The sequence below is a fragment of the Ambystoma mexicanum genome, chromosome 4q (assembly GCF_040938575.1).
Source record: "Ambystoma mexicanum isolate Mex_15411 chromosome 4q, UKY_AmexF1_1, whole genome shotgun sequence".
Classification (NCBI taxonomy): domain Eukaryota; kingdom Metazoa; phylum Chordata; class Amphibia; order Caudata; family Ambystomatidae; genus Ambystoma; species Ambystoma mexicanum.
The window spans coordinates 1,106,755,317-1,106,899,495 of record NC_090928.1 but is presented as its reverse complement, the minus strand read 5'-3'; the positions used below and the strand labels follow the sequence as shown (position 1 = coordinate 1,106,899,495).

Sequence of the window (144,179 nt, the reverse complement as noted above, 5' to 3'; positions counted from 1 at the left end):
CTTCACTGCCACCCACCTTCTCGGTCATCCGACCCATGAAGCGCGTGTCAGTTGAGGCTTTCGCTGCTACCTTCTCGCGCCCTCCTCCCCCCTCGGCTGACTCCCACCCTGACACAGCCCTCTCCATGCTCTATTCCTCTATATCTGATACTCTCGATATCCTTGCCCCCGTCATGAGAATCCGCCTGAAGCCCAAAGCCAAATGTAACTCCTGGTATGACTCGGATCTCGTCACCCTAAAACGCAAGTGCAGGGTGGCAGAGAGGAAATGGCGTGCTTCATGTTCATCCTCTGACAAACTGGCCTGTCGCCTGCTCCAAAGGCAATACCAGCTCTCCGTTCTCACCAAGAAGAGAGCCCTTATCCAAGCCCGCATCTCTGAGGCATCTAACAACTCGGCCGAACTCTTTAAAATCTGCAAGGAGCTGGCCAACCCTGCTGCAGTCTCTACCTCTCCTGTCCCCTCCCAGGCCCTCTGCACTGCACTGGCCTCGCACTTCATCTCAAAAACTCAGGACATCCTGTCCTCGCTCTCCTCCTCTCTCCCCCCTCCCTCTCTTCCCGGCTCTTCCTCTTGCTCTCTTGCAGCCGCCCCTCTGCCCTCCTTCTCTGCTTTTCCACCTTTTTCTGCTGATGAGGTTTCCAGACAAGTCCGATCTATGAAAGCCTCGTCTAAACAGGTTCACCCCTGTTCCTCCAAAACCATCAAGGACCACATCGACTCCCTGGCTCCTGCCCTGGCTGACTTTTGCAACCACTCATTCGCCTCTGGAGTCTTCCCATCCCCCCTCAAGCACTCCCTTGTGCACCCCCTCCTCAAGAAACCCTCTTCCGACCCCTCCTGCCCGGCCAATTATCGCCCAATCTCCATTACTCCCTTCTTGGGTAAGCTCCTGGAGAAACTAGCCATCTCCCAGCTTAACCTCCATGCTGAATCTGTTGGTAATCTTCATGACCATCAATCCGGCTTCAGAGCGGCCAGAAGCACGGAAACTGCTCTCCTGAACCTCGATTCCAATACTCCCTGTGTTCTCATTCTGCTCGATCTCTCCTCTGCCTTTGACACTGTCAACTGTCAACCATGCCATCCTGCTCAACTGTCTCCGTGATAACCTGGGTATCACTGGTCAGGCTCTGGCATGGCTGACTTCTTTCCTTTCCGGTCGACCCTCCCAGGTCCAAATGGGCTCCTTCCTCTCTGACATCTTTTTCTCCACCTGTGGTGTCCCCCAGGGTTCCAACCTCTCTCCCTGGCTTTTCAACCAGTATCTGGCACTCCTTGCCCACCGCATCGCCGCTCTCTGCCCCTACTTCCAGTGCTATGCAGACGATACCCAGCTCATTTTCAGGCTACCCTCGGCCTCCTCCTCTCCTTCCCTCATCTCCGACTGTCTGTCTGCTATCCAGGAATGGTGTGCCGCCAATGACCTCTGCCTCAACGCCAGTAAGACTGAGATTCTACTCATCAGCACACCCACTCCCTCCTTCCCTGCAGCTCTCTGGCCGGCCTCCCTTGGCCCCCTTCCTGCCCCTACCTGCAAGGCTGAAAACCTCGGGGTCATCTTCGACTCCACACTCTCCTTCTCTCCTCATATATCTGACGTCTCTAAGAAGTCACACTACCAGCTGCACCTCCTCAGAGGTATTCTTCCCTTCCTCTCCTTCCCCCAGAAGCTCACTGTCTCCCGAGCCCTGGTTCTCTCAAGGCTGGACTACTGTAACAGCCTCTATCTTAATCTGCCTGCCTCCACTCTCCGCCCTCTGCAACTTATCCAGAACAGAACTGCGAGACTTGTCCTTGGCCTCAAGCCCAGGGACCGTATCTCTCCAGGACTGAAATCTCTTCACTGGCTCCTAGTGGCTGCGAGGATTAAGTTCAAAACCCTCTGCATTGTCCACATGGCCTTCTGGGGCCTGGGACCTAAATACCTTCAACTCTCTCTTCCTAAATATCTTCCTTCACGAGCCCTTCGTTCATCCGTCTCCAACTCCCTCATGGTCAGCCGCTTCTCGAAGCAACGAGCTGGGGGTAGATCTCTCTCCGCAGCAGGGGCCTCCCTCTGGAACAGCCTTCCTGCCTCCCTGAAACTTGAGGAGAACCATCTCCGGTTCCGGAAGCACCTCAAAACCTTCCTCTTCGCTTCTGCCTTCTCTCTCCCTCTCCCCTGCTAAACCTGCTTAACTCCCCACTGAATTCAGCACTAAACCTGCATCTGGGCCACTCTCAGCAACCTCGGTCCAGGGCCCAGCCACTCTCCACTTGCACTGCCTCCCTGGCTCCCCCTGCACTGTGGGCTGTCACTGTATCCCTACAGCCCCCTTCCCAGCACTTGCTCTGCACTTACCTCGCACTTGCCACCAGCTGGCCCTTTTTATTTACTATTTATTATTTATTATTTTTTACGCTACTTACCTTGTACTGCACTTTCCCCCCCACCTCCTCCCCCTGCACTTCCTCCTTTTCCCCTTACCTCCGCACTTGCGCGATCTGAATGACACCTGGCCTAGTAGGATCGTTTGTCTGTCTTCCCCTTGTTTCCCTCCCTCCCTGCCTCGTCGCGCCTTGAAACACTTGTGTATAGGCGCATTACAAATACCATATCATATCATATCTTCAGTGGCCGAATCATGGGAGTTTTGAGATGAATAGGATAGACGATTTGGAAAAGGTGTTAATTAAAAAGAAAACGCACCCTGCAGCATTTGATATCCTTAGGGACTGGAGGAGGGAAGCTATGCTTCGTTGGAGAAGCAGAGAGAAACATGCACGCAGGCATAAATCGAAAGCAGAGAGAGCGGAAGAGAAGGAGGAGGAAGAGTGGACTGCTAGTTTGAGAAAGTCAAATAGACGCGACCAGTTGAGTATAGAAAAAATATATCCACAAAGAGAATTGCATGGATCAGATGAATTGATAGAAACAATATTGACTGACACAAAGCAAGACAAAAGGCAAGAAATTCAAAAGACCGCATCAGTAGCTGTCACTCCGGCCCCTCCCAACGGTTCAGATCCTAGCACAGCCACAGACTGCACACTCAGCACCTCCTGTTAGCCAATCCGCACCGCAACAGATACTGCCCGTTCCCATTGTCCCATCTGCACCTCCCTCCCTAGAGATTGTTTCTGTCCCAGCTGCCACTCCTGTAATTGAACTTGAACTTGTTGAAACAAGAGAAGGGACCGGACAAGGTGAATGCACGAGAGTGACTCGTAGCGCGATTAGCAAGGAGAGAAAACGAGAGTTGCAAGAACAGGCAGAGATGTATATAGACGGAAACGATGGAACGTCAGCCTTGGCCTTGATGTATGATTTCAGAAGGAGCAACAAAAGACAGGTAGTGTTGGAATGCATGGGTGATTTAGTGTCCAGATGGAAACAGTTAATTGGGAAATTACCGCCCCAACGATTGTTAGACTTGAATGCATTAACACGTTGTAGAGATAGAGATGAAGAAATAAAAGAACATATAGACAGACTTTTTGAACTTAAGAATGTTCTTGATAATGAATATGCTGAAATGTTTGCTACGCCTGGGTATAGGAGCAGAGATATTAGAAGAGACAGGAAGGAAGCAGTAGAGCCATATATACAGCAGCGATATTTACCACTGTCAAGGCAGACAGGCGATAAACTAAAAGTATGTATACGAGAAGCGCTAAGATGGATGACAGATCCTAGTTTTCCCACAAGGGAGATAAATGAGATATGTAATGAATACCCCTTGTCGATGAGAATAGAAGCATTACGAACAATGGTTGAGGTGCTACTCTAGCAAGTAGCGGGACACAATAGAGGGAGAGGCAATGCACAAGGCAGAGGTAATTTGAGTATGCATGGAGGGCCTCTGGGAATAAATAAATGTGCCTATTGCTGAGAGGAAGGTCACTGGCGAGCGCAATGTCCGCATTTACAAAATAGAAATGGGAATGCCCAGAGAAGACAGCATAGAGGACATCCAGGAGCGAATGGGCATAATAGAAATAATATGCAGCAGCACCAAAATAGTCAAGGGAATGGTGCCCAAAATCAGAACCAAGCCCAGAATCAAACCTCTACTCAGAATCAGAGCCAGCAGAACATGCAAAATGGAAATAGAGGAAGGAGCGGAAACATTTTTGATACTCATTCAAATGCGTACTATAATAACAGCAACGACTACACATCAGATGATGTGTTGTTTCCCCAATAGGACACCCCAAGACAGGGGTTGGAACCAGTGTCTATTCCTGTGAATCAGAAAGGACCCTACGTAGAAATGAAAGTCGGGAATAGTGAGCACAGCTTCCTTGTGGATACGGGGGTGCAGAAGTGTTCAATAGATCATCACTTGGTTCCAGAAATACCACTGTCAGGGTATGAAAATATTTCAGTAGGGTTCGCAGATACCCCAGAAATAAATCCAGTGTCCCAACCAGTACCAGTAACATTAGGCCCATTCACTGAATACTGTCCATTTCTCTTAACAGTAAACTGTGGGCAAAATTTGTTCGGTTTAAACCTGTTGAAAAAACTGAGTGCAGTTATTCACTGTAAACCAGATGGAGTATTTTTGACTATTTCACCACAGAATGAACCAGTATCAGAATTTTTGTCCAAACCTTTGCCAGGAGAATTGAGTGAAGTGCCAACTCGTATATGGGCGGTAAATGAGAATGATGTGGGATGCTTGAAGATAGAGCCAGTGAAAATTACACTAAAAGAGGGAGTAACGTTGCAACGTATTCTGCAGTACAAAATCTCAGCAGAAGAAGAGAAAGGATTGAAGAGTATTGTGTCTGATTTGGTGAAATTGGGAGTGATTGAAGAGATTACAGGCAGCACGTGTAACAGTCCCATTCTTCCAGTGTATAAGAAAGGGGGTAATGAGGTACCATATCGTTTCATAATTGATCTGCGTGCACTAAACAAGGTAGTAGATCCTCAATTTCCATTGGTCCCAGATGTTACCACAATTTTGACAATGATTCCAGCTTCAGCAGAATACTTTAGTGTTATTGATTTGAAGAATGCTTTCTTCCGTATTCCAGAACACCAAGAAAGTAGATATCTGTTTGCCTTTACATTAGGAGGGCGATCGTTCACCTTCGCGCGCATTCCCCAAGGCTACACAGAGAGTCCAAGTATCTACAGCAGAGCATTGAAAGAACAATTAGATATGCTAGAGTTACCAACAGGTGGTGTATTGTTGCAATATATAGATGATTTGTTGATTGCTGCAGATACAGAGGACATTTGTAAAAAGAGCACAATTTTAATATTAACACACTTAGCAGTGCATGGCCACAAAGCGAGCTTAAAGAAATGTCAGTATTGTCGAAAGGAAGTGGATTATTTGGGTTATTTACTTTCAAGAGAAAGGAGAAGACTAACGCCAGAGCGGATAGAAAGCATTTCTGGTATGCCTATTCCAAAAACACAGAAAGGAGTCAGAGCCATAATAGGCATGGCTTCTTATTGTCGTGAATTTTGCCCTAATTGTGAAGCCGATGGTGGAGTTGACAAAGAAGGATGTTGTGATGCCTTTGCAGTGCCTTTGCAGTGGAATGAAGAATGTCAGAAAGCATTTGACTTGCTCAAAAATGCATTATGTTCTGCTCCAGTTTTGGGCACACCAAATTATGAAAACATTTTCAGATTGTTTGTGCATGAGAATGACGGCTGCGCGTTGGCAGTTTTAACACAGGAACAAGGGGGAAGAAATAGGCCGTGCGGCTATTTTTCTTCTGCGTTGGAACCTGTAGTGCGCACATTACCACGATGTTTGTGAGCTGTTGCAGCGGCTGCTGCGTCAGTGAAACAAACGGAAGAGAAGGTATTGGGGCACACCTTAATTTTGATGGTGCCACATGCCATAGACGTTCTATTAAATAGAACACAGGCGCAACAGCTCACCTCTGCTAGATTGACTAGATATGAAATTGTCCTGTTCGCGCCACACATCCAAATTATGAGGTGTAGCGCTTTGAATCCTGCAGAATTAATGCCACTGCCCACGGAAGAATTTGACGACAACGAATCACCTCCCCATGATTGTTTAATGGTTACTGAGGAAGAAACGAAGGGAAGAATTGATTTAACAGACACCCCACAAAAAGAGCCAGATGGAGAGTTATTTTGTAACGGCTCCTGTTTTAAACTACCAGATGGCACGTCAACTGCTGCCTATGCTATCACCACGTTAAAACGTATTGTGGAGAGTAAAATAATTCCTTACAACTCTGCACAAGCAGCAGAGATAATAGCATTAACCAGAGCTTGTGAGATTTCTGAGAATCTGAGTGTAAACATATATACTGACAGTCAACTACGTCTTTGGCATGGTTCACAACTTTGGCCGACTTTGGGCTGAGAGAGGTTTCCTAACATCACACGGGGCCAGGATCCAACATGGCCCTTTGATTGTATGATTGCTGTCTGCACTTACGTGTCCAAAGCACCTCGCAATAGTGAAATGCGAGGCGCATAAAAAAGTAACATGTAAAGTGGGAGAGGGAAACGCATTTGCAGACAGGATTGCGAAGCAAACGGCCACTGATTTGAGTACCAAAATGTTAACAGTACAGTCTGAAGAAGTGCCCTGCATGATAGAGAATGGAATTGCCACTGTCAAAGAGATGCAGGCAGAAGCCACTGCTGAAGAAATCCAAGGGTGGGCTGAGGACTCTGCAGAATTAGATTTAGAAGGTTGTTGGGTGGACAAGGGAACTAGAAACTGGATGCTGCCCAATTCCTATGTAACTGCAATGGTCACAATGGCCCACAGTCCTACTCATATTTGTGCCACAAAAATAATCCAGCACCTAGCCACGGTATGGGAGAATGCACACAAAGAAAAATGCAGAGAGGTTGGTGCAAAATTGTATCACGTGTTTACAACACTATGTGGGGAAGGGAACGGTGACTACAACAGGCAGTTTTGGCCCTCCCCCTATGCCTTTTGAGGTAATCCATTTTGATTTCATAGAGATGGAGAGATGCCAAAACTTGAAGTATGTCCTAGTGGTCATATGTGCATTTAGCAAATGGGTGGAAGCATATCCATTGAAAGACTGCACCTGCCATGAGCATGGCTAAAGTAATGTTGAAAGAGTATTTCTCCTGCTTTGGCTTGCCCCGTGTCATATGGTCAGATAATGGTCCACATTTTGTGGGCGCAGTGATATTAAATATTTACGCAGGTCTCCAGATCGATAAGCGATTCCATTGTTCGAGACATCCGATGTCGGCCGGTCTTATTGAACGCCACAACGGTATCTTAAAATCTAAGATTAGCAAGATATACGCAGGAAGCAAGTTAAGCTGGGTAGATGCATTACCACTAGCATTACTGTGCATGCGCACATCTGTGCAGGCGAGAACTGGGCTCTCCCCGTATAAAATTGTTAGGGGAGACCGGCGAATGTTTGGTGTGCACCTCAGCGAGGGAGATTGAATACCCTGTGCTCAGCATTTATTGTAATCTCTTGATTCAAAAATTGCGTTTGATTCATCAGCAGGTGCAGGAGGCATTACCGATCAGATACACTGGCCCGGGGCATGGACTGGAGCCAGGAAACTGGGTGCTGATAAACATTTTTTAGCGAAAGACATTGTTAGCACCCAGGTGGTGTGGCCCCTATTTGATACTCCTGACAACGCAGACGGCCATTCGTGTGTATGGACGGAAGGCGTGGATACACGCAACCCATGCCAAGAAGGTGCCGTCACCATCTGAAAAAATGTTTGATCGAGGCGACCAGAAAGAAACAGCGGCTCCAGAAACAAAAGACACAATTGCCAGTTCTTTGCCACAAAATGTGCCTGATCCTGAAAGGAAGCCTGAAAAGATTGCTGTAAAAGAGGAAGGGCAAAGAGTGCCCCAACGTTGTCCATCAGAATCTGCATCACTGCTGGCCGACACGAAACGTGTACCCCTTTGGCGCCCACCAGCATCTGCCATTGTGCCTCTGCCTGAAACGAAATCTGCATTACCACTTTGGCGCCCGCCATCATCTGCCATTGTGCCACAGGCGGACTCCGAGCTTGAGTCTGGAAGTGCACCAGCACTGTTCATTGATCACACGGTACCGGGGGCAAGGCGGTACAATATACGACGTCGAAAGAAGGAGTGATCAAATCTTCATTTTGTTGATCTTTTTGTTGCCTCTGTTTCCTATTCTCGGATGAAGTAGGAACAGGAGGCCTAGAGGAAGGCAGCGTGAGGGTTGTGCAAATCGGACAGCCCAACAGCGAGACTCCTCGTGCGAACATAAAATCCATGTGTCCTGAACCCGAGCGAACAAGCGGGGCACACATGGTACAACGGCAATTGATAACTGCTCTGGAGTTCTTTGAGCAGTATGCTAACGCATAGAGATCTTGCCCAACGTATAAGCAATCCACGCTGCTGAGAACTGGCAGAATAGACAGTTGACATTTATCGAACTCATTGACATTCGGACGAGTGCCACGAGGAGAGAGATTCACGACGAACATCGTTGAAGAAGAACCGTGAGAGAAGATGCCAGAACCAGCCTTTGCCCCCTCCTGCACCACTGCCGATAATGTTGATAATGAATTAAACATAGAAACTGAAATATTGCACAAAAAGAGTTACAGAAAAAATTGTATGCTGATTTTAACAATAATTATGTGCGTAATGAGCATAATAGCTCCAGTGACGACAGCATTGGTATTGTGGTATTTAGAAGCGATGCACCCCTTGGAAATCCTCCTGCCTGCAAGAAACATCTCCACCACTGAAAGCCCTGTTCATTTAATTACTTACACTCTGTCCCCAATGGAAGAAAGACATAGAGAAGGCTATGGAAATAACACATTACTGCAAATAATGAAATTGACACATTCAATTTTGAAAAAGAATAACTGTTGGGTGTGTGCACATTTTCCACAGCATGGTGGCAAAGGAATAGGTTGGTACGTACAGCCACTGATTTTGAGCTCTGCATGTAGTGCATCCCTGAGTACATTATATTATGGAAAATGGAATAAAAGCGAAACAGGTCAATTAGATAACACAACATGAATGAATTTGAGGAAATTATTATGAGACCCATAGGTTGCTCTATATTTCATAGAGCACGAATGATAACCCCAAAAGCTACGCCCAAACCAATGCCACAAGATAGATTGTCCGTACCAGAAAAGTCATCTGTGATTGTATTTCGCATGAGATCAGAAGGAAATAAAGATGCAGTGCCTCCCTCTTATACGGTAAACTACAGCCCACGTTCTGTTCCTTTTTGCTTAAAGAAGAAAGGCTCCTATTTAGTAGGGACATTCACTAGATGTATGAATACAGCAATTCTTAATAGGGAAGTAGAACCAGTGTATGTAGGTGACCCTGTGTATTTTATATGTGGAGATAAAGCGTATCCCTGGTTACCTAGAAACTGGGGCGGTACATGCTATTTAGGACTTCTGTTTCCAGGAGTGTTTTTCTTAGAAACAGTAGACATGGCCAAACTATCTAGATCTAGGCCACGAAGAAGTATTTAAGGAGGATTGATGGCAGTAGACGTAGCAAAATCATTTATACCATTTTTGGCAGAAAGCAATAAACTCCCACAATATATGACGACTATCCAGAATCTTAGAAAAAATAAATGGAACGACCGATATATTATACAATATGACATAGGAAAAAGGGATTAGATTAATGACACTTCAGAACAGAATGGCTCTTGATGTAATCCTGGTTGATCGTGGTGGTGTTTGCAAAATCGTGGGATCAGCGTGCTGTGTATTTGTAAACGACTCCTCTCCTACAATTTTTGAAGCGATAAGAAAGCTACATGTCTTAAGCTCTGAACTACCCAAGAAGGGGGTTGGGATATAGGTTCTTGGTTTTGGGACTTATTATATTCAAGGGGGTGGAAACTTTGCGATCCTAGTAGCAGTACTAGGAATATTCATGACATGTTGTTGCATACACTGCCTACCTGTGATATGCACTGAAATTAGTGAAGGGTGTGTACAGATGATAGAAAAAAAGAGCACTATTAAATCAAGTACCTATGGTGATGAGGAAACAAAAACAGTGAAAGAATTCATGTCAATCAATATAGATGACAACAGAGAGAAAATTAATAATGTACAAGAATCAGATTCAGAATCAGATACTTGGTCAGAAGAAGATGCAATGTACGGATGAGACATTTGGCATACGGCCAAAAGGAGGGTGTGTCAATCCAGAAAAACAGACACCCTTCGATCATAAAGCTATGTATTATGTTGGCCGAAGACCAACCGTCTCATGCACTCAGTATTAGAGATATGTAACCATAAGCTTGACTAAAGTGCAGCCATTTTAGGGTGACTGAAATCGCCATTTTGTTTTCTCTAATGTTTGCCATTTGCTTTCTGTTCTAATGCTTCGCTGAAATAATATTCTGCTTTACTAGTGCACAATGCAAGGCCAAGGGAGACATGTTGAAACATAATAACCCATATAGAAATGCCCGGTCTCCTCCCGTGCGCTATCCTTGAAAGAGAGCAGCGAGGCATCCTAATCAGCCCGCAGGTGCCAGCAAGTCTCGAGAAAACAGTAGAAATATTAGAAACGACCATTAAATGACTTGAATTATGCTCTTCTTTGGGGCCCCCCTTTCCCGAGCCCTGTAGAGTCCTGGAGAGCAAGTTGACCCCCAGGATCCAAATAGAAACTATGAGATAGGAAGGCCTGGAATGTGGCTCTTCCCCCCCACACGCAGCTTGCTAGCGAGAACAGAAGCATTACGTTCTTTTCAACAAAGACTCATGTCTGCAGTCTCACAAAATTGCAAACTGTTGCTAAATAAATGTTTAAGGTGTCATACTCGTCACCATTGTCAATCATCGTGCTCGATTCAAAGGAAAAGTACAAGGGACGGTATTTGATGTGACACTACTGATTGCAAGATGCTTGTTTTGTATATATGTAACTGATGTACGTTTTTCACTCTCTTGCGTCCCCCGAGGTCTGGTAACACACGTCGCGGGGCGTGAGACCCAGTTGGCCAACTAAGACTATTTGCTTTGCAATAAACCCTAGATTTTGGGACTACAACCTTGTGTCTGGCGTATCCGTTTGTGTGTGGTGATTGTGCCTTGTTTCCACAACCGAGGGTCCCTCAGGTGCCCCTTCAGAGGGTGCTAGATGTTGTGACTTCAGCACGAAACCAGCGGGTGTGTGCTGAGTCATATGTGAAGTGATCGCATGTCCTCAGTAATAAAAAGGGGTGAGCGGCTTCCAGCTCGCCAGTTGCCTTCCAACTCCCTGGCTGGAGATTGTTTGTGTGCTGTGACACTATGCCCGCAATGGCCCTAGAAAGGCCGTCCTGCTTGCCAGGGCACCTCATCTTGGTGGGGCGCTGGACTGGCTGGCCCACGATGACAATTTGTGGGCCTTAGGTGCCTGAAGCAATACGTAATGCCTTGCTCCCCGCAGGATAAGTTGTGCTTTCAAGGCACCTATGCCAAGAATTCCAAACTGCCAGAGAGCGAAGGTCCAATTAGAATATTGGAATGTTGGTGAGCCATAGAAAACAATGGGTCAGCAGGGGGACTTAACCACTGTTACAAAGCTTGATGTTTCTTTCCCAATATTTGCATAAATGCTCTGTGTCCGTCTTAGCTAACATTCCACCAGGACAACGCTCACTACAAGGTTTCAAGCACCTTCGCATTCGAGAAGTGCAGTTGAGGAAGTGGAGTTGCTGTCTGGTTGTCCTGGTCTCCACGCTCCCATCAACAAAATTACTGGACTTTGTGTTACTTCTGTTCACTCTCTATGGGTTGGCTGGGTATGCTGTGACTCTTTTAAAAGACTCCAACACTGTGTTGATTATTAAGTAACTAAGTGAGAAACTCACATATTTTTCCTTTTACTTTCTTTGTGTTGGACTTCAACAGAGCACGCCCCGCCCTGACTCCCAGAACTCCTCATTACTTCGAGTGCATATGCATTCGAGAAGTGCAGTTGAGGAAGTGGCGTTGCTGTCTAGCTGGCGTTGGGCGTTGTAATCTATCGTGAGCCATTCCTGTGTTTACTAAAACAGTTGAACTATTGTGACGTCCAAAATGGCTACAGGTATATACCCATTAAAAACAGGCATGCCCTGTGACCCTGACATAGCCGATCCCAACCATTCATCTAGCATCCTTGCTAAAAGAATGCAACTTCTGGTAAATGTCAGGACGGGGGCTTTCAGAAAAAAAAAATACAGTGTTCGTTATCCTTGGCATCAGATATTCATCAATTTTCTGTCAATGATCCGAAATCAATGGACCCGAAATCAACGGATCCAGTGGAAGATTTCCCCATTCAAGTATCAGCAGAGGTACCAGGCATACAGATTTCGGTTGGTAATGCGTGTGTGCCGGCAAATCGAATGGAACAAACCACAAATGTGGTGTCTGTTCCTGAGAAAATAGGAGTGGATGTTACAAGCACCCCACTCGAGTCTTCACCGGAAATGGCAGATAGAATGCCCCAGGTTACAGCTGCTACTACATCTACAGGATCTGTAAAGCAGGCTAGTAGTGAAATGGACGCTAATAATGTTCCTGCCTTATTGCGGGCTTTGGAAACATCAGATTCCACACTACTCACTGCGTATAACAGCGGTGAACTGATGTCCATGCAGACAACTACCATGCTTTATAGCTCGCATTCATTACAAGAGGATTCATTACTCGACTTATCCCCCCAACTTTGCACGGTTCAAGCTCAACAGAAATTACGAGCTGCGCATGAGGCGTTGCTAGTTGTAAGGGGGGGTCGATGCAGACATGATAAATTTTATGAATACAACTAATAACACCTGCATTGATACTGGAGATGTGATTTATATTTGCTCAAACACAGGTGATTTAAACCAATCGAATCACAGGAGTATTTCTCCAGGAACTCAAAAAACGACACCTCCTAGGCAATTAACAATAGGAAATGAGACACAAATTCAATGCCATGAGTTGTCTAAATCACTGATTATGTTCTATAAGTCACCAGAGCATTCACTGAGCAATTCTGTTTCTTTTATAGCACCAACACCACGGGGTACCCAATTTGGTGAACTGGCCCAAGAGCATACTTTTTTCATAAACAGACAACGCTTTGGCCGTCCCTCTTTCCCTGAAGCACCAGTGTTAAATAATACTCCAAGCACTATGAACACTGCCCTAATCTCTATAGCAAGATTATACGAAGTACTTGAATGTAAAATGAATGTCCAAACAGAAATGTTAATGCAATTAGTAAGAGAGCTCTTAATCCACTCACATATCTAAACTGACCTTAAACTTACCCCTCCTAGTGGTCGCCAAGATTCCAATAGGGACTTCCTTACTTCCCTTGTCAGACCCTATCAAAGATCAAGCTAATTGCCCCAGAAACTTATCTAACACCACTTTTAAAAACGGAGTTATTGAGAATAAAAAAACATCAGACAGCCTTGAATGCCAGAGATATATCATGTGGTAACGTGCCTGTCAATACTATAAAAAAGGCTACAGCACTTTCACCTCCCTTTAGTACGGAAGAAATTAGGGCAACCTTACCCTTACACTTGCCGAAGGAGGTGGCAGGCACCCATAATGAACTCTCACACGTGGGGTAAAATTGTGATGGCCCAAAGCTGACTAATCCATTCATCTTTTTAGGGAAACCAACAACGTGCCATCACTCACAAAGGCATAAGCAGGTGACGACAATTAAGCAGAGGATCTCTAAAATTCCACAAAGAAATCGGTCCCTAAAAAACAATTTTTTCTAAAACCTGCTTAACCATGTTGAAAAAGAAAGATCTGAATCAAGTCCAGCCTAATCGGGCTACTAATGAACAGGCCCAAGGGGTGGTTCCCCCTCAGGTGCATGAACCCTTGAATAATTTGGTAGCCATGATCACTAACCCGAACACTCATGGCTGTGACAGAAAAAGACAGTCAGTCACAACAACTAGCTGTTGACCAACGAGAAATAGGTAAGCAAACCGGTCCTACCATTCAAGAACTTCAAAATGAAATTAGGGGATCTATAGCCCAATACATCTCAGATGCGAAAACATCTATTGCTATAGAAGAAAAAGAGACCCAGTCGCAACATACAGTTGTTGAGCAACGAGAGACAGGCAAGCAAATGTGTCCCACCATACATGAACTTCCAAACGGGATTAGAGAGTCTATGGCCCAATACATCATACAATCCAAAGATACATTGGGAAACACTGTCATCGCAGAAACCTCCTATGTCGATACCGAACTTGACCCCTTACTGAAGCGACCCCTGGGTGACAATGGCCCCTCTCCACCATTGGTGAATTTGCATGTCACAAATGTGACTAGCATCAAAGATTTAATAGGTCAAGATAGGCAATTTCATGACCGTGGTGAATATAGACACTGTCATCGTCTAATAATGACCTGTTGAGATCACCCATTTCAAAAATAAAATCTCAATTGCATGAGCATTTTGAACATATGTGCTGAGATCTCAACCTTACAAGATTTAACAAGCTCAGATATTGATCTAGTGGAATTCACTGACCATAGTGACCTGTCAACGGTAAGGTTATTTATGAGATCTGGGATTAAGCTTAATAGTCTTTGGCAGGCAAGATCAGAATTTTTTTATCTAGGTTTCCTTATCACACAGGACATAGTAACAGGGACAACCTCTGTGCCATCACAAATGCATCGCAGAGTATACCATAACATGGGGGACATAAATCAGAACAGCCAATTGAATAAAGGTTTGCATGGGAACTGGCAATCGCATACAAACAACTCAACAATGCAAGACAAATGAAAATGTAAACTTACTTTCCTGGAACACGCGGGGTCACAGACATTCTATAAACACGCAATGCGATGAACTGAATGCATTTGATATAATCGTGCTCCAGGAAATGTGGCTCACTAGTGAACCTGTATGGGATTTATACTATATCTCAATAATTCCAGCTATTAACAATTTATTTGGCCGTCCAATGGCAGGCCTTCTTATAGCTGCCAAAAAATCCATGAATTTCAAGATAAGACCGTGCATTTCTCCATCATATATTCAAGTGGTAAAAATATATACTTACGATTGCTATAATCAATGTTTACTGGGGCAAACAGCAATTAGCCTCGGAGAAGTTCTTTACATATATGAATGAGGTTTTTAATTCCTTAGAATTGGATAAAACTATCAGTCACACCTTAGTCATGGGTGATTTTAGCCTTGATTTATTATTACGTAAGACCAAGGATTACTCATATGATGAATTACCCTGGATAGATATGATGAGGGAGAGAAACTATGCCATGTTGAATGGGTCTATCAAGGGGGGGGATATCCCGGCTAAGGCATCTTGGCATAGTGAAGCATCTTCAGCCTGTCTTGATGACATTTACTCTGACAGGACATTCCTGAATATGATCACTTCATTGGTGGTGAAAAGCAACAATCTAAGTGATCATGACCAACTATGTTTGTCATGGAAATGGACAGGTATTCCGGACACCAAATCTTGCGTAAACAGCAGGAACTAGCGCACATTGTTGATAATCAGGCAGGAAACCACATAAGATTGACGAATCATAAGTTGTCGCTGGTTGAATGTGTCCTGGAATATGATCTAGGTGTCATAAATCACCAATGTATCAATTGAAAAGGATACGGTAACCAAAAAAGGATACAATTGGTAGGGCTCTTCCGGATCCTTTTCACACGACTTGATTGTAGGTAGGTCAAATTAGACCTTCCAAATGATACAACTCTCTGACTGATAAAACAGGCAGAGAGATGGATCACTGGAAAGGGCGTGGGTATTGTATCGTGAGATATGCCTAGGATAGATAAAGTATCATAAGAAACTGTCCCAAACTCAAATCACTATGATAGCACAGTATTAGCATTAATTCGAAACACTAACCTTAAGGCCAAACTGAAGAATTCAACGAAAGTCTCATGAAGAAAACCAGGAGTGGAAACAACGATAAAGGAGGGGAAGATTAGTCAGGGAGACTTATCCCGAACGGCACGAGGCTCACGCTAGATACCGGGTTGGTGCACCACAGGATAGCGTTCAAAGTACTGTGCACAATCACCTTCCAATAGTTCATGAAATACTTTCTTTCCCACGAAGAACAAAATTAGATTTTCACCTGTTAACTGTCACAGGCACCAATGGTTCAAAGAAGTTTAGAAAACCACGTGCAGGATTGCACGCAACAGCGTACACGCAGCCAGGCCAGCCGTGCTTGGAGACAGCGTTTCCGCGTGAAGATTTAGCAAGCAAACAGGATACACGCAGCTCAGGACCGCCGCGCTTGCAGACAGCGTCCGCGTGGAGATTTGGCACGCGAACAGGATACGCGCAGCTCAGGACAGCCGCGCTTGCAGACAGCGTCCACGTGGAGATTTGGCACGCGAACAGGATAAGCGCAGCTCAGGACAGCCGCGCTTGCAGACAGCGTCCGCGTGGAGATTTGGCACGTGAACAGGATACACGCAGCTCAGGAATTAGCGTGTTGAGGAAAACACGCTCAAAAAAGGCCAAAGAAGTTGCTGAAGAGAATGCGAGAATGCAGGTTAGGAGTTCAGCTACAAAACGCCAAAATTGACTTAATCAGAAGCAGCGATCGGCGTTTCCACGCTGCTTATGTACGCACTGCCGTGATACACGTGACGGAACTAAGTCACGTGAATTTTAACGACGTGAAAAATGCAGACGTCGTTTTCCGGGCAATGCATCAAACAACCTCCATTTCGAGTAGAATGGTCTAGTGGTTCTATGGGCGTAACTCATTTTGTATGAAGAGGTCGTTCCTGGTCCAGAGATATGTCCAGCAGGCATGACAGTGGCACCCCCCAAAGGAGCAGCCTCTCCCCTTTTCGAGTGGAATCGCCTTAATAAAGCAGGAGCATGAATGTTAGACAGAGGTTCCCAGGACCTATCCTCGGGACCATAACCTTTCCAATCCACCAGATAATATGGTTTCCCAGACCGTAGCCTCATATCCAGTATGTCTTTTACTTCATATTCGTCTGACCCTTTCACAGAAATAGCAACAGGCCGTATAGGCAATCTAGTAGCATCCGAGCACGGTTTGATGAGGGACACGTGGAATACAGGATGCACTCGCCACCGTTGTGACAATGCCAGACGGACAGCAGCCGGATTTATAACGTGGAGCACTTCATATGGCCCAATGTATTTAGGCAACAATTTCTTTTTACCAGGTATCCTCAAGTTTTTTGTGGACAGCCATACCTTCATACCTGCTTTGTAGACAGGTGCAGGGATTCTATGAGCATCGGCATAGGTCTTATCTCGTTTCTTAGCTTGCTCCAATTGCTGCTTAACTTTCGTCTGTAGACTCTTTAGATCTCTAATATTACGTCCTGCTGCAGGAGTATCCAAAGACAAACTGGAATCCAAAGGAATGGATCGTGGGTGTTGCCCATACAAAGCATAGAAAGGCGAAGTACCTATGGCACTATGGTAGGAATTATTATAGGCGAACTCTGCTGCCGGCAGAACATTGAGCCAATCTGACTGAAACTGCAGGCACAAACATCGCAGATATTGTTCCATAGTGCTATTGACTCTCTCAGTCTGTCCATCCGTTTGAGGGTGATAAGCACTAGACAACCTGTCATCAATTATATGCCGAATTTAGTGCTCTCCAAAAACGTGACGCAAATTGTGAGCCCCGGTCAGTGATTATCACTGAAGGTAAGCCAAAAAAATGGAATATATGCCGGATGAATAGATCAGCCAGACCAGCAGCTGTTGGTAAACCAATACAGGGGATAAAAAGCGCCAATTTTGTAAAGTAGTCCACCACCACCCATATGGTATCGTAGCCTTTATTTCTTGGAAGTTCTACCACAAAATCCATTGATGATATGTCCCATGGTTTTTTAGGAACAGGTAGGGACTGGAGTAAACCCACTGGTTTGCCAGGAGTGTTCTTACATTGACTGCATACAGAACATGTTGAAACATAATTTATAACATCTTGTGTTATAGACGGCCACCAACACCATCTTTTCAGCAACTCTAGGGTCTTCTTCTGTCCAGGATGGGCGGCAATCAAGGAATCATGACCCCAACTGAGGGCCTTGTTCCGAGTGGTACCAGTTGGTAGATAGAGTACTCCTTGTTTGAAAGGCAAACCATTGTATATATCAATATTCAATTCCTGAATCAATTGTGGATTTAGTTTCACCCACTCCTGTAACTCGTTTTTTAGGGAAGGTTGTGCAGAACTACATATCACGTGATCTGCCAACAACTTATTTTGCACCGATGGTTCTTCCTTCACCTCTTCACCGATGCGAGACAAAGCATCCGACTTGACATGTTGTCTGGCAGGGCGATAAGTAATTCGAAAATCGTATTGAGCAAAAAAAACATGCCATCTGGCCTGTCTAGCTGTAAGACATTTCATAGTTTTGAATGCCTGAAGATTTCTATGATCCGAATACACCAGCACCTGATGTTTGGCCCCAAGAAGATGATGACGCCATTCTTGGAAAGCATCCTTGATTGCAAGTAATTCACGCTCAGTAACAGTATAGTTTTGTTCATATGAGGTAAGCTTACGTGAGGAAAAAGCAACTGGATGCTCCTCCTTGGTTTCTGCACAAACTTGCGAAAGTACAGCTCCTGTAGCGACACTGGAAGCGTCTACTTCAACGATAAACTGACAATCCGGATCAGGATGTTGAAGTACGGGTGCAGATGTAAATGCTTCCTTTAACCTCTCAAAAGAAGCTTGGCCATTCTGGTTCCAACAGAATGGAACTTTAGAACTAGTTAAAGCTGTCAATGGGGCCACTGTTTTGGAGAAAGAACAAATAAATCTGCGATAAAAATTCCCAAAACCTAGTAAATGACTGTAATGACTTGACATTGTGTGGAACAGGCCATTTCAATATGGCCTTCACTTTGGAACGAATCATTCGAACACCTTGATTGGTAATGTCGTAACCCAGAAATTCCACTTCTTGTGTATGAAAGACATTTCTCGGCTTTAAGAAAAAGTTTGTTCTTTCTCAGTCTTTGTAAGACAGCTAACATGTGTTTAACATGTTCTGGAAAAGACGATGAATATATCAAAATGTCATCCAAGTAAATCACCACGAATTGGTCCATCATATCTCTGAAGATATCGTTCATGAAGAACTGAAATGTGGCGGGAGCGTTACAAAGACCAAAAGGCATCACTAAATATTCATAAAGGCCGTACCGCGTCTTAAAAGCGGTCTTCCATTCATCTCCTTCGCGAATGCGAACCATATTGTAAGCACCGCGCAAGTCCAATTTAGAGAAGTACTTGGAAGTTCCTAATTGATCTAACAGAACATTAATCAGTGGTAAAGGGTACCGATTCTTTATGGTGATGTCATTAATAGCCCTGTAATCAATGCAAGGCCTTAGATCTCCTTCCTTCTTTGGAACAAAGAATAAAGGAGAGGCAGCCGGTGATTGAGATGGCCGTATAAATCCCATATCAAGAGCTTTATCAATGTATTCTTTCAAGACAACATCTTTGGGAGTCAAAGAATAAACTCAACCAGTAGGAATTTTAGCTCCAGGATTAGTTCAATTGGACAATCATACTGCCTATGTGGAGGAAGCTGTTCTGCCTGACCTTTGTCAAACACATCAGCAAAATCTGCATATTCACTTGGTATATGTGATATTGATGTAATTATTAGTGGCTCCAAAATCAACCATAGTCTTAGAAACCAATTCTTGATCATCGAAACGTAAAGTCATCTCAACAGCTATAGGTGCATGCGCTGGAAATGTAATGGAGTCCGATGTAACACTCGACACAGGGACTCCTGCTACTGTCGAGTTTTGGCGTTTCCCGAAGGCTTACTTGGTTTTTTAGGACATGCCGCCAGTAAATGCTCAGATGAACCGCAATACATACATAAATTATTTTTTCTTTGGTTCTCTCTTCCTGCTCTAGACAACCGGCCTCTCACCGCACCATTTTGCATTGGTTCAGGATCATTCGAAGAAGCTGCCGGTGTATCAGAACGAACCGGTGCATGAAGGAAAGGTTTTCTCTCTCCTTTGCGGGCATTTCTTCGGGCATCAATTTGTAAAATTAAATCAAGAAATTCTGAAAAACCTGTAGGAACCACTGGGACCGTGGACAAGGCATCTTTGAGTTCTTCTGAAAGACCCTTGTAGAAAACAGCCGTCTTCTTGTCTTCCGGCCATTGGGTTTCGGCTGTTAATTGGTTGAATCGTGCGATGTAAGCCAACAGAGGTTGAGTGCCTTGTTGTAGATTCAGAAACTCCAGATCTGTGGCTTGAGTAGCGTAGTGCATATCAAAGACTTTGTTCATAGCAGCCAGAAGATCATCGCAATCGTACAACAAGGGACTATTTGATTCCAATAAAGGATTTGCCCAAGCAGCAGCTGTACCCCCAAATGGGAAAGCACGAATGCTGCTTTAGTAGTTAGATCGGGAAACGAATTAGGCCGGCAAAGGAAATGAAGTCGGCACTGATTAACAAAAGTTCTATAGGTTTTAGGATCACCTGTGAACCTTTCCGTGGGAGCCAAGGGAAACTGTGTGGGCATAACCACTTTAAGAGTTTCCTGTGATAATGATGGTGTCGTAGTCCCAGATCCAGATGCAGTGGCTACTGGAACCTGCGCTCCCTGAGGAGTGGCATGCATGCACGGCATCTTGCATAACATCCATTCGATGCCGTAGCATGTCCTGTGCCGTAATCATTTCATTTCTCAAGTCAGTGATTAACTGAGTCAAAACAGTTAAAGGATCTGTACCCTCCATGGCTTCTGATTCTGTCATAAATCACCAATGTATCCATTGAAAAGGATACGGTAACCAATAAAGGATACAATTGGTAGGGCTCTTCCGGATCCTTTTCACATGACTTGATTGAAGGTAGGTCAAATTAGACCTTCCAAATGATACAACTCTCTGACTGATAAAACAGGCAGAGAGATGGATCACTGGAAAGGGCGTGGGTATTGTATCGTAAGATATGCCTAGGATAGATAAAGTATCATAAGAAACTGTCCCAAACTCAAATCACTATGATAGCACAGTATTAGCATTAATTCGAAACACTAACCTTAAGGCCAAACTGAAGAATTCAACGAAAGTCTCATGAAGAAAACCAGGAGTGGAAACAACGATAAAGGAGGGGAAGATTAGTAAGGGAGACTTATCCCGAACGGCACGAGGATCACGCTAGATACCGGGTTGGTGCACCACAGGATAGCGTCTAAAGTACTGTGCACAATCACCTTCCAATAGTTCATGAACTACTTTCTTTCCCACGAAGAACAAAATTAGATTTTCACCTGTTAACTGTCACAGGCACCAATGGTTCAAAGAAGTTCAGAAAACCACGTGCAGGATTGCACGCGACAGCGTACACGCAGCCAGGCCAGCCGCGCTTGGAGACAGCGTTTCCGCGTGAAGATTTAGCAAGCAAACAGGATACACGCAGCCCAGGGCAGCCGCGCTTGAAAACAGCTTCCGCGTGGAGATTTGGCACGCGAACAGGATACGCGCAGCTCAGGACAGCCGCGCTTGCAGACAGCGTCCGCGTGGAGATTTGACACGCAAACAGGATACACGCAGCTCAGGACAGCCACGCTTGCAGACAGCGTCCGCGTGGAGATTTGGAACGCGAACAGGATACACGCAGCTCAGGACAGCCGCGCTTGCAGACAGCGTCCGCGTGGAGATTTGGCACGCAAACAGGATACACGCAGCTCAGGAATTAGCGTGTGGAGGAAAACGCGCTCAAAAAAGGCCAAAGAAGTTGCTGAAGAGAATGCGAGAACGCAGGTCAGGAGTTCAGCTACAAAACGCCAAAATTGACTTAATCAGAAGCAGCGATCGGCGTTTCCACGCTGCTTATGTACGCACTGCCGTGAAACACGTGACGGAACTAAGTCACGTGAATTTTGACGACGTGAAAAATGCAGACGTCGTTTTCCAGGCAATGCATCGAACAACCTCCATTTCGAGTAGAATGGTCTAGTGGTTTTATGGGCGTAACTCATTTTGTGTGAAGAGGTCGTTCCTGGTCCAGAGATATGTCCAGCCGGCATGACACTAGGGGGTTACAACCCAAAAGAGGGAGGTTGTTATGTGAAATCTATGCAGTTGTTTATTGAAAATGGGTCCTCTAACCACCAGCATAAAAGCAGGCACACCCATGCATTTGAGCTCAATCAATTGACGAAAGATATACGACACGTATCCAAAGATCTGACACAAAAGAACATCGATCTGATAAAATATCTGAAGTCGACATTTAAAAACTGGCAACGAGCCCAGAAATCCCTACAATATCAGCTCGATGGTGAGAGGATGATGAACCAAATTATATTGATATCATCAAGTGGCATTTGGTCCCTACTCAATGAGATTAACATTTCGATCCAAATGGCCTTACAAGTTAATCCAACAACAGAAGAGAAGTGGACTGGATATTATGCTGGTGTTTATCAGACTCCTTTTCCCCAAATTAAATTTTACTGGTCAGTGCTAAATATGAATCATGTCTTTACATTTGACAAAAATGACGTAGTACATTGCATAGCAAAGCTCAGTCGATCTAGAGCACCTGGCCCGGATCGACTTCATTATCTTATGCTGAAACAGAACCCATCAGCATGGGCCTCCATCCTTTACAAAATCTTTAAACACGTATTCAAAACTGGCAAAATGCCTGGGTCTTCGAAGAAATCCATAATAGACCCGATTTACAAAAAAAGGGGACAGGACCGATCCAAGATCAGATCAGCCAATTGCATTATTAGATTGTCCGGGTATGATTTTTGCACGATTATTGCTAGCAGCATTAAACACCTGGCTAACGGAAAGAAATATAAGGGATGAGTTTCAAACTGGATTTAGTCCGGTGCTAGGCACTACAATCAATTTGATTACCCTTAACGTAGTTATTGAGTTGAGAAAACAACAGAAACTGCCGATTTTTGCAGCGTTTATCGATTTTCGTACTGCGTTTGATGCTGTACCACGTGAATTACTGTACAAGAAACCTTTGGATGAGGGCTGCCCTTGGTCAGTCTTGAAGTGGCTCATACAGTTTCACACAGATACAAGCATTCAAATTCGCTTAAGGAGAGATGGTATCCTGTCCAAAGACACAAAAACAGAGCAAGGTTTGAAACAAGGGTGCCTGTTAGCCTCTGCCATGTCAGACATAGGATGCAACTTTAAGGGGCTAATTACGGATGCAACGAGACTCATGGGTGTCCCAATTAATTGGTTGCCATATGCCAATGACATGGTCCTCTTATCGAAAACACTGCAAGGTCTTAAAACAATGCTATGTGCAAAGAAATTGCATATCCATCAACGTGACTAAGACACAGATCATGCAATTCGGCAATCCAAAACAGAGATGTTGCACATACTCATGGATATTGCAAAATAGCAACCTAAGTGTGGTTACAAGCTATCTTTATTTGGGGGTAATAATAAGTAACCAACCTTTAGATACACCTTATGAAGAAAGTAAACAAACCAAACAACTTACAGCTATATCCCAGGCCAGGATCATCAGAGCTAAATTTTTCAAATTCTCCATACCTCCTTAATAGTTTATTATAAGCAAATGAGGTTGCCAATTCTTTTGTATGGCACAGAAACCAGAAGATGGCATTCATACTCGTATTGCTCCAAGATTGAGGGAGCATACTGGAAGAAAATTCTGCAATTACCCATGTCGGAGCCCCTTCCGTTAATTCAGTATGAATTTGGCCTAATTTCACTAAATGGTATGCACAAGTGGAAATGGTGTGCATTGTACCGAAAATTGATGATGGATGATCATAAAAATTGTCTAATTCGCTTAATGGCAACATATATGTCTCAGGAATCAAATGACAAATTTATTAAAGCATGGAGGCTGAGAGCGCAGAAATTGCTTCAAGATACAGATATATCACTCAAGCTGTTACTTGACAATACAAATAAGGCAAAGCAGAAGTTGTGGGAGTATGGCTGGAGCTTGACACGTGTCCATTGCTTGCGGTATAAGAAACTCAGAGAAAATCCATTTGAACTAAAAAAATATGGACAGCCTGCTCGTTACCTATTAAAATCACCTAGCCCGCAGCATCGTTCAGCATTTTTGCGTTTCAGACTTCTTCTCTGCTTAACAGCAGATGTATTATGTAAACGCAACCTATAGCCTCAAGACAAACCATACTGTCGCTTCTGTCACACAGAGAGAGAAACCTTAAGACATCTGCTAGTTGATTGTGTTAAGTTGTTGCCATTGAGATGTAAATATTTTAAACCACATTTCGAGGGATGTTCAAAAGTTACGCTGATCAACTGTGGCTCACTTTGTTTCATAAGAACAAGAAATCTGTGCTTTATGCAACAGTCAATTGTTTGAATGTACTGAAATTACAGGTTTATCAGCAAGCTGACCTGGTAAATACCACAGTTAATTTATTATTTTCTCTGCACAGCTTTCGCTTTCCAGAAGCTGCAATTTGTTTATGTTATATGATTATGAAAGCTGCAATTTTATAATAGGATCCTTTCAAATGTTCCTTAAACGTGTACATTTATGGTTTGTTCACAAATGTAGGATTTATATTTTTATTGTATTGCTGTAAATAAAAATCTGTTTTTTTATATTATGTAAAATGTTGAAAAGCCAAAACAATAAAATAAAAATAAAAAAAGCACCTTCTCCAATTGTTTTAGTTCAAATGTATTTTTAAACTGTTGTGATTGTATCATTGTAAAAGCATTACAGCTCAGGTGCAGAGGACGGCAATTGGAGCCATCACCCCTTAACCTTGTTATACGGTCCTAGGCTTCACCTCAGCCCATAACTCGGGTGTTGGCTGTTACAGCCCTCTCCACCAGGGCTATAATGCCTCATAACATTCGAAGCCGGCATGGCCGTTGTGAACAATGGATCTGTAGAGGGCCTTAACCACTGTTAGTACCATTAACAGAATGTTATAATCGACCCATCAGAAAGGAGGATTTCTGGGCCTCTTGTAAAGAAGTCATGGTGGCAACAGTAAAGACAGACATGTCATCACAATTCAAGGTTTTTAAAAAAAACTTTATACTGGGTGAGATAAACATCTAACAAAACTAAATCTAAGATGGGAGCAAGCTACGACAATTAAAATAAAAATAAGACAGTCCTAGTGGCATCTTGTCAAATAAGAAGGGCCTATACTAAAAAACCTACTGCCAATCCTTACCACTAAGTTGCAAAAAGTGTGGGATAATGTTCACCAGAAAAGAAAGAAGTGTTCACAAAATGATAAGTCAGGATGGTTTGGCTGGGTCCTCCTTCCCCACGTTTTTAGCATGGGACAAGGCGGGGATTTTGAGCACAGCACACTCCAGGACCTCTCCAGCACGAGGCTGAAAATTCCAGTTCAACGATATCTGAGCCTTCAGGGGCCAAGTCTCTTCTCTGCGGAGTCTCTTACCTTAGAAGGCCTGATGGATCAAAACAAACACAAAAGTTCCTTCAGTAATCTTGTACCTTGGGTGACCCTTGGATATCCCTCCACCGGGCTCCACTGTGGCCGCCTTGCACATGCAGCTTGCAATATCTAAGCAGACCCTCCAGCTAATAGCGATTTTGTGATCCCGCAAAATGCAGCAAAAAAGGCTGTTTTGTGCAAAAAGCAGTGAAAACAGCTGTTGTAGGCAACCCTAGGCACACGGGAGGTGGGGGTGCCACTGCTTGACAGTCTTTCTTGACCCCATCATGCATTTTTTTTAAGGTATGAACCGCTGCTATGTCGCTTGCATTTCTGTTCCTCAAACAGGATAGAAATGAGTTTTTTGGGGTCGCATTTTACAATAGCAGCCCCCTTAAGGGTCTGTCACTGTAAAATGCGCTGGGAGCTTGCAGAACACTGTTGGGGGATGCTTCTATTCAAGGTACGGCCAAAAAAAAAAAAAAAAAAAATCGAATGGTACAATTTGACCTCTTTCACAATTACCATTCGATCGGTTTTTATAAATACCCAACATGTGGCGCAGGGGTTGCAGGGGTGTCACCCGCTCACCATGTTCAGTATTTTTGGGCCTGAGGGTTGGAGGGGTGTCCCAAAATTGGAGGTGGGGGTCCGAAAACAAAAACAAAAAATAAAAAGGGACCCTGCTGCATCAGATCCAATCTGCGTTAGAGGGACGGATCTGACACTGCAGGTTAGCAGGGGAAGCAGCAGCGACCAAGCAGTTAAGTAGGGGAGGGGGTGGGGTGGTGGTGAAAGGTACATTTTGGGTTATTTGGCTGAAGTGCAAATCCATTCACGTCCAAATGGACTACGGTAAATTCCGCCACAAATAATTACACTTCGATCAAACAACCCAGAACCCTATTCAAGGCAGCTGGCCAGTGCACAATTTGCACTACAGCTCAGCCCCGTGGAAATGCGCAGGTCACCTTTGAGAATAAGGTGACCTACTCATTTCCAAAAAATGGGTCATCTAAAAATAGCATATCCTCGGCTCTATTTTTAAATGCCCCATTTTTTGAGGATCATGGTCAGAATCTACATTTTTTTTAATGTTCATACTATTAGACGGAAAGAGAGAGGGAGAGAGAGAAGGGGAATGGAGAACATTTACTTAATACTATTAAAGGCATGAACATTAAACCAAAAATGTAGCCAAAACAAAAACTGTTCTGCCAAGCCAGACACATCTGGGACTCTTCCTATTAAATTAATACAAAAGATACATAATAATGATACCCTGACTCTCTTGTAGCCTTGTGCACTGCCTCTTCCCTACAATGTGGCAATGTTACACCCTCCAGTTAATACAAAATGTCCCGCAAAAATGCAGCAATAAAGGATTGTGCTGCAATATTTGCCATTTCGTGCCGCAAAATCCTGGAAGGGCTGCCTAAGATCCTCTTTAATCAACATCCCTTCATGGACAACCCTCAACCTGGGTTCACTCTGGTCTACACAATGTTCATGGGTGTATGAACTTAACTCTGATAAACCCCATATTTCAATTAATTTCATCCCTAGTGGGATTTGAAACTTTGCTGCTGCTCTGTGTTGCTTTGTTTCAAAGACCAACGCATTTCAGGTGAGCTATCCTCCAAGACCTTGTTACTTTTCTCTAGTGCTGCCTATGTGAATTCATGATCTAGTGATTGTTTTACCAGCCACTAGATGGCACTGTTGAATCTCTTGTTGGGAATGGATTTGGCCAGTCCCATCGATTCTATGCAGTATGGAAGCAATTGATGTCTTGGACTACATCTCCCATGCCATTAACTATGCTGGCTAAAGGTGATGGGAGTTGAAGTAAAGCAGAGTCGCTTAAAATTAAGCAGAATGAACAGCAACTCAAACAAATAAGAAAGCAATGCGCCTATGTCACACTGCCAGCAAGCGCCGTGCCATCCAGAGGCCTCTGGACACGAACGAGTCTGTTAAATTCGAGGCTGTGTGGCATGGCCTAATCTCCACACGCGTGCAATTATTTAATGTCAAGTTTGGACATGTTTCCGTGTGGCGCTGTCTAAGTGGGGAAGGCTGCTCAAATGCCAAGGTCCCCTTCCAGCAACATTCTTTCCGGGGCATCGCCTGCACGCAGTGAGCAAAGAGTGGGAGCTCCAGTGCGTCAGCTATTCATTATGGTAAGCAGGCCACTTACTGAACACATTGATGCAGACGCATTGAACCTTCTGATAGGTGGCAATTTAAACATCAGATGGGCCGCTGGATGGGTAGATGAACCGACACCGTAGAAACAAGAGCCACAGATGGAGTTAGGTGCACACTAGAGGCCATGCATAGGATTGAAAGCTCACGCATACAATAACACAGATACAGAGACAACAATAGTTACACACATCCACCAACCATGTGGAAGATGGTTGTTTAAAAGTATAGGTGCAAGTAATTATTTAAGATATAATAGTCCAATAACGACCAAATATTTCCAATTGAAACAGCACCCCGAATTCCCAAAATCATAGATAAAAAAAACAAGGTACCTTCATTATATGTTTTCTACTGGACCTAGAAAAGAGTTATGAATAAAATGAAAACAATTGTGCAGTCTCTTCTCTTAACAGGCACTGGCAAAGCCAACAGGGCGCACTTTCTTAAAGTTGCAGGTCACTGCAGATCAAGGTGATGTTGCTCCAGTCATAGTTGGAACAATATTGAAGTCCAGCCTGAGTCACTCACCTGAAAGGCCCTCGCCTCACTAGCATGTCTTGCGCCCCGGTTACTACGTTCAGAGGATGCAGTTTGTCTTTTTTATGCATGGCAGTGCCGGCACTTGCCAACACCAGCCCAGTCTGCCTCGCTTGGCCAGCAGCAATTGTCACGGAATGGAGGGAACCTTGTGTGGACTGTGTCCATATTGCTATGCACTGCAGCCTGTCCAACAGAGGCTGCTGGCAGCTTGTTTTTGTCTATGAGGGAAACCGCGTTGAAGGAGGCCTACGAGTCGTGAAATCCAAAACAAGAAAGGAAACTGGCCTTACCCAGGATGAGCAGGAGCTCTGCCCGTGACAAGGTGGTGTCTACAAATTCCCAATCAACTAGTACTGCAGCTACAGCCTGGGAAGTAATTGTTGGGACTGATAAGAAGTCCATCAACGTGTGTGAGCTTTGTGCTTCAGGCGCGAGATGAATTTTTGGGAGCTGTACTTTGGAGATTTTGGTGTTAGGTTGGGTGTATAAATTTTGCCCTTGAATATAGACATTTTGCGTTATGGTGGAGGTAGGATATTTGGGTCTGGGCTTTGTAAGCTGTTGGTGTTAGAACACGGACTAGGTAAAACTCTGTGCGAGCCAAATTTGTTTGAAATTCTTTTCTTTTTTTAATGTATTTTGTAAACAAATTATTTAGGTAAAACAAAGCAGAATCATGTCACCGATCTACCTTAGATTGAAATTGGCCCCAACAGAATTGAAACTTTATTACACAACCTGACTTCACTTTGCTGCATTGCTTGAGAAATTAGATTTTGAGTTTCCATTAGAATAGCCGGGGGGGGGGGGGGGGGCAAGCAAACGTTGTTTTAGTTTTAGAATGTTAGTTCCGCAGGTAAAGCACTTTACAACTTGAACCATTGCACATCATCATATAGGCTTTCAGAAAACGACGCGCCGGCTGCGTCATAAATCCTTGAAAGGGGCTTTGAGTGTAGCACTTGTGTAATGCCCCCATCATTGAGCAGCACACATTTTTTATCAACCTCGAAGATGAATTCCGTCTAAGGTATTTTTTAATTTTACACTCTTGGGCCAACTCTGCTTTCAGAACGTGGGTCACCAATTTAATTGACAGTGCATTGATGAGCACAATTTTCTTAATTTAATCCCACAACACATCGTCTGAAAAAATGGTAAATTCTCCAAGCCTGCCACCTTTTATACATAACAATATCACTGGATTTTGTGGTTAACCTCCCAAACCTGGGCTTATGTTATTTGTTAGGCAAGATTGTATGCAGTACCCTTTGGGTGCACTACAACAACCCTGACCTCCTGGCAATAGAAACCAAACCTTTGGTATACGTCTGCACTATACAGGTTGGTAGCGTGTGGAGCAGCCAGGCATATCTCAAGAGAAATAAGAATAAGTATTCACACAGTTATTAAGTAGGTAAGAACTTTCAAAACAACCCCCAATGCAAAGTTAGTTAACCTTTTCCTGGAAGGAAGGCAAAACACATAAGCAGAAGAGAGAAGAGTCATTCAGGGAGCCTAGGCCAGCCAATGTTAAGTTTCAGCAAAAGTCAAGGTGAACTGAAGCACTTCTTGCTGGTAAATAGAAAGTATTTTCCAATGTCTAAAAAGTCTTTGTAGAATAGAAGAAAATAAAAGTGGGGCACAAGCTGATTAGGCTTGTTAAGTAAAGAAGCTGCAAGCAACTCTACAACTAAACAAGTCTCCAACAAGGACAAGTGGCTACACAGCAAGAGGTAAGTTCTGTTAGACTTTAGGTTGAAGAAAAAGTGCAGCAGATGACGTCTGTTCCTGTGCAGCTCTGCAGATCCCTCTGTTCCTGGGCCTCAGTCATGGGGACAAGAGGGAGGACTTCGGGGGACTCCTGCACTGCAATGGGACAGTCACAGCTCACAACTGGCAAACAAGTGGCCGTTTGGTGTTTCAGTGCCTCGTGTCTACCGCAAATAGCCACACTGCAGTTTCTGGCTGTCGAGCTGGGCTTTCCTTGCATCTGGGGTCCCGCGCTCTGTTGAGAGGGCTCCGGCTGGGTCGGCTCAGCTTCCTGGGAGTCCGGAGGATCTTCCTAGAGCTCTTGGCCCGCTTAAAAGCAACCCACACAAACTGGTGTTCCTCTCTGGCTATCTGGATCCAGCAACGACTGCAGTGGAAACTCAACCAGCTTTGCGAGGATGTCCAGCTGGCTTACTTTGGAGTTGATTGGTCCCACCAACTCAAAAGGGAGAAGTCGTCCTTACAGTGGCTTCTCTGTCGATACATATTTGGAGTTTCAGCACAGCAGCAGGGCTTCACTGGGCAAACCAATGGTTCATAAGTTGCAGCAGGCGTCTTCAAGTTCTTCTTCGGATTCTTTCGTCCAGTGGTCGACTCCGCCTTCCAAGCCAAAAGCCTTGCCTTTTATGCAGCATGCTTCCATTCATTCCCGCCTTGCTATCAGTCACCCAGCAGGGTGGCTGTACTTGCCGGACAGCCAGCTGGCCAATCACCTAAGAGTGCATTCCTGTCTCTTAGGAGACTAAGCACAGGGAGTTTCAGGCACCTCCCTTGCTTCCTGCCCCCGCCAGACACCCTGGAGCCAGAGGTGGGCTTCGCGCGTGAATCCCACCAAAGGCAAAATGGACAAAGGGATCAAACCTGGTTTGGTGTGCAGAGTAAATCTCAAGAAGGACCTTTCCACAAAGAAATGGTGAGAAAAGACGACCAGGGCCATTTTGAAAAATGGCTACCCATTGGTGATTTACCATGGCTGCGAACGCAGCCTGCGCTAAAATCCCATAATGATAGTAAACAGTAAGCCACTGCCACCTGCCATTCAGTGAGGAAAGGGTAACATATTACATGAGAAGCTAGACAAAGGGGATACTAAGTAACCCCTCCAGCACCCTATGGTAAGATAGTGTGTGCTGGGTCTAGAAAGTTACAAATGTAAGTAAAGTCAGTTTCACTTCACTGCTCTGGGAAACCGTAGTTTATCCCAGAGAAGGTATTTAAACCTTTGGGGAAATCTGAAAGACTTCCCTGTGTCACTGCATTGAAGGTGCTGTGTGACAATGTAAACGATTATGCCTATGGAATGTGTCAGACTCCACAACCAAAAGAAAGAGTACAAAACCACATTAACACGAGAGTGGGAAAAGGGTCTCACACTCTCCAGGTTAAAAAATCAAGCCCTCAAAAGCCAGCAACGGTGATCGGGGTATCTAAGGTAGAGGGAATTCGCACATTTCGGAAAATTCTCCCCAACATTATTCTTGCATCCGGGCATGAGCAATCGCACCTTACATGCACACAATAAAAGAATAAAAAGTATATTTGTGTGTTTACACTGGAAAAAACAGTTCTGTGATTTTTTGAAGGGAGCATGTGAGAAAACACAAACACACAGATTGACGATTTTTGTAAAACACTTTCAAACACCGCCGGAAGTAAAAAAAAAGAAAAACCCCTAAAACAGGAAACCCTATTCATTTCACTTAGCTTTCTCTTTGCAATGGGTTACAGACTTTTCGAATGTACAAGGGATTTTACGCGGACCTTGTAGGACCACTCAGACAGCTGTGGAGTATTTTTATCCACACCAATGCGCCACACCGCAACCCTTTGCCAATGGGGAAAGAAAACTGCTGAAAATGGAGGTAACCCCTGTTCGTGCCAAATCTGCAAGACTGTGCAGGGATCATAAACCACCAAAAGAGCAGCACACCCTGCCACACACACAGGCAAAGTTGGTGTAAAAACAGGAATCACCGCTGTCATCTGTCACCGTAAACAATGCCACAGAAGGGCCTAATCCTAATCCGAAAATGCCCTTAAAAATTCAGTCATTTTCCCAGAGAATTATGGAAAGGAAAGTGCCGATATCGTGGATTCTACAGGCAGTCAGAGGAATCCAGGCCTCTCTGCCTTGCAGCTGCTTAAGGAAATTAGCTGTCAAACCCATTTAAAAGGTGTTTCTTTTTCTGGAAGAATTTGCAAAATCAACTATTTAAAGCATGTTTGTGAAGGGCTAATTATTTTTAAATGTTTAAATCCTTTATAAACTGTGCTTATATTTTATATGTGAAATGAAGACTTTAATGTCAAGGAGCGCAGACTGGGGCCAATCCACTATTTTGGATCTGACAGCCTGGCCTGGCCGCTTGACACTTCCTTGAGAACAGGAAGGCTAATGGCTGCCAATGGTTGCCGCATAATGCCACCAAGCAACACAACGGGGTCGCATTAGACATTTGTCTTCTGGCTGAACAAAGGACAGGCTGAGCATTGACCTCAGCAAGGAGGGCCAGGATGTGGAGGAGGTTTCTAAGTGAACTTCAAAGGACTAGACAGCTGCTGCCTTAAAGCGGGAGGTTACCAAGGAGGACTTTGATGTGAAATCCTTAGTTTTGATTAAAGTTTAAAACTCTGAGCAACCTAAAGAGGGATACATTTGAAACTTGGTAGACATTAAACTAATTTCAGCCTTGCGATTTGAAGACATTGAGGAAACTTGTACCATTTAAGGACCCAAAGTTATGAAAAACTTCTGATTGTGGAAAAACTATTAATGTTGCAAACTTACGATTGTATGTACATGATCCACTGATAAGCGCCCAGAGACGTACCAAATTAGAAATTATTAATCCAAAGTGTTATGGGTAAAATTGATAAAAATCCATAGAATGACCAAGACAGCTCTCACAAAGATGAGGAGAAGTGAATGTAAATGTAGACAATCGAATATAAAATGTGTCCAATTTTATTAAGGTATACAATGTTAGAAATGTACATTTGTGCAAAAGTATGTTTTGGTAAAATTCCATGTGGGAGTTCCTAAATCCTGTCATAAAATGACGGCTCTGTTCAGACTGCCAACCAGGACAAAGCACATGCCTGTAGCCACTCACAGACATAGGGGTGTGTTTTTGAAGTTCTGCCCATGCCATAAACTTTGTAATGGATAAATATAGGAGTTTCACTACACTTCGACACACTGATTCCAGAACACACGCTTCCAGAACACACTGCTTCCAGAACCCATCCAGATTTCAGCAAAGCACCTTATTCCAGAACTCTTCATCTTGTAGCCGACTCCTGAATTGTTTGAAGATCCAGATTTCCTTGCAGAATCCAGGCTTTAGCATTGCAGAAGCTTGCTAGCTTGACCCAATTGCAAACCTCCGGAACATAAAAGAATAATTCTGATTGAGCTTGGCTTGCTACCATTAAGGCTTGCCCGCTGAAACTTGCATCCTGCCATCTACCGTGTCCAGTAACCAGAAGGGGCCCATCCTAATCCAACCTGAGGCACAGTCCGAAATTGACCAAAACCACACCGCTGATCTGAATCCCTCCAGAGGTGCCCTGCTGCCGGTAGACCTGATCCACCCCATGACCAGAACCAGATGGTCCAATTTAATCATAAAGGACTGTAAGTATAATAGGATTTACAGTGACCCATAATATATTTGCATTGTATTAGCCCCATCTCAACCCCTCCCATCTTTAATTCAGAACCATAGTTTTGTTAAAATCCTTCTTGCGCCGATTTTCTCTTATCTGTGTTACAACACCATAACTCCCTAGTGATTTTGAAGTAACTAAAGTAAATCTATGAAGAAATTGAGGACCCATCACGTGAATGGTTGTGCTGGCCATGTAGCCGTGAAGGTTCATGTGTGGTCTCCTCTTTTTCATAGTCATTAATATAGTATAAGAAAACCCATCTGTCATTTTTAAATCCAATTTGTTTGCATTTTCGCACCTATTTTGCAAAAACGCCTCTCACTTAAACCTCCATAACTTCTTCAGTTTTAAAGATAGAAACGAAATAAACTCACATCCGTAAGACCCTCAGCTACATCCACAACTAACATTGCGGAACAGTGTATTTGACCCATTTTTCTCCAATATCGCATAGTAAAGGTTTGCAGTGAATTTGCAATTTAGCCAACGTTACATGTGTCTTTTGCCCATTTCAAAGTGCTTCTTCCATCCCATCCTGATCTAAAGTGTATATTGTTTATATAATAGCTCATGTGTCTTAGGACTTGTTTAGAGTTGCTTTCCTTCGAATTTTTCTCTATTTAAGCATTTTTGACCATTTTGCAGTATTTTACAAAGAAATTTTCATGTGTCAGTTTAAAAGTGTCATTTGCCAAAATGGTTGTTCGCTCTTGTTTGGGCAGGGAAGATTGCCGATAAACTCTAGGACTTGTCTTTTATTCCTGAATACCTGCTGGTTACTCACATTGGTGTAGGAATGCTCATGTGTATTTAAACAACCTAAACACTATCTGTGCACCAAGCAAAACTGTTATTTTTCCTGTGTTTCTATTTTGCATCAGTATAAGAAAATTCTATTGCTTTGCTTATTTTTGAATTGTATTGTCACCCCTTGGGTGACTGCTGCCCCATATATATAAATATTAAACTTGTGTGATTTGAATATTAAATACATCTTTACCTTTACAAACTAGCCTGATTCCTGGTTGAGTGTGACATGGGGGTGTATTTTGAGACTGGTGTGATATGAGTGGTATATCATTCAGAATATTGAACTTAGACAAAAATAAATAAGGGTTTCATTGCGCGCTACATGCTAGGCGAGACCTGGGTGAGTGCCTGATTGAAATACCTTACACAGCTCATGCCACCCTTTCCTAGGGCCTTCTGGTACTTGCAGTTTCAACACAAAAGGGGCCAGCAAGAGTCTTTCGAATGAGTGCCTGACCACTCTGCACCTGGCCCTGCTCGGGCTTTCCCAAAAGTTCAATCACACACACACAAGTTCACGCGTTCCTCTAATGTTGCCACTTGCAACCTTGGGCTCAATACAATTCTGTTCTCCATCGGCTTCCTTCGACTCACCGATTGTGTCTAGTCCCTGCCTTTACTTAAAAACATTTATATAGTGCGCCCATGGACCCTAAGGCGTGAGGGCGCAACAAAACAGAAAGACACATCAAGCAAAACATTGTAGAGAAAGATCAGGAAAGACTAACATTCTTGATAAAAGGTTAAAAACAGAGTTAAAAAGATGAATCTTCAGCCTCTTCTTAAAGATCTGAAGTGACTCAATACTTCTCATCTCCAGGGGAAGAGAGTTCCAGACAATATGTCTGGATGGAAAAGAAGTCTGAGTTGGCCATCTTTGCGGTTCGGCATTTCGGAACAATAGATGTTGGTTATTTGATCTTAGGGCTCTACTATTAGATCTCATAGGGAGGAGCCGTTTTGTTTACAGTTTTGAATTATGGTTAGAGTCCTGAACAAAATTCTAGACTCCACGGGGAGCCAGTGCAGAGTGAGTCTCGTAGAAGCGATGTGATATTTACGTTTGAGTTTTATAACAACCCTGACCGCCCCTTGGCTCCACTAAACCTACTCTGCACACCAAACCGTCCTATTGGGCTATTCCTAGAGCGACAGCGACCTCCCAGCATGCTATGCCTCTGTGCACACCGTTGCCCGCACAGTCAGTTGAATGTGATGTCTCTCAATGCGGCCATGTTTCTTAGGCTGCGCTATGCAGCGGGGAAGCCAAGGCCATCCCATATTGGCCGGGCGGGGGGGAGGCATGAAAGGAATTCAGGCCACCCCATGTGCTAAAAGCCTTAGGGCCCGGGGGCGAGGATGGAATTCCTGGCCATTAGGTGCCAAAAGTATACCTTATCGCCATTGCTTGCTTTGGGACATTAGGAATACCAACCTCAACACCCCCCCCCACCAGACACGAAGGTTTGATTACAAGCATTCACGATTCTATGCCAACATTCTGCCTCCATACCAGGTTTCCCTTACCCAACATTCCACCTGGACACTACTCACTGAAAGGTTCCTAAACCCGCTTCAACCATTTCCTTTGGTTTTTAAGATGCTTTTAATCTGTTTTTGTGATGAAGCCACCTTATGATGGCATTAGAGCCCCAGGGGAAGAGGACTGTAACAGGTGCTATCTCTTACCCTTGTTATGCATCCTCAGATTTGTCTCAGGCCCATAACTTGAGTGTGGGCTTTTAACACCTTTCAGAGTGCTCTCCGGAGGACTGGAATGCCTCAGTATAAAACTATATTCAATGGCTCGCCTTTGCCTTTTTCATGGTTTCCTTGTCTCTACGCAATCAGCAATCCAGGAATGGAGCCCAACAGCCTGTAAAGGTTTCATGCCTTTGTGATGTGTATGCACTGGGTACTAGGCAAGGCATCCTGGGCTAGCTGTCCCAGGAAGCCCAAGGTGAGCCTCTCTTTTTTGCCCTGCACCAACTCTAGTAGCGCAAGAGCCCTCATCATTGGGCTCTATTTTGTGCCCAATGACCTTCATCCTCAGCGGCCTCACCTTCGGCTCAGGACTAAACTTGAGTGGCAGCCATCTACCCCACAACAGAGCCCTATGGTGTGGGCGCTAGTGCTCCATTGGGTTTAATCAGTGGAGCCATTTCATATATGTTTGATAGCCTTCTATAAACGTCTGGCTATTTTATCATGCATACTTGGGCCCACTTTTCCTCCGTAGTGGTCATTTTTTGCATTCCACCAACCTGCTGTGATTTAATGAGCCCGCAGGTTTAGTTTAGTGACAGATTCTCTATGAAGGATGAGTTGTCCTAATGCCGCAGGGAATCCGTTCAGTATTGCCAGCAGAGATTCAAGGGTGGGTGTGATTTAGATGGAAGAATGGTGGCGAGTCAATTGAGAATGCCTACAAAATCGGACATCAGAGGCTTCCCAAGGGCGATCGTGTATCCAATCCAAGGCTTCCAATCAGGTAGATAAATGTAAAGACTAGGCAATGGCTACATTATCTGTCCCAAAGAGAGGCAGCAGGGTACCAATCCTTGTACAGTAATCCCCAGCAAAGATCAGACCTACACTATGACCTTTTAAATGTGTAGCACCAGAAACCACCAGGATTAGAGTAAAGCTTCAGGAGTAGGACAACTCTTGCAGCGATTGAATTACGGGCATAATTGACCTAGATATTGTATACCGCCATGATCAAATTTGAGTGGCATATGAAAAGATTAGCTATGCAAGAGGGATGAAACGCCACAAAGGAAAGCCAATATGATCAGTCTATAGTGGTAGGTAGAGGAGGCTGAGAAAGTACATTGAACTAGAAACAATTCAGAAAGGGGAAAAGGCATTAGTATCCAGAATTTACAGTAGATGCTGGACCTCTCAATGGCTCGGCTGGCGCCCATCTGGCTGTGGCCATTTTAGAATAATGTCAACAAGCAGTCTGGTTGTATCATCAGGGCACACATTTTGGTTAAAAAAACGCAGGTCATGATGCCTTAGATATAGTAGGTCACATCTCTTATCGATTGTTTAACCACAGATCAGGCATTAGGAGCACACCTTGATGCTCTGGGGAGTGACATGGGACCCACGAGTGCATAGCCTCTTTAATGGCCAACTTTTAATTGGGGACTGCTAAGTAAAACAAGCTCTGCAAGATTGCATTTTCCGCTGGTGGACTGTAAATATTGTATTTTCATAGGCTCGCTAAGGTCAGTGGTCTAAGCTCTAATGTATCTGGTGAAAAGGACAGCTGAGGAGGTGCAGAGGCACTTCAGCATCCATTGCCAACCCTGGGAGAGTTGCTGCCTCCTGATGGCTGTCACCAATGTCATATAGGAAGTAACTCTGCACCAGTCCGCCAGACAGTAGGCTGCCCATTGCAAGGTGCCTTTTCTGTTTCCCACCTCCAGGTAGCATGGAAGGGTGCTCCTCACACTATTCTGTCCCCTCACCAGAAACCTGAGAACAGAAGTCTCCAACTAAGTGTGAAAGCCTCCCAAGTGAGTAATGGCCGTAGGCAGATTAGAGAACGAGAAGATTCGGCCTACAATGTTCAGCGGTCTGACAAGGCCTTTCAAAACCGGCCCTACAATCTCAGGAGGTACTTCTAACACAGGTGAGGCTTCACAAACAATTTCCCTCAAGCGAGCGTCCTAGGAACATCAATTCACTGTATAGTGACATCACCGATACAAACAAAAGCTATATTTTGGGTTTGAGTGATAACAAAAATGTCACTTCAGCAAACCCAAGGTTGAATTATTGTTCATCTATATATTATCTAGAGTTCTGTTGAGATGTGTCAGGGGTGCAGACATTATAGGCAAGAGTACACAGAGCAGAATCACATTTCAAAAGGCACTGCCTTCCTGTGCCAGGGCAGCCCCATAGGATCAGTTATCACAGTGGTAGCTCTGCCTGCCAGGTACCGTGAAATGAGGCAGCATACAGCTTCTTGCGCTGCCTCAAATGCCCAAATAATGCTGACAAAGGTAGGTGCCTTTGCATAATCCAGATCCAGTCAACCTATGCAACCCAGTGCCGTGCATGCCCACGGGTACATCTTATGGCAAGTGAAGAATCAAATGCCCATGTAGTGCCTTCTTAGGTCAGGTAATGCCCGTTCCCGGAGGTGTACTGTTCATTTGCGAGATACAGCATCAGTGGCCCGGTGCTGCCATTATGCGCCAAGTGTATCCAATGATCATCAATGTATGCCAGGCAATGCCTCGTTTACCATGTATAGTCATCAATGCACATATGAATTGTACAGTCTCGGTTGCAACCCTTGTATTCCAAGTGAAATTGCAAATGCCCTTATACCCACCTGACTTCACAATAACCAGATGCCACTTGGAGCCACCATGTGTAAAATAATCCTCTACTCCACATGCCAGGTAGTGTCCCCACATGGGGAGCATTTCATAAATTGGCTTAGCAATGAGGCAGTAACACATATGAAGTGTTTAACATGTCACATGGGATGAACCCTCGCTATTATTGGAGGAGACTTGCTAGAATATTCAGTTTTGGAGGGTGTAGCCAAGAGCCCGTAAAATGGCCACCTAATCCAGGCAATTCTACAATTATTTTTTTATAGCTCAGCCTCATCAAATGTATCCTAGCATCTTAATGAATACCCGAGGACTCAATGATTGAATGAGAACTCCCTGCGCTCAAGACTACTGTAAAATGCCAAAGCGGAACTATCTACTTGTGGGTTGTCAGCATATTGGTGCATTGCTACTGTGTTTAATAGCAAGATCTCCTTGCATTACAATGTATAGATTAAACAAAGGGGCTAGAATAGACCCATGGGGACAACAAATGGAATACCAATATGATCAGAGCGATTATCTCCTATGAAAACCAGTTGTCTCACACAGAAAAGAGCAAAACCACTCCAGGACCTAGCCTCCAATCCCCATACATGCTCTTCGTGGTCGATATTAAAATCGAACACGGCCAAAAGGTCGAGTACGATCAACAGACCCGAACCGCCATCCAACGATTTTATAAATATCATCTAATATGAGAAGGGTGGCACTCAGGACCTAGACCCCGACCAAAACCCACAATGGAAAGGTGTGAAGAGTATTTGATCAGTAATCCAGGTGTGCAGCCAATCCAAAACTACTCTTAATAAACTTGCTGAGGAAAGGAAGCAAATGTACTGCTTTGCTGCTCTGTAATTAGCTTTCTCCGACAGACATGACCAACTTTCAAATAATCTAGAAAACAACCAAAGGCTAGTGACCCCAAATGTACGTTATGAGTTTTGCGCCCGCATAAATCACTTGGCGTGTGCTTTCACGCCTATCAGTAAGATACAGATTACACATGGTTGTGGTACGTGAGCCCATCCATGTAGCACAGAATTCAAGGTTTGATGTTGCAATGCTTTTTCCCCACACTCATTACTTTCTTTTGGCATCTAGAGAGTTTTGACTAATGTGATTTCAGGGCTCTCAGAGTCTTGGGTATGTGCAATTGCACCACATTTAGGTTAAAGCTTTGAGAGAGGACCGCTGCAAAAAAAGATTTCAGTGCTTTCTGTGCCTTCAATAATGTCATTATTCACTTGGGGCTGGGGTTCAATTGCTGTTTGAAATGTGTTCTTTCTGCCTTTTTATCAGCTCAAGCTCCACCAGGTAACCAATGTCTCAGGTACTGGGTCCAGGCATCCACATCTCCCCATCTGTTCCTGCATCCCAGGCTGCATGGCCCAGCAGGTCTCCCAGAGCTTAAGTCACAGTTCTCAGGTGAATGGGGGAAATCGGCAAAAGCCCCAGCATACAGGGTACAGCCAGGCAGTATCTCAGGCGGCAACAGAACCAAGAATGGTGTCAGGAGAGCTGAGGGACGTAATATATGCTGCTTAAGAGTCACGTGCCAAACACTGAAAACATACTGCAAAACTATATAAAGTAGTATGGCTATAAAGGAAACTAATGAAACGCCACAAGGGAAGGTGAACGATAATTAAAGAAATCGATAATTCAAAAATAAAAAGCAGGTAGACACCAGATTACAAATTGCCTCAGACGGAGCATACAAAAGGACATAGTGGAGTCAATGGCTGCACAGCACTAACAGACATTAAACTTGGACTCCGATTTGAAAGTAAATAATTTTGCTTCTCGGCTTCTGTGTTGCAAATTGGAAGTCTTCTACCACCCCTTCCCAGTGGTCATTGTGGAAATGCTACCTGCACTTTGTGCTGATCTGGCTAGCCCAACATCTACAAAAAGAAGAAACAAGCTGGACAAGTAGTCTCCTGGCACACTCACCTCGAACACACAGGTTTAGACCAGTGATACAATCTAGTACAAACAGCACCAGAAACGAATTCCGAGAGTCAAAAAGAGCCAAACTGAGATCAGTCCGGTGCCCACACACCCTCTTGTAGGCACCTAACTGATCTCCGTTGGGAACGGTGAGAGGGCGTGGCAGGTGCCAGCCTGAATGGAGAGCAGTAGGGGGCCTTGCAAATGCAGAATAGGTACACAGCAAGGTGACTGCTTTCCTCTGGAGTCTCCACATATGGAATTGGTTTTAGCAGTAATTACACCAGCAGCCCAGTGCAGAATTGCATCATCAATCAAGAACAGTGGGCTGGTGAGATAGCTCAGGGGGGGGGGGGGAATTGCTCAGGGGCAACATGCTCCCCTTGGAAGCAAGACGACAGAGCAACAGATTTGACCCCTGGATCCCCGCTTAGAAACCTATGGGCATTAAGCGCGTTATAAATAACTTATATCATTCAATAGGCGAGGCATACCAAGCCACACAGGTCCCCATTTCCCTCCCCATAAGAGCCACTGGAGCTCCTGCCACGTCCATCGTCTGGCTCAAGCACCTTCAGGGTGCAGTCAGGCTGCACCCACTTGCCATCTCTCCTCTTCAATGAGATTAGAATGATGGGACCACAAGCATTCAGCTACACTCTGAAACAGGGGGCGGGCACACATCCACATAACGCCCTTGGACCTCCCTCGACTCCACTCCAGACATGGGAATGGGCCCGGTTGAAAAGTTAAATCTTACAACTTTCAGATGCTACAAAGCTCTTTAGCAAAATGTACGTTAAACCGTAACAGAGTAAGAAGTGCATTGATGCCAAGATAAAGACCTGAAATGTGCTTTCATAGACCATTCAGTCCAGTACATATGTATTCCATGCAGTGAATGCAAGATCGACATGTCGATCTAAAAGGGTACTGGCCAAGCCTACTGTGAACCGAGGACAGATGCTCACGCCAAAGATGCACACATCTGCACGGATTTGAACTTATCTCAAGAAATACGAGAACATCAAGGGATTCCAGCTTAAAAACATTAAAGCAATCAAGTAGAGAAATAAACCAAGGTGCACAGTTACACAACCTGCAGTTTTGGAATGTGGTTAAGTGAAATCTTAGACCATCTTAGTTCTGAATTTATAAAAGCAAAACCTTGGCAGCAAAAGGCAAGGCTAAAAAAATTCATGTCCAAGCAAAGTAGTGGTGAGGTTCAGTAGCAGGGCACAAGGCTTTCTACGATTCCGACTCTGCATGGCACCCGATGCCTTTGGGGAAAAGCAGTTGTGGCAACAATACCTGCTTGTCAAGTAACAATTTATTGTCTCGGTTCCTTTGCATTATCCAATGCTTCGGTTAACGAGCGGGTTTTCCGCCAATGGAGACGAGAAAGCGACATTGTAGAAACCGGCTTCTTCGTTAACGTTGTATGTAAAAAGAAGTAGCAGTAGAATGGCCTCAGTGGACAGAAATAAAGGGGATAGTGCAGGATTATGAAGGGAACCCGACGGGGCGACGTGTGGTGATAAATAAGTGGGATGATGGGCCAGCATTTACGTTTTCATTTTGATCTTAGTTTTGGCAGAAGTGCAGTTTAAAACTGGAAATCCCACGGACAAACACTGTTCATGAGAGGACCACCCATCATATTGAGCCATCCGAGACCTTTAACCAAAGGTCATTGGTGCCTTACTGCATCACCACACCACCTCGTTTTAGATCAAGAGTGTCACTAGGGACCGTACTGACCGTATCATTTTTAACTCCTACACTCTGAATAGTAAAGAAAAGAACCATGGAACCATCTACTTTATTTCAGATAGCATTTTATTTACAACTTCAATTTGAACTTTTAGGACTTGTAAAGGAATATCACTTATGATAAAATAAAAATACACATTTTTAACTAAACAATGACAAGTGAGATGAGAGTTGAAAGATTTTTGTAAAACTGTGCTGCTTCCGATTGTGAAAACTCCAGTAGAGCCAGGCAATGGTTGTCTTCTTGTATTAAGGGAAACACTATTTAATATTAGTTTTGCTATTCTTGCTAATTCAATAACAAACTGAAAAACGTCGTTGGGCCTGTGTGCTGGCTTCAGAATTAGGACCGAGATGCCAAACATTGGTTCACAACTTCTAGCAAATGCGCATTCTCCAAGGCCGCTGCAACTCGCTCCTTGTCCGCAAGCTGTTTATTCACTGTAGGGTGGAAAAAAAAACACGAGACGTCATTGAAATTAAAAAAAACTCGTTCAAAACGGTAATCCTCAGTAGCGAGATATACTTTGCAGGTTTAAATTTCACTGTCCATGTCTGTAGAAAACGATACATCTCCAGCAAACTAGAAGTCACAACTAACAATGGTGCAATTAACAGAAATTGAACAGAAGAAAGGAATATCAATGCGAGAATATTTTCTTTTGATTTATTTTTCTTGCAGTAATTTTTATGTCCACGGATCATTTTACACACACACACAAAACACACACACACACACACACACACTTAGTAGTGCTGTTCCATTTGCAGCAAGTCTCACTGTGCACATGAAGCCTGACCCCAATCGCAGAACACTTCCATGCACGTTTTTCAGTCTTCGACTCCCAGTATATTTATTAGACGCGTGCTATGCTGGCTGCCATTTTCAAACATCAATCTTATTTTAATGTGTTTTTATTAAGAGTCTTGAAGTGCCAACTCTTCCTTCTTGCACAGAAGAACTATGTGCAACCTCCTGATCACAGACTCGGACTGCGCTTGGCCTCTTGTGCGGCAGAAGAATGAAATAGGCAATTGCACTTCTGTAACACCTTTTATAAGGCGCCTATACACGCTATTGTACACTGCAAAAAAGACACCCACTGCTAAGAAAATTATAGTCCCTACAGTGTTCCACCATCACAACATTCTCATGCCAGACACGGGCCAGGGTCCAAGTATCCACCATTTTTATTTTTTTATTTTAAGGTGACCAGGACACACCAGGTTTTAAGTCACCGACCTGAGGGCTCACTTTAAAAATAAAAATACACCGAGTTGTAGCCTTAACATGACTAATGTAAACCATGCCAATAACTTTTAAAAGGAAAGCCTGGAACAGGAATATGGTCCCAGCAGCAGTGTGAGTGTGTGTGTTCTAGACACCCACTCCTTCCTGATCTCTAGTAGTTCAACACAATCAACTGCTCCACGAACATAAATTCTGGTGAAAATCAAACTTCCACTGGAAACATTTTTAAAATCTCTAAAAGATTTTCTAATAGAAGGCATTTTTACAGTTTCACTGCAAATTGTAGTCTAGTTTTGTCAAAAGGTCCTATAGTTGCAGGACAATAAAATAGCTTATTCAATATAGGGCAAGTGACCCCCACAGTCATTTCGGGGTTCTTCGTCCTTGCTCTCCCTTCTTCATAACCGCTTGGTTGGGTCAGCCTGCACCACAAGTTAAATGGGAAAATGGCTTCTCAAAAGGGTGCGGCCACTAAGAAACGTATACTGGGTGTCTGAATGCACAAGCATCATCCACACGCCAAACACTGATCACACATTCATCACCAATCTTCAACCATCACCTTTTGTTTTTATTTTTGCTGTGGAGGGTTTTGCACAGTTGATGCTTTTAAGGGGGCTGGGAGGGCATTGTAAAGGTGGTTGGGGGAGTAAGTATTTCGAGTTTTTGGAATCACCATGAAGGCAGTTCTCTCTTACATCGGTGTACTGCTCTTCCTCCATCCCACTGGTTATGAATCTGAAAATAGAGATTCAAAGTGTTGGGCTGGAGAGAGAGCATATGAGCGGTCAGGGTTTAAGTACCTTCGAAATGAGAGAATCTCCAGACCATCTTCAGGGACCCAATTCTGATAAGTGAACAAACTATGGTAAAGCATAACAGAAGATGCGCAGGGGCAGACAAGGAGTCAAGTTATTTACAGGGAATTAGCCTTCAACAAGGAATTACCCTTATTGCAGACATTAAGAACACAACCCAGGTGGATATACTAAAGACAAAAAGAGATCAGGTAGGATTTTCTGTTTAAAAGGCAGAATTTATCCAACGGAAATACTGAACAAGTATTGTGTATAGTGTAACAGACAAACATTTCTAGGTTTACGATTTAATGCCCAAGTCTCACTAAGTAAGCAAGATGCTTACTACGACGATGAAAAAATGTTTCATTTACAAGACAGGTAAAAAATACAGGACTTAGCCTACAGAACTGGCTCTCCACTAGAGATAAATTCTCTTAAAAACGGCATCCCTCATCCATAAGTCTCTCAATGCTGCTTCCCCTACCCACCTGATTAACAGATTCCACAGAGAGTCCTCTTCAAGACCCGTTCGAAGCGCCTACAAACATTGCTCATCCATTCCTCAATACAAACGTGCCACCATTGGGGCAACAGCTTCCCGGTGAAAGCAGCCAAACTCTGGAACTCCCTACCACCCAATCTGAGCATTGGACCTGCCCTTTCAGAGCTTCCGTTCCAGGGTAGTCTCATGGCTGAAACTGGATACCAACCAACATTATTAAATGCCCAGCGCTACCTGCACACATTGTAACCACGCGTGCCCCTTTCCTCCATGTATATATCGTCCGGTTGGCCCTACTGCTGCTATGTAAATAACTGATGCATCTCATTTCTTATGTGTACTGTAACTAAGCTTCGAAATTCTTGTAAAGGCTGCGCCCTGATACCTCCGGGTACGCTTGCGCATTATAAATAATAAAAAACAAACAAAAAGACATGGAGTTTAGTTACAGAAACGGTTTGTTCGCTTTTTAGAATGGGGTCCCTGACGATGGTCTGAAGACCAAAATGCCTTGGACGACTGAACGGCTTGTGCCTTTGAAAATAAAACTTTCCTTTGAATTTTACTATTTATATCAAGAGAAATAAAAACAAGAAAAGACCATGCACTATTACAATGAACCTTTGCTTGATATTTGTGTCATAAGCAATTCACTGTGTTTATACACACAAGGTGGTCATTTCCACTTAGGCTTTCTCACCTAGGATCCATTATCTCACTAGTTTATCCATACTGCATAATTCAAGTGAGGTCTGTTAGTTACAGGAGCACATATTAAACAGAAGCTTACAAACAATTATATATTTTAATAAACAAACAATGCCAACTCGCCCACTGGATCATTTCTGTTCTGAACCACAGCAAGGTCTGAAGCAGAGAAAAAGGGGGAGCGACAATATAAGAATTTCTGCCACAAATCCAGACTGAAAGCCTCCAAGCGAACAAGCCGCATTCCATGGCTTGAGGCCATCCACCGTGTGGTCACTGTTGCAAGCAACTCTTTTGGTGGAAAACCCACTGTCACAAAACTGAAAAAAATCATCTTGCTCATTTGCCCTTTATGTGGGTCTGAATAAGGATCCACTTTCAAATCCTTCTCTCCCTAAATGGGATGCCATCGAAGAAATGTGGGGCAAAAGACACAAGTCAAAAGGGAGTGGATTTCATTACCCTCTCCTCGTTTTGATGAAACATGGTGGTCCTATTGTGGGTGTAAACCTCGGCCACGACCCATGAATAAGGGGGCAGGGGAATTGAAAGAATGTAGGCTTTGAAAAATTGCCATTAATTAGAAAAAGATTTATATAGATAAGTCTGTCCTGAGAATCCTAGAGGCTGTGTGCCAGATATTGGCAAGGGTTAGCACTATTCCCAGTCACAGGGACGCATTGGTGGTTACTGTGATTGGACAAGTAGGAGGGTGCATGGGTGAGCCATCGAGTAGAGAGTGCGCCAGATTTCACCAATTATAAGTAATTTAAGTATTTCCTTTCTGACTGCAATGTTTTTAAATTGGGGGTCCAACAACTGGTCAGAGTTGGAGAACATGATTTATCAGAATATAAGAGGAAGGAGACCACCAGGTAAAAGTCTGCTTAGGTGTATGTGACGAAGGATCTGATTCTAGGGTAGAATCCGGTATGTAGGAAAAACGACATTACCAGTCTCGTGTCAAAAACAGCTCCTATGAATTGAATCCTTTGGGAAGGAAGGAGGCCAGATGTCATCAGCTTCATGGTAAAGTCCAACAAGGCAAGGGTCTCAATAACAGAACAGACGAGATTACTACACTCTAAGAGGGCACTCAGATTATTCAGTCCAGAAAGGGCTAGTTGTGCATTTTCTGAAGGCAAGTTACAAGTAGTTTTGTGAATACGCTGCATGCTCGACAGTAATTCGAGTGGGTGGTACTTTAAAAAAGTTTAATTTTTTGTATACTTTTATTTGAAAAAGAAACCGTTCCAGAATGGTTTAGTTGTAAAATAAAAGTGTAGGAAGAAGTTGAAACTTGCACTTCAGTGTACTGCACTGAACATTCCCTTCAACAGCAGGTGTGTTTGGGGGGCTGCATTGCAAATGAGAGGGGCTGCGACAATGGTGTTGGTGGGGGAAGACGAGCAGGGAACATAGTTCCACTACTTTTTTGTACACTTCGACCAAAAATCTTAAGTAACTGATGTCTTAAAATGTGGATAAAGGAGTCCCACTTTAACCAGCCTCGTATATGAAGAGCCTCCCACATTTGGGCCAGAGTATTTTTGTAAGGGTCTCTGTAGTTTGAAATTAGCGGAGCAGGGGACAGATCCGAAATTGGTCCGATTCCTCATGTTTTCTTGAGGATGATACAACAAGTAACGAGAATAAAAGCGAAATAATTTCTCAACCCCTGGGACCAAGCCTATGTGACAGAGCACGAGGATGTTCTAAATCTCTTGCAATGATGCTGGAGGCTTCAGTTGGGACAGGTTCATAGGTGGAATATTTAGAGCAAGACATTCCCTGATCAGGGCCGAGATTTAAGGAGGATGGAGGATTACTTTTAGAAAGAAACTGCAAAGATGAAGATCATAGGGTTTGCTTTTGTAACCTGCTTTGCTTTAAAAGGTGCAAGAGAGAAAGTAACCAGACTCCATTAGAGTAGTGGCACTTCACGCTTTAGGTGCTATTACAACAATCTGGTTGGAAGGACCGCCTCACCAGTGGATGGAAAAAAGAGCAAATCAACCTTTTATATCACCATGCAGCGAGGACGTTTTGCAATAAGAATTTCCCCTCGCACACCCAGTGCCACATTCAAACTCTCGAAGTATGTGTTAAGTGTTTGTTCACGTAAACTGTCGGAAGACCGATTCTTTTCCTTCTGAAAGCCAGAAGTGGAATCCTTCCTGAGTTTCTAGAGGAAGCAAATGTACCCAACAAATCCCAACTTTGAATATTGTATGCTGCCAAAACAGAGGCAGAATAGATTGATCTCAGTGCCAACCAAGCTGGAATGCGGTCAAATTCTCATAGTTGTCCATGATTAGAACGAATGAGAAATATTAGCGGGAGAAAAAAAAACAAAAACAAGCTATTTAAACGAAAATGACTATTTAGTTCTCCCGCAGCCATTTCCGGTATCCCGCACCCCATGACCCCCCTTACTTAGCTTATGGCGGCACACTCGCTGTTTGCTGCTGACTCCATTCCTCTAGGACGGCACTTCACTTACGTGCATGGCAACCAGCGCTGCAGGGTCCTTTAGGTTGCGGGGTACACCCTTGCAACCCCCAATGCGATTATAGTGAAAAAGGCTGCAGGGAAAATCCTGTTCACCTTCACTGTAACAGCATCGAATGGAATATAAATTCGACATTTTCTGCTGTTCGTAGTTTTCATACAGCAGAAGTATCCCATTCGTTTTGTTTTTTTATTCAGTAATTTATACAGATTCCATTTTGTATGCCTTCGGATTCCTATGCCTTGGAGGGCTTGTCCAAAAGTGAAGCAGTGTTCTTATCCTTCCCCTTATTCAGAGCTGCTGACACACAAGAGATTGCTCTGGAAGATTTCTCATGACTTAAAGGACTCACTTAGGTTTATACATTGAATAAGGACTTGAAGATGGTATGGCTGGGCCAATTGTAGATGGATTCCTCGAGGATAGAGTTAACCTTCAAAAAAAGGTTAAGATTTTGGCTTTTCCAAAGGTAGCAAGTCTAAAACCTGTATGGCTTTTGAAAGAACACTCTGAAATCGCTTTGGAGGCTGACGAGGAGGAATCGCAGTGGTTAGTCAGGATTATCCTTAGGATTATCTTCCCCCCTCCCCTCGAAGATTCTGAGGGTGAAGGGGTAGAACTTTAGTATGATGCTCAGCAGAAGAAAATGTTACTTACCCCTGGTAACATTCTTTTGAATGGATATTCCTCCCACAGATTCCTCATCTTTGACACGTAATGTCCAGCTTCAGCTGCTTCGGAAAATATTTTCGGTAGAGGGCGCTGTGTCGAAGTCCCACAAAGGCCTCTGTCGGGGATGTCTTCATCGAAGGGTGTGTATATATAGCACGCGCAGCACCCGTTGGCCTCAGTTCCATTTTTCCTCCTCTTGCAGCAGAGATGCCCGTAAATAGGGGCATGCCGTACTCTGCCTTGGTGGAACCAAAGCTGTAATAGCACAGGAACATTCTACTGAGAGGTAGGTTGGGAGGCGATGAGGAATAAGTGGGAGGAACATCCAGTTGAAACATTAGCAGGGGTAACTTGTTCTTTGAATGGATCGTGTCCTCCCACGTATTCCTCATTTCTGACAGACTCCCAAAGCAGTATTATGTTTGGAGGAGGGTGTAGAATTACAATTCATACATTTTCAAGGGCAGAGCAAAGTACTGCTTTGCCAAGCGTACCATCCTAACCATGGAAGAAACCAGAAAGTAATGTTTAGTAAACGTGTGGATGGAAGATCACGTTGAGCTTCACAGATATTTCTAATTGAACACCCCTATGAAGCGCTGTAGATGTAGCCATGCCCCTGGTGGAATGAGCTCTCAAGCCTTCAGGAGGGTCTTCACCTGCCAGCCTGTAGCATTTTGATATTGTGAGAATTAACCATCTAGACAAGGTCTGTTTGGAAACAGCCTGACCTATCTTGCGTCCTGTGTATCCAATAACGAGTTGGTCATCAACTCGCAACTTGGACATTCTGGAAATGTAAAAGCTGAACACTCTCCTAGGGTCCAACCTATGGAGTCTTTCCACTTCCTTACCAGGATGAGCTGGAGGATAGAAGGAAGGCACAACAATTTTTGGACTCAAATGAAAGTCCAAAATGATTTTTGGCAATGAACGGTTTGGCCCTTATAACAACCCTGTCCTTGCGTAAGATGGTAAAGGGTGGCTTGGATGAAAGTGCATGCAACTCACTCACTCTACGGGCTGATGTCAGAGCTACCAATAGGATTGTCTTGAAGGTTAACCTTAACGGACATGTGTGCAGAGGTTGAAATGGAGGACACATCAGGAATTTTAAAAGTAGATTGAGGTCCCAAACCGGAACCTGGAAAGGAGATTGAGGGAACGCATTAGAGAGCCTTTGGAGGAATTGAGTCAGCGCCAACAAGTAGCCTTTAATGGTACCAATATGAAGGCCCTTATTAGCCAAGGATAGGAAAAAGGATAAAAACAGCCGACACAGAAGGATCAACATTTTCTTTGCACCAGTTGCAAAACTTATTCCAACGGCACTGAGACTTTGTTGCTGGTCTTCTGGCCGAAAGCAACACCTCCATTACGTCATCCGGGAGGTCCCACTCCTTGCATCTCAGCCTTTCAGAAACCAAGCGTGAAGGTTGAGAGTCTTGACCTCTGGATAGAGAACCCAACCCTCCTCTCGCGAGAGAAGGTCCTCCCTTTGTGGAAGACGCATCGGAGGACAGATGGAAATGTCCAGAAGGACCTGGTACCACATCCCCCTGGCCCAATCCAGGGCAATTAGATAATGTATTTCCTGATTCTTCTCAACCTCCTGATTACATGCGGAATGATGGGACCGGAGGGAACACCTATAGGAGTGGAAACTCCCAGTCCACTACGAACATGTCTCCTAGAGCCCCTCTTGGGGGAAATTCCCTAGAGCAATATCTTTCGCACTTCAGATTGATCTTGGTCACAAACAGATCTACCAGAGTGGTTCCCCAAAGGGTGAGCTCTGCCTGCTCAGAGCTTCCGCTGCCGTGTTTTCGTCTCTGGCTAGGTGAACAGCCGATGGGGAGATTCCTTCTTGAATTGCCCACTACCAGAGTTGCATTGTGTAACAAAGTGGTATGGTTCACCAACACACCTGAGCCAGCAGGTAAGTTACTATGGGTTTATTAGTAGAGTACAGCAGAAACACCGGCACTTCCTTGCCAGCCAGCTCTCCTTCTCCAACACATATTCAGATCACAACACTCCAAGCACAGTGACATCACGGCATTCCACAGTAACATCACCACACCAGGGGAGGGAAATGGAAAGGAGGGGAGACATACATTATAACACTTCCCCCTCCCGTCATTTCCGATAATAGGAAAACGTCAACCATTGGTACACTCCAACACACACACACACACACACACACAGCACCATCCTACACTATACCAATACAAATACACATGGCCACCACGTATCTGCCCCAGCAACACCCGAACCCAAATGGACACGAGACCCCCAACCCCAGGAAACGGTCCAAAAGAAGCCCAATCACACACCAAGGCCAACATTTGAGCAAAAATCACTCTACACTACCATAAAGGCACAAAAGCACACTGAAACCTCGCTCCACACTAATAAAACCCCGAAAGCACCAAGTAGATGGAAACAAAACCGTGCACCATCCCAATAGGAACACAACGGTGCTCAACGACACAATCCCAATAGGAACACAGTTCCAAACACTAACTCCACTCATAAAATCTCACAAAAGAGGAACTCACTGACATGTAGTAACGGCTGCACCTCACTTCAACTGAACTGGAATTACAACTCGAGGAACAAAAACAATAAAAACAAGCACTCCACCTGTTTCAAGCTGCCCCTTGAAACCTAGGGCCTTCCACCCCACAGCGTTCTCAAAACGGATACACTACCTAACAATCAGAAACCTTCAGTTCACTTACATCCTTCCACCCTGGTCTGCACCCCAGGGCACCAGGGCTGCCACACCCGGGCACTAACCCAACTCTAAAGAGCAACAGCAAGCACAACTAACAACCTCAGTTCCAACACACTCTTAATAGAGAACACATTACCTCTGACCTCAACCAAACCTGACAAGTACTCTACAACTTTAGTCCCTGTGAAAAAACGTACCTAAACTAACCAAAAGGATCCAAAAGAGCCCCCCACCCCCCTGCACAGTACAACCTAGACACCACACCTCAACACCACAAGACCCCAAAGTCCCTGCCCTGCATAATTCTCTATGCACACACGGGACCCCAAGTCCCTGCCAATTATAATAAACTTCCACGCACCACAGGACCCCTAGTCCCTGCCAGATACAGCACAACTCCACGGGACCCCTCGTCCCTACCACGCAGAACTCTACACACCAGGGGACACTTAATCCCTCGCAAATTCAGTACACCTCTACTCACCCTTAGTCCCTGCCAAAAGGCACACCACCTCCTACTGTGGGACCCCAGCACCAGCTGGGCTACCACGGTGGTCACACCACCATTTCTGCCAAAAAGGCACACTACCACCATGATGTGGAAACTCCGGCACCAACTAGGCCACCACAGTGGTCACACCCACATTAGTTCCATAACGCCACACCACCTTAATGTGGGACCCCCCCCAGTACCAACTAGGCTACCACATTGGTCAAACCCACCAAAACTTCCAAAGTGGCACACACCACCTTAACGTGGGACCCCCCCCAGCACCGACTAGGCTAGCACAGTGGTTACCCCACACACACCTCTAAAACGCATCACACACACACACACACACACACACACACACACCCCTCCCCCACCCCCCAGCAAGACAAAAAATAGGAACATTATAATTTGATTTGTTAGCACATAGGGGTGTGCACCACTGACGACGTCTCTATAGTTGAAAAACAGAACTGGAAAATAAAGTTCCAGTGCAGGTTAAGTCAATAATGTGCCCCCCCACCCCCACAAGTCCAGGAGCTAACCGCCAAAAAACACGGAAAGGTAATAATAAATATCTCCTTAACAAAAATATTTACTCTTCACACTGACATTTCCTCCAAAGACAGTCCAAACCCTTCCTAAAAGAAAAGCATGTCAACATGCATGACATTATAAAATAGCATTTAACATTTCAAGAAATAAAAGGCCACAACAGGCACAGTCACACCCGTAATCACACCCCTACTGGCCAAAAACGAAACCTTTCCTAACAATAAGGGCCACAACACATAAATGCCACTTCACGCACACTGACCCAACAGTTACAAGATACCATTACTACATCATATAATGGTCCTCCCTGCTCTTGGCAGTCAATATGGGACAGTCCAAACGCTGTTTTCTCCGACAGTTATTGCAGACAAAACTACCGTCCGCAACGCTGTCCTCACTACCTGCATCAGGGAGCACTCTGGATCATGACACCTTGCCACTCTCACCATGAGCAACTGTACTTTGTGCGTGGTCCACTCCCCGCAGTCCACCAACACCCGGACAGCCAAACTGCACCAAGTTGGTGCGGACGTTGGATCAATGAGTTTCACTTCCTGGATGAGGGAAATCACGGAGCGCAGCCTACGTGTCCACAACGCTGCAACGTTCCAACTTACTGACCATGGAGACTGGAACGCCCCTTCAACGTCATTGATCATTTCAGCAGCGGAGGGATTGTATTGTTTCTCTCCTCCACTACGGGGACCCCGCACTTCTGCCAACGCCAAAATGACGGCGAAACATGCAGGCCTCCAAATGAACGCCACACTGGCAACACTACTTGGCACCCCCTCCACGCCGGCACCTCAAATTTACTGTTACTCACAGGACACAATGATACAGCTGACCAGATCCTATGTCGTCCACACTGGAACGCCAGCTCCTCCTCCCTTCCGCTCCGGCACTGGACCCGAAACCCACGCTCGGCATGTCCCAGCGACAGACAGCAGAAAACCGGCAATCTGGAGATTGCACAGTGCCCTTGCTAAACTAGGCTCTCGCAACGCCCAAACCTCCTTAGATGCTCCGACACACGGCACTGGACCCAGGGACAACAAAACTTCCAAACCCCTGCTGCAGACTGTAAGGGAACACCTTTGGGCACTCCAGGCTCCCGCCACCTCAGGAGCCACTTCCTCTAGTTCAACAACACCCGGCCTGTTGAACTGCAAACTCCGGTCTCCAGAGCTGCACTGCTGGCTGCTACCAGGACATGGACACTTGGGAGGGCAGTGTCCTGATCAACAGCTGTCCCTTCCACGACAGGATCCTATCCTCGCCGCCAGTTTAACAAAGTGGTATGGTTCAACACATCTGAGCCAGCAGGTAAGTTACTATGGGTTTATTAGTAGATAGTACATCAGAAACACTGGCACTTCCTTGCCAGCCAGCTCTCCTTCTCCAACTGTTCCCCATGGAACACATATTCAGATCACAACACTCCAAGCACATTGACATCACGGCATTCCACACTAACATCACCACACCAGGGGAGAGACATGGAATGAGGGGAGACATGCATTATAACACATTGCTTCTCTGCACAGTGGTAGTGAACCTACTGTTTAGGTAGTACATGGCCACTGTGTTGTCCATCAGGACATTCTTTCCCTGTACAGAGGGCAAAATAGCCTTCAGCGCTAGTCGGATTGCTCTCAGCTCCAAAAGATTGATGTGCATTTTGGACTCCGAAAGAGACCAACGACCGCTGATTGTCAGATCGTTGGTGTGGGCTCCCCACCCAGTGAGTCATCCATCACTATGTAATCTCTGTCCATAGTTGCCAAAAAGGTTCTCCCTTCAGAATATTTTCCTTGCAGGCCCACCACAGAGGATCCTGTGAGACTAGCTGGAATCTGAAGTCGGTCCGACATCTTTCCTGAGAATTGAGACCACTGTGTTCCGAGAGCCGACTGAAGGGATCTCATTCCCAGGCGGGCCTCTGGCACCAGAAAAATACAGGATGCCACAAGGCCGAACAACCTCAAAAAAATCAAAGGCTGGAAGACCCTGAAATGTGGTCACCATCTGTAGAAAGTCTTGAGCCCTCACCTCGGGTGGCGAGCTCTTACCCAAAGATGCATCGAGCACAGCTCCAATGTACTGGAGCTTTAGGGAAGGTGTCATGGGACTCCTTTTTAATCGAGGGAGAAGCCCTGTTTGTGAAGAGAGTGGCAGGTGACTTTAAGATCCAAGGCTTGCTCGGGAGAATGCGACCGGATCAGACAGGTAGGTGTAGACATGAATCCCTCTCTCCTGGGACTCGCTGCCACTACTGCCATCCGTTTGGTGAAAACCCTCAGGGCGGAGGTCAGCCCGAATGACAGTACTCGAAATTGATAATGAGAACCGTCAACTGCGAACCTCAGGTATTTTCGGTGCTTGAGATGGATTGGCACATGAAAATAAGCACCCTGAAGGTCCAATGACACCAACCAATCCTGCAGTTGGAGGGCCTGAAGGATCTCAGAAAGTGTGACCATCTTGAACTTGTCCTTCCTGAGGAACTTTTTCCAAGTATCTCAAGTAAAAGATGAGTCTCAGTCCTTAGTCCTTTTTGGGGATCAAGTAATATGGGGCGTACCAACCCTTGTTCCTCTCCGCTACAGGTACCGGTTCTATAGCACCTTTCTCTAGCAGGGTTCAAATTTACTGCACAATGAGAAGATCCCGAATCCTCAAAAAGTGGTTCCCCGTTGGATTGTTCTGAGGTCTTCTTATAAAAGGAAGGCAGTAACCATGGGCTACAGTTTACAGAGACCAAGCATCCAAAGTAATGTTGCGCCATTCTTTTAGATGCTGGGATAGTCTGCCCTCTAACTGGTGAGCTGTGACTCAAGACCTCAGAGCGGTTTTGTGGCGGCTGCTGCAGAGGCTGATGTAAGAAGGCTGCTGCTTGAGCTGGCTTTGCACCTCTACCTCGTCCACCACAAGGACATCTTCTCTGGTCTCTTTGGCCATTCCTCTCACCTTTCCAACTGATTGAGTAGTACCAAAAAGTTCTTCCCTTCCAAGGTTGCCCACTAGGACGAAAAGACAGAGGTTGCCTAAAAGCGGCGCCTAAAGATTTGGCAGCCGCCTTTGAGGTCTGCAACTTCTCAAGGCTCTCATCAGCCTTGTTGCCAAAAAGATATGAGAGCCGTCAAAAAGCATGCTGAGAAGCCTAGATATCAGGTGCAAAACCAGACTTCCTCAACCACGCAGATCTGTGCATCATGGTGTTGGTAGCCATGGTTCTGCTGCTGATGCCATCTGCAGAATCCAATCTTGATTGAAAGGACGCACACATGGCTACTTTGCCTTCTTTAATAGCTAAGAAGCCGCCCCTTTTATCCCCTTCGGGAATATGGTCTGCCGCCATGGAGATACAGTCCCATAGAGTATATGAAAACTTTGCGAGGGCACAAGTGGAGTTGGCGGATTTTTGTGCCATGCTCCATGCGGAACATACCTTACTCTCCCATCCATCTATGCACTTGTCGTCCCCATCAGGAGGGATGGTAGGGTATGCCGCCTGTTTCAATGTAGCCATAGCTACCTGCACCACCAGACTCTCCAGAGAGGGGTGCTTCGACAGGTAGTCGGGGGTTGCTACTGGAGGGATGGTATATTATGGTCAAGTTCTTGTCGACTGCCGGATTGGATTCTGTAGTCTCCCAGTTCCTAGCCACCCATTTTTGCAGTGCCACATGAAAAAGCAAAATTGGAACAGTTTGTGGACCCTTATCCAGAATATCTGTGGTGGCGTCTTGGTCATAGGGTAATGGGGGCCTGCTCCAATCCGTCAATCGACCACATTAGACAGGAGCTTTCTATAAGAGTCTGTATGTACCCCTGGTTCTAGTTTTCCAAACTAAAGCTCTAGAGAGGCATCAGCTCCACTTGCAAGTTCATAAAAATTCTGCATTCTTCAGATATAAAGCTCTCTGGTACATTAGGTATACTGTGTTGTAAGCCTAATGGTGCTACATCATTGTCAGAATGCTCTTCCTCTTCAAAAATAGAAGAGACTTGATCTCTTTATCTGGGAGTGGAGCATAGATTGTCTGGTTGTCACCTAAGCCCCGACCCGCTAGGCCTTCGACCGACAAGAGGCGACTCCTCGGAGGAAGAAGGCCAAGTGTTCTAGGCCGAGCAGTGGCTCCCACCACTCATTTTCGAAGAGGAGGCACCGAAGGTCGCCTTCGACTTCTTCATCCGACGGTTCCCCTGAAGGGTTGCATACCCTACAAAGAAATGAATACCGGCTGTAAGAATAGTGAAAGGGAATGACACTCCTTCATTCCCCCATACCATCCGTGTATGGGACTCAGGATTTGTAAGGTTTGTCAAACAATTCAAGTCTTTGATTGGTTCTTGAAACCAACATGATACACTAAAGACATCATTCTGGCAAGTTGTCAGGTATTCCAAGTGCTTTGGTCAATTGTCAAGGTTTGTTTTCCAGTCACCAAGTATGAACTAATTAGTCCTTTACTGAAAAGGTTTGGTCTTGACGTATCTCAACTGAGTAACGTTAGGCGATGATCCCTTTTAGGCAAGCTGCTTGAAATAGCAGTTTCAACTATTACAATCTCACAATGGTAAAATCTAATTACATAAACTGTTTCAATGTGGCTTCCATCCTGGTCATGGCAGCGAATCACCAACTTTCCAGGTAGTGGATGACATCTTATGTGCTGTTAAAGGCAAGGGTACCAGTTTGTTGGTATACTGTTGGATCGGAGGCAGTGGACCTTCAGCATGTATGTGGCATGCATCAGTGGTCCATCCTCTCCCCCACATTGTTCAATCTTGTCATGGAGCCACTATTGTCGCCGGAGGGGATGTCCTCTACGTAGGACTGGGGGGTGCCTTGTTGTAATTAAAGCATGGATGTCCAACAGCAATCACTTTTTCTTTTTGCATTTCAGTCGCTTGTGTTGGCCCCCTTGAATTAATATTTCTGTTGATGGGCCCTTCCGATTGTGGTCCCCATCGATGGCGGGAATTTACTGTTGACTGCGATCCATCAAGTCAGTATTTTCTTTAACTGCCCGAAGATAACTGGTGGTCACAGGTCTTCCCACATCACAATTTCTTTCTGCATTTCACTGGGCGCCTGCATAATCTAGTATTGTATTCAAATTGGACTGCTTGTCCTACAAAGGGGAAATGCTACATAAAATTGACTGTCTTTCTTCTAAATTACCAATACTAGGCCAATCATGTTGTTCTTGGAGTTGAGAATCTTGTGTTCTCCTAGCAACAGGACTTTCCCAATGAAGATCCCAGTTTCCTTTGCCTATTGCTTTGAGGTCGTGAGGACCACCACACATTTGGCTTTCTGGAGTGGCCTAAAAGTTTTTTTTTATAATACTGTGTCATCTTTGACTTGGTTAACCTATTCTCCACCGGATTCCTTTGCATTGTGTGCTCTAGGATCGATTTTGTTGTTTTTAAAGCGGACCTTGCTTTGTACAGCACTCCATATGCTTGCGTCTGTTTGAGCTTAGCAAAAATGCATTCAATAAGTAACACGCAAGATAAAACGCATTTTACTAGCACCTGAACGACTCACACTAGTAACTAACGTTTTGTTAATCACTGGGAGCCAACGCCCGATGTCCCGTCTGGAGAAAAAGTAGGACATTGAAAGACTGTTTGAAGCAGCCGTTACGTTCTATAAAGTCAAATACCTCAGTGCAGGCTCAAGTCCAAAAAGGAATGCTGAAGGAAACAGGTTAAAGTAACCTCTAGGATCCCAAATAGCAATTTATCTGCTCCACTATGTATTCAATAACAATCTAGTACTTAATAAGTGAGTTTTACATTTATACTGGCTGGTGGATAGTCCCATTATAAACAGAACAACTAGCTTCTAGCCAACAAGGGTCCAGACACAAAAGGGAGAATATCGAGCTGCAAATACATTCTTTGGCAGGTACCTTCAATAACTTCAGTCAATGTAAATGTACATGAAAGGTTATTCACATTAGCTGAGCTCCCAAAGAAGCAGATTGGTTTTTAATTCATTCTGCAGTTTTCATAAATATAAATGAAAAAAAAGTGAACATTTATAGTTATCATGGCTAATCAAAGGGGGAAGGGTCAGTTGACACACCACATTACACTATAGAACTGTGAGGTTGCCCGATTTAAGATTAGAACGTCAGAAGCAGACCATTTTTTTCCGGGTTTTAAACGTAGAACATACCATTTGCTAAGCCTAGCAGAATTAAACTTTTTGGTCACAAACATAAAACTGCTTTTGGAAGACCTTTCTAGTGCTAGGGTCGTTCCTGGTCCCCTTAAGAGCATGCCTGTGTTGAGAAAGGGACAAACATTTGTAGAAAACCAAAATAAAGTCTAGCATGACATGGAATATTCTCAATAATAATACTTTGACAAAGTGCCAGTCCTTTTTAATTTTATCATAAATTTGACCAATCCATTCCCTTCGGTTACCAACATCATTCACCTTTATACACAATCTATCCTTGACTAGGAGTCTCTGGGCTCAGCATTGGCATTCACAGCATTAACAATCTGAAGTTTGACCTGGGGTACATAGAGATGCCCGGTCCAATAAGCCCCATTTTCAGGATTGCTATAGCCCCTCATGCAGACATTACAATTTTCCAAATCCGTCTTGGAAACAACTCAATCATGACACTTGGGCCATATCTGGCTCCTTGCTTTTGCAGAACCAAAAGGACAGAGGCAACCATGCAATCACAAAACATTGTTCCCCCGCTGCATCTATCCCTATGTTTCGTAGCACATGGCACCCGCTTTCCTATCTCCTTGTTCATTTTCTCCCTGCAGACTGAAGTCTGGATAACCCTGGCAGGGACACATTACACAACTCCAAGACAAGGCTGGGTGTCCTGTGACTACTATGGTGGCAATATGGGATAAAACCAAATCAAAGTGCTTGAGGGTACATTTTGGAGATCAGTACTGTCGGCCCCAATCAATACAGGTTGAGCTGGTGCGGTTTGGCCAGAGGTCCCTTTTCAGTTTGGTATTTAGAAAAAGGAGTATTAAGTTAAAACGAACGCCCTCTTTTGCACTTAATGGGTACAGCTATGCAAACTGGTGCCATGAATTGTAAGCTTCAGGTTTGATCTAATTTGGAAAGTGATATTTGATCAGGTGGGTTGTACTCCGTACAGCTATGCAAACTGGTGCCATGAATTGTAAGCTTCAGGTTTGATCTAATTTGGAAAGTGATATTTGATCAGGTGGGTTGTACTCCGTACTGGCCAGATTACTATTCTCTGATACGAGTTTGAGCAGAAGTTGGATTCCAATTTTAACCACATGGAAACTGAGGGGCCATCCTGATAACGGACGTATATGATAGATATTTAAAACCTCAGAACGATCTGGTTAAATGCCCTTCTAGACAATCTATTATTGAGACTGGACATCTGCCAACAGTGAATTCTTTGGGTCCACAAATTGGAATCTCACGTGAAAACAGCAAGTCATCTGTGTAAACATCCTAATGGCCTTGTGACTGCGCAACATCGGGCGGCATCTTGTAGAGTAATGGACACAGTATTCTGAAAAACAATTGCAACAAGGTGTATAGACCATGAGCGCTCTTATTGCCTTAATTTCGGGCAACCCGTCTATTATTAACTCTGCACAGAATATGAAATTAGGTGGAATCTAAGCAGAGTACTCTTGAATAAAATTGGATGCAACTAAGAAGTATTTATCTATATCAATATCTAGATGCTGCATCTTTAAACCAAATGTGCTACGTTGATGTGAAATCAACTATTTGTCTACAGCCTTTTATACTGATGAAATTTGACGCAATGTATTGTTTACTTATGTTTAAATGTAATGATGAATATGTGTTTTATGTATTATATGTGGAAAGTTCTATAGAACTAAAACGAATTATTTAAATTAAAAGCATGTTAACACAACACTCGATTTGTTTTGGCCAAAGAGCTTTGGCAATGTCCGTGGTTATTTTAACTGGACAGCCATGTAAGGCCAATGCATGAGGAGACCACAAGATACATTCAAGTAATCAAAGTCTCCTGGTGGAGGGAAGCATGTTGCCTGGAGCAACATCAAAATTGGGACGACAGTCACATGGCAGTGAGTGCCATGTATTAGCCAAACTGCCCACTCAGCTTACCAGCAAAACAGATTATGGATGTGCCAAAAGGAAACTGTGGTTATGCCGTAAAGTCTGCTCACCTGAGAACATGATGGTGCACAGAGCTGAAAAGCTTTGAGTTCATCACCCAGTCCCAATTGTATTCTTTGCATTCTGGAACTTTCAATTTTGCAATTACCATTTTAAATTCAGAACTACAAATCCTATCCTAGAATTCAATGGAAAACAGGACGGAAAACCCATGTATGGAATGGAAAAACCCACTGCAAAACACTGTCTGATCTTGTCACCAGGGGGCCGGGAGGCATCAGAAAAGAGACTTACTCAGGCTTAACTGTTTACTTGATGTAAAACAGGGAAAATACGTTTTGTATTACTTCCATGCCATATCGCCAGTATGCAGATAAGCAAACCCGGGAGGCCGGCCAGAGTGATAGTGGGCAAGCGGGAGCCGGGGTCCCCGACACGAATGATCTCAGTCTTAGTGGCGTTGAGGAAGAGGTCTTTTGCAGCACACCATGATTGAATAGCAGACAGTCCAATATGAGCGAGGAGAAAGAGGCGGCTGAGGGTAGCCTGAAAGATAGTTGCGTGTCATCCGCATAGCACTGGAAGTTAGAGATGAAGTGGGCAATCACCCGTGCCAGAGCAACCACATAGACATTGAAGAACCAGAGGGATAGGTTTGAACCCTGGAGAACGCTACAGGTTGAGAGTGATAGTCGGTTGAGTGAAAGGCTTAGAATTCCAGCCGGGATGGCTGGTCGGAGAGGAAGGTTAACCATGCCAGAGCCTCACCTGTGATTCCCAGGGTGTCAGAGACACGCGGTCACTATGTTGTGGTTAACTGTGTCGAAGGCAGAGGAGAGGTCAAGGAGAATGAGGATAAATGGGGTGTTAGTGTCGGGATTTGAGAGCAGGTCTTCACGGGTGTTCAGAAGAGCAGTTCCCGTGGCTCTGGATGCTCCAAAGCCAGATTGATGGTAATGGAAGCAACCAATAGATTTAGTGTGTAGGGTCAGTTGAGAGATCACCAGTTTTTCCAGGAGTTTGCCCAGGAAGGGAGTGATGGGAGATATGGCGGTAGTTTGCTGGCATGCATGTTTAGTATGTAGATTTCTCCTGTGCAAATACTGATCTATGGCTAAATGTTGATCATATGTATGTGTTCCCTTTAAGTGTTTCCCAGTCTGTTCTTTGCAGTCTTGGACTAAACCACATAACCATTGTTATTTGTAATGGCACCCGGTTACAGTGCTGTCTTCGCTACATGCTCCGTTTCCTGCATGTCTAAATGTCTGGCAAATAGCAAAATTAACACAAATCAGGCAATCCTACAACACTGGCCTAAAGGTAGTAATTTGAGCATGCTCATTTTCCAATGAGTCTGGAAAACTAAACCAGACTTGTGGTTGTTGATGACTGCTCTGTACATCAGTTGACACTGGAGATGTCAAGAAGTATACTATTCCGTTTGCTGGAAATTCTCATCTTCAGCACATTTTTCAAACGGGCCCATAGAGTTGGTTAAATTTGTGAATAAGTGAAATGTTTGAGGTTTCTGAATTCCAAAGCACTATCGTTTCCATCAGCTAAATCGTTACTTCCATCGAGTCCCTGGGGAGGAAGGATAGCTCAGGGTCAATGCGTTGCCTTTGAAGCAAGACCATGCTGTGCAACACAGGTTCGAACCCCAATCTGGCCCTTCGAAACTACTTGCTGATATTAAGCACGTTATAAAAGAACAATTATAATAAACAGTTCTTTAGCCTCACATAATTCCAATGCATTCCGCAGCCTTTATAAAGACAAAAAAGGAGATCAGTTGGTCAAATAGGTTTTCGGTCCATGAGAGCACAAAGTTGCTTTTCTCTTCATGGAGTTTTAGGTTTGTCCAGGTTATCAAAAGCTTGCTTTCCAGACATTTTATTACCTAAACTTAAAAACCTCAATCACCTGCTTAAGATTAAGAACCTCGGTATATGTCGAATAAACCTCTCCTTCTCTATTCAGCAGCCTCTACCACATTTTTCAAAAAACCTGCATGTGTGGCAAACAAGTTTTGAAGGTCCAAGACGATCTGGCAGACACCAACTTCCTTAATTTGACATGCAGAGCTTTTTATTTTTTTTAATAAGAGCGGGTTCCGGTTTTGCTAATTTTTTCCAAAGGTGTTCTATATTTACATTTTTTTTTCCCCCAAATTCAATTTTATTGAGTTTAAATTTCAAAAGTGAGCAATCGGGTGGATACATAGCTGGGCATACGTGGTTACTTGACAAGATTATCGCGATCCTCCCCATAACATTCCAACATTAACATACATGTCTACTTTTAATGGATGAACAGTACCAACCCCTGTCCCCCCTCCTCCCCTTTGTCCATTCTCCTAAAACTTCCAGGTGTCGGCGTTTGCTGTAGCGATCTATAGTAGATGGTGTGACGTTGATCATTGTTAGTGTCATGAGTTACAGGCGAAGTTTGTGACAGGCATGGCTATTAAACGGTACGAGTTCGGTGTTCAGTTCCCGGTGGGGTCCGTTGAGTGGTCTTTTGATTGGAGCGGTGAGTCGGTCGTGTAATATACTGACCCGTGAAGTCGATCCAGGCTTCCTCGTGTCGCGTGGCCCCGTCATGGAGGGCCGCGGTTATTTTCTCCATCGTGTATATGTTCATGGCAATTTGTAGCCAGTCCTTTTGTCTGGTAGACGCGGCGACTTCCATTTGATGACCAAGGCTGCTCTTGCTGCCAACAGCAGGGGGGATATTAGTCCTTTTACACGCACCACCTTGTCGTCTTCAAGGCCAAATAGGATCAGAAGAGGGGATAGTTCCCTTTCTATGCCATCCATCTAATTGTTTTAACCATCCCAGGACCTCTTGCCGATAAATACATACCTTAGGGCAATTCCACCACATGTGCCAGTAATCAGCGTCCATGTCAGTGTCACCAGCATTTTGGGCTGGAGGTTTGGAACATTTTAGACAGTCTTAAAGGATCATACTGCCATTGGTGGAGCAGTTTTAGAGCATGCAATCTGTACTGGGTGGCAATTGACGTTTTGGCTGGTGTTTTGCAAATTTTGTCCCAGGCTTGCTGTTCAAAATCTCTATTAAAGTCCTTTTCCCATCGGTATTTGAGGCGAAGACTCAGAGTTTGGTCTTTGGTGATTAAAGTCCTGTACATGCGAGCTATTAAACCTTTTGTTGAGTTTGCTGTGTCCAGAATAGATTCAAAGGGCGTCAGCTCTCTTAATCGTAGGTAAAAGCAGAAGATCAGAATCGGATGAATTTGGAGGGCCTCTTCTAGTTCCGAGATTGAAATGAATTTCCCATTTCTCCACAGTCGGCCTACTCTCTCAAGTCCGGCATCAAACCAGGCTTGGTACCTGGCATGTTTGGGGATTTCCTCTCGGATCCTGGGGGACCAGAGATGGCTTGGGGGGTTGGGGGGATGGGGGGCCATGTCGTGATTCTAATCATCCCTTTCTTCCAGATGTTCCACATGGTGCTCATTATTGGGTGGTCGCGTAGGCGTTTGGTGAACTTTGGGGAGAGTAACGTGGACCAAAATATCATTATCCAGTTGGACCCATTGGAGGTCCTTTTTGTCGCGCAGATGTGGAGTCAGGATTCTAAGTTGGGTTGCCTGATAGTATCGTTCTATGTCCGGGAGGCCCACTCCCCCACCCACCCCATTTCCTTTGGGAGTATCAGGATATCGTACGGTATCCGGGGTTTCTTTCTGTCCACAGGAATTCCAGTATGGCCTGCTTGAAGAAGTGGTCAGGGATTGAGATGGGTAGGACCTGGAAGGGGTATAGGAAGCGTGGGAGGGTCACCATCTTAATAGCGTTTAAGCGCCCCATCCAGTAGATTGTGAGGGATTTCCATTTTGCGAGATCGGTTTTGAGAGCACTTAGGAGTTGTGGGAAGTTTGCTTTGTAGAGCTGTGTTAGGTCTCTTGGTAGGTTGATCGCCAGGTATCTCAGTGTGGGGCCTCCGATGATCAGGCCAAGGCGTGCAAGCTCGTTCTGCTGCTCTGGGGATGGTTCGTGGAGCGGGAAGAGGGTGGATTTGGATTAGTTTATTTTGAAACCAGAGTGTCCCATATTCCTCAATGAGGCGTATCGCCCTTGGGATTGATGACAGTGGGTTTACTATATGGAGCAAGATGTCATCTGCATGGAAGGCTAGTTTATATTCTCTGCCATTCAACTGCATTCCTTCGATGGTGGTGTCTGCTCGGAGGGCTCGGGCGAGGGGTTGTAGGGAGAGTGCAAAAAGGATTGCCGAGAGAGGGCAGCCGTTTCTCGTTCACCCTCCTGAGAGGAAACCAACGGGAGTACTGGACGTTCACCGCTACAGAGGCTCTTGGGGCTGTATAGACAGCCTTGATTGCTTGTCGAAAAGTGGGTCCCAAGAAGTGCCATTCGACTGTCGAACGCTTTCTCAGCATCGATTGAAAACAGTGCTGGCATGTTTGGTGAAGTTATGGCCTCATGTATGAGGTGGAAGGTCTTGCGGGTGGAGTCTGCGCCTTGCCCGCCGAGAATGAAGCCTACTTGATCGTTGTGGATTATTGTGGGCATACGCGACTCTAGCCGTGCGTTGAGAACCCTCGTATAGATTTTGGTGTCGATATTCAGGAGCGATATTGGGCGGTAGGAGGCACATTGCTTGGGCATACATTTATTTTTCAATTCTATTCCATATTCTATTTAGTACATTGAAGATCATTGTTAAGGGGGTGCAGAGGGAGTTGGGGGATTGTGGGTTTATCTTAGCTCAGAGCCTTAATCTGAGCAAAGAGCAGTAGTTGGTTTCTTAGTGATGGAATAAGGGGTCCTTGTTTGATGCGCACCTCGGAGGATAGTGTGAAGATGGTTCTGTCAAGTTAGAAGAGCTAACACTATTGATGTGCGGCAGACATGCTACCAATGCTCGTTCTCATCAGCCCGCGCACCGACGCTGTGTTGACATGCCCTTTGAAAAGGTGGAGCACTTTGAGGCAAGAGGATTTAAGGTGGAGCACTTTGAGGCAAGAAGATTTCATTTTTATAAGTGCTTGTATGCATTTAATGAACCTTTTTCTTTTTATAAATTGACGGACCTCAATTTTGTGGCTTCTTGCGTTTCAACAACAAATGTGTCTTTTGCCACTCTTCAGTGTTTCGATTCAGGAATAGGAGAGGTATAATCCAGAGTGTCAAAGGAGACAGGAAGATCAAGTAGAACCAGGATGGATAAGAGGTGGGAGTGGTGGGCCTTAATGAGAAAGTTGGAGACAAGTGTGAGAGTAGTTTCATTGGAATGTGTCATTTGAAGTCCAGATTGGAGCGGGTCAGGTAGTGAGTTCCACCCAGTAGGTTACGATGTGGTTGAATGCCCATCACAAGGATATTTAGAATGGTGAGGCAGCAGTGTGTGTCAGGTTGGTTAGGAGTGATTGTTGGGGTCAGCAGTAGGGTTTACCTAGGGTTAAATTTTAACCAAGAACACAGATGCTAGTGCACTTTAAATGTGGTGCCACTACATGTTTAAATGCATCCAAATGGTGACTGTGCATAACCATCAGCATGTCTCTGCAACGTGTGGCTCTCCAGAGGTGATGGGCTACAACTCTCATGATACTTCACCATTGGCTATACGGAATAGGGCTGAGAAGTCAAAGAGCCTAAGGTTGCAGGCCCCGGCCTATAGTCATTGCATTAAACAGATTACCAACCAATGTAAACGTCCCCGGCCCTGAGAAACTGGATTAAGAAAATTATGCTCCCTGGAATGTGTGCGGCCAGGGCATTGGAAAGCATAAATATTTTACAAAAATTAAGAACGATTGAGAAAATATCTTTTGAAGGATATGACCGACATGGTAGTAAGGTAGGAAGCATTTGAAGAAACCCGGCCGAATCACCTGGAAATTTACGACGGCAAGAATATTTTTTTGCTTTTACCAATTACCCACCATGCTTTATGGCCAATCAAAATTGCTGGTTTCTTGCCTTGGTAGAAGCAATATCGTTTTTTATGCTTGTCAGTAAACTGTATGCATGTGTTCTACAACTCATCTGTCTTCTAAAAATAATACAAAGTATAATAATAAAGGTGGTCATGGCTGCAGCAGATTGTGAAAAATCAGGCAGAGTATATATATGATAAAAATATTGTATACGAAAATAATGCAAACACACAACTTGCATTAAAACTGTCTGTTTTGTATCACATTAAAAATCCTCTAGAGTCTGAACGTGGCCACCGGAGAATGGTCCAAGTTACCTACAGAAGCTGGTCCCTCACCACATAATCAGGAACTTTTGAACTGTCAAATTATACACAATCTACCAAAGATCAGGCACAAAATACAATGGGCGATTCCTTGACACACAGAACCCATGACACTGCAATGGCTCCTAGCCTAACCCTAAAAGCAGACTCCGCCACCTGCCCAGGACAAGACTCCACAACAAGAGAAAGTTTACCATGGGATGCAGGGACAAAAGAACACTCGATTGAGGAGCCCCTCTTTATATCCTGGCTGGCCTCGGTCTACCCTTTGTATACAAAACAAAACATAAATTACCTTTCTGCTTGCTTCCCAAAAACCCCAACCTTGTCCCTTAGCTATAGACTCAAGCGGCTCGATTCATGGCCTCAGTCTGTTCAATCTACCCTGCAGTGCCAAAGTCAGAGAAAGAATTCAGAGACAACTTCAGGGGACAGTCGGAGCTGGGGGGCAAAAGGGGCAATGTCCTAGGCCCCCAACCGGCTGCCTGATGGAAATAAGCCCATGCACATTATTTACAAAACAAATAACACATAAAATGTTCTAGTGTGTTGCAGAAGCTCTGGGCACGTGTGGCGCTCTCACCTTGGTTCAGAGAACATATTCATTGTGTGTAATAACCAAAGTTTAAATTCAAATTCCTAAATGTGTTTACCATGATGGTTCAGAAGATCGCTCATTGTGTTAAGCACTTGGCCATGTGTTCTTTGGCCAGATCACAGTACCAAATCCTAGCAATGCACAGTACTACTACAAAAGAAATGTGCTGGCACCAGACAGAGTTCGCTATAAAAACTAACATCGCAGCAGCATGGTGCAGATCTCTCCAAACCAGAAAATATACATTTTAAAATAGGCGGTAAGAGCACATAGCATTCACTAATCAGGAGAGGTGATTAGGTGGCTCATGGAGAATTCTCAGAAATGTGCCAATTCCCTTCTACTTTAGGGACCCCCAGCTCTTTTTGCAGGACTTGAGGACTTAATTTCTAACCTGGAGATTGAGACCTTTTTCCCCCTACTCATGTATTTTTCTGCGATTTGGACTCTTTCTTTTGAATGGAGTCTGACAAACTCCATAGGCATCATCTTTACATTGTGACCAAGCACCTTCAATGCAGTGACACAGGGAAGTCTTAGATTTCACAAAGAGTTAAATATTTTCTATTAGTAAAACTACTGTTTCCAAGAGCAGTGAAGTGAAATGGACTTTACTTACATTTTGTAACTTTCTAGACCCAGCACACGCCATTTTACCAAAGGGTGCTGGAGCGGTTACTTTGTCTAGGTTCTCATTAACATTGTTATGGTACACATTTCTACAATTAATGGCTGGTGGCAGTGGTTTACTTTTTACTACCATTGTGTGTTTTTATCGCGGGCTGCGTTTGCAGTTGCAGTAAGGCACCCATGGGTGCCCATTTTGTCAAAACGGCCCCAGTCTTTTTTCGCCATGTTTTGCTGGAAAGGTCCTTCTTGAGATTTACTCTGCCTGGCAAATCAGGTTTGGTCCCTCTGTTCGTTTTGTCTTTGGCAGGATTCATGAGTGAAGCCCGCCTCTGGCTTCAGCGTGTCTGGCAGGGGCAGGAAGTGAGGGAGGTGCCCGAAACTCCCGGTGCATAGTCTTCCTGGTTACAGGAATGCACCCAAGGGTGATTGACTGGAGCGCCATCCATGGAGGACAGCCACCCTGATGTTTGATCGACAGCTAGGCTGGAATGAATGGGAGAAACCTGCATAAAAGGCGAGGCTTTTTGGCTAGAGAGGCAGAGACGACCACTGGATGAAGGAATCCGAAGAAGAACTTGGAAGAGACGCCTGCTGCAACTCCTGGACAGTTGGTTTGCCCGGTGAAGCCCTGCTAAAGCTCCGAATTCGCCTTGGCTAGAGAAGCCTTGCAAGGACGACTTCTCCCCTTGGGTCGGCGGGACCAATCAACCCCCAAGTGAACTTGTCTGGACATCCTCTTGGAGCTGGCTGTGCTTCCGCTGCTGGAATCAAAGTGCCAGGGAGAGGAACACCAGATCGAGTGCATCGCTCTTAAGTTCGGAGCCGAGTATCAGGAAGACCCTCCAGACTCCATTGAAGCAGGACTGACCAAGTCTGAGCCACAACAGAGTGCTGGACCTCAGATGTGAGGAAAGTCTAGAGTAGTATCCGAGAGTCCGCGGGTGCTATTTGTTGAGACGCGAGGCGGTGAAACCGCAAAGTGCTGCTGAATTGAAGTTTGACCTTTGCTGCCAACGACCTTCCCATTGTGTCCCCAGAAGTCCTCCCTATTGTCCCCACGACTGAGGCACAGGAACAACAGGATCTGCAGAGCCACACAGGAAAATAAGCCTGCTGGACCCATTTCTTCTAACCAAAGGTACTGTAAACCTAAGAGGACTTGTTGTGTAGCCTTGCTTGTTCTCAGAGACTTGTCTTGGTTGCACTGGCAGAGTTGCTTGTAGCTTTGTACCTCACAAGCCTCGCAGCTTGTGGCCCTTTAAGTGAATGTTATTTCTACACTGTTTTCTAAAAACATTGTCTAAGACTTTTACTCGCCTGCAAAGAAGATCTTCAGATCTTCCTTAGGCCATAAGGATGACCAGAGGGGAATATATATGGAGACAGCCCTGGCGAATTTAGGCCTGGATCAAAGAAATGGGTTTCCCACACAGTGTCTTGGGCACACAATGGATTGGGTTTCTGCCATCAATGTGGTAACGAAAGACCTTCACGTAGTGCCCTGTCCTTGGTCCGACCATGCATTTCTATACTTTTCCATTCTGGCAGAATTCCCCTGTTAAAGTCAGAAACAAAGTCATGCCTTGCTCTGTAGGCAGAAACTCCAGGCTATTCACGCAGGCCAGAATCACCCCGCTGCGGAGTTCCAATATCAATTTCTCACTCTATGTTCTCTGGCCGAGATGTCAAAAGCCTTAATATCCAATCTGGAAATCATCACAAATACCTTGGCTCCAGAGAAACGTAGGAATGCTAGGTCGGTGGTTAAAAATAAACCCTGGTTCTCTCCAGCTCTTCAAGAGCTGTAATTTATTATGCAAAAACTGTTTTACGCCTGGAAAGGTAATCCCACTCCGGGCCATCTCGCGGCACACAAAAAAGCACCACCAGAACATACAAATCTGCTATATTAGATGCAAAAAAAAAAAAAAAAGGTCTTCAATGACAGGATTGTTAATGCGAAGTCTGAGGTCAAGGAACTTTTTAAAATTATCAAAGAGCAAGTGTCTTTGTCTACTTATATTGGATCAGTTGGAAAAGACACAGCATGGTGCCAGAGCATCCAGGATGCTATGGTCAAGAAATTACAGGGCATCAAGGATGATATATCTATAAAGAAAGATGCCGCCTCTTCTGATGCGAGTAAGAGGAGCTTTGAGGGTTTTAAAAGATGCTCCTCCATTCCTTTATCAAACTTCTCCCGGATCTCCAAGGAGGAACTGGCAGAGGTAGTGGTTCACCTTAAAACCACGAGTTGCAAAGGGGACCCTTGTTCAGCAGTCATCATAAAAACTTTTCCACCGACCCTGCTTGTAGCAATCTGCAAATTTGCTAACACCTCGCTTGAGGAGGGTCTTGTGCTGGAATATCTAAAACAATCAGGGGTGACTCCTCTTCCCCCCCCCCCCCCCCCGATTGGAAAAACTGGGTCTTTCTATGGGATATCCCTTAAAGGATAGTTCCGGGACTTTTTTTTTTATTGTTCCTACGGTTCGGCCATGTGTTTTTAAGCATAAATCGGTAGATCGTAGAAAACTTTCCTATGGACCTTACCCGACTTTTCGTCCATTAACGCACTCGAAAACATCCGCCATTTTATGATAATCCTATCATTCCCCCCCCCCCCCCAATCACCCTGGCTCACCTGCTTTTGCGGCACTAAATCAAATCCCCCGCCCCTGAGCCTGACCTCAGCAGACGCGTACCGCCCATTTCCCGTTTCGTGTCAACAATCGCTGCGCCTCAGCTAATGAAGTGTCGCCATGGAAATGGCAGGACGCCTCTTTCCTCAATAAGTATAAACACACCGTTTCACAACACACAGCAGCAGATTTTCGAATCCATTCCTCTCTCTGTGTTACTTTGAGTATTCTGTGACTCGTTTCTGTGCTCTGGTCAGCTACCTTCGTTGATTGTAGCCCGTGTGAACAGATACCAGTACCACCGCTATAAATTATTTTACTTTCTTTACCACACAATGGCTACAATAATGCCGTATATGTACGAGCCCGAGTACACCGAGGATGAACTACTGGAAAGGCAAGCACGCGAAAACGATGGGGATTCGGGCGGCAGTTGGGAGGACCAGTCAACGGATGAAGAGCCTGGACCATGTCGCATGGACGGCGTCTCCACCTGGTGCACGTGCAATCGGTGCGAGCTAATGCCAACTGAGGAGGAGAACTGCTGCTGCCGAGAAAACTCGGGATGCCTGGCCTACATTTCGGAAGGCGAGCCAAGGCCGCAATGCATCACCGAGCTGCCAGAGTTCAGGGAAGCCTGCCTCTCACGGACCGTGTTGAGGATGATGGTGCTTATGCACGAACTTTGCGGCACTGTTCGTCCGCGTAATCCGAGTAACGAGTAAGTATACTCTGGTTGTGATGTCAGTGATGCCACTACTATGTCATGGTCGTCTCCCACATATAAAATTACATCTACATATCATTCGAATGCATGTAAATTGGTTCCATATTGTGCATTTTCTAGATAGAATTTTTTTCAAAGCAGAATGACATTTGTTTACCTGAATCGACAGTGATAAGAAAGTTTTGTCATTTTAATACAGTTTGCATCTTTCATTTTCACAGGTGGTACAGGCTGGTGGCCTATCGTTGCTTCACTTGGTGGCTTCACGGGAGGCTCGGAGAGTAATACCTGCCTGTGCGGTACTTGCCATTAGACAACATTTCCCCAGCGACAGTGGACAATACCGCGGATTTTCCCTGGATGTGCTGCAACCGCAACTTTACAATGTGTAATGTTTATTATTTATGTTCAATTGAAATTAAGATCTAAAATAAAACCCAACATATATTTTAACAATGGTTGTTTTGATTTTTTAAATGAATCTAGTGTGTCTCCATTGAATAGTCTTCCTGTGCCTTGTCTTGTCACACCACATGTCTCCGGCAAGCATCCTCCCTCACGCTGGCCGCCCACCTTCAATCCACATAACCGTTGAACCCATATGCAGCAGACATACATATGTTATTTTGCGGGTTGGCATCAAGCCTCCCGGCCTTGCCTCCTCCCCCAAAAATACTTACCACACCACTTTGTTCAAGCGTTGGCAATAAAAGGAAGGCCGTTGGATTTTATTGATACAAAACATGGTTATAGGTAAATAATCAATATGGTTGATCATAATAAATCATCCTTTTGGGCACCGGGTACAGAGATGACCACCTCTGGCCCGTGCCGCCTTGCCACCACAGGCCAGCCTGCTGCTGACTAACTGCCTAGGCATCCAGGGTCTCCAGGGTGAACTGCACCCATATATTCTCCTGGGAGGGTGAGGTATTTATAAACTCACCCCCCTGCCTTCCATGTTCTAGATCCTGCAGCCAGCCTCTTACATGCAGTTAGATGGCCTCTCCTTGGTGAGGCCCTGCGGCAAACGAGTCTTGTCTGCACGACCACCGCCCTAATCCACACCCCCCCCGCCCTATCAAAGGCAGTTCGCACCGGGGTTCTTGCGCTGGCAAGTGGAGCTGTCGGAGCGATAAAGGCCAAGAGGTGCCAAAGACCATGTACACTTCAAAGTGGTCTATAGAGCATGGGTGGTTGTTCCCATGTCTACCTCCAGACCCCGTGTCTCCTGCCAAGCATCCCCCCTCACGCTGGACGGCCCCCTGCAAACCGCATAATGCCACGACTTATACACGTCATTCATTCACAAACACACCCCTGTTTCGAATTCTTTATAACCCACTTCATATTTCTAATGAGCACTTCTTTGCGCTTTGCTAGTCAACCCGTGAAGGTGCTGGCTATCTGCTCTTCGTCTCTGTGAACTTCCGTGACCACTTCGAGGAAACTCCTCAGTTTGCAACCTGTGAACTGCTCCCTGTTCTACGACAAGAAACTACTCTGATCCCTGCATCTAACGATTTGTTCGTCAAGGTAAGGCCATGTACCATAATCATTTTGCGTCCAATTTCTTTTCGTTCAAGACAGTACATGCAAGGAACTAGTCACATGTTCTGAGTTTACATTGGTATTCATAAAGAATTGTTGATCTTTACTTTTCAGAACTTTCCACAATGCCTGCCTGTTCCATTGGCGATTGCCCTTCGAAGACCCATAATATATCTGAAGGTACTATAATGCATGTTTTCCCTAAGACAATAGATCAGATAAGAGAATGGGTCCGATATTGCGGATATCCACCGTCTGAGCTTGAAAGTAGAGTCCTAGAAGTCTTTGCGGACAAGAGGGGTGATCGATACCGCATCTGCAGCAGGCACTTTACCTCTGACATGTACTCCACATCATTGCTAATAAAGAAGAACACACCGCGAGCGAAGCGAAAATTGCTCTCAACCGCTATTCCCACTCTATTCGTCCACATCCCTCCACTGGTGAGTCAAGTTTACGTATTTATCTCTCGGCCTTGCGGTAGTGTGTAGCATTAGCTAACAATAATTTCCCCATTTATGTATCCACTCAATATGAAGGCGGAAGATTCTCCATCCGTGTCGTTATTGCAGTCATCAGCCACTTCAAGCGCCTATCGGGTAATCTTACTTGGCTATTCTGCCACGGACTTGTTTTAGGCATGTAAATCAATAGTTTTAATTTATCGTGTAATTATTTTACCTAATGGTACACCCTTGTACTCGTCCTCTAGTCTTTGTTTTCAGTTATAATTATTGTTATCCAAAATAATGCAAGTACTGTCTTTCAGGGAGATGCTGAGGAGTCCAACGTATTGACGACTACCGTTGATGTCACTCAGATGCTCGAGGTACGTTTCAGGACAGTTCCGTCGCCCTCCTATGTGTCTTCTTTTTTCAATATTGTGTTCATTACTAATGAAAGTCCTATGTTTCAGGGAGTCGATGGAGCATTAGTCCAAGAAGAAGGGGGAGCATGCAGTTACGGGTCGGCGCAACAGCTTGCAGAAGTGTGCACCGCAGTTACATCGTCCCTTGATGTTCTTATGCATTTCGAGGTATGGATACTGACAGTTCGATCAAGCGAAATCATATGACGTGATTACATCCGCTATACTTCCTTCTTTATTAACGCAAGTACTATGTTTCAGGGAGATGACGGAGCTTCTTCTACAAGAACATCACCCCTAGTAGTTGATGCAGATCTCTGGGTGGTGACACTTCCAACGATCAAGCAAATCGAATCACATTTACATATCCATTATTTATTTTAGACAACTGATCATTTGTGCAGGTCTATTTAGATGAGCCGTTCACGCCTGCACAAAGTTTCTGTTCTTTTTATCAAAATAGAAAACCATACTAATGCAATTACTGTGTTTCAGGGAGTCACTGAAGCATCATCTTCAATAATATCATCAATGGAAGTCTATGAGGAGCCCGAGGTATGGATCTTGACAGTTCCATCTAACTAGATCAACAATGTGTGAATAATTGTCGTTTGAATGTTCTACACAAAGCGTTCATTCGTGTTTTGCTATTGAGATGTACGTGGGTATTGGTCCCCAAGTACATTGTGTTTTCGATATTATTATACATACTAATGAAAGTTCTATGTTTCAGGGAGTCGATGGAGCGTCAGTGCGTGATGGATGTGCTTATCATGAAAATATAGTCGTTGCAGCGCAAGAGGAAGTGGAGACATGCACACACGAGTCGGAGCAACAGCGTCCTGATGTTGAAGTTCGAGGCAAGAAAGTTTCAAAGAAAAGAAAGCAAAAGAAGGTTAGTGTCCTGGTCACTATATTATGTTGTTTTTCACTGTTAATAGTTCAATACTGTAAGTTGTGTTTAAACTGAACATCCCTTTTCCAATCTGTCCTCTAGTTGCGAGTGGGTGTACGAACTAGATCTACACAGACAGTGAAGCGAACGAGAGATGTTGCTTGTCAAACCTTTTGGCAGGGACTTGAGACTGGAGATGCATCGTGCCAATGGGAAGAATATGAAGTGATTGACAACGGAGCTATACCACCACCAGCCATTGATAGTGAATGTCCTCCTGGTAGTTCGGATGCAGTCGGAGATAAATTCACAGAATCCACACCCGCAAAAACTATGACCGCGAGAAAGTTGAAGAAATTGTCCTATTCACCCATTGCCGGAGAAGGAACAGTTGTTGCAATGGAAGAGAATGAAGTGGACTACAATGAAACACCTTCAATATCACTGAACATAGCGGAAGACGATAGAGATTCTACCTTTCATGTGAGTGACATGTCCTCAACGTTACAGGCCGAACCAGCTGGGATGCAGAGTGACAGTATAAGGAAAGAGGCCAAATTCATTGTATTCGATAGTTGTTTGATATTATTATTCGGTTGAAATGTGGGCATTCGGTAGGTGGGGAAGTATGTGGGGAGCCATTGATTAATGTGACTCGTGCAATTCGAGGCACTAACCTTAAAATACATGCCACCTGTACAAAATATCATCCTTTCTCATGGTCTGCACAACCCATGCTGGGACAACTGCCAGCAGGCAATCTACTTTGTGCAGCGGCTGCACTTTTTAGTGGTTCAAGTAATTAGAGTCTTTCTTTCAGTTTGTGGGAATCCATTTCATTGCGAAAACTCAGTTCTACAAATACCAAACCGATTATCTATTTCCAGCCATTAGCGAAGCTTGGAGAATGGAAAAAATGTCTATTGATAGTACATTCGCGGGCAAACGGTTCAGGCTAGCCGGTGATGGACAGTGCGACAGCCCAGGATTTTCAGCCAAGTACTGCACCTACCACTTTCAGGACATGGAAAGTAAGAAAATTGTGAGTTCGGTGGTCGTGCAGGTGTCACAAAGTACATCCTCAGTGGCCATGGAGAAAGTTGGCTTTGTAGCATCATTGCAAGAACTACAATCGTGGGGAATGGTGATCGACCTGATAGCCACGGACAGACACGTTTCAATTGCCAAGACAATGAGAGAAGAGTACAAAAATATAAATCACCAAATTGACGTTTGGCATCTTGCAAAAACAATCAAAAAATTGTCGGCTGCAGGTAAAAAAAAAAGATATGCAAGGTATTTCACAGTGGTCCAAGTCAATCAGCAACCATCTTTGGTGGAGCTCAAAAACATGTGGAGGGTCGTTGGAAATTCTACTGGAAAAATGGCGGTCAGTAATGCTACACTGTACAAACGTGCACCGCTGGAACACGAACCAACATTTCCACAATTGTGAACATGGCCATTTGTCCACAGAGGAGGCACGGAAGAAGAAGTGGTTGATTCCTTCATCACCCACTCACAAAGCCATTGAAAAGATTGTATTTGATAAAACTATAACAAAAGCTTTGAGGGGACTCACGGAATTCTGCCACACAGGAGATTTGGAGGTGTTCCACAATATGTGCCTAAAGTACAGGCCAAAACGATTGCATTTTGGCATGGAGGGCATGATCAATCGGACTCTTTTAGCGGTCTTGGCACATAACCATAATGTTGGCCGTCAACAAAGTAGGACGACCGGAACTTTAGGGACGCTTCGCTACAATAAGGCCTTCACTAAAAGAAGTAAACAATGGGTGATCAAACCAGTGTTTGAGGATATGCAATATGAGTTTATTGAGAGACTTATTGTTGACGTACTAGATAGGCACATAAATGGAGTTGTGAACGAACCTGTGCAGGGGACAACTGCATTGCCACCCAACATTGCCTCTGTTCCATGTCCACCTAAAGAAGAGCTCATTGAGAAATACACATCACGGTTTAAATGATTGTAATTTGATTGTCCGTTCTCTCGAGTCTTCTCATGTCGCAGGCCCATTGAATATGTTTATCTATCCAACCTTGTTCATTTGCGCATTAAATTAAACCAAACAGTAATATAAATCATTTTTCAAAAAATATAGAATGTCTCCGTATTTATGGTTCTGTAGGGCTGCAAAGCACGCAGACAAAATGCAAAGATGGAGTGTAAATTTCAAGTCCTGTGAGACGGCCTTACACTGAATGTAGCTAACTAGGAATGTGTGTTCGTTCAAAGTGAAGGTCAGCTGCTTTGATTTTTTCTCGGGTGCCAGAATGGCCCACGACTCAGTATAAGGTTCTATTGTTATTTGACCTTGACAGGCCGGGACCACGTAAGAAACGATAATGAATATAATTTCAGAAACGAAAGCCATTTCATGTTCGTTCATTAGAAGAAATAACGTCGGCATAGAAGGAGTGGTATTTCGGGGCTGCCCTACGCACAGACACAATGGAAAATGCAAATATAATGTAAGTAACTCTTTAGATGAGTTTATACTGCAATTTAATTACTATACAGTAGCTTTAAAGACGGGTTAAGTTGTACTTGTTCGTTCTATGTGGCATATTGTTTTGTACCGCGCACTATCTTGGGGAGAACCGTCTCCTTTTACGGAAGCACCTCAAAACCTTCCTCTTTGCTTCTGCTTTCTCTCTCCCTCTCCCCTGCTACAACTGGTCCACTGTCTGCGACCTCGGTCCTGGGCCCTTCCACTCTCCACCTGCACTCCCTGTCAACCCCTGCACTGGGGGACTGTCTCAGTATCCTACAGCCCCCCCCTTGACGTATAAAACCCAGTTGCACTGTCCTAGCTATGAAATAATTTCCAGACCTAATATATAAAATGAATAATTTTAATAAAGATCTGATGGTGAGACTAATTTCATTTTTTATGTATTCCAAATAGATACATCATCCATTATTGTCTGTGTCACGAGTACCAGACACCGGCGGATGGCTTCTATAATCGCCAATTGCTTCTCCGCGTGAACAACGTTAGCACCCTGACCATTTTGTGGGACGATCGCCAAGTACAAGTATGCCCTTACGCGGTACTAACGGCTAGATGCAACATACAGACCGTTGTGGTGGCCTAGTGCCTCGTTGTTGGAACAGCCATGCGATTATCAGTGCGACCGAAGAGCTTATTTTATCGTAAACCAACACCCTGTGTACTGCACACGAACATCACTTGCCTCAAGACGAAATATTTTGGATCGAGAGCAAATAAAAATTCATTGATCTAAGACCCTGTGTACAGCAAAGGAACATTGTGTGCCTCGAAACGAACTTTTTGGAACGTGAGCAAATAAAAATGCAAATCGCTGAATATTCTCAAAACATTTGATGTCCAATAAATGTACTTTACCAAATTTACAATCTTGCGGTTTAATTTAAAAGTACAGTTTCATATTCCCAATTGTGGCGCGCTGTGTTGTGTGAGCTCATCTGTGTTGATTTCCTGGTTCTGTGTGGAGTCGCATAGAAGACGCCTGGGCGCGTTTGCCTACGCAGCACAGTCACGTCACGGATAGAGGCGGGGAATATGAATGTTTTGATCAAGTCTGTTTCAGGGGCGGGGGATTTGATTTAGTGCCGCAAAAGCAGGTGAGCCAGGGCGATGGGGGGAAATGATAGGATTATCATAAAATGGCGGATGTTTTCGAGTGCGTTAATGGACGAAAAGTCGGGTAAGGTCCATAGGAAAGTTTTCTACGATCTACCGATTTATGCTTAAAAACACATGGCCGAACCGTAGGGACAATAAAAAAAAAGTCCCGGAACTATCCTTTAAACTATAGGCCCATCGCAAACACAGCATTCCTCTTTCCTATCCTGAATTGCTAACAATCGGGATTCAGAGGAGGCCATACTACAGAGAGCACTATTAAGTCCAGGCTCCTCGCGTGTATGGATAGGAGTCTCTCTTCATTGCCTATGCTCTTGGATCTCTCAGCCGATCTCGACCTAGTAGACCATCCCTTACTGGTCTCCAAAGTGGCAACCTTCTCCCCAGTTGCGCATCAATGGGTTGCCTCCTTTCTCAATAACAGAGAAAGTAGTCTCTGCTCCGAGACAGCGGCTGTTGCTTTTCTGATCAAATTTGGCGTCCTTCAGGGAGCGAGTATCCCCCCCCCCACGTCTATACAATATTTGTATGGCCCCTTTTTTGAACTGCTGCAACATGAAGGGATTTGGTTTACCAACTTCGCCGACGACACGCAGTGTCATCCCGCGGTCAGGCTATCACAATCAAGATGAAGAAAACGTGAATAAAGCCTATTCCACTATTGAAAACGGGATGGTTTTGAATAGCCTGGCACTTGGCTACTGACCGAACCTCTTTCGGATCGTAGGCAAGTCTACATTATCTAAAATTAGGCTCGGCCTATGCCGTTTTCCAATTGGGTTATGTGAAGATCACTCCACTAAAGAAAGTTAAATCTTTAGGGGTTATTCAGCTGTCCATGAAGGCCCATGTAGAGAGGTTGGTTTTGGCCGCCTCACAGTACCAAATTAGCTCACTTGCGTCCCCTCATAACTCAAGCAAATGCCGAAACTCAGGCCAGAGCCATCGTGGGTTCCAAATTAGATTACTGCGGTAGTCTTGACAGGTCTCAGCAAAGCAGAAACTAATAGACTCCAGTTATACAAAATGGGGCTGTGCGGGTTGTCATGGGCCTTTCCAGACGTGATCACGTTACTGAGGCAAGCAGAGCCTTGCATTGGCTGCCACTAGAGGCTAGAATCCACTTCTGCCTCCTCATGATCACATTTTTAGTTTATCCTGGGCATCATGCCACACTATCTGAAGGAACTTATTGTGAAGAAGGGCGCATGCAGAGCTCTCAGATCTAAATCTTAACTTGCTATTGATCCCTAGACGCAGATCTAAGACGATCGAAAAGGGTGCCTTTTCAGTGGCTGCTCCCAGGGCGTGGAATGATCTCCCACTCGATTTTAGGCTTCAGCTTAAGCTCAAGTCATTTAAGACAAATCTGAAAACCTGTCTGTTTGCCTAAATCCCCCTCTTCAGAATTTCATTCAGGCACCCTAAGTATTTGTTCTTGGTGTCCTCCTGCTTCTTCGTCAGTGCCCTTATGCCCCAGGGTCCATTGTTGCGCTATACAAATAATTAAAGTAAAACTCCCATAGACTTTGTTCAACTAACATTGACTGTCCTACTCCCTGAGAGACTATTCTACCTCCGACTTTGTGTTTTTGCCTTTCCTCCAGGAAAGGGTTAATTCACTTTGCATTGGAGGGTTTTAAAAGTACTTACCAGTTATTAATTATTTGTTAAACTTTGTTTTATTCCCCCATCAAACCCTTTGCACCCAAACTCAGTATTGCTCTAAATGTACAAGTGATCAATGTCCACAGTGTCCTAGCTATTTAAGTCACCTGAGGGTGTAGGAATGGTCTGTGTGCCATCCCCAATGGGCATCTTCTGATTTATAGAAAAGCGTGTTTTGAAGTGTATTATAATTTTTGCTCCCTTCTGAAGAAGGATTATATAACTGACTGTAAAATAAATTAATTGTTTAATCAAGAAACCATGAGTGTAAGTGTTTATTTGAATAACTGTCACTGTGAAACTGTTACAACCCTACTAATCACATTGACTGCTCTGAAAATAAGCCTGGCTGTTCAGCCACGCTACCAACCTGTGTAGTACAGACTTGCCAGGAGGACAAGGTTGCTGTATCTCCCAAAGGGTACTGCACACAATACTTGCCTAACAGGCCCAATTCTTAGTTTTGGCACTGTAAGATAATGTGTTCCTGGATAAATCATCTCACTGTACAGTGCTGTACTGTCTTCTGTAAAAAGGCTGAACTTAAAATTCTGATGGCATTGTTTATCCCATTGCCTGCAGATTATGTTCATGTAGGCCATTCGAGTGAAAGGTATAGCAAACAAGCGACTACCAAATGAGTCCACTGGCAAGCCTATTGTCAAGTTTGATTTGACAAAAACATTCTTTTTCTACGATTTCAAATGTTCTTTACAACAAGAATACAAATTTACAAGTCTGTGTCAAACAATGGCTGTAATCCCTATTACACAATTTCGTTCATTATGTATAGTAGTGGCTTAGTGTAGTAAATTCCAGATGAGATTTTATTGTGCTCAAATCAATTAGTATTCTAGAACTAGTATACTTATTCATTTGGAGAAAAACAAGCTGGTATTCTCCGTTTGTAGAACATGTTTTACAAGGATGTGATCCGTGTACTTTTCCAAGACTGGTCTACACAACTATTATGTTACTTCATAAATAACTACCCCTTCCACTATGACAAGAACTGGGAAACCATGGTCAAGTGCTGAAATTGCCAGCTTCACCACTTAAAACGCCTTTCATCTCATTCATAGTGCCTAACCTGTGAAAATGACCAGTCACTCATTCTAAAATTGGCTGCTCCCAAGAAAGCTTGGTTTCTCAGGGTATGCGCTTAAAGAAAATTTCAGCTCATGGTTTAACTGACAATAGAGTTGCTTTGTGTAGAATAATACAGACAATTGGGCACACTACAAAGTAATCCCTTTATTTGATCAGTCAAAGCAACACCATTGTAAAACAATTGCCCTTTCCAAATCTCAGACTAGGTTTGAATATGTGCTCCTTCTTAGTAACTTCTAATCCATAGTCTGCAGCTGACCTACTGTATGCGTAGCTTCCAATCTGCCTCCTGTATGCCTGCTTGAATAACTACATTCCATGAGGCTGCTGATCGTGTACTGTACCTATGATAGAACACATGTACTCATCATGGACCGCTAATGTTGCCCTTTAAGGGTTACTTGTTTATTGTCAATCAGCAAGGATGAAGGGGGGTAGGAGACTTCAATGGCGTTCCCATGCTTATTTTGATTCCCATCAGGGCACCATATTAGGCTATGGGTTGTGAATGTGACGAAGGGGTCCTGTAAGAACCAACCTTGCATCCTGGATGAATGCTACAGTAACTGCCTGCGACAAGAGCCACATCGCCTGACTGCACTTACCATGCTTACTGCACCCCTGCACTTCCAAAGAACCCGTCTGCTAATCACAGTCAGCGACAGAGCCGATCCACACTACACCAAATGAAATCAATGTTAACTAAACGTAAATGCAAACATTACTAGAGTGCCCAAGGCAACATGTTACCTCAATACAAATAAATCTCGCACATCATAATGAATTACTTTTTCTTTATGGTTTAATGGTGCACACTTTTTAATGTGAATTTGACTTTCAGCATAGTTTGCTTTCCTCTATAGGTCATTGACATGGTTTGGTTGTTTTTTGCTATTCTGTGCAGTGTCTACACAGACTCCATGTTCTGAGTTTCGCAATTTACCGAACACAAATGAACACAAGTGCCATTTCAAAAAGGAGTAATTCTGAAACAGATTTATAAAAAATGATTTAGAATTAAACACATTTACGCCTGTATCATGTCTCAATCTGGTTTAAACAAAAGATAAGGAGAAAAGACCACACAAACATGCTGCACCCATGGACTGAAGCGAAGGCCGCTGTGGAAGAAACAGTTTACCCAGCAGATGCAAGAAATTAAGTAAGACCAAGACTTTTCTTCATGCTTACCTGCGTGTTCTGATGCATGCGTGCCCGGAGTTATGTGAACATCAATCTGTAGGAAATACAGCAAAAAGAAATGGATGTGGACTCTATAAAAGTCTTTTTTAAAGCCTACACCAAATTTCAACAAAATGAATAATAAAATGAACATCGATTGACATCAATGACACCACTCAAGACATTCTATAAGACTTGCTAAATACGAAATGCTACTCTGGATCAGAATTGTACAGAGTATAGTAATCACAAATTGAATAGAAACCTGTAAAGGCACAACTCTCCAAACACATGGGTCCTTTGGTCATTCAAGCAAAGCGTGGCACAAGAGCATGCTTCAGGTCAGCACAGAAAACCGAGCAATGTAGCAGATCTGAAGCTTAAAGGGCTCTGCTAACCCATTCATTAAAGTGTTGCTTCAGACAGAGGATGTAGGCTGGGTAAGGACTGCCGTCCAGTACTAGATTTGCCCATTTCATGTTTTTGTTTTAAGATGGCACTTCCTAGTAAACGCTTCCACTACTAAGCCCAATAACATAGTATACCAGCACACCCCAAATAATTATCCAATTGTTAACATCTCCCCCACCCCTCCCCACGTGATCAAACCCTGTGCAGTTTCCATTCCTCCCGAGGATGGAACACAGTAGGGCTCACACTCTTAATTTCTCATGGCCATGTAGTTCCGGCTTGTTGCTCCAATGAAAACTTAAGGCTGTGTTGATTTGAATGAAATAGCACATTCCCGTCAAAGTTAATCAAATAGCCCTGTGAAGTCGAGGTGGCTTGTCTTTCATAAATCCTATAAATAAATCCAAATGTCAAATTTCCATAGATGGCGAATTCTAGAGGCCAAACTAAGAAATAAAAAATGGCCCCAACCTAAATATATAGTTCTGGCAGGGGCCTCTTTGCACAGGGCAATGAGCGCCCACAAAGACTGGGGTCACTGAAGATTGCGTCGAGTCACTTTGTACATGCTGAACAGCAGCAGAGCTTTAAGACTGCTGATGTGTAGGTGTAAGCTCAAGAAGGAAATCCTCAATGCGAGCACAAAAGGGCGCCAATTTATTAGATTTATTTTTACATTCTAATTGGCCACAATACATAAAAATAGTAATTTGGAGTTAATGCAACTTATTCTTGCCCTTGTCGACACGAGTTTCGATCCTTAGATCTTCAAGGCTCTGCACATTATCCCCAAAAAATGAATGAAAAAAAAAAAATTATTATGTTCCAGAAAACAACAAATGAACAGTACATCCGAAAACATAACACTCACTAAAACATTTATCGTTTGATAGGCCATATAATACAAAGAGTTGCTATGGTTTGACATTACTACCACATTCTTCATATTCCTAATTCAAACTACATTTTTCATAAACCACTATCCAATTACATTTGTATACAGAGTGAGAAATCGGTGCAAATATGCATTACTTCATATAATTTCGTCCCCAACAGAGAACTATTAAAAGACTAAGGCATTATACAAAATAAATGCCAACTTCCTTTCTCTTCCTTTTTTAGGCAATATTATTGTTTCTCTTCCGGTCTTTGTATGCTAAAAAGAAGCATTGATGTTGGTTTCAGATAAAGTCTATAGTAAGATTGTTTTTAAATTAGAAATAAAATAAAGATTAAAATACTATGTATAACTGGTTATTCTTTCAACCAGTTATCTATGACGAAGACCACCTTTTCTGTCCAATAGTTGCTCACTTTAGTTTATATTCGTACTTTTCTTTTTCTAATAAACAAAAATACTGCAGCTTTTTAGCTGTGGAGCCATTTTTTAAACCAATCACTATTACAAATGTTTGTCTCACCAATTCAAAATCTGTTCCGTCAATAGTTTGACATAATAGTACCCGTCAAAGGTCCCTTATTTACACATCGCCTTTCAGCATCATCCCAGTTACAAGAGCAACCTGCCCCCATTCCTCATCTTAAATATGTCCATCCCGCGTTTTTGTACAGTGTGAACGTATTGAGCATGATGACATGATAGCACATTTTCCCCATGCTTTAGCGTGATGTCATCTTACATAGGTGCGTGGCGACGTCCTACATGTTCTAATAATGTTTATATTTGATGTGCTAATACTTAATTTGTTATGGTTTACTTTTCTTCAATCAGATCTAATTTATGTTTCTTTGCAACGATTTCATAAGATGTTTTTTTCCATAGTACAATCACACGTTTCCTAAATATATTAAGCATCAGTTTCTGACTTTCGGAATTGATTAATTAAATGAGTACAGTTTACAAAGTCTTCATAGGTGAATACATTAATTAAAATACCTCATTAATCAGATCGTATATCTACCACCAATCAATTAGTGAAACAGAATGTATAATATACTGGCCATCTTTCAGCTGCACGCACCCGCCAGGTGCACAATCGGTAATTACAATACTTTCTATTTTTATCAAAGTGATAAAGTGATACTACGTATACAGTCTCAGGAGGATAGCTCTGGGGGCAACATGCTTACCTTGTAAGCAAGACGACACTGAGCACCACAAGTTCAATCCCCTGGTCCGCGCTTAGAAACCTCCTTATCTCTGCGCATTTTAATTTGAACCCTATTCAGATTCTTCACATCCACTGTACTATTAGGTCATAGAAATATGTTAATGATTTGAACCTGCTCTTGAGCTCGCATATTATATATTCAAATGGCTTCTGTCTTAGAGCTAATTCTCAGTTTTCTTTTTTCTACAGTGGTTGGATAAATTCTAGGCCTATTTGAGGTTATTCCCATTAGTATTGCTCTGTTATTTTTACCAGTGTACACAGAGGTAGTCGTGGGTCTTTAATTTGATCTTCCTACTATGCTCCTTAATTCAGTCTTTTGAGTCTACATTTAGTACTACCTATGTAGTGTTTGTCACACACACACACACACACTGAATCTTATACTTCACAAATAGGTTCGCAAAATACATGTTTTAATCAACTTTGTCAGTTTGGTACAGTTTGTTTTGCCCATTGCAAACAAGCAACTGATACATTTGCCACATTTATAAAACCCATTAGTTTTAGTGACCCACATTTCTTTTGTGACTGCTCTAAAAAGCTTGGACTAAGTTTATTTTGTAAAGTGTTTCTTTTTTGTAAGTAACTTCTGGAAATGTGCCAATGAATGTATTCACATGTTTGTCCAATTCTAATATATGCCAGCAACCTAACCCTTTCACCTAGCTCCTCATCCAAGCTGATCTACCGAACACCTGCTAACCAATACTTGGGAAGCCACAGTGAGTTCATGAAACGAACTTAACGAGATTAGTATACATTGCTGTATTACGTGACCAAAGTATCGACCTGGCTTTATCTTGTCCGTACTGCAATTAGAACGGATTACTCCATCATCCCTGCACATACGTATAATTGAGTCCCTAACTTTTGTGTCAGCAGTGTCTGCTACTACGCGAGTACCATCTATAGTCACAGCCTTGGCGTTAGTGCCTGTATGTCCGCCAGATTAGTCTGATACTGATATCACTGGCGGCTTACCACAGAGTAGGCACCTTAATTCCGCTGGTCAGTGCGGACTCTCTGCTAGTGAATCTCTGCCATTGCGCATGATATCTTGCCCTGCTATGCTTACCTGCGCCCACCCTGTTAACAGACGCGTTCTGGCTCCCACAATGCCCTAAAACGACTGTATGCACACCTACAAATGCTCATAGTCTCCATATTTTGGTATGCACAAATACCTGAACCCCGAGTTTTAATTATCCATGTGCGCTAGGCCTTTGTAAACAGACAAACTCATATCTCACTCCGAGTTTGTCCATCGGTGCGCCGGCCATTACAACGTCCATCAAGGACAAGTCCTCCTCCACCCTACCAGCCACTTACCCAACGTCTTTTCACAGAGAGCTTACACCAGCCTCAAGCGCCCACACCATAAGGCGACAACCCCCACCATGCCTCACCATTAATCACCTGCACACCCTACACCAGCATGCTGATCATGTCCCCGAAACTCAGATATCCCACCATCATAGGTCCTTGCACTAATCCACTGTTACGCTCACCTGGCTCCCACAGAGGCGTCGATCGAAACTGGACAGCTGCCGTCTCCACCAATGTGACGCGTAGGGCCGAGATGACGGACTGGAATGGCCCACCTAGCTTCGTTTGCCTGGCCCGTAGGAATATTCTTCTGCAAATGGAGAAAGGGAATTAACCACCCGTGGAGTTGAGCGTAATTATCCCCCACCCCAGCTGTTCTCCCCACAGATCACCTTTGATGCCCCCTCTTATAGTCTCACCTGATTGTTTGAAAAGATGAGCTCTCCATCCTGCTTTGAGCGCAGGGGCGCGTTGATAACCAGTTGCTTCACTGGTTCGAAGGAATTGGTGAGTTCCAGAACAATATTGACTCAGATTCCCGGCAAGACGCCGTAAGTATAAAGTTCGAAAGGGTTCAAATGCCCGACTTTCACTCTTGTCCGATTCCTTGCAGATTGCAGCTTGACCCTAATGAAGAGTTCCTCGTGGCAACTGGTAGTATTCTGGTAAGGATTTGTATTTTCCAACACAGTTCGATAAAATAATGTCAATATGTGACCTGTTGCTTTCTCCCTTATTCAGGCGCTGAGAGAAAGTATGAAGTCTCGGGGAATAATACCTCCGGCGGTAAAATCAGGTAAGTCTATTGTGGTGAGGAGGGTTCCCCTTGTTAGTCCCTTTGTTTCACCTTGCTGTCCTTTTGTTTCCCCTTAGGGGCCGGGGTTTGGCAAAGATGCAGTGGAAGCTGCGCCGACCCGTGAAGAGGAATAGTACCCCCGGTGGTAAAATCAGGTAAGTCTATGGGGGGGATAACTAATATTCCTCTGTGTATTCCCTTGGCTCACCTTGCTGTTCTCGTCTTCTCCTTAGGTGCCGGAGTGCGGCGGGAACATGCAGGAGGATGCGGTGGAATGTGAAGATGCTGCAAAGGCCGGTGAGTTCAGCGCAGCGCTGCAGCAGACAAGGCGACGTGCATAAAATAACTTTTCTTCCAGCTCGAAGGCGTGATGGATCGGGAATTCAGGTAAGGATCAAAGGTATTGCTCTTGTTCTAACCTTTTCCCCTTTTTTCTAGGAGCGCCAAACTCGAGGCGGGCGTGGCAGAAGGCTGGAAGCAGACTTGCAGGCACGGTGAGCGTTACGCTGCTGGATGCAGAATAACGCGAAGCGTGTGCTGCTCTTCGGGCATGGTTTAAATAGCCTCAAAAGTAGTCCCAGGTAAGTATTCCTCCCCAGCCCCGCCCGAGTAAAAAAATAGTCCAAGTAAAGTAGTCCCTTCCAAGCCTCCTTTGGCTTGGAGCTCTTGCAGCATGGTCTGCATCAGGTAAGTTTTAATCTATGAGCCTGGCGCCAGGACTGGACCCAAATAGCCCCTAGCAGGGGTTGTTGGGCTTGCTTAGGATAACTTGATGCCTGCTTCCGGGGTTGCTGGACTTTGTCTGGGTCTCCGGGGGTAGGCATCATGACATCCACACACGCAGTAACCAAATTCCGAGGCTCACCTCTAGGAACTCATAGCCCGCAGACTAGTAATGCTGCAATGCCACACAAAACCACGGCACTACCCAATGCACCCGTGCCCACAGCTCACAGAAACTAAGCACAGCACTATCTAGTGTACCCGAGGCCCACAGCTCACAGAAACTATCTACTCAGCTGGCACTCCTCATGGGGCACAGCCCCATTGAACACTTACAATAATGCCACCAAACATTCCTCACATAGAGTCACCCCATGCTTGACGGCTCAGCCAATGTCCGACCCCCCTCCCCCACCCATCCCTGCCCTAGGTTCAGTACTCACTCAAACCTAGCATCCTGTCCCTCATCCACCCAGATGCAGGCACCGCTACTCAAGGCATCATGGCACCTATAGCTCCACCCATGCTTCAAATGGCCGGTTAGTCATGCCAGATGCCATCCATGCTCATCAGCTCAGATACCAAAGTCGGCACACCTCCTGTGAAGTCAACCTTCACCAACATCTCACCACCCATAGTTACATATCATCCACAATGCCCATCCAGGCCCACTAGATCGCATGCAGGCAAACACTAAGTCACCTTAACCCCATGCCCCCACCACAAGGTCTCCACCACACCAACTGTGGCAAATACCACCCTAATCAGGCGACATCAAGGCACACCAGCATTCCCCCCCCCATTCCTCACCAATGTGCCCTTATCAACGCATGCTCTCTCCCTGCTCACGCAACAGAGATCCAGGACCTACTCACCAACCACAACCTAGATCTCTTAGCCATCACAGAACCCTAGCTTCACGAGGCTTCTGGCCCCACCATCTCCCTAGCCCTCCTGCAAGGTTATACCATCTACCGGCAGAACCAACTGCACATGAAGGGGTTAGGAGTTTCTCTTGTTGCCAAAGAATCCCTGTCCCTCAGACAAACAAACGCCTCGCTGGAAGGTAACACTGTGTCCATCGCCTTCAAACTCATTTTCACCCAATTGCAGCATCTCAATTCACACATTTACCAAACCCTGGGCCGATCTTCAGACTTCCAAGAAACGCTACTGGGACACAACTTAAAAACTACCACCAAAACTATCCTACTTGGCGACTAAAGTACTAGCTGAAATCTACAATACCACTCGAGAACACAGTTGACACTACTAGCACAAAAAAAAATAAGCTAAAGTTGTAAAACATGCTAACTCATGGAACTACTTGAACTATGTACCCTTGAGCGCAGCGCGCTCACCAAATGGCAAGCTAACCCCCAAGAATCCACTAAAGAAGAACTCGGAAAGACAGCTAGCCAATACAAAAAAGCCATTATCCTAGCCAAATCCACATCCCTCAACACCAGATAAGCTAATGCCAAATCAGAATCCAAAGAGATGTTCGCCATAGTCAGGGAACTAGTGACTCGGGCACCCAAGACATTGCGAAAGATGAACCCTGGTGCTCAAGCATTCAAAGAGCCATGCTTAAAATAAATCTCCTACAGGGCAAAATCCGAACCAGGCACAACACCCTTACCACTACAGACCTCCCCATCACCCCTACCCCCACCATCCCTACCCAAGACAAGCCACGATTTGCATTCAGAGACGTCTCAGACAGCGAAGTCTTGGCCCTCCTGAAACCCTCCAATTTAAAGGCGATATCTGCCCAGCCAATATAATCAAAGATTACGCTGCCACCTTAGCCCCATTCCTTAAAGCATTCAAAAGCTTTCTTCGCCTCAGGAATCATCCCCTCATGCCTTAAAGAGGCGTGGGTATGCCCACTCCTGAAAAAAACATCGACCCTTCCTCCCCCAAAAAACTACCGGCCCATTACTACAGTTCAAATTTTGCTAAACATTCTCGACAAAGCAGTTTACACCCAGGTCCAGCAATCCCTAGAAACCAACTGTATCCTAGGCAAGCAGAACCAAATCAGTATTACTGGACCTAAAAAACCAACTAGGTGAAAGCATGGATGAAGGGAAACCAGCACTACTACTCATTCTCCTCCTTCTCGATATATCTGCAGCGTTTGACCTAGTGGACCATAGGACCCTATTCAGACATCTCACCAACTCAGCTCAGTTCACTCTCGAAGCCTCTGCATGGATCACTAAAATAGATTTAATTGAATATATTTAACACCTGAATACCAACATTTACAACATAAAACTGACAGAGAAATAGTCCAGAGGAAATAGATTTCTAGACTTGATATTATATACAGATGGAAACAAGATTCTCACAGACCTGTACATAAAACCAACGGCGGTCAACAGTGTACTCTATGCACAAAGCAACCATGCTTAACATATCATCAAGAACATCCCCTATGGGGAACTCCCTAAGAGTCAAAAGAAACTGCAGCACGGAAGAGAAATTCCAATCACATGTCCAGGAACTAAAGGTAAAATTTAGACAGAGGGTACCAACAGGAAGTTGTAGAACGAGCAATAAGGAGAGCCAAACAAACCCCAGGAAAATTCTACTTGAACAACGGCAAGAGAAAAACAAACAAACACTAACTTTATAACTACCTATAGTAGTGATGCATTTATTCTTAAGAATCTTGGGAAAACACTGGAATATCTTAAAAACGGATGACAATAGTCAAACATATGGAGGCAAATCCATCAATACTATTCCAGAAAGCTCTGTTTTAAAGTTAGCCCAAGTCACCTAAAAGAAGAATCAGTGAACAAATTAAGTAGGTTTATGAATGTGCCGGAACCAACATGAACCTACAGATGTGGGCACTGTTTGCCCACAAATTCAGAATGGAGTGAAACAGACCTTACCTAATGGGAAAACGCAAACTATAAAACAGTTCATCAACTGCAACAGCAAATTTGTTATATATGGCATCATCTGTGTATGCAGAGAAATGTATATAGGGTGCACCATTAGGGCATTCAAAACTAGACCTATGAACATCTTAGAGCCATCAAAAGCTGACTTAAGATACTCCTTGGCAACACATTGCTGTACAGAACACCAAACTTCACAAATAAATGACATCACATTTCTAGGCCTAGAGAAAGTTAAATTACCAGAACGAGGCGGAGTATTGCTTTTTCGAATGAGAGAAGCAAAATGGATTTGCATCATGTATACACGCAACTTGGAACTGAACTCTGACCACGAGATGTGCCACTAGCTTTGATACAAAATATTAAGACAATAACTATTACCTTGAACCTTTTTAGGGAATGATAATTTCATTGCAGTGTAATAATGAGAACTTGCACTATGAATGTACTTCTTCCTATATGTTAGGCCAATAATACTACGTCAGTATCCAAAAGTGAATCAACAACCTTAGGAGAAACCCAAAAATGTCTGAGTTTTTGCATTATGCTTCACTGTGTAATACTAACCTTTAACATACCGCTACTATGATCTCTCTACTCTTTTTTAAAATCTTTAGACCAACTTACATCCATTAGTTTCACCTTATGTAGAAAATAATCTTTTTAGAAACCATATGATAAGTAGTCCAAAAGCGAGTTAATAAACTCGACATTGGCAAATATTGTTTACATTAGAACAAGAGGTAAACATTAACCTAAAATAGCTATTGGGCATCCTCAAAAACAGTGACCATACATCAAGTTAATAGAGCGTCACAGAACACATAGAATTAGAGTCCCATCAGAATCACGAGAAAACGCGAAAACAAAATGGCTGCAGGACGCACCTTCACACTAGGACATCATCGCGTATACTGACGTGATCACGTGATTCTTCCGGCTATAAAACCGAAAGCAATTCATCATAATATCACAATACTGATCCTGGCGCTGTGCAAGCGACACTCGCATCTCTATTATTCAGTCTAAGGACAAGCAAAGGCCAAACTAGATAAGTTAAAAACACCAAACCTAATTTGAAAGTAGAACTGTGCAGCAAAAGCAATATTGTAAAAATTATGTAGCTTCAACCAATATATCTCTAAATTTGAATGCCTTGAACTAGTATTTACCTAGAGGCTAAACCTAAAAGCTAGCTGCATACAAAAGTACCTTGTCCTCTTGAGGTTATATACTTGTAATGCAAACCGAGATGTAAATTATAATTAGAGCAATTAAGACTTGGGTCAATGAGCACAGATTCCATCTCAACAAAAATAATCATAAAACTGTATTCACTGATACATGCAAGCACTTTGAAAAAGGATTTCCTACAGGACTCCATGCTTCAACTCTACGAAGACAAATCTTCAGAACTACATTAGAAGACGAACCATACAAAAAGAGGGTGAATACTTTTACTACAATATAAGGTAATGGTCACCACCTTATTTCTATTTCTAACTGTAAACACCCCCTTGTTCTCTTCCACACCTTTCATTTTCTCCCCTTAATACTGGTCACTAACTCATTTATAGTTCTCTCCTGATGAACCATAGCTCAATCTATGGGGAAACATGTGTCGAAAGGGATAAAAGTGTAACGTGCAGGAAATCAACCCAGAGCAATTATTCTTTTGGAAGAAAAGATACTGTATGAAAAACAATAAAATTAATCTGAACACAACAGATATAAATTTCACTTGAATACAGCAATCAAGTTTGCAAACGGTTTATTCTGAATATACTGTGAACGCATAAGAGGTACCAACTGACCTACTACACCCAGGGTCAACACTTCCTAGAAACCAACTGCATTCTAGGCAAGCGTCAATCAGGTTTCCGCCCTGGCCACCGAACCAAATCAGTATTAATGGACCTAAAAAACAACTAGGTGAAAGCACGGATGAAGGGAAACCAGCACTACTCATTCGATATATCTGCAGCGTTTGACCTAGTGGACCATAAGACCCTATGCAGACACCTCATCTCAGTTCACTCGCAAAGCCACTGAATGGATCACTTCTTTCCTTGAAGGGAGAGCCATAACATTCTCCAAGCAGGCCTGTGCAGCACCTACCACCATTCACTGCAGAGTCCCACAGGGATCCTGTATTTTGCCCACCCTCTACAATATATTTACGAAACCCCATCTTGGTCGCAATCAGCATAGCATATACAAACTATGCCGAAGACACAGAGGTCTTCCTCCCCCTCTCGGGCACATATGAAAGGGATGCCAAAACACTTCACAATACCTATGCCACCATCCAAGCATGGATGGCTGCCACCGGGCTTTGCCTAAACGGGGAAAAAACCAAAACCCTTAAACTCAACAATCCATACAGTTCCTTCACCATAGAGAACACAGATCCCGGTCTCACCTTCCATGAAGACACTGGGGGTTTACTTGGATGCCACATACTCCATGTCACGCCAAGTTAGCGCCATTGCCTTCTCAGCCTGATGCACTATGAAGCTGATCAATGCAGCCAAACCATACTTCACTACCCAGAACTGTCTCTCAATAGCTAGAGCCACTATAGGTGCAAAACTAGACTATTGCAACGTCCTCTTTGCGGGCACCTCTGCAAAAAATATAAACGGATGGCAAATAATTCAAAATAACGCTCTGCGCAGCCCTTAACATACCCAAGAGGGAACATATCTCCAATGCTATGCTCTCTGCACACTGGCCCCCGTCAAAAAATGCATCCTCTTCAAGACCCTTGCCATCACCCACACGTGCCTTGCCCAAACAGCCCCTTCCTATCTCTCAGCGAAACTAGTTAGAGCCGGCTCTTCCAGGCCTACAAGATCACACTACTCCAACCGACTGAACATCCCTACTGTCAAATGTGGCAGAGCCAGCTTCCCTTTCATAGCCTCAAGACAATGGAATGCCCTCCCACCTACCCTAAGGAATGAGAACGCGCACTTTGACTTACGCAAAGCCCTCAAAACGAGGCTCTTCAACTAGGACTTGTAACTGGTTCACTTGTAACCCTCTGAACCGTAGAGCGTCTCTATCCTCTGTAACAGTATACTTTGTACCGCTATCTGTCTTGTACTAGTTTCTCTGTAAGCCACAAACCACAGACAGGCTGTTATTCATGTGTATCTAAGCAAGCCTCCTTGTAACAGCGCCACAATGCCCAAGGGCTGCTTTGTGCACTTAACAAATGTAAAAAATAAAACACATTGTTAAACTTTTCACTACATCTTTGTTATTCCCAGAGAATCTAAACTGTACTTTTTCCGATCTTTCGTTTGTGCCACAAGTCAATTATGATTTTAGTTCTTGATTTATTTTCCATTTTTCTAGCTTTATCAATTTTATTTTCTGCATAGCCTTCTTCTAGGAATCATTTTGTAATTAGGTTTGCTGCTACCTGAAAACCAAATTAATTGCTGCATAGTCTTTTGGCTCTCAGGAATTCTCCCTTGGGTAGATTATTGACCAATTTGTTAGGTGCACTGTCCGCACACATGAGTGGTGGCCTTGCTTTTTTTGCTGAAGATTTGTTAATTCTTTTGTACAACAATCTCCAAATTGAAGTACGCAATTGTATTCTAATCCTATGTTGCAGTGAAACTAATCTCAAGTAGGTTTGCATTAAGCTTAGCAGTAACATTTCAAAGACCAGCTACTGAGCAACAGTAGATCATCTATATGGGATACGTTACTCCCCGTAATTGTATTTCTGGTGCTTGTATCTGCTTCGATTCACATGCTCTGCATAGTCCGACATCTAGTGGCAGTGGGAATATTACAAGATTTGTTTTCAAAACTCAAAAACGGACCTCAACAGGGCATGTTAGTAATACTGTCCCTAGTGTAACATGTACTGTACCCATGGTCCTTTAAGCCTCGAAGTTCCTCAGATGGTTTTTTTCTGACATGAGGGTGCATGAAGTGTAGCGCGAGTACAGACGTGATGAAGCCAAAACTAATGACCCAGGAAACATCTATGCACCTTCTACTCCAGAAGGGGAGGAAGGGTGGGCGCATGTGAACGTAAGCAGATACAAGTATCAGAAATATGATTACGATGAGTAATGTATCCCTTCTGGAGCTTGTGGATCTGCTTCCATCACATGCTCTGCATAGATTAGCGAGCAGTATCTGGAGACGGAGGTGGGAAGGGAAAAGGTAGAGCAGCAAAGATGTTTTAGGACCACTTCTCCCACCTGTGAATCTACTTCAGAGTGTGTCAATACAATAATGCTGTGTGAAAGTATAGATGGAACGCCATGTAGCAGCTTTGCAAATGGCGTCTAGAGGGATGTTTGCAATGAAAGCTAGGCTAGCTCCTGAACCTCTGGTAGAGTGAGACCTGGGGGTGAAAGTTAAGACTTTCTTGAATAGGGTATAGCAGCTGTATGCTCTATCCATCTGGAGATGGTGTTGTTGATATGTGATCGCATTCTTTTCCAGGGGCTATGGAAACAAGAGTTGGTCTGTTTTCCTTAGAGGTTTAGTTCAGATAGTACAAGACCGCCCTTGGTACATCAAGTGCATGGAGGCTTCTTTCTGCCGAGTTAGATGGATTTTGAAAGAAGGTAGGACATTCCTTGGATTAACATGACTTGGGTGAGAACCTAAGATCTGTTCTACCGCCAACCTTGTCCTTGTGCATTATGAAAAAAGGGTCTTGTATGGACACAGCCTGTATTATAGAGATGATAGCTGCTAAGAATGCAGGCTGGCCTTGAGCAGAGGCTCAAAGGGTGGACCCATGAGCTTGGAGAGCACAACATTGAGATCCCAACCCGGTAGAGGGTTGGGAATTGGGGTTGGGGGGGGTGTATAGCCTCTTTAACCACATTTACATGAATGCCTTAATGACAGGAACTGCCCACCAGGACACGTTCTATGAAGTGATATAAGCTGACAGGCCCAGCAGATGCACTTTGATGGAGTGGAATACTAGGCCCGAGTCTAGTAGGAAAAGCATGTAGTGTAGAGGGTTAGCTGCATTCTGTTGGGTTTTGGGACGTGCACTATATCACAAATCGCATCCACTTATTGCAGTGTCTGGTGTTGGGTTTTTGTGCCCCGTAGGATATCCATACACCTTTGTGGAAGATTCAAGTGGCCAAATTCTATGACTTCATGAGCCAAGTTCATAGATTGAGGGCGTGGGTGGGGAGATGCTCCCTTGTGTTGTGTTAGCATGGTGTATGAGCATGGGAGCTTGATTAGATCACAAATCACCAGTTTGAGCAGATGTGGAATCCAGGTTGCCAGGTCCACATAGGAGCAACCAGGATTAAGAGTTAGTTGTTCCTGGTGCATCTTGTGCACTATTTTGCTCAGGAGTGGTGCTGGTGGGGGAAGCTTAAGCAGATTCCCCTAATCAGTTCATCCACAGGGCATTCCACTAGGACCCTGGTTGAGGAAACCTGGACACAGTCTGGGCACTGTGCATTTAGGCTTGTGGCCAACAAGTCTAACGTGGGGGGTCCCCATTGTGAGAAGATTTTGTCTAGGATATCTGTTGAGTTGCCACTCCTGTTCTTCTGGTAGAGGGTATCTGCTTAAGTGTCTGCCAGAGAATTGGGTTCCCCTGGAACATGTTGAGATGGTAGGAACATGTTCCGCTTGAGTGCCCAGTTCCATATTTTTGGGATAACTTGGACAGACTTTGAGAGTGTGTGCCTCCCCGTTTGTTTAGGTAGAACATGGCAGTGGTGCAGTCTGTGAGGACCCGTACTGTTGACCTGTAAGATGTTGCTGAAAGGCAACAAGAGCCTTGAGGACTGCCAATAGTTCCAATGAAGTTGATAGGTCTTTGGGCTGTAGCACGTGTCCACTGGTCGTGGGCTGTGTGGTGGTGGAAGTGAGCCCTCCTCCCCATCCGGCCAGCGAGGCGTCTGTAGTTAGGATTGCTTGTGCTGGTGGATTGCTTGGGTTGGAGGAACACTTCCTTTTAGCAGGCTGGCCCTGGACCACCAGTGAAGAGCCTGTACCAGGGATAGCAAAACAACCACTAGATCGTCCCACTGGCCGCTTGCCCGAGACCATTGTTTTTCTGATAATTTCTGCATTGGGTGCAGACGCGCGAGTGGAATCAAGTGGATACATGAGGCCAGCATCCAAAGCAAGCGCATCGCTTTGCGTACAGTTTTCTGGCGACTAATCTTGTAGGGAAGTACTTGCAACAGCATGTTTTGTACTCTCTCGTTTGAGGGGAAAGCCAGTTTCTCCTTTGTCTTTAAAAAGCCCCAAGAAATAGTTTTCATCTGGCTGGGGACTAGGCTGGACTTCTTTTTGTTGATGGAGAAGCACCAGATTGAAAAGAAGGTATATTGTCTTGAGTATTTTGTTTGCAAATTTGAGGAGATTCCCTGGTAATTAGCCAGTCTTCCAGCTAAAAGGTATACTGAGATGGACTTTCTGTGCAGGTGTGCTGCCACTACAGCGAGTATCTTTGTGAATACTCTTGGTGCAGAGGCGATGCCGAAGGGCAGTACCTTGAAGTGGTAGTGAACTCTCGCCATATTGAAATGCAGATATTTTCTGTGCGCAGGGAGCATTGAAATATGAAAGTAAGCATCTTTCATATCCAATGTAACCCTCGTTTTAGGAGTGGGATTACCTATTGGATTACCTTGGAGCGTGGTCATGCAAAACCTTTGGGGTTGGACATATTTGTTCAAAGGGCACAGATCTAGTAGAGGGTGCATGGAAAGGTCTTTCTTTGGAACAAAGAAATACGTTGAATAAATACCCTTGTCTACCTGGTTTGCTGGGACGAGCTCTATAGCGTCCTTCTCCAGCAGTGCCTTTACTTCTTCCAACAGTATGCATTTTTTTTCTGTTGACATTTTCCTCTGTCTTGGCGGGCAGTAGGGTGTTTTTTTTAAAAAAATCGATACAATAGCCACCTGCCACGGTGGACAACACCCACTTGTTCAATGTTATTTTCTCCCAGGTTGGGGTGTGAAATTCGGCCTCCTACTGGAGTGGCATGGGAGGGGACCAGAAGCAGTGCGTCATTGTGAGGGGGTGGGGGCGTGGAGCCTTTCCCAGGTGAGGTTCTGCCCCTTCCTTTGCCCCTTTTATTTCCTCTTTGAAAATTGGAAGAGGAACTTTGCCCTTGTGATTGGCCCCAAGATAAGGACTGTCCACCCCAAGTATAGCCCGAGGACCGTTGAGCACCCGGACACCAAAACCTTCTAGAGTTTGAGGAGCCCTGTTGAACATAGGGCTTGTTTGTTAACTGGCCAAGGGATTTGAGAGTGTTGTATTCTTCCTTAGCACTCTTAAGGGAGTCTTCTACAGCCTTCCCAAATAATACATTAGGCTCCACCGGCATGTTTAGGAGGGTTGCCTGGGTTTCTAACTTCAACCCAGATATCAAGCGCCACGCCTGGCTCAGACTAAGTGCACCATCTGCTATGATACGTCCTGTATTATCTGCTGCATCATCTGCTGCTACATGAAGGTCATTTTTCAGGATGCTGTTTGTTATCCGCTTGCCTTCTGTAATAGTTTAACAATTGAGCCTTTCGGGGTTTCAGGACAGCTTCTATTGGGCATTCCACGTCATCCCATTAGTGGCAGCGGTAACTAGCTAGAAGCGTAGGGTTGTTGGAGATTCTAGTTTGATATTCCACTGAGGAGGCGAACTTTCTCCCGAAAGTATATATCTTTTTGCTTTCCTTGTCTGGTGTGGCCTCTGCCGACGCCACAGGATTGTCTGCTCACTTTCTGGTAGTGGGGACCACTCGCAAATCGGGTTTAAGCTAACCCCTACTATATAGGGGGTCAGTGGGCGTCAGTCTGAATAGTTTTTCTATTTTGGGGTTGAGCACCCTTGTGAGACTAGGCGCCAATAGGGATGGCTGGATGAGTCTTTGTACAGACTGCAGGAGCGGAATAAACTGGGTGGCAGACCTTTTGTCCCCCAGAATCTTTTCCACAAAGTCTTTGTCGACCTGTGCTTCCCGAGTGCTGATGTTAAAAGTGTTGCGCAGCCTTTAGTAGCAGTTAATTGTACTGTAGTTGGTTATCAATGGGAGAATCTGCTACTGGCTAGTCCTGGTGGTCTGGCAACTGGATTACATAAATGTCATTGTCATAGAATTGATCTCGACTATTCCCTTTGAGACCTTTATGACCGAGGGATCTTCATAGTACATGTCTTGAGAAGGGTCTTGGTATGTCAAGGCCAGGGTGCCTAGGGCATGCTAGGCTGTGGCTCAAGACAAGCTTTTTTGCTGTTGTGTTGGGGCCCCTGGCTGTGAGGCATCTCTAAGGGATGTTAGTTGATCTGGGTGCCTGTCCATAAGTCCACAAAACTTGACATCCTTCTTAAAATCTTATTAAATTGTTCTGGAGTATAATCGCATGAAGGTGGGAAGCCTGACGTGGAAGGGTTGGCTTGGGAGGGTGTTGGTCTTTGTGGCACATAGCCCCTTAGAGAGGGGGGAGAGTCTACAGGGGGTGGGGGGTTCACAGCCTGTGTGCTTGGAGGACAAAATGCGTCGGAATTTGTTTGGCAACCTCGCTTTAAGCAGCGAAGCAGCATATCTTAACAGTGTACTTTCTTGGGTGGCGCCGTAATGCCTTTTGCCACCTGTTCTTCGGTGTGCAAAAGGAGGGCCTTTTTGTATGCGGTGTCCGAACCGACCTTTGGTTCCGGTTTCAGAGGCCCGTCATGAGGCAAAAGCGTACGCGATGGCCCAGAGAAGAACCCGAGGCTTTCTCCGTGGACATGCTGTAAGCTTCGGCGCTACCGTCGTCAGCCGTGGGGGATGCGTTTAGTGTTCTTGGGCTTGGGTGCTCTGGTCGCCGGGTGTTTCCTCCATCACAGAGACTCCAGCCTGCTTATTGGAATCAAGGGCCCACACACGTGGTTCTTATGAACCCAATGTGCCTTTGGCGTCACTCATGACCCAGATACTACCCTTGCTGGAATCTTCCATCATGTCGATGGAGGCCTCAGCCTGAATGGCTTGAGCGGCCCTGCGTTTTGGTGCGTTGATCCTTTAACTTTTTTTAGGTCAAAAAAGCATACAAGATTTGCAAGAAGTTTTTTGGGGCGATCCCTCGGGAGACCGTAATTGCACACTCGTGTAAGCACGTAGGGCAAAATGTTAAGGGAGTTTTGTCCAATATTTTTTACAACAGCAGATTGGTGGGAAAAGGGGAAGGATGACGGAATATGCATTCTCTAAAGAAGTCAGAATGAAAAACCTCCCCGCTCTACCCTTGTTGTAATGGGCCGCGTCTGGTCGTCCATGACCATGAGTCGAGTTGTTGACAATGAGGTTCAGTGAAAGCATTCGAGCAGTCCTTTGGCCGTGTGGCAAAGCAAACAAAAAGGAAAGGAAGAGAGTCTACAAGTAAACTTTCAACTAATTAAAAAGGCATCAACCTGGAAGAGAACTCTGCATTTGCGACTGACTTTGATGGCAGAATAAAAACTGAGGGTCCTTGACATGTGAAAGACCATGGGTACAATACACATCACACTGGGTATAGTATTACTAACACACCCTGTCGACGTCCGTTTGAGTTTCGAAAACAAATCTTGTAATACTTTGCAACTACCACTAGATGTCAGACTATGCAGAGCATGTGATCCAAGCAGATCCACAAGCCCCAGAAATAATTGTATGTAATTTATCCTCAGATTCCAGAAGTGGCGTCACATGAACATTTAAAAATACAACATGAACAAGTTAGCCACTGATGGCGCACATTTTGCACCCATGGCAATTCCGCACCGATGTAAATAGTTGATCCATCAAAGTAGTTATTAACATTTCAAGAATCATTGTTTCTAGAATAACTGTTCCTCCAAGTAGCGTTTAGCCGCTTGTCATGTTTTATTGATTTATTTCAGGTAGAATTTCCATCTTGTGTGTAATTCGCCCCAATTAGTGAGTCCTTCAGCACTTTTCGCTGGATTATTGTTGTTCCCCCCAATTTTTTCTGTGACTCTGGGGAACCCCTTTGGTTAACTTTGATGAGTCCGCTTTCCTCCATCCTTGAGCTTCCCTCTTTGGTTTTCTTTTATATTCCTGTTAATAGGATAGGGGGATACTTTGTATCCTACCTATGCTTTTCTTTTGTGAGATCAGCCAACCCCACCTTATGTGGAGGGCTGAGGGGGATACATAGTTTTCATTTTCTCACCTCGCCTGTAACTTTCTAGTTACAGTGGCAAGTCTGAGTGGCTGGTGGCAGTGGATATTTTCTACATGGATTTACACACGCATGCTGCAGTAAAGGACACCTGGGTCACCACTGACCTAACATGGTGCCTGTCTTTTTTTTGTCAACTCACGATGGCTTGCCTTTTCTTGAGCCTTCCTCTACTAATCTGGATGGAGGAGGGAAGTCCTGGTCAATCCTTTGTCTTTGACAAGCTCCCATTGTGAAGCCCGCCCGGAGGCGCAAGCGTGTCGCTGGGAGGACAAAGCTCCTCATTGTCCTCCAGTGTGTCTGCTTTGATCCAGTTCTAACTGGGTGCCCGCCTGTCCCTCTGGGACAGCCACCACCCAAAGTTTGAATGTTGCAAGCATGCCGATTGGCTGGATGTCTGCATAAAAAGCAAAGGTCTTGAAGCTGAAGCCAGAGTCGATCATTGGAAGAAACATTCTGAAGAAGAAAGGACATATGCAGCCACCTCCAGGGATCGCCAAAGCAGGCTGATGGACCGCTGCAGCTCCAGCACTTTCTTCTAAGCAACAGGGAAAATCCAGACTGGACTTTGTACCTTGCACTGTTGGGACCAACCAATCTCGAGCCCATCTGCAGTTGGAGCAATCCCACAAGGTCCTGCGACCTTCCAGGCCTGCAAAACCGAAATACCCTGGGAGCGCTGCCACTGCTGCAGTGCATCATCTCTTCAAGCGCGGATTCCGCTCCAAACCTGTGGGCATCTTCCTGATCCTACACCCCGATTCTAGAAGTCTCTTCAGAAGAGTCAAGGACCAAGAGAAGGAGAAAGTCTGCCGAGTGAGAACCGTTGCTGCTCCAAAGCCTGTGTCGAGCCTTGACAAAAGAGTGCTGAGAAGATCGTCTGCTAGGCATCCCTGTGACCGAGTTGGAGCATCTGCTGCCACCAAAAGCTCTTCATCCAGCCATCAAGGCCAGATACCCGAACAGTCTTACCTTGGGGACCCGCTGGTGACTCTACATCATCATAGAAGGTCTTTTCTAACTCCTGGGAACTTACTATAAGCAATAAAAGCTATAGTAGCTCCCGTGCCTAGAGAGGAATGTGCCCCAAGCGTAAAGGGCACGTCTTTCTTGGCAAGAGACTAACAGTGTAATGCATTTAACAATCCGTCTAGAAACAGCTGATTTAGAGACACGGCCCCCTTCTCCACCAGCAGCAACAGAGAGAAAGAATTGGTTTGTCTTTCTCAGTGGTTTTGTCTTTTCAAGGTAATATACCACTGCTCTCCTAACATCAGACAAGGGAGGTGCGTATGCAAATCTCCCAGACCATGTTATCCAGAGACTGCTCCCTTTGGACAGTTGGAGGGTACCTGGAGGCATAATATGAGCGTTGGGCGTTCTCCCGAGTTACGAATAAATGGATGTCTGGATGTCCCCTTTCTGCAAAGACGTTGAGTAGAGTTTTGCAAGTGCCACTTGTGCTTTACGGGTAGGTGTAAGTCTCGGCTGAGCACGTCTACCAGAAGATTGTGTTCCCCTGGAACCTGTTGTGATAGTGTTTTGAGTGCCAATTTCCAAATGTTCTGCAACAGTTTGGACAGTCTTGGAGAGCCAGTGTCCCCTCGTTTGTTCAGATAGTACATAGACAAAAACGGTCTTCCCCTGTAGGTGTGTTTGGAAGGGCTCTGAACACGGCAAGTAGTTTCAACAGATTGATCTGTTTGGATGCTACGGATGGAGACTACATGCTGTGCGTGGTCTGTTTTATCAGGTGTGCTCATCATCCGGACAGGGATGTGTGTGGTGAGAGTGGCTTCTACTGCGGGGTGGTGAAGGATTTCCCCTTCAGAAGGTTTTCCTTTGACACCACTGCAAAGACTGAACGAGGGCTGGCGATACAACCACTAGATCATCCCACTGACTGTTTTCCTGACACCTTTGGCTCGGAAGCCACTCCAGCATGGGGCGCATGCGCAGATGGGCGTGTGGAACCTGGAAGATGAAGGGCGCCATTAACCCTAGTAGCCATATGGCTACCCTGCTACTAGCCACATGCTGAGGGATCTGGGACATGTTTTGGACCCTCTCGGAGGGGACGACAAACCTGCCTTCTGTCTGAATTAGTCCCCCTAGAAACTGTTTATGGGACCAGACTTTCTCGATGGAGAATCCCAGGTTGAAATGGAGATCTGTCTTTTGATTGTTCTCCAGACATGTCCGAGTCTCCAGTTATGAGCCAGTCATCGAGGTAAGGGTACACTGGAATGGACTGCCTGCACAGGTTGCCGCCACTGCTAGTACCTTTGTAAATACCCACACACCTGAGCAATGCCAAAGGGGAGTACCTTGAACTGATAGCAAGTGCTTTCTATCTTGAACCAGAGGTACTTTCTGTGCACAGACAACATTGAAATATGAAAGTATGCATCTTCACATCAAAGGTGGCCATGTAATCCCTGTTGTAGCAGAGGTACTTCCTGCAGAGCTGTCATCCTGAACTTTTCAGGTTGGACATACTTGTTTGCAGGATGCAGATCTAAAACAGGCAGCATGGTTAGATCCTTTTTGGGTACAAGGGAGTATATTGAATAACTACCCTGGTTGACCAGAATATTTGGGAAAACCATCACGCCCTTCTGCAGTAGGATCTGAATTTCTTCCAGCAGGATGCGTAGATGCTCCGGCGACAGTCTGCTCATGGGTGGGTGGTAGTTGCAAGAATTATATGCAGTAACCGCCACAGGGTATGACATCTCTTCATAGACACAGGTTTTACGATGGCTGTTTTGCCATGGAACTGGGCACATATTGTGGGAGGGGTCCAGAATACAAAAAAATAAAAATATAGGTAAATGACATTTCGAAATTTCACAGTAAAAACACCTTTTGTAAAAACAGGTGTCGATGAAATGACATAGAACCCTGCCATTTGCTCCGAGTAACCACTGAGGTGATCCTCCCATGCGTGGGTAAAAGATGTAATCACCCACCCTAAAGAGGAGACATGGGAGGGCACCTGTACCACAGAGTCATTTGTTGGTTGGGGATTGGGAGCCTCTTGCTCCAGAGTTTCTCCCTCTACCCTTTCCGTAAACCCCTCTGTTGAGTGGTGTGGAAAAAGCTGGAAGTGCCCTATCCAGAACACCAAGTAGTCCCCCCCCCTGTTCCGTAGTTCCCTTGGGAGAAATGGGAAAATGTTTGCCCACGAAAGGACCAGAGGGTGCTAAAGGCTCCCCGTTGGACACAAGGCTTGAGAGATCTGGTACAGAAGCGTCAAAGGCCTCATCGGCCGCCTTGCAAAAGAGGGCAGCGTCTTTCCCTTTTTTTTATGAGAGAAGCCTGTGTTTTTGGTTTATAGCCAGAGTTCTTGAGCCACGCATGGCGCTTTCTCTGCGAGAACACGTAATGCCATTTGTGCTGAATGCAGATTGTTCTGCATCACCGGACGCCCTTTAGCCACCACCGCTAGCATTGTCTTACGAGTAAGCTCTTGGACGGTTTGTAGGCCTTCTTGCACAAGTCCCCAATTGAACATCGCTTTAGCTTGCCAGGAGCGTGGTATTATTAGCAATACGAATGCTGAATGCAGCCGAGGTAATGATCCGTATACCAAGAGCATAAAGCATTTTACAATCCTTGTCTCGGATGACAGCGGTACCCCTGTGTTAGGGCTAAATTTTTATACTCTGGCCTGGGAGACAGATGTATAGAACGCCAACTATATTCTAACAGGGAGAACTCTGGGAAATGTAGCCAAACCAGTTCAAGGTAGCAGTGGCGAGTTGTCTAGGCTAAGTCTCAAGAGGCGGTGAGCTTATAAAGGTTCCACAATGAGTACACATAATTGGAGTTACAAATTACACTAAGACAGTATGTATAAAAATTGTTATTTATTTATGGCCAACCAACACTATGAAAAATGACTAACAGGTAGAAGTATCAACACTAATAGAACACATATTTACAGTCACTAGGGTAGGGCACAATTCAGATCAAACCCCTGAAAAGAATTAGCCCTAGTTTTACAAGTCCTTCTTTAAGTTGTCTGGGGCCCTATGCCCAAAAGTTCAGGAAAATGTTCGAACAGTTTGGAACACTGAAAGAAAATGAAGGTAGGATCCCTGGGTCCAGTAAACTATTCCAGTGGGTTAGATAACAAGTTACTCTAACAAAAAGTGTCCCCAACTATCGGACGGCTTACATGAGCAAGCAATGGTAAAGCTAAGGTATTGTAAACATTTTAGAAAAGTTAACAAAACTTTTAAAAAGGGAGTTTAGGGGCAGGTAAGAGCCACTGTAATTCACTCCCCCGTACTCAGAGATTTTTCACAGGACTTGGCACGTCAATGGAAGAAGGCCCAAGGTTATTTTCCCCACCGTCAGCCTCAGTCCTTTATTCATTGGGGTTGCAGGTTCGAGCAGATCTCTGGTCGGTGTCTTTGGCTGGTGCAAGGACTCATCGGCAGAATGCAGAAAAACGCGATGCAGGACCCCTCCCATGACTGGAATCGAGATCAGTTATGCTGTTTCAGACTGCGGTCACCGCAGCACGCCGACGCAAAGGGACTCACTTGTCATGGTAAGATTTTCCCTCCCATCTCTTGTCCCCTTGATGCTAGGACTCCGGAATTTTGCTAAGGTAAGTCTTGTAGGACAAAGGGACACCCCCCTCCCCCCCCAAGAAGTTCCAGGCCTCGGCAGCATGGTAGCACAAACTCAGAGCTGGTCAGCCACAGGGCAGTCCCAGGGCACTTCCTAAAGCTCTTCGCAGGGTACCGAGCAGACGTCAGGAATGGATGTTCGTACCACACTAGGGATCGCAGCTGACTCGCAGGACTGCTGAATATCGACAGCAAGACAGGGCTCTTCCAGGACAGCAGCAGAAGTTGGTCACCAGGCCTCCTTCAGAAAAGTCTCTGGTCTCCTCGCGGGCTTCACAGCTGGGCAGGAGTCTTGGCTCCTTCAGGATCTCTCTAGAGTGGGTGCAGGGGTCCTCTTCTTATCCCCTAAGCCAGGTAAGAGCAGAAACTCCGACTAGCCAATAGCAGAACACACACACGCACACACACACACAGGCCAGGTACTTTGTCATCTGCAGGGGCACAGGCAGAACAACAAGGAACACATGAACCGATGAACAAATCTGAAACGGCAAGGAGCCCGATAGTCTATGTAGGGACAACTTGTGCCTCTCCAGCCTCAGAGGAAGCGCTTTTTAGCTCGAAACACGCGTTAGGCTGTCTTTTCACTGTAATAAAATTAATGCAACCAAGCACAAAAACTTTTTGGAATTTGGCGCAGTACAACGGTTATTCGTCAACATACCCACACCTTACAGTTAAGCTGCAGCCCATCTTCCGCCCTTAGTCTATCTGCAAGCGCTTATTGCTACTACTTGATTTTCAATTATGCTTTCAGCCTTAGTGTAGCTCATCTATAAAGTAACAGAAATTCAAATGTAAACCCGTTCCTTGTAGAGGCTTTATCAGTAAAATATTCTCACCTTAAATCTCTCGGGTAGCGATCGCAATAATTTCACTTTAATGGACAGTCCAATTAATGTTGCCATGCTGCAGTGAGGAATGGTGGGTGTAAACGCTACAGATACGGAGCTCTCGTCGTCATTCACCTGCAGTGAAGAGAACCATTAAAGAATTGCAGGTCACATGGAAGAATACTAAAAACTAAACCACATCGACCATCCGCCAAGTTGTCTGCTTTACCCCTAAAAATAGTGCAGACTTTCCAAACCATCGCCATTTTCCAAAGCTCTTGATGTTTTTATTCAATGTTCTTTTACTAGCCCTGACGGAAAATACAGCGTCAAGCCTATGATCAAGTATTCTGCATGGAAAAAACACCATACAGGACTCGAAAAATACATTTGGTTTCCTTGTTGACCAGCAGGTTTGCAGCTCGTTCTGTAGAAATTCAGTACAAGCGTGCAAAAACATACAAGCAATACACAGCAGCGTTGCATACAGCAAACTTTTCTTGGGTGGTGTACCCCATGTGTGAGAGGGAAAGTTGAAGATAATCTACAGGTTTAAAAAGTGCATGGTAGGCTTTGGTCGCCAGTCACAGTGGAGGTGGCACATATATTTTGGCATGGCTTGAAATAGTTGGGAGCCGTGGTGAGCTTGAGAACCTTCCTATCTTTTCACACAAGAGGACTGGGCCACAGGGGACTGGTGGCTGCTCAGGTGCGCCCCCACTCAAACCCCCTAGAGGGTGGATAAAGTAATAGGGATATGTCTGTCGGGTAAGTTGGTCCAGGACTACAGTCTCTAATAACAAAATATTGCAAATGGTCTACAGTCTCTAATAACAAAATATTGCAAATGGTAATGCTTTATCAAGCATAAGTGAGGATTATTATTAAGAACTTTGAGTTCAGAGTGATGATTGTGAAGATAAATCTCTAACTAGCACAGCACAATGCACGACACTGGCAGGGTTATGTGCCACAGGTGGCCAAAACTGGAGGGGGTACGATAAAAGTATCACCACTAAACAATTATCCCTATGCTTACATCTCTCAAACCCTAAACTAAACACAATAATACCTCTGCAGCACAACAAACCACATGCACTTCACTAGATCTCAACAGCGGAACAAGCCACACAACCTCGCACAACATCAGATGACAACTACTGACCGAAAATTCACACCTACGCTCAGCGGTGTAAACCGAACTGAAGCTGCCAACAGCACATCACAGCTCTCTGGAGCTTTCCTCCCACTCATTCCTACTAATTTACCGACCCCCACACCTTAGCCTGTTGCTTTTCAGACCCACCATAGTGCAAGGGGATCACTTGGCTGGCAATAGTATATAATATAAAGATCAATTTAGATAAGATCCCTTTAACAGCATTAAAAAAAAAAAAGGGAGCTGCCAGAGTTTGGCCAACACCAAGAGCAGAAATGACTTCATCTGTAAACATTAGGAACCCATATACCTTTTAGGAGCTTAAAGCAGACAGTTCAGAGGCAGGTGAATAAGCAAACTTTGTTTATCCCAGAACACCCAACACCACAGCGCTGCAACCACTTGCATTTGCACATCTAAAATTGAGGCGATGGGCCAGGCCCAGATAAAAGGCTATTATTAATCTGTATCCCAATTAATATCCAAACAATGGCAATAACGAGATTATGTTTCAAAGGAAAAACAGGAGGCAGAATCAATCTAGAAACACAAAACCTGACAATCCATCAAAGGGCCAATACTGTGCTAGATTAGAAAAATGCCCACTGGCCCAGCACTATTAAAAGGGGCTGGATAACGTCAGTGAAAAACAAAGAATGGGAGGAAGGAGACATGCTTTCATCTGCTATCTGGAAGGAGGTAGCTCACTTGCTGCTGCTTGGGCAGCAGTTAATCTGAAAAAGGTGTGCCAGAGGAGCTACCCCCAGGTGCTGATAATATATTGAAGAAAGGACCTGGGACAGGTCATACCCACCAAACCAGATATGAAGACGATATCTGGTAAGGTAGCATGACCAGGAGATTCCATGAGGAACCCAACAAGACACCCATGGCAGGAAGGCGAGTACAGTTTGCCTGAAATTGACCCTGAATGAGGGCAAGTAAGGGGAACCCATTATTGCCAAGTGGTCTGCTGAGGGACTTTAAGGTTGTGGAGAGGCCCAAGAGAAGTCAGAGAACCAGAGGCCAGAGAGAACTTAAAGTTAATGAAATGAAAACGATGCAGATAAAAAAGAAAGCTTTGGGAGACTGGTTTGTTTACTCATTTATAATGCGCTCCAGACCCAGGGGTATCAGGGTGCAGCAGTTTAAGGATATGCAAAGCTTATGTACAGAGGTTACAGGATGTCATCAGGACAGCTACAGGAGTGGATACATCAATGAAATACAGCAAGCATAATATGTACAACCTATATACAGAGTCTAGTTCAGGTAGATGGAGTAAAGGAATGAAGGTAAGCATAGGTAGGTCTTACTGATCTGTAGACTTAAGCCAGTTAATGTAGTTAAGTCTGAAATTCAGGTAGGGTTAGGGTTGGTCTTCTCTGAAGGCGTGCGGCATGGAGTTCCAAAGTTGGGCTGCTTTGACGGGGACGCTGCAACCACCAACTGTAGAGAGCTTGAACCTTCGGATGGTGAGCATACCAGGATCTGAAGTGTTATGAGCAAAGCCACATGTTGTGAAGAGAACTCAACTGAGTTAACCAAGTAGGGATTGATATCCAAAAAAACCAAGGTTTATATATAAACGGCTTTCTATTAGAGGAAAGGCTAATAACAATTTTGCTGGCCCAATTTAAGAACTCGTAGTTTAGTGCTTACCTGGAGGCTAACGGACGTAAAAAGAACAGGCTTGAACATTATGTTGGCCATCACCTTTGGGCTTTGTTACCATAGGGTGGCCATGAAGGGATGGATACCTATAAGGATAGGTTTAAGACTTGTGAAGATGGGACTCCTCCTGTGAGTCAATATTTAGTTATTTTTGGGAGAGTATGTTTCGAGCACTGTTCATCCATCCTCAGACCTTCCTACTGTCAATCTTTATAGACCTTGGTAAACCGGATTTGTTGTGGCATTGTTTAAATTCACCACAGACCTCAAGATGGGCATGTATTGCTGCCCAAAAAAAAAAAAAATATCACCTTTAGCTCATCTGTGTGGTAGAATGTCCATTCCTCAACAGGCCGTAGGGGTAAGGTCCCAATGATATAGGGTCAGTGCAATTAGCAGTGTTTTGTAAAGCCAGCATCGTGGCCATAGTTCTGCCAGGGAGCCGCATATACTCATGAACATTGCAATATGTAGCTTGCAAGGCTTTTGCCAGAACGAGTGACCTGAAGTAACATTTACCACAACCAATACAACTCCTGTGATTTAAGGACTGTGTGTGTTGCAGGAGACTTATTAAACATGTTCCAGAGTAGTCATTTGGAAACTTGAAACAAGAGCCAGGCAATAGACCAGATAATTGGCCAGGCCAACACCACACGCCCTGCAGAATACCTGTAACTGAAGACACTGGCCCTCATTACGAGTTTGGCGGTAGCCATGATGCTATTGGCGGCATGGCTGCCCCTGAAATCGCATCCGGGTCCTCGGAATTAGGAATTACCGGGCCATTCCGAGTTCGGAAGGCCCGGTAATTCCTCCCTCCAAGAACCCGGTCCTTCCCCATTCCCATTTCAGCCCCCATAGGGCTCAATGGGAATGGGAGAGGGAGCAAACAAAGGGCCATTATGAGTTGGCTCGTTGTTTGCTCCCTCACGGGACACAGTAAGCACGCCTGGGAAAAACAGGCGTGCTTACCGGGTCCCGGGAGGGGGAACTCTTAATGAGGCGGTACGGGGTTGACGGCGCCAGCACTTTTTACGGCGCCGTTAACCCTGTACCGCCAGGGTCGTAATGAGGCCCACTGTATCCACTTTTCACTGCATTGTGTAGCCATAGCCAATTCAAGCTAAAGGCTTATGTATCGGCACAAAGTTTTTAAATTAAACAGTGTTGTAAACAAAGCTAGCCCAGAGAAGAGTGGCTAGCCGTGTATATTAATGTGTTAATGTTACAATTCCTACTTTGCCTAATTCTTTGCATATGTTGCATCTGGAAATTAAATTCTCATCAGGAAAACAGTTTATCGATATAGCATTAGTAGGCCATTTGTATTCTTCAATTATGCATGAAAGTCAAAATATGCCTTTAATGAAATGGTCTAGTGAACAGAGGAAATTGTGGTCTACGCACCAAGAAATGCTGCGTTCTGTGATGTATTGAGAATGGAAGTGGTGCGATATTAATTTTAAAGGAGGACCCAAACAAGCTGTTTTCTGCCTTTTTTCTGGGATTATCTCACTCTGTACAGCCTGTGACAGATTGCCATCTGCAATGGTATGAAGGCACTAGCCTTTCAGAAATATACAATGATTCAGGTAATTCTGCTTCTGAAAGGGAATTGCACTCAGACCCCCAATCTCAAACACTACAAGTTATTGAGTGCACATGTGCCTTTGCCGAGACACCCTCAGCCCCGGCCCTGCATTTGCCAGGGCAGGTTCACAGGTTGCATGTGTATTCCTGACAGATGCTCGAACATTCCAATGAGAGGTGCCTTTTATATTGTCTGCACCTCAGTTTCCAAACGTAATAACTGTATGTCTTAGTCAATCTGGTTCCACATAAATCTTTAAAAATAAGACGTGCATGGCCGGGGTCCAACACAATTATACAGCTACAGTAATTTGATATCACACTACTGTCAACTGTCTCCAGGGCCCGGCAATTTCAGCACTGATGTTAATTGTCTGGCTGACTGTCTCAACTACAGCTTAGTGGCACAATGGCTAGGATGCTGCCTCTCCGATTCTCCTACAGGAAGACTAACACCTTCCCCCAGAGCACAATAACTAGTCACTTAGCACTGATGTAACAAAGCCACTCTCACACCAGGGTGATGACCACTGGAGTCACTTTGAAGTCTGCTGGCATGGGAAGGAGAAGATTTAGAGTAGCCAGAAGAGGGACGTAGGCCAAGAGAAGAGTGCCACCATCTTGATTTCTGTTAGGGTTCTCTTCTTCCTGTCCCCTCAATTTCCTGCAGGCAAGGTACTCTGGGTGTGATGTAATAAGCCAAAAGACAATTTTTATAACCACTTACACAATGTTTGCTTTTGACCAATTCCCTGTAACATTTTGCCTTTATAAGGAAAGGGGGGGGGACCCCTCACTCTTTGACTCCTCTTTAGACTCGAACAAGAAGGATTATCTGGACCACTGTTGGAAGTACAGACTACTTCAAAGTCCTCTTCCATAGAGGTGAAGATAGGAGGCATCCAAGACAGGGGCCAAGTCTATCCCTTAACCATCACCAGCGAACAGCAGGGTGACTGCTGTTGGACCAAGGCCTCACTGCCAGGTACATTGGGACCACTGGAAATGCCCCCTGTAGATACCAACCATTTCCCTGGAGTAGGGATACAGTACACCAGGGCATTAATTGTCCTGAAGCCCCTGGAGTGGGGCTCCCAGCAAACCAGGACCAGAAGCAGCAGAAATCCTGTTTCACACTGCAAGACATCACAAGCCAGATCAACTGCAGTTAATACTTGTGAGCCAACACAACTCTTAGTGCTTCTTTTGCCTCTCTCCACAAACGGACAACTTGCTGCATTTGGAGGCATCTAGAGGCTGGCCTGAACCATTGCCACGGACAGTCTCAAGCAACCCAAGAGCAGGCTTGACCCGTCTGAGAGCAACCGATTCCAGTACCAACTCGGCATTCTGCAAGCCATCTAAACCTGCCTTTGCAAACGTTGTCTGGATCGAGCTGAAGCCAGAGTCTTTGCCAATTTGATTGCTGTCCAGCCCGTTAGAATACATATTCTCGCTTTCTCAACTCTTCAGGAGCTTGCACCATTGAACAGACTATGCCAACCATCAGTGGGATCGCATTGACCGAACATCTCAGCATCGACTTGACCGCAGCTAAAACAACAAGAACTCCAGCTCTAGGTCTTCGAGACCCCAAAGACTAGAATAAAAAAAAAAAAAAGGTACTGTGACGCAGTCCTGTCCCAGTGGTCACTTTTGGGACCATAAGGTTTTTTTTTTTAATAAACTTTATTGAACTGTGAAAGACTTCCAATTTACATAGATTTATACAAACCCATACGTCATTTTGATATTACCATTATTACATAAACAATATCGCAACAGTGCAGCATATCTATATGTGTTATATCAAACTTAATCTGTGTTAATCAGTGATCTTCGCAAAAATGCTTGGAGCGGTTCCCAAATGTTTTTAGGCCTGCAAGTCGAGGGGACCAACAAAATATATGTTTCTTCACGTATGTTAGCATGAGTCAACTTCCTTAACCACATTTCAATCTTCGGCGCATGCTTGGACTTCCATTTTAACAGAATACATTTCTTCGCAATCAAACACCCTAAATTAAACAAGCGCCTCTTCTTGACTGATACCTTTCCAATATCCCCAAATAGATATTTAGGGAATGTCAACACTGGTGGGACATTAGTACAGCAAATGAGAATTTCTGCCACTTCCACCCAAAACCTGGCCACACAGGGGCAGAACCAAAACCTATGATCGTGTCTACACCACATTTGAAACAGCTGGGGCTAACCGAGGGGGCGAAACGAGACACCCTCTCGGGGGTATAGTGCAACCCATTGAGTAATTTAAATTGAATGAGGCGATGTCTAGCGTTTAATGAGACCTGCTTAGTGAGTCGACACCAGCAAGCCCATCTGGCATCCTCTAAAGGGGCACCCAGTTTCTCCTCCCAACACTCCCCGGCCGAGCTGGATGGCACCCGCGTATCCCGACATTTTATATAGTGCAGAAATGAGCCCCCCTTGTATACCCCGCCGCCACAACCAACTCCAGCGGCTGGCACTAGTCTGGCTCTTTGGGATGTGATGATCATTTTGACCTAACAGCCGCCCTGATTCTGTAATACTGCAGCATTCCAGTGGGACCACCGCCCAGCCTTTCAATAACAGTTGAGATGGTTGCATAAGTGCCCACAGGGAAGAGGTCCCACAGAGTAATCTCACCCATGGGATCCCACCCCTCCTTTTATCGCACATGGCTGGACGGGGTGGCCGGGGTTCGGCGGGGGTAAGGAACAGGGGAGTCTGGGGCATCGCCACCAGGGGCTAGATTCAGTGTACGGCTCGGAAATCTGTAACCCCTTATATATCCTGGACCAAGCATTCACGGTGGTACGAACCGGATCAAACGTGCATGTGTCAGTATGTTTATTAGCGAGAACTATAGTGCAGAGACAAGTGGGAGAATCAGTGTATCTAGTGCGCCTGAGCAACTTCATAAAGTTCGAAATCAGGCGCTTGCAAGCCTCCCTGTTCGTACCGTCTAGTCATCGCCTCCCACTTCATGCGTGGAGTATCCGACCCCCAACAGAAGCCTACCGCCAGAGATCGATGTTTGTCGAAAAAAGCCCTACCCGGCTTAACAAAGTAGTAGAGTAATTTGGGGACCACAACCATTTTTAGTAGAGAAAGTCTGCCATATAATGACATGGCAATTTGGCCCACAGCTTCAGCTCAGAGAGAGTATGTAAATACTTCCAGTGATTCTCGGACATCAGAGTTTGTTGCTGCCGCGAGACAGTGACACCCTATTTCATTCTATCTTGTGTCCATCTGAACCCCTGGAGATCTGCCGGAGGGGACGTGCCTTCATTCAATGGGAATACCTCTGACTTGGATTCGTTAATTCGGTACCCTGAGAATTTAGTGAATTTGCGTACCTCTTCGAGTATCGGGGGAGGTTTATTTCTGGGCTTCTGATATATAGCAGTGAGTCGTCCGCATACAGGGACGATAATGATTTTGAAGGCCCACGGTCTACCTTCTTAGTTCAAGACGCAACATGGAACAGTGACATTGTTGCCAATTAATTGCCTCAACACACAAGCTCATCACAGAGTGCCCTTTAACAAAAGTCTGCATTCTCAGTTTTCTTTTAAAAGGAGTGGGGTTTTCCTAGTTAATTGCATTTTTAGTGTTGAATTAAAAGTCTATATTTTTGAATTTTTTATTTTGGAGTCATTGCAGGACTGCCGTGTGGGTTGCTACTATTACAGCTCACACCACACCTGAAGATATGCCACACAAAGTGAAGGCGGTACATTTTTTGGGCTGCGATTGGGATAAGTGCTGGTTTAGTAGTAGTGCGTGTCGCTGAGCAGGTGGTTTAGCCACTACTTATCCCTATTGTACTGCATAGCATTTTGACACAAGGCCTGTGGGGATTTAATTGAAACACTGATGCCAGTGAAGTTGGAACCAGACAAGCAGGCCATTACTACTTCTGTTCTTTCAAAAGAAACCAAATTATTTATAAAGCCAAACATTCCTAAATTACACCAGAATCAGGGTAACAGATTTGCACACATCATGAGCTAGTGATAATGGATTCCTGGCAAGTAAGAAATGGTGTGCCGACTATAGAATTGATGTGGCAAGTGACTTTATCTCTGGCTAGTACCTTGCAACTTGAACTTTTTACCCCAGCAAAAATTATAGTACCCCGTAGACAGAACATATTCCTCGTGTATCATTAGAAGCAGGACTGGTCGAAGTTGACCATTTTTGCTTTATAAAATCACAGGTTTACATGGCTGCAGAAGGTGCATTCTATCACATTTAAAACTGTGAATTGAACTAAAACGTACATGTTTCTGCAAAACAGTATCTCTGAGCAACAATTTCCAGATCCCAGTTAACCATCACTTTTAGATCAATACAATGAAGTGGAACAGTCGTGTGTTTCCGTTAAGGTGGCTTTTGTTCCAAAATGAAAAAAATGCAAGCATTTAATTGAAATCCCTATTTGAGGACTGTCTTATATTTCCAATCTAATCTTTAGAAAATTATTAAATTGACAAATGACAATTTTTATGAAAAGTGCTTTTTCAGAAACAAATGAGGTCCATTAACCATGGACTTGGAAAACCTATATGTCCTATAAAGATTGACCACAATTTCCATTAGGTCTTAGTTAATGTAATAAAGATTTTCCATAATAATTTACTAGAAAGTCTTAATTCTATTAAAGACACGGAGGCGAGCATTATGTGTCTCTTTCTTTTATTCAAACATATGAAAGAAGCTCAGCAGCAAGTATTTTATGCACCTGACAGAGCAAAATGGTATGCATAACAAAAAGGTGCACTAGAATATCAATAAAGTATCAAACGAGACCAAAGTTCAGTCGATAACTGTCTCTGGAGGAAGTAAACTCCATTTCCCAGGAGACTACACCATAGTTCACAAAGGGTCGCCAACATGTGACACCAGGCGGCCACCAATAGGTACACAGCTGCCCTCAAACAGTCCTGAACATGAGGAAACTTCCTCTTTCTTTGCTGCTTACAGCAAGAGCCAAGTACATTAATGTTCTAAGACTGTATTTACATCGCAAATCTGCATTTATATATTTCTCCTTACAAAAATTGTCTTTGACATTGCTTACTTTAATGTCTGCATGCCAACGTACTAAACATGATGCAACTTCCTCTTTAGAGGCTGTGAACTTGACTGCCCATGAACCAGTAGAGCAAAACTGTAACAGAGTCCATCTTGTGGAAGGAGAAACTGGGTCGCGCCGGAGATCTGGCAGACTGGACTGTAGGAGCCGTCAAAGAAACAAACAAATAACTAAAATGAATTCATGTGTATGCGAACCCTAGTTCCCCTAGTGGGTGTGGGAGAGAAATCAGTGTGTTATTTTGAAGAGTACATATATCATGAAAATCGCCAACAACCCCCCAGCAATGCAAACAAATCACGCTCAAGCGTGGTGTGCGCCGCTATTTCTCTCGCTGGGCGGGATAATGCTCGCCTCTGTGTCTTTTATAGAATTAAAACTTTCTAGTAAGTTATTATGGAAAAGCTTTATTCTAAGTCAAGACCGGAGGCTCACATTATGCTTGTTTAAAGCTTACTTACCACGATCGATGAAGGCTGTTCTACCGGTTTCAGGTAGAATTACTTAAACATCGACTCACCTGCCCAATCAGCCATCCTCATGTCATCTTCTAAAGGACTCCAACATGAAAAGCTTTGGAAGCCATGGCCCCTCTCACGGAGTGGGCGCCAAAGTAAAGAGCATCTATTCCTGCTTGCGCTAGAGTCCAAAGCACCAAGTGTGCTAATGGTGGAGCGGAAAGCGCTTTGTGTGGTTTGCGTAAAGCTATCAATAACTGCCCATTAGGAGAGGTTCTAAGGGGTGCCGTTACTGCTTCGTAGACTTTTAAACATCTGACCAGGCAAAGCTTTGGCTGCTCTCTAAAGGCAGTGTAAGATATCACCCTTGAGTTGCATTTCGTCCTCCCGTGTATGTGGAACACTATACCATCAGGAGAAAGTCGTGCCTGCTAGGTCGAGAGGTCCGACGTCCGAAACCCTCCTGCAGGAGACCAAGCCGAGCAGCGTAGTAAGTTTGCCGGAGAGGGCAGTACGTGATAACTCCTCATTATGTGGCCATGAAAGAAAAAGATTGAGTACCTTATTGACATCCAAAAGCTTGTTATAGCGGGACGGAGGCGGCACCGTAAGCCCAATACCCTTGAGTAATCTGCAAACAAGGTGATGTTCCCCTGCTGAGATTCCCTGGAAGAGGTCGTGGTCGGCAGAAATTGCCGAGCGGTAAGCATTGACCGTCCTGTAGGCGAGACCTCTCTCAACTAAAGAGGCTAGGAAATTGAGGATCTCCTCGATAGGTGCTGAAACTGGATGAAACCTTCGATCCTGGCACCACGTCCTCCAGGCGTTCCAAAAGTTTGGAGTTACCGTTTGAGGGTAGCAGGGGCCCAGCTCTCTTCGGTGAGACTGATGACCTTGAATGACAAGGTGGAGAATTCCAGGCATGAACTGAAATCCTCCAGGCTGCTAGAATCAGTGACCCCACTGAGGAGAAGGGGTTGACGCTGTCCTGACGGATCCAGGAGGAGATCCGAGAAGTGGGATAGAAGGATTGGAGAATCTGTGGAAAGTTCCAGAAGAACTGGATACCAGGTCCGAGAGGGCCACACAGGGGCTACGAGGACCAACTCTGTTAGCTCCCGATGGGCCTTCGCCAGGGTCCTCGCTATCATGGTAAAAGGGGGGAAAAGCATAGTGGATCCCCTAGGTCCAATGCTGCAGGAATGCGTCTGTCGCAGCTGGATCCGGTCTCCAGCTGTAAAACACTGGTAACTGAGTGTATAGGCGGGAGGCAAAGAGATCCTTGGACATGGGGCCCCAAACTTGGAGGAAGATGAAGCCAGTCGCTGTAATCTATCGAACGGCGGGAGTGCCAATCCGCTACCATGTTTGTGAGACCCAGGAGATACTCCGCTGTGACGGAGATCCGGTGTTCTAGACAGAAAAGCCAAAGTATTTGGCTAGCTACACTAGAGGCCGTGATTTGGTGCCACCGAGATGATTGATGTATTTTACTGCGGAAATGTTAATTTTCAGCAAGATACAACTCATTCTGTCTCTGGCAAAAGAGCGCACCACGAAAGAGCCTGAAAGGAGCTCTAGGCAGTTTATATGCATTTCCAGTTCCTGGGGAGACAAGTCCCTCCCGTGGCTACTGAGCCGCACCTTGCTCCCCAACCTGAGCGACTGGCATCTCGATTACTATATCTGGGGTGGATCCGAAAATGGTTCTGCCATTCCAGGCTTCCACGTGCATGCGCCACCAGTTGAGCGCCGTTCTCGCTTGTGGCGAAAGTGTCAGATGCTGGGAGTAAGAGAGGCTGCGCCTTAAATGTTGGCCTTTCAGTCTCTGCAGTTCTCGGTAGTGAAGAGGCCCGGGAAATATTGCCTGGATGGAAGAGGATAGGAGACCCATTACTCTTGCAAGTTCTCTAAGAGATATGAGGTTCCACTGTAGAAGTCTGCAAATCTCCTGTCGGGTGGAGTGTATCTTGGCTGCCGGGAGACAGAGCTGAGAAATCTGGGTATCCACCACGAACCCTATAGATTCCTGGATGGACAAAGGATCAATTTCTCCCAGTTTACAAGGAAACCGAGACTGTAGCAGGTCTATGGCCAACCTGGTCTCCTGTTCTACCAGGGCTTGAGATTGAGCCATGAAAATAATGTCATCCATGTAGACTATTAGCCTGACGCCTTGTTCTCTTAGATTAGCCTCTACGGCCTCAGGAGCTTGGTAAAAGCCCAAGGTGCTGAGGAGAGTCCCAACGGTAAGCATGAACTCCCAGTCTCTGTGTTTCCAGGAGAACCTCAGATAGCTTAAGTGGGCATTGCGAGGTAAGCATCCTTCAGGTCTAGACGCATAAGCCAATCGTTTGTTCTCAAGATGTCCCTGAGCATGTGGATCCCTTCCATCTTGAAATGGCGGTAGACAATGAAATCGTTGAGAGCCCTTAGATTTATCACTGGGTGTACTTTCTGCGGACTAAAATATAGGGCTGAAGAAGCTGCCCTGGCTTGAGCAGAGGCGAATTGCCAGTTTCAGATATAAGCTGTGTATTTCGCTGTCTAACGCTTTCTCGTCCACTTTGGACATGGTATTGGGGCAGGGAGACAGGCTTGAAAGGGTTGCGCAAAGAATTCTAGGTGCAGACTGAGCTGCGTCCCTGACCGAAGTATCCCCCGATAAGGAATCCCATGCACGTGCAAAGAGAGCAAGTCTTCCTCCTATGGGCGCTTGCGCTGCTATAAGTACACTGACCTGTGGATTGTTGCTGGGCCGGGTACCTAGTGGATTTTGTCCAACCGCAACCTCTTCCTCGCCCTCTTGATGGAGGGCGGTCTTGCCAGGCATTGTTTTGATCCCTGGACTGCTGAGGTCTTCTATCAAATGAGTATGGGCCCCAGGAGCGACCTCATCCGGCCCTGGAGAAAAGTTTGGAAAAGAAGACTTTTGATGGAGGCTTTGTCTAAGGCGGTAAAAGTGCCAATGAATTTTGACATTTCCTTCTTAAAGGTATTGCCGAAAAGCAAATCTTGGGCTGCGGCACCAGACTCTGTGTCCGCTAATTCACTCAGTTTAGTGTCAATCTTAAACAGGATGCCTTTTCGGCGCTCAGATAATATGGCACAGCTGGTGTTTCCCAGCAGACAGATCGCTCTTTGGGCCCAACTCGAAAGAATTACTGGGTCAATGGGTGGCGGGGGAGGGGGTTTAATCGCCTGTGTTGAATGCTTCTTCAGCTAGGTCCATCATTTTCGCCAGGAGACCTGTGACGTCCAAGACCTCCAGGCACGGTCAAAGCCCTTTCTTGGATCTTTTACATTTTTTCCCCAGCAGGAAAGTGATCATCTTTGAGTTTAGCTCCGGAGTTCGAGCCACCTTCCCCGGAATCTTTGGGCGAGGGCATTCTGCTCCGATTCTGGCTCTAACCGCATTATCTAGGGGCTTACGAAGCCTGGCCTTTATGTATTCCATTGTTCTTGACGACGGTTCCCAGTCTGATCTGGGCGGTAGTAGATACACCAGCTTAACGGTTCCCCGGCTGACTTCGTGGGGATGGGGGCTGCCGCAATCCCTGAAATTGAGGGTCGTGACCCTATGGACTGAACATCCTCATCTGATGAGGTGGGAAACTGATCCTCGATATCATACCTCTTCGTAAGAGCCCTTACGTCCCTCTGGGGTAAGAGGGTCCATCGAGGGAAGGGGTTTCCTTCCTGTTCAGAAAGGCCTTTTTCTGCTTGGCGAAGGCGTCCGAGACAGCAGCAGTGGCTGGTTCTGTGGTGCGGGGGGCCAAATCTGAGAGCGAGCCGGAATACATCCCCTTTGTGTCTCTCTTTTGTGTCTTTTTTCTCCTAGCGGGAAGGTCTCTTGTAGGTGCTCCACCATGCTGTCCAGGCGCTGCTGAATAGGTAGGAGCATCTCAGATACAGCCCTCTTGATGCTGGTCTTTACAGCGGATGCCAGTACCTTTTTTAGGCTGCTTGCCATGGCCACTTCATCGATCTGGTAGGTATCCTCCTCATACTCTGGCCAATCCTGGTCTGCATGTGAGGAGTACTGAGCTGCCACGATTTCAAATTTATATATCACCTTACTCGCTTTTATTAAATATCTTTTTTTTATTCTTCGCTGTGGGCACAGAACGCCTCCTCTCTAGCCCACTGCGTCAGGATAATGTGTCTGATCACAGTCCTCTATCCTGTGTTATTAATCGTATTTTTCTTTTTTTTTAATATAGAAATAAAAAAAATCAGGCAAAAAAGAACGTTGAGGAAGACTGCCGTAGCTCGCGACCGCAAATCTGCTATAAAAACATAACAGAAATGCGCTCGCGAGCGTCAGAAAGCTGAAGAAAGGACCAGAGCTTTATAATCTGTCTGGTGGCCACGTGCAGCGCCACCGCAGCCACAAAGAAGGTAAGAGCAGCTTCCCCGAGCCTGCGGAGACTCGCGCTGTGCTGGGGAAGCAAGCGTAAGGGTCTGCTGAGGCGGACCCTTTGAAGAGAATAATAACGAAAAAAAATATATAGCTCTTGTGTGCTCACTACACTCTCCGACGATAGCAGGAAACAGCTGGCATCAGAGACACGCAACGGGAGCCGAAGAGGACTCGAAAGGGGTTCCTCAGGCAAAACGCAGTAATGAAGGCATATCAATGACTACGTTAGCATGCAGGCATTAAAGTAATTAAGCAATGTCAAAGACAATTTGTATAAGGAGAAATATATAAATGCAGATTGCGATGTAAATACAGTCTCAGAACATGTACCTACCTCTTGCTGTGAGCAGCAAAGAAAGAGGAAGTTACATCAGGTTCAGGACTGTTTATGGGGGCAGCGGTGTACCTATTGGTGGACTAGTGGCACATGTTGGTGACCCAATGTGAACGATGGTGTAGTCTCTTGGGAAATGGAGTTTACTTCCTTCAGAGACAATTATAGACTGAACTTTGGTCTTGTTTGATACTGCACCTTTTGTTATGCATACCATTTGCTTGCAGTCGGGTGCATAAAATACTTGCTGCTGAGCTTCTTTCATATGTTTGAATAAAAGAAAGAAGCATAATGTGAGCCTCCGGTCTTGACATAGAATGAATTCCTTCTTGTGTCAACATAAACAAGCAACACATGTATGTCAATGAGAATTACATGTGTGGCATGATCACTAGTCCAAATTGTACAGACGACTTCCATTTAAAATATACATTCAGGATTGCCCACTTTTTTTTTAATTGCAACTTTCAAACCATTTGTCCCACTGAAAAAGCAGCACAATCCAACATCAAATGCACACTATGAAGTAATTTTAAAATATAAAGAATGTATACAACGATAACACCATTATGGAAAATGGAGACAGAAATCAAGTTACATATTTGAAACCAGACTATGCTCAATCTGAATTTAATTTCCCCCATTAACAAATGTTCATTTAAATAGTTAGACTAAAAAGAATATTTCAACCAAGGAGAAGTCCCAAGTCCTCACTCCTGAGGAGGGAGCTCGTTTACTGCCGACATCCCTCTTATGATACACCAAAGTCAATGGGCAAATAGCAGCAAGGAGGGGGTCCCTGTTGGTGATGCTTTGGGGGTAACGGACTACCCTAGTACAAAAAGGATACACAAAAAGGATTGGATTGTTTTTCTCATAGCCTTGCAACAAACAGGCATCCTATCTGGATGATAAAAAGGTATACAAAAATGGTAGAAGGGAAAAGTAACTGTTCCTTAAAGCATTTCCCAACCAGCTTTAAAGGGGACCAGAGTATAATGTGAGGGGAAGAACATCTTACATGGATCTAAATGGGCTGAGGATTATTGGATGACCTGCAAGCACCTTTCCCAATTTCAACCAATTGTCAGTCATATACAGCCCCTCTCCCATAACCAAGCCCTGCCCACCCCCCTCCCTCCAAGATCTCAGCAGCTGCGTCCAGGGGATTAAATAAGATTAAGTAATTGAATGTTGACCCACTTAGCAATATCACTATACAAACAGGGAGGGGATAATTTCTCACAAAACAAAGTAAAATAATGTATTCACCTAGCTCGTTTCAGAAAGCGAAGGGACTCCGGGAATTTGTGGATACTTGACTATTGCACCGATTTGGCAAGACAATAAAAGAAAAACATTAAAAAAAGAAGGCCCGATATTTGGAAACTCTTTTCCAATTAAATGTCATGACGTACAATAATTACCAAGTACACAAATAGTTATACAATTTAGCATTTCTATACTTATGTTTGTAGGACTATGCAAAGTAAAAATAAAAGACTTTATATTACATGAAAATATCAGTGAAACCAAAGCAGGCAGGCTGCATTGCATTCATTATTATTGTAGTCTGCTGGAGGGGACTGTCTCAACACTAATTAGAGCACCAGATACATTTCACAGTATTATTGTAAACAAAAAAAATATTGGCAGTAATAAAAATACAAAACCCCCCCCAAAAAAAACAGCCAGTTTCTGGTCCCCGATGGCGGGGTGGTATTGTTGCTTTGGTCGGTGGGGAAGGGGCCAGGTTAAGCAGGAGTTCGGGGGGAGGGAGGGGTGTATCAGAACTGTGCCATTCCTCTCTAATAAACTGAGCACTATAAAAGAAAATATATTTAATAGATCATTACAGGTTCCTGAGCCCTCGCCATCCTCAACAAGCACCATTAACAATCGGATGCCATGTGCCATTTTTAAAGGACATACCGCCGCTTTGTCAATCCTACACAGACAACTAGTAAAAAGAGGACTGCATGTTTGCGCATTTACTACATGGCTTTGAATTACAACTAACAAGCAGCATTGCAGAAATGTTATCAGGCAATACAAAAGTAATTTAGAGGTAGCACAGCCTTTTACAGTCAGGTATCATACTCTTCTGCTACAGTAGAGCACTAGGTGTCCACTGTGAACAAACAAATTAAAATTGGAGGCAGTCTTGTCTCTGCTCTCTCAGGAGAAACTATATTTGAGACGCAATCATCCCACAGCTACATTATGATAAAGAGTAATAAGCTGGTCTTCCAACCTTCCCAATTCATGTGTCTGACCAGGTTTGTCACCTGCACTACTGAAGTGATATGCACAGGCCAGTAGCAGCACCTTGCACAAAGTGGAATTTTGCTACAATGATACCTCAATTGGACTATTCTGCAATGCCGTTGTGCCAGGGGGTGTGGTGAAGGAGGAGCATGGAAGACGTTTCCATGGCAGAGAGAACCGATTTAGTGCAGTCCATGTGACGGAGACTGTAAAAGATGAAGGCAGGCCCAGGAATTCTAGGTTGCAGACATTCTTTGCAGGATTTAGGACTTCATATCCTTTAGACCAGGGTTGACCAACTCCAGGGATTGAGGGCTGGAAACAATGTTCGTTAAGGATATCCCTCATTAAAAATGTGCATGCATTTATAACCATTGTATGAAAATGTATCTCATGAATACTGGGGTGTAGTCTGAAATTCCGACATGGTTCTGGCCCTCGAGGTCTGGAGTTGGACACCCCTGCTTTAGATTTTGTTGCTTTCCCATTTCTTGGGCTTTTTGTCTTGACTTTGCTGCTCTCCTTCTGAACCCATTGCAACTCCATGGAGGGAGGGTCTTGCTCATAAAACATTACTACATTCTCTGACTTCCAATGACTGTCAGAGTAGGCAGCACAGGAGATGGTCTGAGAAAACTGATAATTCCTCCAGGTAATAAGTCAGCTGCACTAGATCTGAATCTGTTTGCATAAGCTTGGTGTCCCGAAATAAGAAAATCTCAAGTGGAGGGATGGTGGAGTCTGAAAAAGTAGGACACACGGCCTGATAGCAGGGACAATGTAGGGAGGGGGTTATCCCTGGTCAGGGGCTTTCCATCTTCGGGCGGTCCCAATGCACCAGGTCAAACCCTGCAAAGATATTCTACTGTGCCCACACCTTGATTAACAGTGATGACATCTGCGACTCGCATCATGCCGTAGGTTAATTCCCCTGTAGTTCCAGCTGCACGTATTGGTTGTCTTTACACTTGGAACTATGACCAACACTGGTTGGAACTGGAATTGTGTGTGGTTATCCCACATCCCAATCTAAGCCTTTGCTGGATTCCATTCCTGACCCACTTTTGGGCATGTGAGCTGTGTCCCATTACAAGAGTCCATGCAAGTTTGAAACCTACGACCAATTTTTCATTCCTGGATTTGACTCTTTCACTCACATTTGGACCATAACAAACTTACTTAAAATTTGGAATATACCACATTAGCATGTATAAAAGCTAACTAGGTATGGATCCTGAGCAAATTGAGAAGCAACAGAATAGCAATTGAGGTATACATTTATGTATGCGCCAGCTGATTCGTAACAAGCCGCCTGCGCCTTGGTCTTCCAAATCCAATCCAGCACTAACACTGCAGCAGATACAAAAACTGCTTTCTCCATTGTATGGGTTGGAGGCCTGCCACTTTGTAAGCTCAAGCAGTCATGTTCAGTTGTTCAGTGATGGAAGTAAGGAATACCTGGTTTTATTTTCAATATTCTTCAGTTTTCTTTTAATGTGTGCAGCCATACTCTAAAGGGACAACAAATGGTAGCTGCAGTTGAACCAAATATGATACTGTGAAGATTCAATCTTGTAATCTTTTTTGTGAAAGGTAACATCAAGTATGACTTTACTAAATATGTATGTGACAGATCCACATTTGGAGAAATCCGTTCTGAAACATAAGTGTTTAAATATTGGAGCAAATGCAAAATTCAGTAATACATGCCCAATAAAAGAGAATGAGAAAAACAAGCCACTTACTTGGACCCGAACTTGTTCAACGACGTTCAGTTCTTCTAAGCTCAAGGGATGTTCTGGGTCATTGATTGAGCGAATAAGATGTTTGAACATCAAGGAAGAAAATGCAAACGTGCAGACACAGTGTCACAAACTCAGCATCACACCGGGCAGCTTCCAACCTTGTGATGCAATCAACCACATTTCCCTTAATAATTAACACCGATCAGAAAAAATATTCTCTAAAATGTTCTCACAAATACAACAAAAATAAGATTGCGCAAATAGTGAATATACAATACATTAATGTGTTTAGTGTACCGAGCCAAAGAGGCAATTTGTTTTCCCTTCCAAAGCAGCAAAATCCATGCATGCCATGATATCGATATCCCCCTCCTCCCCCCAAGATCATCATCACCCCATATCAACAACCCAAGTGTCTATTGCATTAGTATAATGTCTTGCCTCACAAGGACTGCCACTGCAGTCCTTCTTAAACTAGCCAACATACGCAGGATTCACTCCCAACTGATCCACTCAGACAAACCCGCGAACACTAGCTATTGCCAAACTCAGCAAGTGTTGAGGTCTACTGCGGGGCTCAAAATGACTAGGTGATAGTAGCTATTTAGCCTCTAGTTGTACCCTAGAAGAGCCCGGTTTACTGGACATCACAGCAACCCAGATCTACTCCGGACGCCATTCACACAGAACAAAATCATGTTGGTTTTTTGTGACAAAGTGTACTAAATGGTCATTAGGAAACCTTTGAAGCATAATGGGCCAGACAGGAGGGGTATATATATATATATATATATATATATATACACACACACATTTTAAAAATCCATATTAGCTCCTCATTCCCCAGATGTAACTCCTGCAAGTGATGCATGGTACCCAGGAGCTGCTTATTATTCCTGCTCATCAGATCTTCGATCCCTGCTACACCCATGTTCATTATGTAATTTCAGAATCACTTGAGCTAAACTCTTGGATGTGCAGGGCATCTCTTGAATGTATTTTGTAAATGCCGACCCTTAATGCAGAGCTTACCCTGAGAACAACACTGGAAACGTATGTGCGCCAGGACACGCTCTCCCACCATGGTAATTATCTTGCATCAGTTGATTAATGGTAAAACCACTAGTCTAATTATTACACAACTATATTAACTGATGCAGCGCTAGAGTAACTATTGCTCCACTATATCAATTGCTGTATCGTGAGATTGTACACTGCACCACCAAATGTTCCTTCGCTAGTTGCCCTGTATTTTACTTCTTGGTTAACCCAGATTAATTTGCATCACAATTGTAGCTCAGTTAGATTAATTGCTTGCCTTTGATACATTTTTCACGTCTCCCCTTGGCCAATCATTAAATATTGCACCTCCATCTTAATTGTCACAATGCTAGATCAACTGTGCCACTTTATTAAATGAGTGCACCGCCAGATCAATTGTTGCATCGCCAGATTGTTATACTGTCAGAGTAAATTCTGTAACAGTAGTTTCTTGTTCAACTGTTCTAGATCTCCGTTTTGCCTCATCACATTTTAATTCCCAGTTCTCCCGTTGGCAACTAAGTGTGCTCCCACCATTTTTGTACCCTCGCTCCCACGCCTAAAAAAATAAATAAAAGATGCCGATTCTTGCAGTGCTCAACTGTTCTTCAGTACTTGATTGCTTCGGATCTTGTGTTTACAGACTGTGGTGCTGCACTTTAATGGCCATCTTACAGTTACTCGCTCCCCATCACCCAGCAAGAGCAAAGGCCACAATCTGCTGAACGATCCGTTAAGAAAAACTGTTGTGAAGGTCCAGGGGTATGGGGCTGGTCATGCACCCTTGAGAGAACACCTGTATTCACATTAGCCCACCACACAGCAAAACATGTCTGAAAGAGAGAAAGAATGAAGTGGAAGAGTTTTTTCTTCCTTCATGGCACTAATAAATCAAACAGTAGCGGTGGTCTGAACAACCTACCTTAAAGTCCTTCAATGTCCTTAATCTCAAGATGCCAACATCTGCCACCACCAGTACTAGATGGTCAAAGTCTCACCACAAGCCCTCAACTTAAAGTACAGATGACTGCTACAAACAAAAGGAGTAACACCAACAAACCATCTAGAAATCTTATCTTCAGCCATTGGCCCTTCACCATCAAACAGACAAAAGACTTTCTCTCCAGAAGTTAAAGATTAAACCTTTCATCACGAAAGAGCAGCCTACTGCCACCCCACGAAGAAATTGCTCAGACACTTCCAAAGAGGAATGTAAAAACCCAGAGTATTTAGAAGTCTACCCACCAACGCGAGAAAGAACCTTGGTTATTTCCTTCAACATGAAAGTCCGAAAGAAAGGGTCAGAACATAGATGTGCTCTCATCAAAGCCCACTGCATTGCCAAGCATTACTCCGACATCGAAGATCTCCTCTGCAGGGACCAACAGTACTTTTATTACACATTTTCGGCTCACAGCTAATTTGTAGCACAGAAATCTCACTTTATGGCTACATATTTAAAAGTTAAACCTCTCTAGTAATTATAACAAATGCTCTGCATAGCTTCTAGTATACAGGAGATCACTGTAAAGCGGTAGAAGATCAGAGGCATGCATGTCAAAATAGGAATTTCAAACACCATCAATACAGTTTATTAGACCACAAAAGTCGTGGAATTGTAGAGCAGGTGCACATTGTCCTGCCTGGAACAAATCCTGCATGCTCATCAAGGTGGCGATTTGGCCTTTAGTAGAAAGGTGAAGGGAGCCTGAATGATCAAAATCTGGATAGGCACGTGGTGGTTTTGGGGTGTAAGTGGCAAAAGAAGTGAAGGATGGGATTGTTTTGGTGTGATAATTGGGTCAAGTGATGCATGATTATTCATTTTAAACAGAGGCAATGATTTAAAGATCTGTCCGTTTCACATTGCGAATGAACATGCGAGATTAGAGTTGGAATTTGAAAGGTATCCAGGTGGTAAAATTAAAGAATCTTGCATAGGTTCGAAGGAATTCAAAAATGCGAGACATCTGTAATGTAACCGATTTATATCACACCCTGCCACCATTTTCATGGTCAGCAGGCACTCCGATGGTGAGAAACAGAGGGAGGCATGTTAGGTAAGAGGGTAAATGCTGCATACCTTTGCTCTTGTGTTGATGTGTACAGACCGGAAGCACTCAAGAGGGCTACGCGCAGGTCCGTTTCTAGGAGGTATTTGTTCGGAGCACAGAGGCATTTGTCTCCAGGGGGGAGCCTCATGTGCCCGAGATACTAGGATGCATAGGCCCAGGGCAAGTAGCGCCCCTAGGTGGACTAGTCTATTCTCCTTCTAGTTTAAACTCATGGCGTCCATGACATCTGGGAAATAACGGACACCAAGTCTATCCACTGGCATTTAGTATTCCATCTGTAGGTTCTACTTTTGGTCGCCAAAACGGTTTCCATGGCATTTTGCTGCTCTCTCAGAGGTGCAACTCACCATTTTATACAACAGCCAACGGAGGGAACAATTAATTCATAAGACAGGCAATGCCCCGTTGCATTTTAGAACAGTCTCACCAAGGGCTTGATGAAGCACTAGCTTAAAGTGAAACACGTGTTGGCCAGGCATCCAGAGACTAGGACTCTACCCAGGGTTTGAAATTGCTGGGAGCCATTAAGCTCCTGCTTCTAGCCTAGCAGAGCCTGGTTAGCTTGACACCACATACTACCAGGAGCTACATTTGGCTCCCTAGGCCAACTGATGCCATACAAAGATACCAATATGACATTGACTTTGCATATTTGGGAATGCGTAGAATGGAGCATTAAAAACATCTAGTAGAAATGTAAATTATAATTGCATCATATATAAGGGAAAAACGTTAAAGTTTGAATATCATGTCCCCCCCGCCCACCCAAGTTATTCAACAGATGTATTCTACCTGTTTGTTCATAAACAATGTTCTCACAATGTATTCATTAGTGTGCGGTCCTTTGATTTTCAGTCCATTTATTTAGAAATTCATTACCTGAAATGGACTACTCAATCCTTTCCTATAATAGGTTGAATTGGTTCCATTGAAAAATGCATTTACTATATTGTGCTGCTTAGATAGGAGCAATCAAAATGTTTAGAATGCCTAGTATCCTTTATAATGTATATACATGTTTATATGAAGTTGTTTTTAATGCTTGTGTGTGAGGCAGTAGGAGAGATTCTTATAGGCAAGTAACACTAGTTTGATTGACCAATTGTATATGAGCCAATAACATTACGGTGTTCTCCATGCAGTAAAACTGGAAACCACCTCGATTAAAAATGCATTCTTTTAAATACATTTTGAGAAATAGACTTTCTTGCCTAGTATTGTGGTGTAGGACTGATACGGAGGCTTGTAATTGATCATAGCACACTAATAGCAATCTGGAATTTAATTGTGTCAAAATAAATCGTTCTCTACAGTAATTAACAGCAGGAAACATTAAGATAAGCATCTAAAATTATAGATATCCTACAACTACAGTACACGCCCCTCCATAACCATGCAACGGAAACAAACAGGGATACACAACTACGCACATTTGATCTCTTTACATATTAAAATTTTTAAGACAGGCAAACCTGGCCAATTACACAGTAAATCAAACAGGGCTTCTATTCTGTGTTTGAGGTTTCATGGTAGAATTGTCTGCCGAGTAAAGACTGCATTTACTGGAACAAGTTCTACTTAATGGAATGCCAGTGTTGTGATATAATAGCGCAGAGAGGCAAGTGCTCAATGTTACAATCTACATCTAACCTCATGGACAAATGGTGGCTGGCCAGAGTTACCTGTAGATGCTTCAGAGTTCGCTAAACTATCGAATGAGGTGGTAATCACACTGCTTAGTAGGAACCAGGCATGAAGCGCTACATAAAACCGTCAAATACCTATCTGGATTACCAGATAAGTGAGTTTCATTTCATTACAAAAGTAACAATTTCATTTTTGTTTTGCAACAATCCTCCCCAAGCCCTCCTGTCAGGCATAAGGCTGCCGAGAAAAGGAAAACGAAGGAAGATGAGGAATTGGGCTAGGTATTTGACCCAGACACACTCATTCATCCCAGATCGGCGGTTTGGGAGCCCCCCGCCAAGATCGGAAATTACATAAAGAGAAGAATATGTTGCTCCCTGTCCAAGGAAGCCAGAAACAAGTTACGGGCGGAATGCCCCAGGCCCCAAATTTATTTATTACATTTGTTATACGCCCAGGACCTGGAGTTATCACAGCATAGTTACAGAAAATGATGACAAAACAGTTATTAATACTAGGATCATCATATAAAATCACCTCCCTTGAGACTGGCTTCCAGAGAATCAGCCAACCTCTGCTTACTCATGCTACTAGACCTATCATCGGCCTTCGACCTGGTCGACCACGACAAACTCTGTGCCACCTTAGCCAATAACTTCAATCTGGCCAACAACGCCACAGACTGGATCAAATCTTTCCTCTCAGATAGGACCTCAAGAGTGGCCATCGGTAAAGAATCAGCTGACCCTTTACCAGTTCCCTTGGGTGTCCCACAAGGCTCCTGCCTATCACCCACTCTATACAATGCTTACACTAAGCTTCTCTTCACAGCTCTGGATGCTATGGCGGTCATCTGTATCAACTTTGCAGATGACACCCAAATCCTTATCCCCCCTCACAGGGAACCACGAGCAAGACTGTGTCTATCAACAAAATCTACTCATTAATACAAAACTAACTGGATGGCCAACATGGGCTATTGGTTTTTCTGTGTATGTTCTAGCAATCTTTTCACACGTCTGAGAGCGACTAGTTCTTCGTCAAACCAGAAGCAGGACCGTTTGTCCGGTTTCCTTGTCTTTGTGGCAATGGGGGCAAGTGAGTCGATGGTTTTGGGTTAGGCATTGTTGCTAACAATCCGCTAAGTAACTAGGGTTCTTTGTGTTTGGTATACCCATGTTTAGTAGAGAACTCAGAATAGGGGATAGATTATCAGCCGACAGCTTTTTAGTTTCAAAGGTGTCCGATTGTTTGGGACTGATAGGATCGGTACTGCTAGACTCCATTGTGAAGCTAATGACAGAATGGTCTGACCAGCTACCGGGAAGATAGAATCTATGGTGATGAGGGTGTTAAGAGTGAGAATCCACTCTAGCGTTCTACCTTTAGAGTGGGTGGGTTTGTTGATCATCTGCGCAAAGTTCATGTCCGTCATGGCTGTGTGGAAGGTAGTAGCTTCCGAGTCGGAGGAGTCTCCAGACAACATGGTAGAGAGGCCAGAAATAGATGAGAAAATGATGTCCTTCATGGGGCGCTATGGCAGGGACATCAGGAAGGGAATTGATAGATCCTGGAGATCCTGCCAGGATAAACTCCTGGATGTCTTGGGTCTGTTGACCAAAATTTGGCAGATGGCCTAAGAGGCCAAAAAACCGGAGCAGAAAGAGGACCCAGAGATATTAGCAGGCTGGGCGCAGAGAGCAATCTGCCTGCTTGGCAACACCAACAACAGAGTAACAACGGAGCGAAGGAGGCCCATCCTTGTAAAGATCGACCCAGAACTAGCCACAGCTGAGTCGACCTCCAACCATAAAAGAAAGCCATTTGGAGACACATTCATCAAAGAGATGGCAGAATTTGCCAGTACATACGCGGCAATAGATAAGGCACAGTCCTTGGTCAAAATTTTCGGTTTTCGGCAGGGCTGGCAGAGGAAGGGGCTGCCCTATGCCAATAACAGAACTGATTGGAGAAACCCAAGAGGAGCGTCGACCGAACCCCTTCTTCCAATCGAGGGGCAGGGGTAAGGGCTGGAGAGGAAGCAACAGAGGCCAGCAGGCCAATACAGGTGAGCCCAGAAGCAGACACACACAGGGGGGCAACGGGGACCCCAATAATAGGGATGGGGGAGAACAGCTCAGTTCTTAGAAAGATGGAGAGAATTGTCAGAAGATGCATGTACAAGGTTTCTAGCTAGAATTCTGGCGAGAACCTGTTCAAAACAGAAGAGCAGAGACCCATATGGTTCATGTGAGTAGACAAAGGATTGTTAGACAGGGAAATTGCACACCTAGAAAAGAAAGGAGCAATCGTGAGATTGGAAGATCCCTGGAAGGGCTTTGTGAGCAACATGTTCCTGGTCAAGGGCAAAAAGAAACTGACCAGTGATAAATTTGAGAAACCTCAACGAATATCTAGTGTAAAGACACTTCAAGATGGAGGGCATCCGTCTGTTGAGGGATGTATTACAGATGGAAGACTGGTTAGTCAGGATAGACCTCAAAGACGCAGATCTAAAGATCCCAGTAACACACGAGGATCGGAAAGACTTACGGTTCTGGTGGAGGAACGAGAAATGGCAATTCACATGCCTCCCATTCGGTCTCGCATCAGCCCCCTGGGCCTTTACGAAGTTGATGTGGACATTCATGTGAGAGAACAGAGCATCAGACTGATAATCTATTTAGATGATTTCTGCCCGATGGGGCAGGACAAAAAGACTTCTAGAGCAGTCGGAGAAGACGATCCAGTTATTACAGGAACTAGGGTTTCTGATAAACTGGGAGAAATCTGTATTAGTACAGATGATAAGAGTTCCTAGGTTTTGTATTGGACACGAAGGCAACCACGCTCAACCTTCCCATGGACAAGGTGAATGGAATCAAGAAGGAGATTAGCTCTATAATGGTGAAAGGGGAACTATCCCTCAGAGTGAGCCAGATTGGTGGGAAAATTAGCTGCATCCATTCAGGCGACTTTTCCGGGGCAGCTGCATTACAGGGCTCTACAATGCTTGAAGATCCAACACCTGAAGAGAGGGTTGTCTTACAAACAAAAGGTACCGATCTCTGCAGAAGCGAGAACAGAGCTGGGCTGGTGGTTCGACCACATGAGGCCTGGAACGGGAGAGCGATTATTTGGCTCATCCTCTGACCTAGTCATAGAATCAGATGCCAGCCGCTGGGGTTGGGGGGCTCGGTGCGGGGATCTGACAACAGGAGGCAGGTGGTCAGGAGAGGAAATAGAACTCCACATCAATTGCCTGGAACTACTGGCGGGTCCTTTGCGGTGAAATGCTGGACCCAAGACAAGGTGAACTGTTGCGTACTATTGAAAATGGACAACATCTCAGCAGTATGATACATACAGTAAGAGGGACGAAGTCCAGGTTGTTAGCGAAGATGGTGAAAGATTTCTAACACAAGTGCCTATAAAACAACATCAGTGTCACAGCAGAATATCTCGCATGGATGCAGAATGTAATAGCAGACTGGAACTGAAGACATCTGAGGGATGCCAGCGATTGGTAATTAGGACAGTTTTATCGGGTCCTTGATGGAACTGAGTGGACCGTGCTGAACATATCCGTTTGCATCCAGACTGAACAGGCAGTTGGAGCGATTTTTCAGTTGAAAACCCGATCCAGCGGCAGCTGCAACAGATGCGTTTTTGCAGAGGTGGGGAATGGACAACGAATACACCTTTCTCTAGTTCTCTACTATCCCGAGAACGATAGCCCAGGTTAGGAGATAGCAGGAGACTATTACTGATAACGCCAGAATGGAGGAGTCAGGTGTGATTCCTGGACCTTCTAGAACTGTCAGTCGAGAACCCACTGGCATTACCACAGTTCTGGGAACTGACTCTGAATCCAGTGGAAGAATGTCACCCACTGAACCAGGTAGGAGAATTGAGACTGATCGCATGGCGATTTCCGGGCCGCTTGGCAGAAGCCAGGGCTATTGGGAGACGCTGCAAGATTTAGTGAGGGAGCATGGGCGCAAGGTACCAAGAAGGCCTACAAACTGGCCTGGTCAACGTGGACTAGCTGGTGTGTGGAACTGCACATTCATCCCAATAGAGCAGATGTCACGCAGATTGTACGTTTTTTAGCAGCTCTGGCGGTGCAAGGCAAAGCATACAGAATTGTGAATACGTTCAGATCGGCCATATCAGCCAGCCACCCGAAAATAGAGAACGTGGCAGTGGGAGAACACCCGCTGGTATGTAGACTCCTCAGGAGTGTGGTTGTTCAAGCCTCCATTCCCAAAATACAATTGCACTTGGGACGTAAATTTGGTCCTGAATATGTTCGTCAACTGGTCAGATAATGACAGATTGACTAGGAAGGCAATATCGGCAAAGCTTGCCACATTGCTCTGCCTCATATCCTGCAAGAGGGTTTCAGATGTGAGAGCTCTAGATATAGACAAGAAATAGTTTATTCCTGAAGGGGTCACTTTTCAGAATAACAGGAGACCTAAACAGGTATCAAATCAGTGGCATATTTGGCCTTTCCGAACCAGCTTAATTTATGTTGGTCAGATGTCTAAAGAAATATGAGGAGTTGCCGAATAGCTTTAGGCCCGAAAGGTGTAGCACAGCTTTTCATATCTCTGAGGAAACCATTCAAAGGAGTTGTGGGACCAACATTAGCCAGATGGGTTGGATGCAGGCAGACATTGACACTAGTTTGTACGGAGAGCATTCTATTAGAGGAACCATGGCATCTAAGGCCTTTTATGCAGGAGTTAGATTACAGGACATCCTCAAAGCGGCAGACTGGTCTAAAGAGTCAACGTTTAAGCAATTTTATTTCAGACCCATAGAAGGGATGTCTGCGTTGGTGGTAGGTAAGCTTTGAACAAGCATAATCCGAGCCTCCACTCTTGACATAGAATACTGATTTTCCATACTAGCGTTATAGAAAGTGAAGATTCTATTAAAGACACTGAGGCGAAAGATTATCCCACTCGAGTAATCATATGTAATTTAACATTTGTTGAGTAATTGTGTTAAATTGATGACCAAATGTTATGCTGATGATATATGGTATATGTTGAGGGTTCAGATTAAGGTTGTAACGATCACCCACCCTAATTCAACTAGACAACACTGTATTTGGATTGTTTTTTCCAGGAACAGAGGTGAAGAATACGGGAACATGAAGAATAAAGGATTGAGGATTACAGCATTTACAGGTTGGGACGCATGGTTAAGGTTAAAATTGGACAAAGAAAGAGGAAGGACACTGAATTGATGAGGAGGATAAAGGACTATGTAGGCTGTGAGTGGAGGAGTCACATGACCTGTCGTTCATGGACATAAAAAGAATGTTATACTCACAAACTACTTCATTGAGAAATGTAGTTTTTCAATGTATATAATTTTGAATGAATTGAAACGGTTATATTTTAAATAAATCCTTCACCTCTGATAACCCTAGTATGGAAAAATCAGTATTTTTCCCCTTTGGTGTGCTTTTTTGTTCTCTCTGCTCCTTTCTTCTTATCCTCACTCCTTCATTTAAACTTCTATGTTTCAGATCACTTTAAAAAAAAAAACACAATCCCCTTCACAATTTAATGTATAGTATGTGTTAAACAGGCTGTATTAACTGAAATTTACATTTGTATTATGGTCAAGATTTTACACCGAGATGGAACATGCTTGCTCCAGTCTCAACTATTCAGATGTTAGAAACTGGGCGAAAAATGTAAAAGGATTGTGGCTACAATTAATAACTGGAATCTCAAGAAGGATTACCATTTCTTTTCTGAGCGTTCGTAAAAGTAAAATATATTTAATTAAAATGTTGGTATGAACGTATGGGAGGCAAGTAGCTTACTCTCAAACGCTTCAAATATGCGCAGTGTTGCGTTTGGCTCCCCGGTAGCCAACAAAGCAAACAAGGCAACTACCAATTGTGATGTCACGTGTCCCGAAAGCAGGGTCACGTGACATGCCACCGCCGGAAGTGATTAATAAAGGTATCACCGGAACTGGCGTCTAAACGCCAGTCCGGGTTTACGCAACCACAGAGGTAGTCGTGTGAATTATTGCTGCGCCGCCCCCGCGCATCGCGACTCGCAACAGGCCCCCGCGCGCAGGCCGCGCCTCCCAGCTGGCCTCCCTGCAGAGGCCTGCAGGTCGACATCACACTGGCGACGAGGCGGAAAGTGGATCGCGAGCCCCGAAAACAACGGCGGTTTTCGCGCCCACGGACCCGCGCTTACATACTCGCGGAGCCGGCAAGATAACAACGCCGGCCCCGCCCACGATCTGGAAAGCGGCCCCAGCACCCCGGGGCCCCTACGAAAAAAAAAAAAAAAACAATTTTTTTTTCTTCTTCTCTATCTCGCCCAACTCAACTACAACCCGGGGGAACAGCCTCCCTATTCCTGGCAGCTACGCCCAGCATCAGATCACGACCTCACGACAGGAGAGAAGCAGGGACGCAGGCCTGCCGAACCAAAGCGCCACACGTGCGACCGCACGCTGCAGGCCCTCGCAGGCCCAACCACCACCAGACAGTAAGCTGAAACTCAACGCCGCAACGCCGCGGAACACAACATGTCCGACCCGACATTCAGCCCGTCCGAGTCCGGCGCTAGGTCCACGTCGAGGAGGAGCCTCACCGAAGACCGTTCAGACCCCTCGCTTACCACGTTCATGCCACCCTTTGACCCGTTCACCAACGGAGCGGCCATCAGGTGGGAAATTTGGATACAACAATTCGAGATGCACCTCGACGCGAGAGACATCATTACGCCCAAGAAAATGCGCACCTTCCTCCTCCTCAACATAGGATCTGCCGCCCTGCGCCTGTTCAACGCCACACCGAACAGAGGCGGCGACGCCAACTACACAGCAGCAAAAGCCGCCCTTTCTAACATGTTCAAACCAGACCTCAACCCCGACTACGAGCGGTTCCATTTCTGCATGGCGAGACAACGGGAGAAAGAGACAGTGGACAAGTTTCACGCTCGCCTCCGCGAAATGGCCGTAGGATGCGAATTTCCGGACGAGGAGTTCGCCATACGCCTCCAAATCATTAACGGCATCTCCTCTGAGAAACTGAGGAGAGCAATATTATCAGAGAAGAATGTAAGACTATCACGCATCCTCGAGATGGCAAGACTCCGCGAGCAAACAGAAGAACAAGTGGCAGTCATGGAAGCCGCCATCCAGAGGCTTCCGATAGACAACACAGGACCAACAGAAGACATAGCAGCAATTTCCCGACACCAGGGCACCCGCCCGAAGCAGAACCCGAGAGGGCAACCACCACAAAGGCGTGACCAATCGTGCAAGTGGTGCGGAGGCCCATGGCATAAAGGAGACTCCTGCCCTGCATGGGGATCAACGTGCAAGAAATGCAACCGCCTGAATCACTACGCGGCGGTCTGCCTAAACCCACCGAACAAAAATGACCGTGATGCAGACCCGCGGCCATCTCAAGAACCACGCAGGAGATTCGCACCCAATGAAACACGCCAAACACCGCGGAGAGGAAAAGCCAGAGCAGTCGACGAATCACAAAGATCCCAGACCACGAGTGATAGCGACGAAAGCGACAGCGACTCATCCCCCGAAAGACAAGGCAAAGAAAGGAGGAAGAAAGGGAAAAGACGCACACACCGAGTGCACCTAATATCGGCAGTGGACCCACGGAAAGCACGACGAAAGAGGAGACCAACATGCACCATCCTCTCTGACGGAAGCCCACTGAAAGTTATCATCGACACCGGAGCCACAGTAAATGTCATGCCCGTGACAGAATTCAACAGTCTCAACCCCAAGCCAACACTCCTCAAGAGGAAAGTCAGGCTATACGCCTATGGATCAAAGAAACCCCTGCCTGTGCGAGGATCATTCAAATCCGACTTTGCCCACAATAACACCAGCTGCAGAGCCCGTATATACGTAGTAGATGCCGGGTGTGAGACTCTCCTTAGCTGCAAGACAGCCGAAAAGTTAGAACTGATTCACTTCGCATTCAATACACAACACGATGAACTACACGACCTGTTGGGGCGACACAAAAAGCTTTTCCAAGGCATCGGACGCCTAAAAGGGAGAACTGTTAAGCTACACATAGACCCGACCATCGAACCCAAAGCAGTACGGCACAGGCGAATACCTTTCCACCTGAGAGAGGCCGTGGAGAAGGAGTTACTCAAACTCGAAGACGCAGGGATCATCGAAAAGACGTCTGGACCAACCCCGTGGGTTTCACCGATGGTAGTAGCCCAGAAGCCAAAACAACCGGGCGCCGTAAGGATATGTATCGACATGCGTCTCCCCAACATAGCCATCGGCCGTGAGCGCCATGTCACTCCCACCATTGACGAACTCATTGTAGACCTAACGGGCGCGACAATCTTTAGCAAGCTCGACCTCCGGTCCGGCTATCATCAACTAAAACTATCGAAAGAATCCAGATATATCACGACATTTTCATCCCATCTTGGCCTGATGCGATACAAAAGACTCAATTTTGGAATATCATCAGCGGCAGAAGTATTCCAGCATGAGATCAGGAAAGTCATTACAGGCCTCGAAGGAACCACCAACATCAGTGACGACATCCTCGTATATGCATCGAACAAGGACGACCATCACCAACGCCTCGCAGCAGTCCTAAGGAGACTCGAGGATGCCGGACTGACCCTCAACGCAGACAAGTGCGAATTCAACAAAAAGGAACTCTGTTTCTTCGGATACATTTTCAGCGCAGCAGGAGTATCCCCAGACCCATCAAAAGTACAAGACATAAAAGAATTCGAACCACCAAAGTCAGCCTCGGAGGTGAGAAGTTTTATGGGGATGGCCACCTACTGTGCCCGGTTCATCCCTGATCTCGCAAGCATCGCCAATCCACTCAGGGACCTAACCAAGAAAGATCGACAGTGGGAGTGGACGGAAGTCCACCAACAAGCCTTTCAACTGATAAAAGACTCCCTATCCGCCTCCACCACCATGGCGTTTTTCAACGTGGACCGACAGACCGAACTCCTTGTCGACGCCAGCCCAGTTGGCCTGGGGGCCGTGCTGACCCAAACAGACAAAGACGGCACGGTATTTCCAATCGCGTTTGCCAGCAGAGCCCTCACCAAACCGGAATTAAACTACGCACACATCGAGAAGGAAGCGTTGGCCATTCTGTGGGGATGTCGCCATTTTAAAGTCTACCTACTAGGGAAGCAAGCTAAAGTCTTCACCGACCACAAGCCTCTGGTCCCGATATTCCGAGGCTCCGCACCACACCCTCCCGCCCGCATTGAAAAGTGGATGTTGCAGCTGCAACCCTACAACATCGCAGTAGAGTACCGCCCAGGATCAGACAACCCGGCAGACTACCTGTCCCGCCATCCGCGGCCAGCCACTGACAAGGAACAGCACCACGCAACAAAAACAGACGAACACGTCTGCCACGTGATAGCGTGCGCCCGACCACGAGCAATGACACTACAAGAAGTAGTACAAGAAACCGCAGGAGACACAGTCCTGAAGCATACGACAGCGGCTATTCAGTCGGGCAACTGGAAAACATACCTCATGTCAATGTCTCACCGAACAACCGCAGCCCAAGCCAAACTCAGGGCTTTGTTCGGCATCAGGCATGAACTATCCGTAGCACCCGAAGGCGTAATACTGAAAGGACACAGGATCATATTGCCAGAATCCCTCGAGGCCAGAGCACTCAAACTGGCCCACAGTGGACACCAGGGGATCGTCAAGTCAACCGCCTACTTAAAATCCCGGATGTGGATGCCGAACATGCACCAGAGAATCGCAGAAATCGTAGAATCCTGCACAGCATGCCAAGCATCACAGAGACCAGAAAACCCCGAACCCCTCAGCTGCGCCCCCCGAAGCACAAAACGATGGGAGGCAGTCAGTATGGACCACTGCACCATCGCCGGGGAAGGATACCTGCTAGTAGTAATAGACGAATTCAGCAGATACCCAGAAGTCGAGCATGTAGCATCGACAAACACCGAAACCACCATTCTCACACTAGAGAAAATATTCGCAACTCACGGCATTCCCAAGAAAATCAAAAGTGACAACGGCCCGTCGTTTGCCAGTCAAGAACTAAAAGAATTTTTCAAAGAGGTCAATGTCAAACACCAACGCATCACCCCGAGATGGCCTCAGGCAAACGGTGACGCAGAGCGCTTTATGGGATCACTGAACAAGATCATCAGGATCGCCAAGAATCAAGGACACCCCTGGCTGAAAGCTGTTTTCCGGTTTCTGAGGACACACCGTCAAACCCCTCACTCAGCCACAGGAGTCAGCCCAGCGGCCCTCATGTTTGGAGTTCCAATCCAGGCAGAGCTCCCGATACACCCAGACTGGGCAGCGCCTGACCCGGACATCACTGGGATGGAAGCAAGACGAGAAAGACACAATGAGCGTGAAAGCATTGCTCGACGAGCACAACACAGAGAAATAAACCCGGGAGACACGGTCCTCGTCAGGAACCGGGCAACACCGAAGAAGATGTCCTTAAATTTCGAAGCCCGCCCGTGGACCGTCACGACCACCAACCACAGCATGATCACAGCAACCCGAGGGAAAGAGACGGTGACCAGAAATATCTCCCACTTCAGGAAAGTACCTCAAGAACTATGGGAAGAACAACAATCGCCCCAGAGATGTGAAGTGGCGCGTTCACCCCAAGCGCACACGCCACAGCAGACCACAGAAGCACCGGAAGAAACTAACGATGCAGAAGAAGCCGCCACAGGAGACGCGCCACCAGAAAGGAGCACCCGTTACTGCCTGAGAGACAGACCCAGACCGTCCTCCCGCCTTCAAGGATATGTCGTGAATGAGATACACCAAGGAAGACGGCCGCAAAGACTGGGATTCCCACACATTCAGAAGTAAGACTCAAAGTAAAATAGCTGGGACTAAAATGGAGGGGGGGGGGGACATTTTGCCTCTAACTTGGGGAGGAATGTGATGTCACGTGTCCCGAAAGCAGGGTCACGTGACATGCCACCGCCGGAAGTGATTAATAAAGGTATCACCGGAACTGGCGTCTAAACGCCAGTCCGGGTTTACGCAACCACAGAGGTAGTCGTGTGAATTATTGCTGCGCCGCCCCCGCGCATCGCGACTCGCAACAGGCCCCCGCGCGCAGGCCGCGCCTCCCAGCTGGCCTCCCTGCAGAGGCCTGCAGGTCGACATCACACCAATCTTCCCTTGGCTTCAACTACACCCCCAAACCACTAATTTAACTAGAAAAGCATTCATATCCACTAATTTGACAGGATTATCCTATAAACATTTGACATCACCCTCCTTGGTGACTCAAGAGGTTGAGAGGTGGGAGCGATACACATCTACAACGTAGTACCACTGAAAAAACCAATTGCCATTTAACGTTCCTTTTTGCTAACATTCGGAACATGTGTGCAAATGCAGCTGACTGGACATCTTTATGCACGGCCACTCGTTTACTAGGCTGCATGCACACATAGCGTATGAAGGATATCAAAGATCTCCCTCTCGTCTATCTGGTCATGAAACTCCTCGTCCTGCTCCCGGGCAGTGAGCGGCCGCTCGCCCTGGCGTTGGTAGATGAGTGGGTTGGCGTTCTCTAGCTGAGTACCTCCGGTCATGCTGCTCGGTACAGGAGCCTTGGCAGCACAGCAGCAATGTACAGCAGCTACATCACAACACAGCGACCCAAAGCGCGGCTGCGCGGAACAACCTGGAGGCACGGCTCTCGAAGGTCTGCGCCAACCAGTGCCATTTCACGGCGGCCATCTTACAGATGTATTTCGCAGCTTTACGAGTACGGGGAGAAACGGCTGTTTTCACTTTATCTAAATATATGAATGACTAACATTTTAAAACTCTAATATCCTTATACTTATATACAAATGTATATATACACTTGAAATGTATACTATAACTATTAAACTCATATTCATAAAATCAAAGTTTATTTGCGTGAGCAAGTATAACAAATTATTTTCTTTTTTGTTGAAATATGCATTTTTTTAAAAACTGCAGATCGTTTGAATTAATGGGAATATGCACAATTTAAACATGGTTAGAATAGGAATACCCAACCCCTGTAATGCTCAAATTTTTCCTGCCAGCTTTGCATAATAGGAATAGAAAGAGGACAACGCGACTTCCTTGGACAAGATGTAGTGGGGTTACGTTTTCTGTTATTTTATGCTTATTCTATGTCAAGACACGGAGACTCGTATTGTGCTTAAAACTGTATTCACCACTCCAGCAGCCACATAAGTTTCATCTATTAAAAAGAACTTCTATTTCTATGAAAAGAAAGGCTTTGCCCATGAAACTTGACTGTTCTGACAGCTCTCATGTGAACACTTATCCTTCAATCCTGGACTGAACTCCCTCATAAACTGTATGTGTCCTTCAGGGGTGCAACAAAACCTACATTTGGGAGAGTGGGGTCGGGGGGAGGGGAGTAAGTGGTGATGGGAGGGGCCCATAGCTCTCAACCATTTGTGTCACATAGGCGGGTGAAAACACCCGATTTTATTTTTGGCGGGTGAGAGGCCCATTGAAATGAATGGGCATGCAGGAGGCTTGGCGGGTGAGTCAGCTGTTTAGAAGGCGGGTGACACCCGCCAAAAGCGTGTGAGTTGAGAGCTATGGAGGGGCCACTTCAGAAAATAGGCCAGGCAAATGTTGAGGCTCCACCCCCACTGTTCTACCACCCATGGTCTGGTTGGGGACCAACTATCAGTATATTTTAAAGTACAATATGCATAAATGTGATGGAAGTCTTTCTTGAAATAAGCAGCTTTAAAGTTTGACTGCGTTTGTTTCAGTACATTTTACTGAACAAACACAGTAAAACTTTAACACCGCCAGTTTTCGGGAAAGGCTTCACTTACCTCTCTGCCTACCAAAATGCAAGTGCGCACATCCAGGGGTGCACCTAGGCTAAAATTTAGGCGGGGGCTAACCCTTCAAATGTTGGGAGAGGTGCTAACTTCAGAGACAGTGGAGGAGCATCTAACTTCTTTACTCATTGTAATGGGACTATTCTATTGCAGCTTCAATATTAGAATAAGTTAACTCTATCCTTTAAGTCTGAAAACACCCACTTCTTGCAGATCCTGAAGGTCCTAGAAAGTGTGAAAATGGCAGATGGTGCGCAATGAAAGACTCAAATATCATAGCATAACAGGACATAGCAGAGTCTGGGGCAGTACTCTGGACAGCCCAAGCTACTTCAGTGGCTGGGAGCAACAGGGGAGAAAATGTAATGTTAGTTCAACCACAGTTAGTCTGCTATACTAGAATCTCTGGTGCACTGACTGGCTGTTGATACTATGTCTGCCTGTCAAATCAAGTGATACAAGACTGGGTGAGAGCCAGTGCAGCAATAATGCAATTCTACATATTGTTTGCTTTGTATTTGTATTCTATATTGGTATTGCATATATTTGTACAGCACTATAACCAAGCTGAAAATCTTCTTGTAACTTTCTGCGCCCTGATACCCTTCGGTCTGGCGTGCATTATAAATAATAAAACAAACAAACAAATGTGACAATATTGGAGCTACTAGCAGAGGAGCACCAGGGTACACCAATTTGTCCCTACACTTATTAAAACTGTTATATTGTAAGGGTGTTAACGTAATCACTCATAAGCATTCCAATTTTAGCAGTTGAAGTCAGGGTGAGATTACATTATTTGCTCGGGTTCACACACTTACGCTAAACAGCGAAGCAGGGATTTAACCAACTCGGCAATTTGGGCACGGCTACACTCGTCCACGCTTTACTTGGAACAAATATATACGTTTTGGGTGTCAAGGCCTGCAATAATACTGTCCTATAGAGGTTACTTTCAAAATACAAAAATTGCATAGTAAATCATCATGAAAACATGTAACTCATTATAGCAGC

General features: G+C 44.8%; 1 protein-coding gene across 2 annotated transcripts; it reads right to left on the bottom strand.

Annotated features, from left to right (window-relative positions):
- Positions 1 to 42,619: 42,619 nt before the first annotated feature.
- Positions 42,620 to 141,976, bottom strand: CIAO2B (cytosolic iron-sulfur assembly component 2B). 2 transcript variants are annotated; one of them, XM_069608676.1, is made up of 5 exons: positions 141,767 to 141,975; positions 125,492 to 125,571; positions 106,740 to 106,865; positions 82,755 to 82,800; positions 42,620 to 43,012 (listed from the first exon to the last, which is right to left on the bottom strand). In XM_069608676.1, exons 1-5 carry the CDS (start codon positions 141,891 to 141,893, stop codon positions 42,915 to 42,917), a joined length of 477 nt encoding a protein of 158 aa, XP_069464777.1. In that variant the 5' UTR covers positions 141,894 to 141,975; the 3' UTR covers positions 42,620 to 42,914. The 2 variants fall into 2 exon arrangements, with proteins under 2 accessions (XP_069464777.1, XP_069464778.1); XM_069608677.1 differs by lacking the exon at positions 42,620 to 43,012 and adding an exon at positions 82,169 to 82,240 and having other exon boundaries at positions 141,767 to 141,976.
- Between the last annotated feature and the right edge of the window lie 2,203 nt (positions 141,977 to 144,179).

Coding starts and splice junctions, on each gene's coding strand:
- CIAO2B (XM_069608676.1), bottom strand. CDS start 141,893: ATGACCGGAGGTACTCAGCTAGAGAACGCCAACCCACTCATCTACCAA. Junction 106,866..125,491: donor TTGAACAAGTTCGGGTCCAA/GTAAGTGGCTTG, acceptor TCTTCACTGCAG/GTGAATGACGACGAGAGCTC. Junction 82,801..106,739: donor CGCTACCCGAGAGATTTAAG/GTGAGAATATTT, acceptor TATTTCCTACAG/ATTGATGTTCACATAACTCC.